Source organism: Siniperca chuatsi, linkage group LG15 (assembly GCF_020085105.1).
Source record: "Siniperca chuatsi isolate FFG_IHB_CAS linkage group LG15, ASM2008510v1, whole genome shotgun sequence".
NCBI classification, from domain to species: domain Eukaryota; kingdom Metazoa; phylum Chordata; class Actinopteri; order Centrarchiformes; family Sinipercidae; genus Siniperca; species Siniperca chuatsi.
This window is the reverse complement of record NC_058056.1, coordinates 10740498-10854791: the sequence shown is the minus strand read 5'-3', so window position 1 is coordinate 10854791 and position 114294 is coordinate 10740498. Positions and strand designations below refer to the sequence as shown.

The 114294-nt window shown below is 41.2% G+C and overlaps 5 protein-coding genes and 1 long non-coding RNA gene across 9 annotated transcripts in view; 4 read left to right on the top strand and 2 right to left on the bottom strand.

Moving 5' to 3' along the window:
• Nucleotides 1-5396: 5396 nt before the first annotated feature.
• LOC122862468 (connector enhancer of kinase suppressor of ras 3-like) lies at nt 5397-41492 on the bottom strand. The gene is made up of 13 exons (XM_044168011.1): nt 41236-41492; nt 24230-24393; nt 19701-19903; nt 17832-17919; nt 14128-14169; nt 13004-13123; nt 12734-12793; nt 11937-12005; nt 11645-11791; nt 8474-8598; nt 7720-7907; nt 7521-7607; nt 5397-6657 (listed from the first exon to the last, which is right to left on the bottom strand). The coding sequence occupies exons 1-13, from the start codon at nt 41285-41287 to the stop codon at nt 6368-6370; spliced, it is 1635 nt and encodes a 544-aa protein (XP_044023946.1). The 5' UTR covers nt 41288-41492; the 3' UTR covers nt 5397-6367.
• A 2497-nt stretch (nt 41493-43989) lies between these two features.
• Nucleotides 43990-52040, bottom strand: qpct (glutaminyl-peptide cyclotransferase). Its single transcript, XM_044167999.1, has 7 exons — nt 51865-52040; nt 49348-49494; nt 48579-48860; nt 46833-47000; nt 46072-46171; nt 45385-45501; nt 43990-45292 (listed from the first exon to the last, which is right to left on the bottom strand). The coding sequence occupies exons 1-7, from the start codon at nt 51994-51996 to the stop codon at nt 45111-45113; spliced, it is 1128 nt and encodes a 375-aa protein (XP_044023934.1). The 5' UTR covers nt 51997-52040; the 3' UTR covers nt 43990-45110.
• A 538-nt stretch (nt 52041-52578) lies between these two features.
• On the top strand, nt 52579-59855 carry mocs3 (molybdenum cofactor synthesis 3). Its single transcript, XM_044167998.1, has 13 exons — nt 52579-52822; nt 54055-54187; nt 54299-54391; nt 55149-55269; nt 56133-56207; nt 56425-56542; nt 56646-56754; nt 56849-56911; nt 57443-57606; nt 57793-57840; nt 58416-58512; nt 58635-58742; nt 59346-59855. The coding sequence occupies exons 1-13, from the start codon at nt 52730-52732 to the stop codon at nt 59501-59503; spliced, it is 1380 nt and encodes a 459-aa protein (XP_044023933.1). The 5' UTR covers nt 52579-52729; the 3' UTR covers nt 59504-59855.
• Nucleotides 59856-59999: 144 nt separating this feature from the next.
• prkd3 (protein kinase D3) lies at nt 60000-98462 on the top strand. 4 transcript variants are annotated; one of them, XM_044167994.1, is made up of 19 exons: nt 60000-60616; nt 61536-62184; nt 79088-79226; nt 83207-83338; nt 83878-84035; nt 84946-85135; nt 85224-85301; nt 85394-85580; nt 86201-86324; nt 86552-86629; nt 89522-89798; nt 92250-92302; nt 92712-92784; nt 92888-92994; nt 93199-93360; nt 94332-94430; nt 94535-94802; nt 95296-95381; nt 96241-98462. In XM_044167994.1, exons 2-19 carry the CDS (start codon nt 61891-61893, stop codon nt 96412-96414), a joined length of 2679 nt encoding a protein of 892 aa, XP_044023929.1. In that variant the 5' UTR covers nt 60000-60616; nt 61536-61890; the 3' UTR covers nt 96415-98462. The 4 variants fall into 4 exon arrangements, with proteins under 4 accessions (XP_044023929.1, XP_044023930.1, XP_044023928.1 ...); XM_044167995.1 differs by having other exon boundaries at nt 84943-85135; nt 92253-92302; XM_044167993.1 differs by having other exon boundaries at nt 84943-85135.
• A 10703-nt stretch (nt 98463-109165) lies between these two features.
• On the top strand, nt 109166-111757 carry foxa2 (forkhead box A2). Its single transcript, XM_044167992.1, has 2 exons — nt 109166-109478; nt 110159-111757. Exons 1-2 carry the CDS (start codon nt 109407-109409, stop codon nt 111329-111331), a joined length of 1245 nt encoding a protein of 414 aa, XP_044023927.1. The 5' UTR covers nt 109166-109406; the 3' UTR covers nt 111332-111757.
• Nucleotides 111758-113077: 1320 nt separating this feature from the next.
• LOC122862461 overlaps nt 113078-114294 on the top strand; it is a 16077-nt gene continuing 14860 nt past the window's right edge. Inside the window, exon 1 of the long non-coding RNA XR_006374705.1 lies at nt 113078-113543. This is a non-coding gene — a long non-coding RNA (uncharacterized LOC122862461). The remainder of the gene's footprint in view (nt 113544-114294) is intronic.

The following is a 114294-nucleotide window of genomic DNA, read 5'->3' as shown; positions in this document are numbered from 1 at the left end:
TTTCCACTTGCTATTGTACCCGAGTGAGTGGAATTGACTATGAGGAGACCCCCTCCCTTTACATCTCTCACATTCTCACACTGTAGCTTCCTCTTTGCCCCCCATTTGTCACCCAATCATTCTCTTCCATGTCAATTCACTTCCTTGTGTTACCCCTAAACCCCCTCCAACAGCTCCCCCTTTAACATTTCAATTAAATGTGTTGAATTAAGTAAAAGATGTCAACACAATTCACACTCTTCTCATTTCTGTGATGAGAGAAAAAGTCTCAGCATGCCACCTTAGGGTGATTTAAAGGGGCATTTTGCTGAATCTGTGTTTGGGTGGAAGTGAGGTAATCTTCCCTGCGACTCATGTCAAAGGCCCGAAGGATTCATGGGAATGCAGATTGGTTACACCACTGTAGCGCTCAATCTCCCATCACGATCCATGCTGAGAATTTTCACGGCACTTAGCTAATGTCCCCCTCCCCTTCCACACCGAAACTTTGTGGGTGTGTGTGTGTGTGTGAGGGAGAGAAATGAGAGAGGGGGCAAACAGTGTGGCTATTATTCAGCAGGGGAATCTCACACAGTGTAAAGGGGGAAGGGTGCAGGGCTGGAAATGATATCAAATTCTAGCTTGCTCAGTTTGATGGCGCGGCATGCCCCTCGCTTGCTGTTGGTAGTAACTGCCCAGTTGCCCTGGCACTGGTCACTACCTCATTTTAGATATTGCTACATGTGCTTTCTGAGTCATTTATAGCTCTAAATGCAGTACTGAGAGTTAATGAGGATTTGGTTTGAAATGAATTAGTTTTCTTCTGTGCGGCAGAGGCATCCGTTCAGGTATACACACAAATAATCTAAAGTGAAGCCAGCGACAGGAACAAAAGCAGTAAAATACTTAATTCATCCCTGTATTTCCCCTTCAACCTATATATAGATGCTGACAACGGGGTCAAGGTTTTCTTGTTTGGTGCAACAACAAGTCGCCATTGGACCATAAATCTGTACAAATGTGTTTTGTTCACATGCCACTACTGACTATGTGACTAATCCACCTGACCCCTGTGGAGGTGTATGTGCCACGAAGGGATTGACAGTACTACTGTGGTATATGGCCTCTGTGTGTGTGCAAAGACAGCAAAGCGATCCTTAGTTTACCCTTGTGGTCATTTCATTTCCACATCTGCCACAGCCAATAGATGCTTGATCGATTTCCACTTGTAGCACATTCAATGAGGAACAAGACAGAGGGTCTACAGCCATGTCTGCGCCTCTGTGAGGCAGTGCTTTGAGCTAAATGCTCATGGTGTGGATTCAGACTGACAGAAGCCTAATCCTCAGTCAAGACCTTTCACATGATCTGCATGTTGCATTGCTGTACTGCTCTGGTGGTTTGGTTTTGATAGACAGCGCAAGAGAAAGTGTGTATGTTGTCTTATCTCGATGTGAAATGTAATGGGCCTGTAATTGAGGCTTTCAGTTTCCTCCTGCCAAGGCTGAGGCCAGCAGCATTCCACACATTGCACAGTGGACCAACTCACGCAGATGCTCATACTGTATGATCACATACACATCATTCTTTCATCAGTGGGACTGATAGCGTTTGCGTTTAGACAGACTGACCCAACACACTATACTTACTGCTTGCGAGAAGGACCAGGATCGTATTTGTGGTTGATTATACCTGTAAGAACAAAGTAGAGACAACGAAAGTCAACACTTAATGGTTTGAAACAGACCACTAAAGCTGATCTCAAGCATTACTTTACAGTAAAGTTGTCTTGCACACCAAGAAGCTTTATCTAACCATCATAGTTTAGATCAGACAAAAGTGTTTCTTGAAAATTTCCAATACATACTTATTGCTTCCCAGTCATGATCTTTATATGTTCCAATCCAGTTTACTTTGACATGGCCTGAACAAAACAGATCCTATGGAGACTGTTTAACAGTTGGAATTTAGTTGGTGTGCCAATGGTTCTGATAATATATTTGGCAACCAGCCACAGCAGCATGGGCAGACAAGAAACTTGTTCCCAATGCTCAAAATACTCAATTTACCTCAGCCTGGCCTCACCCTGCAATTTCAGGCTATGAAATTGTCTCCGGCTCGTTTTTCCTGCCTTTCGATTGCTAACATTTTCGGTGCTCTCCTCTTCCTGTCATCCATAAATTTTCACGCCTTTGTCTCCTCTGTAAATTACTAGTTTGCTAAAGGAGATACAGATTTTTTATTTTTTTTTTTGCAGGTGTTGCAACTTCATATACCTCTCTAGACACGCTCTGCTCTCCTGCCCACACAGAATGGCCCTCACTTTTTTTGTATATAACCAAATTAATGGTTTTGACAAATGACAGAGATAAAATTGATGCACCATCACATTTTATGCTTTGTCATGAGGGAAAACTGGCTTATTTTTAGGGATTAACAAGCCAAAATTAATATGACACTTGATTAAATCTACCGTCAATCAAATTCCATTGCCTGCATCAGTGTCGCATGTTTAGAAACCTCCACCAACGATGAGTCAACTGCTTATCTGCAAGATTTACCATAGCATCTCTCCATATATTCTAAATGTGAGTAATTTATTTTGATCGAGCGTGCAAACAAACCGGATGCGTGTTTGTGTGTGGCTCTTAGAATAGAACTGCCGGGGAGGGTGGGGGTATTGTGTGAGGCGTTTAGTCATCGATCACGGTGTTAATGTGGGGAGTCACACCTCCTCAGGCCCTACATCCAAGACCAGAGGAAGCAGAGGGGCCACGAATGAGGAGATGTGGAGGAACAGCAATCCTCAGATGTCGTCATATTGCGCAGTGGGATGGGGTTATTTATAATTGGAAGCGTAGAAGAATCAGGATTTGTCATAACAGTGACATTTCTAAAGATTTTCCGGCATGTGAAGGTGTCTTGGGGGTGGATGGCGAAGGATGGACACATCGGTGTGAGGGACATGTTAGAACATCTTGCACAGTGGAGGTCCTGAGAGATAACAATGCCTCATTCACACAGAAATGTATCTACCAATTTAATAAGATCAAAATTGATTTAGCACTCAAATGAGTGAAAGGTTTGGTACTGCTCCAACAACGTGACCATAAAGAGCTTTGATAAGGCTGAGATTTCTTCATTTTTAATACTTCAAGCCTTGCTCACAAGCCAAAAAAAGCAAATAACAAAACAAAGTTTTGAGCAGATTTTACCTCTGCATCAGACATATTTGAGGATTCTTTGCTCTGATTAGATATGGTAATCAGGGTATAAGGAATAATAATTATTTCTTTATTTTTTTATTGTCAGTCTGAAGCAGGCAAAATTTTGGCAAAATCTGTGTAGGAGCTACAGGCACAAATGATTAAGACGATTAAGATTACTTCATACCGTACCATTAAACAATTGATATACAGCCACACTTGGATAGTAATTCTATGGTTTTTGCCCTTACAGCTGTCACCATCTGTTTGTCTGTCTCTCTCTCTCTCTGCCCTGTATGAATCTCAGCCTGGTTGTCTATGCCATATTTTCCCTGATCATAAAAGCAGCCCACCTACTGACCCACTGTTTTAAAAAGATTCCACAGCCTGCTGACTGTCACTCCCTGTAGGAACATTAGACCCACCCTGTTCCTTATGTTTCTCATTTGACCTATGAACTACATATACATATATACATATATACATATATATATACATATATACATATATACATATACATATATATATATATATACATATATATATATATATATATATATATATATATATATATATATATATATATATATATATATATATATATATATATATATATATATATATATATATATATATATATATATATATATATATATATATATATATATATATATATATATATATATATATATATATATATATATATATATACATATATACATATATATATATATACATATATATATATATATATATATATATATATATATATATATATATATATATATATATATATATATATATATATATATATATATATATATATATATATATATATATGCATGTGTGGGAAGAGAGTGAGGAACTCACCGGTTGAGGAAGTCACTGCTAGAGTGCCAGTCAGGTTCCTGTGATACATAAAGATTCATGTGTTAACGCATGTTGGGAGATGGAGTCAACTACTCTGATATAGTCGCTCTTAAAGTCTCAGTTCGATTGAGATATGCTAACATACCCTCAAAGCTACTGTTGATCAGTACTAATTTTAAGATTATTTTGGTGTTTTTGGTTATAATCAACATCCAACATATGATTTTATGTGGTAATGCTTAAATGTTTACTATAAAACTGCAACATCTTCTCTTGCAGGCAACTAAACTACAGACACACATGTAATAGCATGTAGCCTTGAATCTCGATTACAAGCTATTTTTTGCTAATTCTTTCTTTTGGCTAACTGGAACTCCATAAGAAATGGAGAACAAAACATTCATCACATGCATGTCTCCGTCTGTGATTTATGTGATCAATTAACAAAAAAATTATTCCACATGCACAATCTACATATAATTCAGCATTCCCATGTAACTGTTTGTGATGTGCAGGCATAACATGTTAGTGGTTAGCAAACTTAGCAGTGGGTTAAACAGAGTGCAGGTAGTATTTAGGCAGACCACAGGTTTTCAGAAAGTGCAAATTAGTGAGGACCGCAGGCGACTACAGCTTGGCAAGCTTGGGCAGAGCAAGACACGGGAAAGAAGTGGAGGATAGATAAGAAAAGAGGCCCATCTTGATCAGTAAACTCATGCACAAAGAAACACAGGCAAAGTGGAAAGAGGTGAGAGTGGTGGGTCATTCTTGACAGAAGTCAGATCTCCAGTTCCATGATGAAAGCTGCTGATCTTTCCCAGGCAAACACTTCTTCAAATCAATAAAAATGGCAAAAGCTGTCAGGCAAAGTAATCCTAACCTGGCTTTTAAATGTTTAAAAGGCAACATATGTGCAGGAATAAGATGCCCTGATGGAAAAACCTGCTCTGACCATATGGTCTCCCAGCTGGAATTTAAAGTTCAGCAAAGAGGGAAGTAGTTACATAAGCATCACCATCTGAGTCACAGAGAAAAGGTAACTTGACATTAGGTATCCTGTTCCACCGCATGCTTAAAAAACAGAAGCAGGGTTCACCTCAAAAGGTAAAAGGATAGAAAGCCGGCCAGCTCAAGAGTGGAAGTTAATAATGACTAAAGCTGTCCTTCACTGACATATTTTTATGATAAAATATGTCATTTTTCAGTATGTAAACTGATACTAGAACAACATAGTTCAGCAATGTAGTTTTCAGAAAGAAATATCATCCCACATGCTACATTATAGTTACACATTAAGCAGTAATTCCACACCCAATGGTAAAATAAAGACAATACAAAAGATCACTGACATGAACTGCAATTTTTAATAAAACGCTATTCAAAACTTACAAAACGCAGATAAAGCAACAATAGACACTTCTTCCCTGTATTGTCTTAAATAATACTGTCATTCTGTCTCTTGTGATCTGTGGTCTTTCCACAGCATGAGCTAACAGAAGGCCATTTGGTTACCATCAACCAGCCGTATGTATAGGCCCTTTAGGTGGGTAATTGCAGAGTAAACTGAAACACAGGATATAAAAGTTTACTGAATGAGTGCATAGCTTTAAAACCAGCACAAATATTTGCTAGTGACAAGATATAAACATCCTTTTACCAACCAATGCAGCATTGTCAACTAAAGTGACTATAAAAATCTTTCTCAAGTATATGCATAGCTTACAATCTGAGGCAACCTTTGGCAGAGGGTGTAACTAACTGGTCACAAAAGTGGAATTTGAAAAAGAAAACAGTAACATGTACAGTATAAGCAGTTTCACTAACAAAATATGTTGCTTGTTTCACTTAATTTTATTTTTATAACTTATTTATCCAAATAAAATCAAAATAAGCAAATAGCTTTAGTGATATCAGGCAAGTTTTAAATAATGGTACCAGAGAACATTTCAACTGAAACATGACATAACTTAATATGTACAGAGGAGTCCATAGACAGCACACAAGGCGAAAGCGTCTTAAACCTGAACAAACTGTATCCTCTTGAGGCAGAGATGGGATTTGTAGTCAGAGATGAGGAGGGTTGTGGGCAGTGTTAAAGGGGTGATGACATAATGTAGTGAGTACTACAAAAGCAAGTTTGGTTGAGGAGTAGTAATTGGTAGTAGTAGTAACACCAGGGAAATATGGAGGTTGGGGAGAGAGGAGTGTGAGAAAGCCCAAAGCTGCCAAAAAAACAGCTGGGCGTTAAAAATCAAAGGCACTGAGGAAGGACACAAGACAGGAACAGGAAGGCCCGGACAGGAAGCGCATCATCAGTGAGTCAATAGCTTAAGCCGCGTGATCCAACTGACCAGTAGTGAGCGTTCTGCCGTTGCGCGCTTGGAGGTGGGGGCTACAGGGGCCTTTCTCATGTCCTCCTGGTAGGGGATGGTGGCGCTGTTGTGGAGGTCTGAGTTGGAGTAGTAGCGGCTGCCCCTGATGTGGTCCACTCTGACAAGTTGACGTTCCCCCGCAGGCCTGTAGGGTGGAGACACTGAGGGGACCTCCTCTGCAATGGTGGGGATCCTCTCATTGCTCAGGTATCTGTACAGGAGGTCTTCACCTAAAGCAGAGACACAATGAGAAGTCATCTTATAAAAGGCACTGGGTGTTTTTATCAAACTGTCATTCACATACAAAAAAACTACATGATTTTGATATTGTGATAAATTATACATGTATTGATACCAGAGCTTTTGAGACTTGTCCTATAGGTCAAGTAAAAAAAATTTAAAAAATCAACCAGCAGTCAGTGCTTCTGGCACTTCTTATCTTCATTTAAAATCTTCATTCAGAACAAAGCAGTGTGCAGCATGATCAGCACTAATGTTAATGCTTAAAGGGTTAGTTCGACATTAGGGACGATTAGGGTTATATCGCGGTACTGGTAAGTGGATTTTGTTTGCTTTGGACAGAGCCAGGCTAGGTTTCCCTCCTGTTTGCAGTCTTTATGCTAAGCTAAGCTAACTGTCTGCTGGCTCCAGCTTCATATTAATTAAATAATTTAAATAATATGTTTTACTTTTAGACACGATCTTTCATCAGATCATATAATGGATGCATGTAATTGTCAAGAAAGTTTTGAAGATTGCCAAAAAATAATATTTTTGAAGGTTTTTTTTTTTTTTTTTTTTAAATTGGTTGTAAATTTACCATTATTGGCGGTGAATATGTTATAATCTTGATACTGGCCTTATGTTGTTTATCTTATGATATACAGGCTCTTGACAATGTGCTCAAACGCCACTTGTAGGGCAATTGATGTGTGTACTGTTTTGTAGTTTGTTGCACATAATTTATATAAACCATGAGTATGAAAAAGTATCCTTGTCAAACCATAAAGATGCAATCCTTCAAGTGAGGTTTGAACATGAAACCTGGAATTATATGGGTTTCACCTGAAAGTGAAAGCATGCTTGTACATACCTTTCCTTCCCTGTGTCCAGGGCTTAGCGTAGGGATCTACCACTGCAACACAGGTGTCCGCTGGCATGGACAGGGGCCGGGGCTTCCCTAGAGGCAAGAATTTAATATTTATCAAATGCATTATTTTAAGATCAGAATTTTTCTATATCCATTGGTGGAGTCTGTTTATAAGATTCACTGAATGAGAAAAAATACTGACCACGCGAGGGCTTGTGCTCCCTCATTCTGGGCTGGATCACGTTGGCCTCGATGGGACAGCCAACGCTTAGCTTGTCATAATCAGCGATGGTGCAGCGTCTTCTGCTCTCCTTGTCCAGAAAGGAGTTGGGTGACTCAGAGCCCTTTGGTCTCTTACTAATGCTGCAGAAGGATTCTGTTCTCCCCTCTCTGCGTAGATAAACAAATGCTCATTTATTTATTTATTTATTACAACACAAAATGCCGCTTTACGGTATAAAGCAGGATACCGCGATTAGGATGATTTGTTAGCCAACAATGTCATGTTACTGTAATTCAAATGAAATAAATACGACAGGGCTACACACTTCATATTGAAATTCAGTTTCTAGCATTTTAAGTGAATGTGACCACGTTCTGTCATCTTCCTGGAGGTGGAAGATGAAACAGCTGTTGCATAAGGACTATGCTGGGACTGGTGGGAGCAGAGTGGGCTGAAGACAAGCAGAACAGAATGTGCAGTAGGAGGGGAGGGAAGTAAGGTGATCACGGGTCCGGGACACACTCATTATCCACCTGCCTCAAAGGCCTGGATGAGGAAATGTGGCAAAGGTTGACTAGAGGTGAAGGGAGGCGGTTGGTCTCTCTCCCTCTTGCTTCTAGTTCTTTGTGTTGTTTAATGGCTTGTGTTTTATGTTCTAACGTTTAGAACTCAACTAAAAAAAAACGAAACCTCATAAAATAACAAGCTTGGCAGGTGAAATGGGACAGCTCACCGTGGGGTGTATGGCATTGGAGGAGGAGGGGGGATGTATAAGTCCAGGATAGCCGGCTTCTCCTTTTTGGTTGATCCGTTAGCTGAGCCACAGGGAGACTGGTTTCTGATCAAGGAGGAATTGTTCTAAAAAATACAGCACAATAATTTAGTTAATACCATTGACTTCGCATACACTAAGTAAGTATGCTTCAAGTATGCTCCTATGCATGTATGTACAGTATTGTTCAAAATAATAGCAGTACAATGTGACTAACCAGAATAATCAAGGTTTTTAGTATATTTTTTATTGCTACGTGGCAAACAAGTTACCAGTAGGTTCAGTAGATTCTCAGAAAACAAATGAGACCCAGCATTCATGATATGCACGCTCTTAAGGCTGTGCAATTGGGGTATTAGTTGAAAGGGGTGTGTTCAAAAAAATAGCAGTGTCTACCTTTGACTGTACAAACTCAAAACTATTTTGTACAAAAAAAATTTTTTTCTGGGATTTAGCAATCCTGTGAATCACTAAACTAATATTTAGTTGTATGACCACAGTTTTTTAAAACTGCTTGACATCTGTGTGGCATGGAGTCAACCAACTTGTGGCACCTCTCAGCTGTTATTCCACTCCATGATTCTTTAACAACATTCCACAATTCATTCACATTTCTTGGTTTTGCTTCAGAAACAGCATTTTTGATATCACCCCACAAGTTCTCAATTGGATTAAGGTCTGGAGATTGGGCTGGCCACTCCATAACATTAATTTTGTTGGTTTGGAACCAAGACTTTGCCCGCTTACTAGTGTGTTTTGGGTCATTGTCTTGTTGAAACAACCATTTCAAGGGCATGTCCTCTTCAGCATAGGGCAACATGACCTCTTCAAGTATTTTAACATATGCAAACTGATCCATGATCCCTGGTATGCGATAAATAGGCCCAACACCATAGTAGGAGAAACATGCCCATATCATGATGCTTGCACCTCCATGCTTCACTGTCTTCACTGTGTACTGTGGCTTGAATTCAGAGTTTGGGGTCGTCTCACAAACTGCCTGTGGCCCTTGGACCCAAAAAAAGAACTATTTTGCTCTCATCAGTCCACAAAATGTTCCTCCATTTCTCTTTAGGCCAGTTGATGTGTTCTTTGGCAAATTGTAACCTCTTCTGCACATGCTTTTTTTTTAACAGAGGGACTTTATGGGGATTCTTGAAAATAGATTAGCTTCACACAGACGTCTTCTAACTGTCACAGTACTTACAGGTAACTCCAGACTGTCTTTGATCATCCTGGAGGTGATCATTGGCTGAGCCTTTGCCATTCTGGTTATTCTTCTATCCATTTTGATGGTTGTCTTCCGTTTTCTTCCACGTCTCTCTGGTTTTGCTCTCCATTTTAAGGCATTGGAGATCATTTTAGCTGAACAGCCTATCATTTTTTGCACCTCTTTATAGGTTTTCCCCTCTCCAATCAACTTTTTAATCAAAGTACGCTGTTCTTCTGAACAATGTCTTGAACGACCCATTTTCCTCAGCTTTCAAATGCATGTTCAACAAGTGTTGGCTTCATCCTTAAATAGGGGCCACCTGATTCACACCTGTTTCTTCACAAAATTGATGACCTCAGTGATTGAATGCCACACTGCTATTTTTTTGAACACACCCCTTTCAACTAATTCAACTAATACCCCAATTGCACAGCCTTAAGAGCGTGCATATCATGAATGCTGGGTCTCATTTGTTTTCTGAGAATCTACTGAACCTACTGGTAACTTGTTTGCCACGTAGCAATAAAAAATATACTAAAAACCTTGATTATTCTGGTTAGTCACATTGTACTGCTATTATTTTGAACAATACTGTATACAGTATATCAGTTTACTGATGAAAACAAATGAAGTCATTGCTTGCTTTTTTTTAAATCCCAAATTAAGACTAAATATGACTTGCTGGCAACTGGGAGGAGTTTACCACATGTGGTGAGACATTTAAGTGCTTGTGTGTCTCCCTGAGTATAAACCTTCTTGTTTGAGGTATGGAAAGATTGTAAGTGAAGTCCAAAATAGCCTGCAAGACATGTACTTAAAACTGCACTCATTTACCACAGTTATGTTTCCCAACACTCAACAACATTGTGCCCTTGACTAAATGTACGACTCTTATTCACCGCCATTCTCATCAGACCTAAATGATATGTCTGAATGATATGTCTGTGTGATGTGATATATTAATGACAAACTAAACATCCGATTTGGGATCTCATGAATCATTCCCCCCTTTCCTTCACCAAATAGCTCCCATGTGGGCAAATTATACAGTATTCCAAAGCCAGTGTCATTCATTCCTGTATCAGGGTGTATGATTTGTCTCTGTTTTGCCTTCTGCAGCCTTATTTTCGCAGATAAACTGAGATAGCTAACTCTGATACGCCTGACTACTTGTTAAAACAAGATGCTGGTGGACATGTTGACATTGGCCACCTTTGTGATGAGAGGCTCTTTGTTGCTTTGAGAAACCCACTCTTATCTAATATCGTCTCATCTTGCCTTCTCAGGCGATAAAACAGGCTATGCATGATGAGGCAATGCCAGAGCCTGAAATTTGGTAGTCTTAGTTTACAACGGGCTTATTGTCTCCCTGTCTGTTAAAAGGGACTCTGGTGCAGCGATGTGGTTAAAAGCTAAGTTGAGCCTAATGTGTTCACATGAAGGAGAACAGCAAATTGGATTACAGTCACTTAACATTATTAGCACAATATTTATCAGCTACCCCTGACCTTTATGTGAACAATAGACATTTGGGGTGTTTCCTCTTGGGAAAAAAAAGGGTAAACCCAAAAAACATGAATTCTTCTAAGTCCTATTGTCAACACCTGGGCAATTTGCTTCTAATAAACCAGATACAATCTAACCAGACTCCAACACTATAGGCTGGCAGCTTGATCTCCTAGACTGAATGACATCATGGGACTTTGTTTGTTTGCCTCTGATGTTGCGCATAAAGAAAAACTCAATGTTCTATTCAATTCAGCCAGCAGCACTTTCAGGGTGGCACTGTGACACTTGTCTGAACATGCTGGAACCAACTCCCTAAAAGGCTGATAATTGGTTGACAATGACTAGACGCACAGGCTTTTGTTGATCTTCCATAATGAAAGGAGGAAGTGTGGGAGCTTGTGTGCATGTACCTGTGGTACTGGGGGCTTCCAGCGCATGTTCTTGAGTGGGGCGGGGGTGAAACCTGTTGTGCCTGTGGGCCTCTTCTTAAGGAGTAAAACCACACCTTTAGGGTCCTCCCTCAGTTTGACAACCATGTTTTTCAGCTGCCAGCCCACCTGGTTAACAGGATGAGAACAAACACAAAAACACACACACTCCATTAACATTCCATTAATATTTATGAAGTGTACTCAAATTGACAACATGTATAGTCAATATGTAAATATCTAAGGACCAAAAAAATAAATAAAAGGCTCTTACTACTGTCTGCTGGTTAACCTGGATCACCTCGTCACCAGCATGGATCTTCCTGGTCAGGTCTGCAGGTGACTAAAGAACAAACAAAATAAAGGTCAAAGCCTGATAAACCACTTTTTATAAAACACTGACACTTGCTGCCAACACACAGCATACTATTCACAAAACCTTGCTGAAATTAGAGAACCCCAAGTTCAAACTGTGAGAAAATACAAACACTCTCTGCGTGTATGAATATCAGTTGAATTGTTTTTCATGTCACACAGATGTCAAAACATGATTAACTAGTCATTGCTGTTGGTGATTCAGGTCCTGATTCGCGGACGATGCTGGTGTATTAGTCACTAACTGGTTGTCTCAGTGTGGGGAAAGGTAGGACTTCTTGTTGTGGAGGCTGTTTGTGACATTTACTGGTTACTGGAGTGCAGAAACAATTTCCTTAATGGATGAGCAGTTCTTAACTCCTTCAGATAACTCAGTGAGCCCTCAGGAGAGGAGGAGGAGGAGAATGAAGAGGAAGGTGAGGAGGAGGATGAGAGTGGGGTGTTTTTTTCAACCAATATCAGAAGCTTGTTCTTAAGAGTGAGGTGCAAAAAAACTTCGCAATAATAATGACATTTCTAAGTAAGTAAAAAAACTAACACATATGACATAAGACATATGATGGGCAGCAGTGCAAATGGCCAACTGCTTCATTCTGGACTACAACCAGTCTCTCACTGTATTTTCAATATTTAAAATAATTCAAGCATGGAAAGGGGCTGACTGTATTCTTGTGGTCAGCTTATTGTCATACTTACATGCTCTGTGGTTCCCGTGATGACATGTAACCCATCGTAGGTAGACTTAATGTACATCCCCTAAGGCAAAAAAATAAAATAAAAATACACACAAGAACATTTTATTTATGGTTTCAGTAAAACTACAATATTCCCAGAGGGAGATAAATGTATGAGAGAGATGTGAGGGTCACAATTTGACAAACATTGCATGCATTCCTGGCCTGCACACCCATAAGGCAGACATTTTAGGTTTAGGGCTGAAAAAATAGTAAGACCAGCATTCCTTACCAGACCCTCTCCCGGTTTGATATTGGTCAGTTGGACTTCCTCCAAGCAGGCCGACTGGCTCATCAGGGGGTCAGAGGTGGTTCTCACGGTCTGATCACAGATGCTGTTCAAAATCTTAGACTGTAGAGGAAAAGGCAAAACAAAATGCAACAATGAATAAAATAAGAAGCACAAGACTAATAAACTTCTCACAGTGATTATAAGCACTGTGCCAATTCCTCTTTTGGTGTACTGTGCCTTCAATAACCAGGAAATATTGTGTGTTTTACAGGTTAGAACAAGTCAGGTTACACTGCTACTCGTGACACTCGTGACACAAGAACTTATCCTTCATCAGTTAGTTATCTTACTCCCTGTGTACATGCCTGTGTGTGTGTGTGTGTGTGTGTGTGTGTGTGTGTGTGTGTGTGTGTGTGTGTGTGTGTATTCATGTTTAGTGCAAGACTTAATGGGCTAAAAGGGGCCATTAGTGTGCTATTAACTGGATGTACCAGTGCACACACTACATTAAAAATCAGACCAGTGAGCACCACCCTTCTTTCTCATTTGTCATTAGTGGAGGGGTCTTTTCTGTGACATCTCTTCTCAGGCACATGCATTGTGTTGCATGCATTTACACATGGTGTATACTTTATGTAGAGTTGAGCATGTGGAGAAAGAAGACAAAGAAATGAGAGTGATAAAGACAGAAACTGGAGGAAAATACAGGTGACAAAAAGCTGGGAACAAAAGATGAAAGCAAAGACGAGAGAACGAAAATGCAAAATTGCATGAAACGAAGAAATGGACAAAGAGACTCGGCTCTAATGTAGACTTCACTTGAGGCTGTCTGAGAGAGAGACAGAGTGCTAGAGGAAGCCCAGTATTAGCCCAAGGGGTCTGGAGAGTGTCAGCAACAGGAAACACTGATTGATGGCCGGGGCGTATTATAGCCGCCTCCTCTGCTGGCAGTCCTGTAGACTAGTCTGCTCCATTCACTCAGAAAACTGACCTTGCTTCTGAGAGCCATGTCACACAATCTCAAGATATTCACCCAAATGATCAACCAGACCTTTTCCCCCTATATAGGCACTTCATTAAGTTTACATTATGGGAAACAAAGAGAAGAACTACAGTATACTTACAACTTCCAGGATCTTGTCTTCCATCTCGTAAACACTGCAGTCCTGTTACACAGAAGACAGTGATGACAGATTAGGCTTGTGAGGAAGAGGATTTTCAATGGCTAGAGAGAGAAAAAGTATAGGGGTTGGGTAAATATGATATAATCAGTATTCTAGATATAGAACTGAGAAAAATGGTGAACAGCCACAAATAAACAGCTTTTAGATTCAAATTACCACTCTGCATAATTCTAGGGAAGCTATAATTGCATAATCCCCTGTGTGAGTCAGTAAACTATACTGGAACGTAAATTCCATACTAACACTTATGTAGTAACAATGTGCAGATGACATGGTGGGGAACAATTGGGGAAAACATGTAATGATGTTCAGAAAGCCCTCATCCAAACAGTGCTTTGGTTTTCTGCAAGCATTTGGCTGAATCACTGCTTTCCACAGTTGTAAGTGGGTGGGCTAGTGGAGGCAGGGGTTGGAAGTCAAATAAGACACAGTAGCTGTTTGAGGGAAGGAACCAACAATAAAATCTGCAAAGTCAGTGGGGAGACCACCGTCCCCCCCAAGTGTCCCAACCCAGCACTCATAGACTGCAGCTGGACTGGACACAGCTGAGGCAACAGCCTCCCCTGACAACTGTGTTGTTGGTGGTGAAAAGGCCCCTGTGTGTGTGCAAAATTGGCTATATGCCTGTTTATGGAATTGGCTATATGCCGGGAATGCCCCAAGGGAAGCCACCCATCAAAACAAAGGTAAACTTAAACTTCATCAAGTCTCTTATTTCTGAAGCCCTCACAAACCACAAGCCTTTGTCAATGCAAAATAAAGAGAAGCTGGTGTTGTGGCCCTCACAGTATTAGTGACATGCATAGGCATGTGCCATGTACAAAGCCAGTTCTGTTACTCTTTGTAAATCCATTATGCAGACAGCAAATGGGGGTCGAGCAAGTTTTTCCATATTTCCATAGCTTGCATTCCACTGGGCTAAAGGGGAGGGTCTGTTTTCAAATGCACTTGACTTGTCATACTGTTGGTTTGTTTGCATTTACAAGATCTGCATGACTGTCTGTGGCCGTGAGCGATGGCTTCACATCAAAGAAGAGAACATCCTATGCTCCCTAACTATTATTTTGGATCTGTGTTTGAGTGCCTGTTTGAAGGACTGAACTCTTTTGGTAAAGTAAGATACATGTGACTTTGCCACGTTTCCCTTACGTGGGGGAAAAATGAAAAGCCAAACACAAACATTTTGTATGAAAAAACACAATCATAATAGGTTTCATTTCACATATTGGTCCCCAAATCATGTTTCCATTCAATATATTTTCTAAAGTCAGCCAAGAACATATGGTGGTTTCAGAAATAATTTGGCTATGCTGGCGTAAACATGTAGCTGCATATTTCTTTTAGAGACTGGCTCATGTTTGGATGACTACACTGTTACTAAGTGGGAACAATGACTAAGTGGGATGAGCTAAAAATACATATTTCGATGTTTAGAGGTTGTGAAACAAAACAGTATCATTATGTGCTGCAGACATGGCTTGGCACATCTCCCATCAAGCTTCAACATTTATGGAACATTTCTCTTGTTTCATAGTACCATCAAATCATGTGAATACAATATCACAAATAATCCTTCCAAGATGTGTTCGTGATATCCAAATTAATCCCATATCTTTGTCAAAACCAAAGTCCTTCTAGTACACAGGAGCCAGATCATAAGCAAGTGCTGAGAGAAGCTGAGGGACAATTCCCTGGGTGTACTGATCCTTCACGTTATGGACTTGATCCCACAGCCGGTGAGGATCAGATGACTCTCTGTGTGCTGCACTCTGGGCCTTTGATCTGCCACCAGAGCGGATTTGCACGGTCGAGCAACGAAGTGGCCGAGAGAGAGGAGTGCTGGCACAGTGCAGGAACCTGGAGTGTAGCTGCCTTTTTACAGTAATGAAATAAAGTCCATGGACTGCAAAAATATAGACCTAACCTTCTGACATCCTGTTATTTATAAAAGGTATCAACATATGATGGATATTATTTGTTAAAGTTCAGTTTTTGGCCTACATAATGGAATCTCTGTTTTTTCTGCTAAAAATAGAGAGAAATAAACTTCATATCTGATCCAACAATTCAGGAGTGGGAAGCACGGATAAAAGACACAGGGGATCAATGAAAAATGAGTCCTTTGAAAGAGAATGACCTCCACACTGGCAGGTCAGCCAAGATGGGTGATACGTTCACAATTTTATGGCCGTGTCCCATTGTGTGTGTACACACAGGCTTCATTCAGGCAGAACACATAAATTGTGTGTTCTAAAAAGCCCTAATTCTTGGCTGAAGTTCATGAATGAGCTGGGCAAACCTCACGCTGTCCTCCCCCATCATAAAACTAATCACTGTGGCAGTCTCCTGTGCAACCTATTTTATAAACCAGTGGCTCATACTCTGGCCTGCAAAAAACAAAGGGAGTCTAAATGGCCCAAAGGAATGAGAAAGAAAGCCAAGAGTCTTCGAACTCTGTGTGTAATTTGTGTGCAAGTTTAAATACTTAAATTATGGGATGAGTTGGAAATAAGCCTCCTCATCAGTGTTTCTGCAGTTACATACATTGCTATGAGCTGATTTATAACCAACAGAGGACCAAACTTCATCTCTCCTCCACTTGTTGGAAGAAACTAATATCTGCAGTCTTACAAGACTCTTTCAGCACCTCAAGAGTTTATTCTACACCATAACCTCTCCACTTCACATGGCAGTGTGGGAAATGTATATCCCCACTTCTCCTGGATGACCATGACCGAGACACCCACAGTAAATCACCAGAGGTGTTGAAATCCCAGACTCTGGCGAGGAAATAGGCACTCTGGGAAAGGAATTTATTTTGATGCAATAACCCTCTAAAAGTGACACCTGCAGTCTTAGCAGCCACTTTCACTGGCATTGTAAAATGATTTGCTTACTGGGCTATGCTTAAGTCAAACCATTTAGGAGAGAACAAATTGTTCATACAAGCTAATGACTTACTGAAGAGAAGGCAACTCACCAGCTCCCTTTGTTTAAGACATATGTATGACCAACCACAACTGGTTGTATGAAACTGACACTGGCACACACCCAATTGTACCATGATGCAACGCTACAGCAATTCTCTGCAGAAAGTTGTGAAATATAGTGGATGTATGCTGAAGTTGTTTTAACCATCTGACTGCCAGATAAATGGCAGTCAGACCACCTCCTCATCCCTGCATTAAGGAAGCGCTTTCAGACAGTTTGGTCTCCCACTGCGAGCATCTTGGAGAAGCAAAAACAGGAACCACATGGCTGAGGGAGTACGGCAGCCTGGGGAACGTTGGCAGCCACCTTTAAAAGAGTGCCAGTGGGTTTTATGAAACTGGAAACACAAACGCAACGTTTACCATTAAACGACCCTGCACGAAGGGGGTCTCCTCATTAGCCAGCATGAGGAGGAAAATATCCCAAGAAAAACATCAGCATTTGCAATAATGTGCTCAGACTGCTGGCTTCAGCCTTATGTCATGGCTGCCAGACCACATTTCCCATAACTCTCTTCTCCTACACTATATCCTGCATGTCTGTGCCCTCAGGCTGGTATGCGCTCAGTAGAAAAAGCTATTGTGAGTGTCTGTGTGTGTATGTTTCCCAGGGGCTAGCTACACGTGTGCTGTTGAGCTAACTAGCGTGCAGACCTGTTGAACTGTGGTGGTGAGCTCCAGGCACAGCTGAATGATCTTGTTCTTGGTGGCTGTGAAGTCACTGATCCCTGTAAGAGGCGTTCTGCAAGCAGACAAAGAAGGAAAGGGAGAACATTAGGAGCCAGTGATGGGCTGTAGAGTTGGGCTGAGACTTGGTTTACTCACTCAAACTGCATGACCGCATAATTTTAAAATTAAAGCATATGACAACAATGCTTGATATTTAGCGCAAAACTGCCAAATAATAAAAATGCTTAAAAAACAGAACACCTTTAAAATCTAACACAATCCAACACAACAGCTCACCCATTCATCTTACGGTTACAAAGATAATAATGTTCTTGTTTAATGTTTTGATTGACATGGTCAAAGAGGTATTAATTTAACTATATGTTTATTACTGAGGTTGTAGTTTACAGTGGTGTTGAATTGGATTGCATTGTATTGAGTGGTGTTTCTGATATTTTGCCAACCCCCACTTATAAACATTTTACCAAAATGTTTGGCCATTATAAGCTTTGTAAAAAAAAAAAATTAAAAAGTGGCAGAGCTGTTGTACTGGATTGCATTATATGGTATAGGTGTACCTAATAAAGTGTCCTGGGAGCGTTTGTCTACAGTGATTTACTGATGTGGCGTAAGCTATAAGCTACCAACACTATACTTATATACACTAAACTATAATAGACTCTTTGGCCAGTCACCCAAAGACAGACTTGGTTGTGACTCAAGTATGTCACTTCTGGTGCCATTTCATCTCCTTTTCTGTTTCTTTCTCCCTGACTCCATCTAAAACAACTGCCTATGAACTCCTAAATAGCTACCTGAACATCAGCCTCCAACCTTCTATGCAGTCCTTAAAATATGTCAGTGTGGCATCATATCAAATTACGTTTGAAGAAAACCTTCAGAAAAACATCTACAGAAAGCAGACTATCCTGAGGACAGAACCAAAGCACTGGTCCAGAGCAATCAAGTAAATAAAGGATTAATAAACCATGTATGTATCCCATATCGTATATATTATCATATATCCGTAAATTCAGTGTTCAGTGCTCTGGTAGAACTACTATTGCTACTATGGTCTAAAAGTCTGAGCAGAGACCATCAGCTAGCATTAAGTCAGAGCATTTCAACAGTAAATATATTGGTGAAAATTATCTGATTGTTCTGACAACAATTACTAAAATAAGATGAAAATCTATACACAGTATTAACATATTACTTTGTTCAAAACATTTTTTTGTAAATCTCTTAATAAAAACGTGTATAATTGTGAACTTCATAGATGTAATTTAACATTTAGCACAGCACTTTTAAAAGACTATTGTACTGCTCTCATCTCAACATCACAACTACCATTTATATCATGACGTCACCTTACCCACTTTAGCCGAGCTTGCCACAAAAAGAGAAGCTTAAATTCAGCCAGCTAACACTTAATCCTGGCAACCTGCTTAATATGCTCTGCTGTTATGATGTGATGCATATTGGAGCAGGTCACCAGGAGAGCAGAGTGGATTCTATAGTGTTAACCTGGCCAACAGCATGTATATGTGCAATGACTACTGCTAACTTAATAATAATAATAATTTATTTTTATGCCAAAGATGAATGCCTGTATCTGCTTGGCCATCATATCCACAGAAATAATGTATTTGTTATACCTGCTTTTTGTATATATATTGTATAATATGACCCTGCACTACACGTTATGACAAAGGCTGAACCCCTGTAAGAGCCCATTGGTTCCAATCAAGAGCCAGAAAACTTTTCCATGCATGTCTAAAATCTAAAGTGATATCTGATATCTGATCTGATTCAGAGTGCAGAGATAGGTGGTGGTTATAAAAATGTTATTACCTGTCTAGCCAAGCCAGGAGGCTCTTTGCAGCACCGATCAGCTCCACCACAGAGGTAAGGAAGTCGTTGGGTGGCTTGCGTGGGGTGCTGCCATCATATGCGGGACTTTTCCTGCGGTCAGACGTGGCCATGTGTAGACTGTTGGTGGCAGCTCTCATCATCACAACCAGATTCTTCAAGTTGTCAGTCTCTACCCCATAGTTCTGAAATGGTAAGTTAATACACAACTAGGTCAAACAAAAATGGAAAATGCACACACTCATGATTGGAGCAGAAATTATGCCAAACCCAAGATCAAGGCAAACAGACCTTCTACGCAGTCTATACCTGGGATGTACTTGCTTTTCAACAACAGTGGAGTCTTACTCCCAAGAAAACATGTTGTTTCCTATACAATGAGGGGCTGTAATCATTTCTTTGAGAGATATGATTGAAGTGCACTTGTCTGTGAAGACAGCTCGTGCATGAAATTTCCCATCCCGTCTCCAAGTTTGTCCCTGGGAGTGCAGGGAGGGTGTGCATGCGCCATCACCTGATTCCTATCAAGCAGAGCAAAGTTTGCATTCTTGAGCCTGGGTTGTTTCCTGCTTTTGCATTCCTCTAATGTATAGGTTATTCACATGCACAAAGCAACTGACTACAGACCAGCTATGAACTGAACTACTGCAGGGTACTGAGCTGCAACAACATACACATTTTTTTCCTTGGAGGGTAAAGTATGTGTCTGAGACTGAGCATGACCACTTGTCAAGTATTTTAAAGAGCTTGTTGTTTCGATTAAATAAATGTGTTTGGAAAAATCTGTTGGTTAAAGGTAAGCAGAGAAAGGGTAGCCTGGCTCCTGTTCTGGTAAATATCAGCTTACATGGTGTTGCTTCGCTGCCAGCAGTGCTGCTATGTGCAATGTGCCAGTAGCTAAAAATGCTTTGCAGGGAGTAAAACAGCACGTGTCTGGAAAACAACGAAGGAGATCTGCAAGTGGTTAGTGTCTACTTTTATTCCACTGCCTCTCTCCAACATGAGCTCAAAAAAACATACAAAATCATTTCTCTCATGTCGGTCCCCAAGGAATCACTGGAATAACTGAACTAGTCAAACAGTAGCCGCAGCCTTACTCACGGGACACTTGACATGAAATGAATTGTTGAAACATCATAAAAGATAAGTAAACATACTCAGGGACTGAATATGTAGAAAAAAGGAAAGAAATCATTTGATGGTTTGGTCATTCACACAATGAAAGTGGAACTGTAGCACAAAGGCAGTGTGAGCATTTTCCAGATCAAACGTCTCTCCTGGCTTTTTCATTAGCAGGTTAATCACACAGTCACAGCAGTTCTAACTGGCCCACAGATGTCCAGCGAGCTTTTGTCCCACACTGCCAGCTGAGCTAAAAACCACGTCTGAGCAAAATCTGTGGTTCCAGTCAAATGCAATTTTTCATTCTCATAACATTCAAGCCAAATTTACGTTCTTTCATTGCTTTTTATAGACATTCAGTTAATCTAGAATCAAGATGACAGAAGCTTTCTTGTGTAGGCTCTAGTTGGACTGTTTGAAGGGACTATATACTGGTTAAAATGTCCTGGGGAGAAATGAAGAACGGCTATCACAACACAGCGCTTCCTGCCCTTGCCACAGGCATTACATGGATCTGACTTGACTATAATAGAAAGATACAAATGCCTGTAGGCTAGACAGAATGTGTGTCTGTTGCTATAATGTGCCATCTAAGGTTAAGCGTTACATTATACACCTTGGGACAGATTCATCCCAAGCCATTGGTAAAATACATTTACAGCAGCTATGCGACTCATGACGAGGCCAAATGATCTGTCATATACTACTGTATATGTTCAATGGCTGCTGGAGACAGCCAATGTGTGTGTGAATATCATGCAGTGCTGGTCTTTGAGTGGGTCATTGGGGTCTGAGAACAAATAAAGATCTGTTGGGTTTCAACACTGACTCTGCAGAAGTCATCACGGTTTAGAGAAGTCCAGTAAAATTAACTGAAATGTGCTCTCTATGTCCCTAGACAGCAGTTTGATCTTGATAGCTTTTGGGTGGGAGAGAAGCATGATTATGAATTTCCCCACAGTTTCCTAAAGGGCTGTGGGGCTGTATGTTAGGCTATCAGTCATCATGATTTAGGTTTGAAATTGTTAACAGGACAGCTCAGGTCCCTGATATATAAAATGTACTATGATAAGGCAAAATCTTATGTGAGCATGTGCTTAAATATTTAAAATTCAACAGCAAAGAGTGTCACAAAGATGAATGTGACAGCATCAATAGGCAGTGTCTGACCTAACAGTAAACAACAAGAGAGAAAGTGGGGGGAGAGTGTGAGAGCTTGTGGCGGTTTCAGGTGTTGGTGGCCTGTGTTCCTCTTGGTAGCAATGACCTTGCCTCAGTTAAAGCTAATTGAATCGAGGGCCTCATTTCCTCCCATGGGGCCTGTGGAAGGCCAAGGCCTCATTTTTAATAAGGAAAACCCTAACAGACAAAAAACATTTAGCCGGACTGCTTCAGTCAGAGGTGAAAGGCTTCAGAGAGTCCAGCATTCCTGGCCTAAGTTGCCATACTAAATTGCAGAAGACTATACAGTGAATACAAACGCACACAGACGCAGTATTACAAACTAACAGCACATTTTGAAGGGAGAATGAAGTTCACATGCAAGGAAAAGGGTTCACTTAAAATAACAAAACCATGCTGAGGAAGCACTAGAGGCCAAATTTATGAAGCTGCTTGAGAGGAAAATTACTTGAGATTTCATTGCCTTGATGTCAAGGTTCTAGGGGCGAACAAAAATCTGGGCCAGATTACTGTGATGGTAAAATATGTTAGGGACCACAGGATGTACCATATGGTACATATTCTATGATGAGTAAATCTATCAAAACAAAAAAGGTGTGGTATGTGCCAAGTGCCTCCAGGTGTCCACTTCCAGTGTTTACAGGTAGAGGAGATCCTGTTAACAGGTATAGGACGTTGCTTATCTTAGCTTTTTGCAGAATGAGAAACAATGGAAGAGTTTATTGATTGGGTGAAAGTTGGGTCTAAGGGAAGAGATTAATCAAATCTTAATGTCTCTGTCCCATTTAAACCTGTACACAGTCTGGTTTGACCTTGGTCATCAAAAGATATCCCAGCATAGGTTTCAAGGGTGCAGCTACAGGCTGCCATGTAGATTATATATCATATTAGCTGAAATGATAATGAGATGTGAGCTAAGTGATGAGAGTTGTTTGCTAACCACACACTAAATCTTACATGTGTCTGCTTCACATATGATGCTATAAAACCCATCCATAGCTGTCAGCGTGCTGAGGTGGCTGACAAAGAAATCACATCTTTTTTAGCCATAACATTTGTTGATCCAAACCCATCTGACCTACAGCCTTCAGATCAGCATCAATGCAAGATGCAGCCTCGTGTAGGAGAGAGAAACTTTTAAGTTTTAAGTAAGTAAATATATCCATACCCCAAACAATTAATGTACAGCATTTTAAGAGAGTATAAAGACAGAAATGCTGACACTGATCAAAATGCAGGGACCACAATCTGGGACTTTTATAGCACAGGAAGTGATAAAACTCCAAATCGATCCCATCTGCTGGAAAACCTGGTTCTCTTTCAGTTGGAGCATGGATGGTTTTTATCGCTCTTTTCATGCTCACTAGTTGAAAGCAGAGACATTTTTGTTGGCAGTTCTTCGGGGAGCTGTGATGATGGACAGTCGAGGTCAGCTGGATTGCTGCCAGAGTGACTAATAAGAATTAAACAGGGGATCTGTAATTGAATCAAGAGAGATGGCTCAGGTGAGTAGATGGCTGCAGCAGTAAGAATGACCTGCCTGATGTTTCTGTTCGTTTGTTTTAGAGGAGATTTTTTTATATATATATATATATATATATATATATATATATATATATATATATATATATATATATATATATATATATATATATATATATATATATATATATATATAGCTTGAGTACATGTGTATCTTGAGTACATGTGTATTTTGTGTGTAAAGGAGACTTTACATGTAAAGAGAGCTCTCATCTTATCTATCAAACAGATCAAACTCGTTGCTACGTGATTAGCATTAACTGCCTCTAATAACCTCACACCGCTTCAAACTGCCAAATCGAGCCCAAGGTCCCTCCAACCTGATCTCTGCTCTTCTCTGAGTGACACTGCTGCTCCCCAATGTCCTCGGGCTGCTTCATGTGTTGTGGTGCCTCCACACCCCGCTGAGCTGTGTGGGAAAAAATGAGCCTTTCTGCATCGCTGGTTCCTTTAGCTGCCCAACCAGAAACTACAGGCTGAGTTTTTAGTGAACGTGGACATTGAGAGCGGGGGGGTGACCAAAAGAGAGAGCCCCCGATTTGTTAAAAATCCTTCCTGAAGATACAGTCACATTCCACATTTATGCTTTTACTGTAATATCCCTGCTACTGTGTTTGGATACACATCACATTAGCCACACACACACAAAGCAGAGATCTACTGACCAGAGCGCAGAGTAGATCGACAGCCTCCAGCACCAGTTCCTGGTGTCCAATCCTGGCCACGCCAAGCTCCTCCAGGTCTTGATGTGTTATCTTCAGTAACTGCTCCCCACTGATCTTCTCCCGCTCAAAGTTGCTCACATACTGCTGCAGACTGTCATCCAAACCTGGACACACAAGATGAAAAAGGCAAATAGAGGGACTCATTAGACAAACATTAAAAATACACATCAGTCTGCTATTTTAGAAAGATTAAGTTAAACTGTCCTTTGCAAGAGCTCTTTGCACCAATGCAAAATTAAAAGTAGTGCCAACTTCAGCTGAACTACTGTGTCTGTCATTTTTATTAGCATGTATCCTAATAGTGTGAGTGCGTGCGTGTATGCACAGTGCAGATAAGGAACAGGTGTGACTGCTATCTTTGCTTGACAAATACACCATAAACAGAGTAACGGTTGAGACCTCTAAGTCTGTTGGGCCGGTTAAACAATGGATGGCTGTATTTGTGAGTGTATGGATGTGTGTGTATGCGGGTGTTTTAATAAATGTGCTAGTGTCAGGGGTGTCCCCTTGCTACTATTTGGAGCACCAATAACAAATGACATGGACCGTTACACTACCAACTGCTGTGGTCATTGAACATACAAGGATGTAACTTAATGAATACACTGTGTACTGTAGTGCACTGCAACAGGCTCTTCTGATACTGTGGAATGAGTAATATACACTACAATGCCATAAACAAACTCACAAACATGCCCTCCCTATGCACTTCAAGTAGTGTTGAGACAACATAGTTAAGAACAAGCCTTTGTGTGTGTGTGTGTGTCTCTAGCTGTGGGTGTAGAAGTAAACGCCATCTTTATTCCCATCAAAGAGCGCACAAAAAGGGGGCAGCTGCAGATACATGGCCCTGTGCCCTGCTTTTCTCAAAGACCTGTCAGCTGAAAGACACACTCATTCGCTCCAACCGTACCACACACACACACACACACACACACACAAATAATATTCTTTAGTACGAGACAGGATTTGGCAGATCCATTTTCAGTTTGACATTCAAGTCACAAAAAGCTTTACTTTTTTTAGGAACATGTAACTTAACAGCAGATAACTGCATCCATATGAAATGTAGGGCATGTAGTTATGAGTGAAGAACCCACTGGGTGTGTTCTGTGGTCACAGCCATTTTTGTGAATGGCACCTCATATCTTCATGCCTCTGTGACACTCAGTCTGTACATGTGTTGCAGAGAGTATGCATAAGGGAAAGATGCTGATATTGTATGTTTGTGTGTATGTATCATGGTAGCATCAGAGTATACAGACTACACACCATACATACTGCCTCAACATGTTATACGCATATAACCTGAAAACATATGTTTTTCACTTATATAAATCTACAATCCAATTTATTTTCAAATGTAACACCAAAAAATAACAATATAACACAAATTCTATATTCTGCATTGAAAAATATTCTATTTTGATCCGCTGACAAAAAAAGCACGGGAAAAATACAAATAAAAGGTTTAGACAAACTGCTAGGCTTTAAAGGCCCTGAAAACCTATTTTTTCAATCCGCTTCTAACTGCGAGTGATAAGATCCTACATGAACGGAACGGAAAATTGGAACGGTTTTGATGATTTCATATTAGAGATTTCTGCATTTCTGTTTTTGTCTGTGCTCTTCTTACTGGTTTGAAGTGGTCGGGGCTCAGTTAGAAAAATATGATACAACCGTCCACCAATCAGGATTTAGCAACATTTGAATCAGAATCTGATGATGGTTGTTGGGTTGTTTGATCACTGTCAAACAAGTCCGATCAAACCACACCCACAAAGTCCTGATGAAAAATTTAGCTGAGTTTTTGAGTGTTGAGCTCTTCATAAATAAATCTTAAATGAAAACTTTTTTTTTTAAAACTTTGTTGCTTATTTACTCATGCATATTTAATGTTATAGAGAAATACTTTAAAGACAATTTCAGGGCCTATTCTATTTCATCAGACCTCCAGGACAGAAGGCTTTTACTGTGAAGCAGCTGCGGACAAATTATGTTTACACGTTTTTCAGCTAACCTGGAATGCTAACACGTTGTTTGATAAAAGCTGGTGTTCACTTCTAGTTGTATTTTTGGCACTTTTTTGTTGGTGGATCAAACTGAAATATTGAACAGAATGGAAATACTTCAGTACAGTGCTAACAAAGCTAAACAAATAAAGAGCAGGAGGCAAGTTACTTGCTTTATGATCCCTTTTTATTCCGGTATTGCAGCCCTTTAAGATACGTTTATTGTAGAAATTGACATCACAATAAGACTACACATCAGAATATGCATTGTGTAGCCCTTGGGCTCACATTACCTACAGAGGACTCCCTTCAAAGCCATTAAAATTCCATTATGGCATCAAAGTTCACTTATGAAAGCATTTTCAATCCTTTCAAAATTTCTGTGGGAGCTCAAGTCATCGCCACTGAATCAAAGGGAAATTCCATCATGACTTGTTAACCATTAGTCGCCACACACGTCAAGTCAAGTTAGGCTCATTAGATTTTTCTCATTCCATGGCATGCTAATTCTGTGGCATGTCTTCAGAGAATTTTAAGCTTAACCCCTGACTGGCCAGCAGTCTGCAAGGGAATCCACTTCACATTGTAAGACTGAAAGGGAGTGAGCACTGGCCTGAACCCACAACAGCACAAACACAAACACTGGGCCAGTCACTTAATGCCATCAGATGAAAACAAAGACTTGGATCAGAGGGGGCAAAGTTTCTCCCTACTGCTGTGTTAAAAAGGCATTTCCTGTGGAATGGTGCCACTCTCCTCACAAACCAGACGAAGAAAGGGAAACTTGTGGTTCAGCTTACAGTAAGACTTGCAGAGGCTTACACTGTGTGTGTTTTTTTAGCTTGGTTGTTCTAAAACCACACAATATCATCCAGACAGACTAGATATGGGAAAACAGTCTGGAAAGAAATGGTGGGTGGAATGAATCTGCATACGCTAGTTGATGAATGGAGGGCCTATCCTCTCCTCTAGGCTGTTTTCACTTTCTTTCATTCATTCATTGGCAAATGTTTTCTCCCCCCCATATCCTATCCCTGATCCTAGAAGTCAGACTTCAGAGAGTTTAGAAATTCTAGGTCACCTCAGGGTCCAAACTGATCTGCATTAGCTTTGAATTGGAACAATTGTAAGTGTGTTTACGTGCATTAGAGAAAGAGACCTACCTCTTTAATGGTACCAGTGATTGAGAACAGGGGTAAATCTGTGCTACAGAGAAAATGTATTACTCTCCCATTGATTTCAGGGGCCCTAAGAGGAAGGTACCACAGCAATATCTTCCTCTGGACTTAACCATTGACACCTTCTGAATAAAAGAGGGGTGTCCTTACAGTGGGGCTTATAAAACATTTATTGGGCCTCAATCAATGGCAGCTGGGGTGTGTGTATGCGTGTGAGACTATCAATTTTCATTAAAGGCAGAGTAACCAGTAAAGGAGATAGAGTGTCACATTATTGTGAATTGAGAGAAGGGGGAGGCACAAGGTAGGGCTGTGTGAATGCTTTTCAAAAGCCTGCGCAGGATGAAATGCTTTGGAGTTTTATGGCCTCTGTGAACCACTTGGCAAATGTCCTCAAACCAGAGCAAGTGGGTGTAACTGTGTGGCAGACGCACATACACACAGCACCAACATCAAATGCCACTGCACTGCCAAAAAGCTAGACAAACATTCATTGCCACCCAAATTTCATTGTGATCACAAGTTGACTGAAAGGATTCAAACTGGACTGAAATATCAATACTCATGACAAATTATACTAATAATACTACATATGAAAGCCTGGTGTAATATTGCAGTTAACACAATAAACCAATTATCCTGATAAAGAGTTCTTTTACAACTTAATTTAAGTTTGAGTTGTCAGTTTCTTTTAGGGTGGTATTTTCATAAAACTGCAAAAGAGAAGATAAAGAGCAAACTAGAAAGCACTCAAAGGCTGCAATATCCTCTTAATGTACTGTATTCTTTTAATAGTAGAAAATATGATTAGGTAATTTATCAAGCTGATAAATGCCAACTTTCTATCAAATTTCACAGAAATCTCAATTCATTCAAACATTTACATTCAATCACACTACATAAAAAAATGCTGTATTAAGAATGGGCTGACAGTAGAATTGTACATGACAAACTGTTCTAATTGATTAGAGCACCAGTTTTCACATATCGTTAAAAATACCTTCTCTGTATGAGGAAGAAGAGAGCACCTGTCAAGGTCTGTGACCACTCAGAATAGGCGGTGACTGGCAAATGCCAGTCTGTGTGTCCCAGTATGGCACCTGCTGTTCACTGTGGGGTCTTTCTTGCCACCCACCACCTCCCATTCAGTAAACACCGATTTTGTGTAGAACAGGTTATCAACACAACGGTTTAAGTGTATAGATACATACACGTACACACATTCACACACACACACACACACACACACACACACACACACACACACGCATATTTCTGGACAGCTGGGAAAGCAAGAACCCCAGATACTCCAGTCTGGATGCAACAAGTAGAACCAGACCCTGTTGGAGGCCTTCGAGCTCTGCAGCCTACTTAAAGGCTGTGTAAGCACACATTTTTGGCAATGTAAACAACAGAACCCTTCCGCTTGCAAATGGCTGGGCTATTCTTGTCATTATCTCAACATTTCCCATCCTTACAGAAGCACAAAAACAGCAGATTGTGTTTAATGTGGCCAAGTACATGATAGCTCAGGACCCACTGTGTTTGTGTGATGAATAAGTCATTAGAACTGCAAACAGGTTGGTACATGACATCTTATACAAGTTTAGTGGTCTGTCTTCAGAAACATGTTGATCAATTTTGATCAACAATGCTTTCAATGCAGCTTTTGGTTGCCAACTTTTCGTTCTCAGGGGTTTGATTACACCAGAAAAGAGCGAACAGTCTTTCACCTCCTACAGAAAGAACGAAACAAGCTCCCTCCTCTTCACCACCCCCACCTTTCAACTCCTCCCTGTGCTCCCAGTGGGAGCTGTAGCCACCCTGTAACACACACACACAAACAGGGACACACACAAACACAAACCAATATCCCCACTGGGGTGGCCAGTGGGAAAGCTACTGAGTGTAGAATAGCCAAGCCACTGTAACTCTGCTGTCTTTATTTGGTAGCCCGGCCTCTGAACCTGCGGGGAACGGTCTGGAATTTGACTCATTGTTCTCCGCTGAGCAGCTCCATTGTGGGAATTCACAGCACTCTGGTACAATGGTCTCTGGCCGGACCAGGCCATGCTGTAATTAGAAAGAAAGAAAAAACTCCTCTCGGCGACAGCTAAGCTATCCTAATGCATGAATTCACAGGACAACAACAAAGCCTGTACACACACACACACACACTGGGCTGGCATTTCCAATGGGAACTGGGGATAGAAGTGACAACGGTACTCCACATCTCTCCATCGAGCATGTTGTGTCCTCATCTGAAAACAGTGTAAAATGTTACAGCTTTCTATTGGACTCTTCACTCCTAAAAATCTGATAGTAGAGCAAATATCTGCCTTATTGTGCCATGTTTCAAGATACTGGCATTTGTTTCTAAGATACTGATGCAACAACTGAAACTGCATTGGAGATAGGTTTGGATAATGAGAATGAATATCAGATTAAGTGAGATCTTGAAGTTTTTGCAGCGCTGCAAACATACAGGCTAGTTCATCCCAAGGACAGCATTTCACTCTCTGACAGCTCAACTGGCTAGGACCCTGTGCTACCCATGTTTTAATCTTATCATTGCTTCCTCCAGCTAACAAAGAGTGTTTTACTTCATGTACCCTAATCTTAAACACAGACAACTACAAAATGGCAGTGACATGTCCCAAGTGGTCTTCCTAAGAGTGAAAAAGCAGCTGAGGCTAGTCCGTCCACAGGCAGACAAAAGCAGCTCTGTCTCTTACAGAGTGATGGATGATGACTGAAGAGGGGGTCAAAGTTCACAGGGCTGTCATGCTTGAAGCACATCAGCAAGAGTGCCAGCCCAAGGGCTCAGTTAATCCTCACCTCTAGCAGCACACAACCCCAGTCGCGTTGCTGGTACCTCGTCAAATTTCCAAGTTTGAGGTTAGACGGCTCAATTAATATTGACTGGGGGGAGGTGAGAGGTGGCGTCTGGAGGCATTGCAGGTTAGAGCACAGGAGGTTATGAGAGGTATTTTGGCTGTCATGGCCTGATACATCATGACTTCTAGTCACAAGCAGATCAGAGGATAGAGGAAAAGCAAGATAAAGTGAGAGAGATACTAGAAAGAGAGACAAAGCAGACTGCTGCAGGCACATTAGCAAGTGTCTTTGCAAACCTGCAGCCACCAAAACAGTTGTTGCTTAAGCTAAGGGCGTGGAAAAAATAAACTGATAAACTGGTTGTCTGGACTGAGTTTGCACCTGAAACATGATTTAGGTTTCTCTTGTCAGACTTCTTTCACATACAATTTCTTAACACCAAACATGTGGCCTGTAAACTGTTACCACTGTTCTGTACAGTTCAGTTTAACACGTAGTTCGTCCACAGGGCCTGCACTTCATTGCATGCGTACATTCCCTTAATATTGAGGATTCTCAGGTAGTTTGAATAACCTGCACATGTATAAATGCCAATAACAGCTTATATCCTGTTAGCGGGAAACCTGGATAACAAATTCCAATATTATCCTGTGTAAACATGTTCACTTGTCTCTGATTGATTTTTATCTTCAGTGCTTGCAATAGACCTTTTCATGGCAGACATTTTACTTTGTAAAATGTACTTTACATAGTAGGGAAAGAACAGGTGTAATTAATGACATTGAAGCAAAAGCATGAATTGTAGAGAATCTAACCGATCTAACAATGTGTATCATGTCTATATTGACAAAAGTTTAAACATTTATATTTGTATGTGCGATCTAAGCAGCTTAGAACTAGCTCAAGCGGGCAACCCGGTGGGCTTAAAGAAGTTTTATACATCCAAGAACTTCTAAAAAAAAAACCCAGACCTGGCGCCTAATTGAGACCTGCATTTATTTGTCAATGCGTATGAGTGTGAGTGTGTGGCCGAGCGGGAGAGAGAGTGACGGTGAATGTGCTCAGAGCAGACAGGTGTGGTGGCAATTGGAGAAAGGTTAGCAGTGAAGTTGTCTATTGGCTGTAAATGTTAGCTGCATACTGGGAAATATGGATGCACATCTCTCAGTAAATAATAACCATCAAGCCATAGTATAAATAACAATTTTATATTTGAAAATGTACAAATTGAAATCTGGGGGAGCCACACAGCTGTATAGGTTTTATTTTACTATTTTGAGACATACAGCTGCAGCCATAGCCTATAGGCTTATGTTTACATTGTATAGCCAAAGCTAACTTTTATTGTCGTTAGCTGTAGTTTTGTGCATGGCACTGCCAACAGTATCTAGAATGACTTTGATAAACGTTTTAGTGTTTAGAGCAGAGAGTTGTCTCCCCTTGTTATATTTTATTTAGTTTGTCAAATCAGATTTTGTAGTCTATGCCCACACGTGTGCACCCATGGCAACCCCGAAACCACAGAGCCACCCCCACCTAACAAATCCCAATTTAATCCCTGAATATAAGGCTGTAGCCAGCAGACGGTTAGCTTAGCACAAAGACTTGAAACAGGGGGAAACAGCTAGCCTGGCTCTGTCAAATGGTAACAAAATTGGTTGTGTCTAGATGGTAACCCTGGATTTGCGAAACTCTCACAAGATTTGTATGCATTGTTTTTTCATTGTACATGTTCCTAGAACTAACCAAGTAGTTTTGTTGCCTAAACCTAAATCTCCAGAGTTTCCGCAAATCCAGGGTTACCTTCTAGACAGGACCAACAAAATTGTAACTATTTCTTGGCTCTGAGCAGTTGCCAGGCAACCAGCTGAGACTCCAGGAAGTTACTGGTTGCGGCCAAGAAATAGTCTGACACATAATGCCTGTAAAACAGTAAATTGTCAGTTCTTTACTGATTAAACAAATTAGATATATTAATGAGATTAGTTAATTAGCGTGCTGGTAGGGAGATTTGGTTACTAATTGACAGAGCCAGGCTAACTGTTTCCCCCTGTCTTTGTGCTAAGCTAACTATTCCTTTAATATTGGCTCTATTCCATTAAGGTGATTCATTAAGCCATGCCAATGAGCTAGCATGCACAATACCAGGGTACTCGAAGTGAACACCTAACTGTAATGCAGCAATAATTAATGATATTAATTACACCTGTGCTCTTCCTGCTATGTCATGTCAAAATGTCTGCTGTACAATTTCCCAATGTATTGTCTTTATAGTCATGACACGTATACTTATAATTGGTGGTAAACACAGACAGATATTTGACTTATTCATGGGGACAGTGTCAGGAATTGTATGTGCAGGTAAGTGTAGGAAGTGTTTGTTTGACAGGGACAGGAGCAGGGGTTGGAGAAATAACTTCTCAGGCCAACATAAACACCCATCACTCTCCAGCCAGTCAGCCGCCCGGCCACGCTGCAGCTCGTTACCACTAGCATAAACACCCACTAAAGAAAGCAACAAAGAGCTCAAAATTTCTCAAACTCCCCCTCCTCCTTCTCCGCTCAGTCCTGTTCCTGCTTCTCCACCCACCACAATCTTTCATTTTTCCTGGCTTCTCCAATGTTCATATTGTTGTGGTTCCGCCTGTTGACAGGTATCCCAAGATAGTCACAGTCTTTGTGTCTTGAAAGTGCACAATACAATAGTGTGACTGTTACTTTTGGAATTTGGGAATGGTCTAGTGTTTTCCCGTTTTAATCACAGTAGATGTTAGAAAGCAATGAGGAAAGCAATAAGGACACTAACTCTGTGTGGTCTAAGAGTCACCACTGAAGATGGGATGTTGCATAACAGACTGTGCTGTTTGTGTGTGTCAACAGGACTTCTAAAAACACTCACTTTGCTACAACCTATACATAATTTCCCTAAGACAAAACTATAATTAAAGACTGTCGTTCTTTGCAAAGAGACAAAAAGGAGGAAAAGAGGCAAAAAAGCAAGGGAACAAAAGGCAGAGAATGAAAAAGACGAGGAAAGACAAAAAAGAAAACAACGGCATCCCCCATCAAACTTAACCCTGGGTTCAAAGTCATAGCCAATGAGACACAAACAGGTCATAGAGGGGAGCTCAGTTTAGTGCTTTTATCCCATCACATGTATGGTGTATGATTAGGGTGGCCCTGCATACTGATTACAGAGCAATTTACCAGCACCATAATAGCTCCCTATGGAAACCACAATAAAGATGAACAAGGTTTGGTGGAGGAAATGTGCCCCACTCATTTAGTTTGCCATGGGAAAAGTGTGCTAGCAGTCAGACTAGCACTGCATGTGGGCATATTTTCTTGCAGAGCCAAACTTAACTTTGCATCCATTGTGCTATTATGTTGTATGATAATGTTTATTTTGGGGATTTTATGAAACAGAAAGATATGACAGACAGAAACAAGCCTTTAATTAAACTAAAGATAGCACCATATTGCCCCATTGACTCATATGGTTGAGTGTAGTACTTGCTCCGTTCCTAATGCGGATCCCCATAAGCATCTTTGGATAAGAACCTGCTAATTGTCATAAATCTCCCAGAGGGTAAATCCCCTCCTCAAATCTTGTTAAAAATCCTAGATGAAAAAATAGAAAGAAAGATTCCACTGTAAAGCCAAGCTGAGGATTTACTCAATCAAAACCGACAGTGGGTCCATCTCTGACCCTGGCACAGTGGAGGTCCATTCCTCAGCCTCGCCTGTCCACACGCAAATCTGAGCTCGCTGCCTGCTTTCTACCCAGGCTAAACCCAGCAGGAGCACTTTGACGTGGCAGCGCAAAGTTACACAAAGCTACTGGTGGTCACCCCCTCGGTCACAATGGCAGCCAACAAAGAGCTGAAGCATTGGCTGGAGCTGTAAATAAGATTAAGGTTACTATAGTGACAGGGAAGTGGGAAGAGGTTGGGGGGGGGCTGCAGAGAAGAGAGGTAGAGGAGGAAGAGAAGAGGGGAGTGTGACCACAATCCAACAATTTACAGCTGGCTTGTGTCCTGGTCAGGGGAGGAGGAGACAGGGGTCAAAAAGACTGAGAGCATCATTAGTCCATCTATCCTCTCTGTACAAGACCAATAAAAAAAAACAACAAAAGCACACATACACTCCATTCAAAACACAAATCAACAAGTCACTGGCTTTCCCTGAAAATTCTCAATGACTAATTTCTCTTAATAGGACAGAGAGGAGTGAATATAACGAACACTTGAATGAATTATGCAATGTAAGACATCACTAGGCAGCCTACAGGCCGTAGGCAGCTTATGCCATTCTCCGTGCTGCGCAGAGTGTGGGTGGGGGAGGGTGAGTCATCTTCAATGAAAGGTAGCGGTGAGCGACAGTGTGTCACCCGCAGGCCAACTGACACTTTAAAGATGTGTCCCCACATTTTGTTTTAATGCTCTAAAGCAATGATGAATTCTTCATGATCACACACACTCATGCTAATATCTCTTACCACAAAAACACACCCCGCCCATTTCCACGTGATGTTTGTTTGTACTCTTGCTGGCACCTGTTGTGGGCCTCCCTCACAGCCATGACAGTTTAAGAAAGGGACAGTCGTGTTCCTATAAATGATAAATGTGCTGTTGACTGGAAAGGGTGCCACATACAAACAGAGATGAAGGGCAGGTGAGAGGCTTTTCCCAAGTGGCTGCACCAATGGAAACAAAAGGAAGGATCGACAGAATCCCCCATGATTGTTTTACCACTCCCTGTTTAAGCAAATTTAAAAGCCACATTTTGCTCCAATATCCTTTGTCCATCTTACTGAATTGAGATCATGGGAACACAATTGTTTTGTTGGAAACTCTCTGACATCAAGATTAGCTGAGATATGACATGAGATTTGTCAAGTTCCAGCCTCAGGCAAAAACAGATGATTTTTAGTTCAGTAGGTAGTTAACAAATTCCAAAATGACAAAGCATGTCAGGGTGGATACGTCAAGGTTGAACTGTATTCTGAGTTAGTACGAGTGAGTAAGTTACCTGCATGTTAGATGCTTTGACTGTTGGGAGAGAATAAGGAAGTAAGCAACAAATGGGTGTTTTTCTTGAAGGTAGGGACCTGTAATGGGGAACTCCAGAGGAAGATGAACAACAAGTGAAAGAGATCCTCCAGAAACGAACAGCATAATTGACTTCATTGCTCTGCGCTCGTGGAATTTTCTGTGGACTCCGTAGGTGACTTTCAACCATAACCAAATGAAAACAGAAGCTTGGCACAGTTGTGTCCCCTTATCAGCTTTATGACCTTTCCATAATAGAGTGACATGTGCCTTTGTGTGCTGTAGACCTGCATGGAAAAGTACACATAAAAATAACCACAAAGAAAGAATAAGGCTTCCCTTGAATCATCCAGGGGGTTTTTTTGTTTTGTTTCCTGGTTAAAACAAACACTTTCATACATCCATCCAGTAAGGGTACATGGAGTCATGCTGATCGTGGGCTCATCAATGCACCATCAATGCTGTGAAAACACAGACTAACCCATTACAGCTGCCTTATTTATCAGCACTCTCTAATGTAACAAGTCAACAAGACAGTTGACAGACTCAGAGACGTGTCACAACACGAACACAAGCACGGAGACCTACAAACAACAACAGCCTCCATACTATGCTAATTAGATACCAACACAATGTTCTTGTGCAAATATAAACAGAATGGATTGCAAAATGAAAGTCAGTAGATTCTCTTAGTTTAGCCATAAGATGGTTAAATGATGGACGGCAATTTTGAACTGTGTGAATAGCAAGATTGGAATTCAGTCAGTCTCTGTGGAGGACTGGGAAAATACGGACTAGTCTGAACATGTTCTGAACAAGCTCTGATCTGGCATCCACCCAAGTGCCCGGCTAAACCCAAAAGTGGGTAACAGTTCATAAAACTACACATCACTTCATAATCATAATGACATTACACTCCATTACAGTGTAAGCTGGTGGATGGATGAAAGAGCTTTGTGTGTATTTGGTCAGTGATGGGGACCATCAACTCGACTAAGTTCAGCATTTTAAATCCGTTAAAAGCAACTGGTGGCCCCAAATGCACAAAGGATATGTGTGACCTGTTTTGACTGCTCATTCACAGAGCTGCTGGTTTGGTAGGAATTTTTTTTTTTTACTGCATTCCTCTCATGTTCTGTGGTTATTTGAGCATAACTGCATTAGTAGTGTTTTGATAGCCATTCACTTCCTTTTTCCTTCTCTGCACAAGTTTGAATCACCATACAAGCACAGATCTTGTGCGGTAGCAATTTGAGACTTTTAATATATAGAAAAAACTTCAATCACATGACTGTGAGAGAGCCTTCAGGCACAATCATGACACGCAATAAACCTGCGAGTGTGGGCAGACGCACGCACTTGACATCTCTGCACCAGAGGTCAGTCAGCATGTGACCCGTATTTGCACTTGCACCCACTGTGTCACCTCAGGTTGGAGCTTTTATTCTCATGGCTTAAGCATAGCACCTCACAGGCCAATGCTCTTAGGGCAGAGCAGGGCCAAATAGCTTGGATGTCCTGCTAAGCTGAGATCATCTGGGAGATTTGCAATGCACATTTTAGATTTGAATGAAAAGCAAACTGGTCTAGCCCAGGTTGGCAGGCATACAAGGTGACATTTGGTCTCTTCTCCTGGCACTGAGAGAAGAACCGTTGGATATACATTCACATGCAAACTGATTCCGGTTTACTGATAAAAAACATCACCCCTGTAAAGTGTTGTACACATGAAGGATCATTACTGTGTACTGTCCAAACACAATATCAAAGCTGAATGCACTGTCTTGAAGCTCAAGTCAATGGCAACTTTCAACCACTGTGTGAGGACCTTTAAATTGATTAAAACACAGACTTTTGTTTTGTCTTTGTCTCCTCATCACTAGATTAGAACAGGGATATTAAATATTGATGATTTCTCTAGAAGTCCCCATATGTTAGAGTTCCTGAGGCCATGAGGCTGGGACACCGGGCCGTGTGAGAAGCAGGCCGTGGAGGGGCAGACAGGAACGAAACCACAGCAGTCCCTTTCAGTCACCTCTCCCCAGGGGGAATCCTCTTACAGCACTTCCCCTGAACTCTAAAGGCCATTTTCTAAAGGTAACATGCTTATCTGCCCATCAATGGAACACAATAGGTCAATTTTAAAAGCTGAATGGCTGGATGACTTGAAACTGGTTAATGACAAAGACAGGAGTTTTAACTTTAGGGGATGTCAAAGGGACAATGACTTTCAATTGAATAAATTATTTCACTTTGTTACATCCTAGTGTAAGTGAGGCCACTAGAAGAGGTATACAGATTTCCGATGTTCTTAAAGCCTGTTTTTTGATTAATTTAACACCTGTACTCCCTGATGCATATACACAGCCTACAGTGTAAGGGTTGCTAAAATTGATTAATGAAGCCCGTGAAGGCTATCCAAACATAGAACTCCACTTGTCCGATAGAGTCGGCACTAAAACAGAGGCAGTGGATGCCTTAATAAGGGTGAGGTGTCTGCACAACGTTTGTTCACACTCCAGTTTAGGAAGTCTCTGTTTTAGCCAGATAAGGATCATCGGCCATCATTGCCCACACCTCACTATCATCTCGAAAGATAAGGCTGCTGAAGGTACCCATCAGTGGAGTGATTCTGCATGTGCGGACTCAGACACAATGCTGTTATTTTTCCAAGCACACACTTGGTCAAAGACAAAAGCGCATTCAGCACGTTTGCCACCTCTCTGTCAAGCTAATTACCTTCTTGGCACTTTGGTGCTATTTGAGAGGCAGGATACAGCCACACACACACTCTTGCTACTACTCTTATGTTTCCATCCACATGGCATCAAACAAACCCGCTGTATGATGTGGGAAGGAACACAAGTTCAACCTACATCTGACCATTTATATAAAAGACTTTTGGTTATGGGTAATGTTCACACACAAGACACACCTCTGCAACTGTAGCCCCATACACATCTATGATAAGCTAAAAGAGCCAGGCCTTGTATAGATGTGTGCCAAACAGGGTTGATTGGTCTGAAAGGAGTATGAGATAGATGTAGGCCACTAGATCAGCAGGACTTTAATCACGACCTCTTGCTCAAAATAAACCGATCACTAAAATCCACACGACTAATCCATGTCCAGATACAGGGCTTTGAAATTTGATTAGCCAGTATTTAAGTCTAGAAGATGCTGGAGGATATCCAGTGTGTACTGAAATGCAGAGTCTGGACTTGTTAAAGAACTGGATAAAAGCCACTCAGTCAGACCGTAGTTATGCAGGTTTGCATGTTTGGGATGCCTTGTTAAAACTTGGCAGTCTTACTCCCAGTAACTACAAGGTGGACAAGAAAAAAAAAAGTTTGGTAAATGAGTTAGAGCTAAACATTCCCTGAACAGTGCCAGCCCTTCTCAGCTGAAGCATTGCCCCATGTGGATTCAGGACTATATTTGGAAAATGACTAGCAGCATATGACTTAAACCTTTGTGAACATGGGTATGTGGGTCACTGTCTTAATGTCACTGGATGTAGTTCTTCAAATCTAACCATAATTCAATTTTGAAAGGGCCACAACAAACCCAAAATTTAATTAATTTACTGATTAAAAAAAAACCCATTGTGCTGTGAGATCTATACTGTCATTAGAAAAGTGCATAATTCCCCCAGAGTAAGTAGTCCCACACATGACATATGGAACACCAATCACACGACACCACAGTTTCAGCTGGAAGATCAGACCTTGTGGTGAAGGAAACATGCTACAGGGCATCTCCAGCCCCCCCCCCCAAAAAACAGTGTTTGAATTGAAAGAACCCAACGCCCTTTCACTGGCAATAAACATCCACCAACCACTGCTTGATCTCCTTGAACAATGCAAGTGATTAACAACTGCCTCAATACACAAAAACAGTCCCTGTTCTACTGAAAAACAACCTGAGGCAAATGAGAGAGGTCTTCGTACAGTGCTTTCTGGGAGTTTAATTTTACATCTTTGACGCAGGCGCAACGACTCTGGAAACACCCGTGTTTGCCCTTGGTGTCAACAGGTCAACATGAGGCCATGACCCTGCTCTCGACATGGGTTTTCACTTTGGTTTGATGCTGCCTGTCTTTAGTATGAAAGTATTACACAAGTCGTTCTTTGGTCAAACAACATCAGTGGTTACATACTATGTTGTGGCTGTGTACTGTATAGCGGTCACTGAGCACAACACATGGTCTTTTCTTTTCCATGGACACTGTTGGTGACTTCTGGCCCTCTCTTAGCCACATACTTTGCTGTTCTTGGACACTCAAATGTTGAACGCCATTGTGGAGCACAAGCTGATACTTTTTAAAAGTTTACAGAATAAAAAATATACCCTGTTAAAGACAAATTAGGATAATTTTATGTTAAAAATTGCACAAGTTCAATTTGACTTGACTGACCCGGCAGCAGGATGTAAATGATGACAACAAGCAGCGCTGTTTAACAATGACAGAATGACCTGATATTATTTACCCATTACTTGGTATAAATGGTCAAATGTAAGTTGACCCTGTGTTCAACATCCCATGTTCATACACTGGGTTTGTATGTCAAAGGGATATATGAAATATTCCCATGAATGGTTTGCTGTCATATCAGTTAGTTCACTTCTGCCGTGTTTGTAGTGGTCTGCAAATCCACTGGTTAAGACCTACAGAGACAACCGCTGAGTCAGATTTACAGGAGACTGTCAGCAATGAGGCCTGTGTAGACAACTAATCCTCCATCCATGCGTGCCCTGGCCTTTTCACTGGACACACTGAAACTAACCCCTCCACAATCCCCTTTAGTTCCCAACTATAGATTAGCACTGGCAGGCATGCCCCAATCAGCAGTTATAATGACAAAAGAGCCTGCCCTGAGATACAAATTATGAGATTAAAAAGGAAGTCACCTATGATTTGTTTTGGGAAGTTTCCAAATGTCCTTGACAGTAAAGACAAATAGCTTAGTCCCACCACCCTCCATATAAACAGCCCATTACTCCCTTTGTTGTACTTTTTTATGTGTTTGGAACATAGCACTCTATTTCCATCCATACTTCACATACCACACCATACTTATGCTGTGACTGTAATGATGTCATGACCATAGCCAGCATTGCTCTCAGCGCCTGAAACAGATATGGTTTTTATAGAGTGCCAGATCCTAAGAAAACACTAAAACTGAGGTCTGTAATAATAATGATTGATGGAGTTCCAATCATTTTGTCTTCCTCACAAGGAGCAGGTTTGCGACGACAGGACAGTTATTTCAAAACTGAGGTCAACGTTAAACTGAGTACTGGTTACACAGCAGAATTACAGCTACAGTTAGACAACAACACTGGTTTTAGATTGGAGACCCTGGGAAAAACCTCTGCCAGATATGGTCTATGGTCTACAGTGTTCTGACATAGAAACGAATGGAAACCAGTGTATTTGGGACTGAATGAAACATTTCTTTACCTACAGTAGGCTTTAGTGTTAAAAGTCAGCAAACGTTAATGCTTGTCACTCAGAGCAAAAAGGTAACACACCACACGATTCAAACGTTGACATGAGCAGCAATTTAGCAGACGTATCAAAGGACGGGTTACAATACTAGCATAACGTCAAGTGAGATTGCACAACTTGCTAACATCTGTAAGTGAGAGTAAAAGAAAATGCAGTCCCATTGTTAAGCGCTTCGCTGGAGGTATGTTGACACACAAGAGCAGTTTCTACGAAACTAGCTCGAGATAACTGAGGAGCGACTCAGAGTTGAGACACAGGGGCTTTTAAAGAGCAGTAATGCAGTTAATGAGCTATTGTTTCTGTAAAAAAAAATTAATTAACGTTAACTGTTACACATAAAGTGCTCCAGACTTACCTTTCATCCAGTCGACTACTTGCTTTGGCGTCCACTTCGTTATCGGCTCCATGGCTTCTTTAACACAGTTACAGAGACAAAAATGTGCCACAGTTTGGCGACACGGTTCTACAATTTAAATTAAAAAAAATTGCCGTCACATTCTTCGCAACAGGTCGGTGCTGCTCGTCCGTTTGTGTTCACTCACTACACAACTCTGTGGACTCAATGCACGAGTGGGGGCTGGATGAAATCCTCCACAGAGCCTCACCGCCCGGAATGGGATCAATGCGGCATTCAAGTGCTGCTGGGAATACTGGGGGAAATTACATTTTGGGCGCAAAATAACCACACAGCAAGCCCTGATAACTTGATTTTCTCAGACACCGATAAACTGGAATAATTTCACAATGCATGCTGTTTTAATTTTATTCGTATTTTATTTGAATGATTATGCATCGGTATTTTTACAATTGAGCACGCTTATCGAAACTAATTTATGCCATCAACTCACAGCATGTCCCCCTTTTCTGTCAAAGCAAGTCTTTTTCGATTGTTTTTGTAACAGCCAATTTTATAATTATTTATGACCAAAACTACTTGAACACCTAACAGTCTATGGTATTTACCACTTCAGGACATGTAAATAGGAGTTTACGGAGAGCACCCGAATGTAGCGCATGATGTTGGTAGTTTCTGTGTGTTCACCACACTCGTTTGAAACTGGAGGCCTACACATTCAAAGTTTGTATTTTGTTGCTCCTGAAAAAAAAAGCTATGCAAGAACACAGATTATATGTAAATCTGTCAACATAATTTAAATGGCGGGTCACAGTTAAATATCAGCTGCATGCTATGAATATTTTTGTACAGTGAGTATTAAACATCTTACTTGTCTGTATTCATGGGTCATAGCACACTGATAATGTCTTACTGACAGTAAGTCATTAGTGTGATATTAGCTGGATTTGTTCTATTCTAATAGAATAGAATTCGTCTGTTCTAATTTGCAATCACCAAGATATAATATCATGTAAGAAAAACATTAGAAGCAGCTGGGACTTTTTCTTTCCACTAAACTGAATGTGACTCACCGCTGCTCTCTGTTGGTAACTTGCTTCTTTGCAAGTCATGTATTAGCAGGCTCCCCACAATCCCCCCATACTGTTACACACATGCTCACAATAATGCTTCGCATTGTCTACAATCTCATTAGCTAATTTGATATATATAGTATAATGAAACTGGATTATAGGCTATAAAGAAGTCAGATGGCTGTCCCAGCTAAGGAGAAGAATCAACTCACAGCCAATTCCAGAGACCCAGTTATAAAGATACTTTTACTTAATTTTTTAATGATTGAAATTTATAAACAATAAGATAACACTGTTGTAATGTAAAAAAACCCAGATCTTTGAGTGTTTTCACTTCAAAGAGAGCCATTTAAAGCCTTTTGGATTGTGATTTTCTCCTGACAGTGACAATATGTGATGTATGACCATAAATAATTCATACATTTGACCAAAAATCATCTCAGTTTGCTTAGTTGCTTTTAATGAATAGCTATTTCACGCATTGTAAATGTTGCAACTCCGGCATGTATTAGCTATATGTCTTCATCAAGAGGCTTTGTAAAGTTTTCAAGTAGTTTTACTATTATGGCTTCTGACATTAAGTAAGCTTTCCTGGCTAACTGTTTTCTAACAATCTGAAACACACCTTGCATGGGAGAGTCCCGGCCCTTCTCATCACCCCATTACTGTACAGCTGGAAGCTGTTGTATACTCTGCACTGTAATCAGCTGCAGATTAAAGCGTGGCTGTTATTAAACCTGGACAAGCATCAATTTACTGTCAGGCAAAGAAAATACTGGAAGCCCCTATAAAGTGCTATACAACAGTTTGTTCTGCTTATCTTATTTTTCCTTGTTCCAACATGCTGGTTTCCCTGCTGGTTGGACTGAACCAAGACATATTTTGAATAAGATGCCTTTCTTTGACTAAAGTTAATTAAAGATATTTTCTTCACCATATCTTAACTGCTGGCGATGACTGACAAGTAAAATGTCTGAGGTAAGCTTTTATAGAAATCGTAACACCAAGCTGACAGAAATACCTACAAAAGAAGTGAGGATAAGTGTTATTAGCCCAGTACAAAACACAAAAAAGAAGCAAAGGTATCTTTATAAAGAACTACAGGTCGCTAAAGTTTTACCACCGTTTACAAATCAGAGAAATCATTAAAACACAGATTTCTCAACTTTCTGGAGTTTGGATGGAAACACTTTGCAGTCTTAGGTGACTAATTGCCCTTGAAGCACTTATACTTTAAATCTCCTTCAAGGCGAGATATACAGTATGTTGGTGTACATTGTTGCCAGGCATCACAAACACTTCTTACTGCAGCAAACGGGCGAGTCAGAGCCATGTTCAGTTCTCATGGGAGTGGCTGGATTTAAGGGGATATGGGTGGTGTGGAATTCAGGGGAGGTCCTCTCTGATAGGATTAAGTGAATCATGGGATTGTTGTCGAGGTGAGGCGGAGGGATGGAAGCCCGAGCTTTAAGGCTGAGAGAGGGAGAAAGACCTGAGCACCAGATGCAAAACTGGAAGAACGGTATAGGCTATTCTTGTTGTCTTAGGTTAGAATTACAGAAAAATATAAAAGGTCACCTTAGATAATCACAATGACCAAGCATCAGAGCAAGACCAACTTCTGTATCCACAGTAAAACAAAGACTTGTAAAGATAAACAAACTCTGCATGATCTCCCTTGTATTCTTAATCAACATTTATTTCACTCTCAAAATACAGGAAGTCCAGTTTTGGCACTGTATATTATTCTGGGATCTGCATTTAAATCTGGCTAATAATGTCATATAAACAAAGGCAGGCACGTGAAACATCAGCACAGGAAGTTATCCACTTCACTATCTAAGATGACAGGATATAAAGGGCCAAAGCTGTTGTAAACCCACTTCCTGCCCCTAACAGGTTTTCTCTTTAAACACTGAACGGAATTACTGTAGGAGAGGAAATGTCACATACTCAGTAGCTAAGACACACAGTGTGACGCTGTCTCATGTGTGTTGTCATTATATTCTGCCCCGTATGTTTTGGTAGCATCATGTTGTAAATATTTATCACACAACATAACAGATCAGGGATTCTGGATGTTATTACATGACTATAAGCAAGTGTTTTTAGGCTACAGGTGTCCCCAAAGCAACGATAATGAAATTATCACCAACTTTGGGGATATTTTCATGAATGTGTTTCAATGTCGGCAGGGAAATTTGTAAAATAAAGGGTGTCATTGCATTTGTAACTTCTCACAGTTGTTATTTTTTACCTCTGCACTGCTCTTTGAGGCACCAGATCCTACACATTAGCACTGACACCAAGATGCCTCCTCACAGCGTAAACAAGGGGTTTAGGCTGATATAAAGAGAGCAGTGTAGTAAAAAAACACACAGAAGATCCTGTGTGCTGGTCTTGTTGCTGGGGACTTAGGACTTGAAGGGAAGACGAAGCTTCAGAGTCCTGAAGTCTCTTGTGAACCCATTTTGAGAAGAAAATATATTTCACATACTCTTACATGAGCCAAAATATGTTTAGACAAAGATTTCAAAATAAAAAAATGTACCTGTCCCTGTAGATGAAATGAAGCATCTCTAAACATATTCTCTATGTAAAATGTTTTCTGCAGTTGGCATCTATGTGATGTGCAGAGATGAGTCTCAACCTCACATCTCAATTTTAAGGTCATGGAATACATATTGTTGGCGATTAAAATAGCATTAAAGACAGTGTATTCTTTAAGTCTATAAAATAACAGCTGAAGATCTTTACTACAGTGAAAAGTCAAAAAAAGGAAAGTCGTCGATGCTGGGGTTTTTACGGGGCATTCTGTGGGTTTGAAGGGATGCTGGGTCTAGCGTTGAGGTACTCCAGAACAAAAACCTGCAGGATCTTGTTGAGGTTCTGAATGGTGGAGCGATCCAGGTTCTGCTCGTTGTCATCAAACGTGTGCCACACAGACGGGAAGGGGGAGGGGATAAGGTGGAGGATACGTACACCTGACAGAGAGGCACAGGATGAGGATCACCCAACAGAGCTACGCAATGTATGTAACCATATTTGCGGTAGTTGTGTTACTTGGTGTGCATACCTCTGTTTAGGAATGGTATATGATCATCTTGTATCTGGCCAACAGGATGATTGGGCCAGAAATATTGCACGCTGTTAGGATGATCCACAAGCTGGTTCATGGAGTGTAAACGCTTTTCTGAGGATACACAAGGGAGGACAAAGAGTAAAAAAGTGCATCTAGTTAAATAAAAAAAACATCCGTTGGTATTATTTATTAATAGTTTAAAAATTCAAGAATTAGCTAATTTGCTTCATCAGGACTGCGTGGGTGTGGTTTGATCAATTTTGATTGACAGAGCTGCCAACCTAAGCGTGGCATCACCTTTTTCAAACAAAGCCCCACCCACTTCAAAAAAAGTGAGAAAAGAAACACAGAAATCTGTCATGTTAAATAACCACAAGTATTCTAACACTGGCAGAAAATAGTATGTTCATGTAGCTAGCACCCCATTGCACATACTGTAGAAAGAAGCTGATTGAGAAAACAGGTTTTCAGGGGCCCTATCAGCAATTTAAGCTAAACAATATAATCTCCACAGTGCAGTCATAACAGCACAAGAGTTACAAAGAAGTAAAAGTGACAAATGTGCAATCATTTGATTGTCAGCATAGTTGCCAGGAATATGACTAATGTATTTATGACTAGTGACTCTATTAAAGTAAACAGACCTACATAATGTTTCCAATAATATATGTGTTTATTCACCAATGCTCTGCAGTCTGGAGAGCCAGTGCATTGTGCTGGGGAACTGGTTGCCGAAGTGTGGACTAGGCGCTCCGATCAGGTCCAACAACATAAACAGATCCTGGAGGAGAAGAAACAGAAGTGGGGGATGATGCTGGTGAGATCCCATGAGAAACTCTCTACACATCCTGAAGATAAGTCCCTGACAAGAAGCCTGTTCCCATAATAATCACACCTCAGAGCCCCTGCTTTGAGGTGTGGTGGCGCAACACACTGACATCAGCGCTCCATGTGCACGCTATCTCTGCAAGACACATAAAACACACCCGTCTGTCTGTCTACATACATGCACACACACATGCACATACTAGGTTCTTTAAGATACCGTCTGCTTTATCTCTGTCTGTCCACAAAGGAATGTCTACATTTGTTGTTAAACAGCTGCTCTCCACAGCTAGGATACAGAAACATATACCAATTAACGTGACATCTTGTTATCATAGCCTGTATAGTAAATGATGTTTGATATCAAGACACCCAAGCCTCCCAGATGATAAAATGGGTGGCTCTGTGATTTGAGATTTCTATACAAAACTATATAAGACAAGCACCTCCCTGACTAAGGTGTCTGTGTGGGCTGTGTGTGTAAGAGGAGACCAGGGCTAAGCAGATTGTACTGAAATTGATGTGGGCTCACAGAGGGATGATCTTGACTGTGATTAAGTGATTATGTTGATGTCAGGTGGTTTGGGCAGAGAAAAGTGAGTAGGACTGTGGCGTACTATGCCGTGCAGTTGGTTGGTGTCTGTGGCGCCGGCGGGGTGTGGGGTGGTCTCCATCTTCTGGGCCAGGTGGCGAGAGCCATACAGGGAGTCTGTGGAGGTCCACTGGAAAAGAGCCTCCTCTCCATCAAAGAAGAGCAACTGCAGGGTCAGGTCGGGACTGGCGCTCTACATGGGAGGCAAAAAGAGGACGGTCATGTGCCACACCAGTTTGCATTCCCAGAGTTTTGCTGCCCCCTAGTGGTTTTGAGATTACAGTGACACAAAAACTGTATGAGGTTTTCTTTGGTAGTTTTTTTGTGAAATATTCATTTGATTCTTTAGTTTTGTAACATTTTCCCCCAAAAAGTGCTTCTGTAATGGTCATTTATCATCAATGATATTGATTATGTGTCCACCTTCATGGCAGCTAATGTATTTGTATTCAATGTGATTCCTATTCCCACAGTGACCTTAGTGACGGACAGCTTTAGTCTGATAAACGTGTCCCTTGGCTGATCTCTCCTTGTCACAGGCCCTGTCACTGTCCGCCCAGTAGACAGGGGTTTGAGCTCAACTGTGGAACAGGAAAAGGGCAGAGGAGCAAGCTACATGAATACTAAGTGTTTTCCTTACGAATCACTTGTTTGTGGAGCAATTAGACATTGTAGCAAATGTGTGTCCTATAAAACAGAACCAATAATTATAGCTTTTGTAAAATGTTGTTGTTGACAATGATGTTTTGTTTGAGCGTTTATATATAAAGGTTCTTGGGTGTCTATAAATTAGACCCAATATGACAAAATAGTTAGAGTTAGAGTTAGAGAATTTCCTTAGGCCTTCACCTATAAAGTGATATGCACATTTTTCTATAGTTAAAGGATAAGGCTGATGAAATTCTACATTTTTCTTATTGTCAAAAAAGACCTAAAACCAATAATAAATTGATCCTATAACAAGTGTTTTCTGAGTAGCTGAAGTCTGATTAGAATATTCATCTGTGCCAGAGAGCTCAGCTGTTTTCCAAGACTGTTAAAAACATGTCAGTGAGCCACACCGTTGCAATGGGAGACATGTTCTTTCATTACCATTGACATGTGCACTGTGGCTTATTTTAAGATCAATCCCACAGAGATGTGTATTAATCCAGAGCTGAAAATAGTCGCTAACAAATGCACTGCAGACTCGGGTGTGAGTAACGTTTGCGTTACTTTAAAAAATGAAACTGTATATTTGTGACCAGTTTTTAAAGATTTATACCTTTGAGTCCCACAGACAAGTAAGAAAGTTGGAAAGTACTGAGAGACGGACTGATGCATGATATAAAATATGAAATACAGATAACACCAGTCTATCCTTTAAATTAGACTATTTTGCCTTGCAGCCTTGGAAATGTGTTGTTACTACCACCTTCTTTACTCTTACCCACTCCAAGACTTCTAATTCAATTTGGAGTGATATTGAGTGACATCAAGAAAATCTACAGTGATGTTTACCCAGCTCCAGGAACGGTCTTATCTGCCACATGTTTAGTCTTGTTGTTCCTAGAGCTTACTGTCATTGGTGCTTTTGGTGTATGACTTGCCTGTGATTCATGGCCACGACTCAAGTTAGTGCTGGCCACAACCACAAAAACTAATACACACCCCCAAATGGCATGACTATCATCCCTATTTAATGCACACAGACAGATAGACCAGTAATGTATAATATACCCTTTTTAACTTATAGTATGTTATAGCGTTAAGTCACATGCTAGGTCACCACCTTCTGAGCCTTCAGTTCTTCGTCCAGGGCTCGTGCCAGCTCCAACATCATGGCGCAGGGAGCAGCAGAATCAGTGGCACCTTGGAACTCCCTCCCGTGCCATTGTGGTGGGTAATACTTGGAGTCGTAGTGACAGGCCAGGACCAGGCGGCGCTTGGCTGATGGGTTGAGGGTGGCAATTAGGTTAGTGAAGGGCAGGAGGCCATAGGGTGTTTGTGACACAAACTTATCCTCCGTCACTTCCCAACGTGCTCCGAGGGAACCAAGGGTTGTTTTGATATGCTGTGAACACACACAAAGATTACTTTGTAATCAGCATTCAGTCTGTGCCTCACCTTATCACCACCTCACTAATTAGCTGACCTAAGTCTGTGGCAATTAAACTTGTGAAAAGGAAACATTTCTGAGTTAGACCTGTTGCTTACCATTTTTGTTATGAATGAAACAGCATTTTTTGATGACTTCCTGAATTGTTTCCTACTGAAACAATATATTAGGGCAAAAAATGTGGAGGACTCACTCACAAGTGTAAACCAGTGTGATATCACTATGCCTTTAGTTGCCATGATGTTGCTCTTAAAATTGTGTTTTCTATTAGGTAAGAGTAACAGGATTTGGACATGTTTCTTGGAATTTATTGGCAAATAGGTGTGAATCATGACACTGTGCATGTTTAATGAGCACTAGTGGGGAAGTTACATGTTTTCAACAAGTGTTCCTCTTTTGAAAGTGGCCTGGCAATGATATGTTAACCTGCAAATAAACTAACCTCCTGCACGGCCTGGCTGCCTGCAGAGCCTGGGTACCTGGTAACCAGCAGCGGCCTCAGGTCCCTTTGCCACATCTGCTCCAGGTCAGTGTGAGACAGGGCGGTACGGACCTCATCTTGTGTTAGAGTTAGAGCTTGGTGATGGAGCTTAACAGAACCAGAGGAAACAAACAAGATAATACAAAACAGATGAGAAATAATAGCATTGGGTTCAATTAATATTCAGGAAGGAATTAAGTGTGTTCAGAAAGACTATTGCAATTTAATCATATGGCAAGCAAAGATCAGTACTGTGATCAGATATCACTGTGATCTACCGTTAATCACTGCAGTGTTGCAAACATAGTATGGAACATAGAATATTATTAAGCAATGTCTACTCCTATTTTCAGTCAGCGTTTGCCATGACCACAGTTTCAGATCAACAACTTCTTAGTATCAGAACAGGGGAAGTTTTACTATGATGCATTTAAATTGAGCAACAATGTGGATGACATAGCATACAGAACCACTGATTCTAGACACAACACTGTTTCATTTTACTGGAAACCACTCACTAGGTGTGCCAGCAGTGCATTTTTGTATTACAAAGGTTAAAAAAAAACCTCATCTTAAGAGGGATTTTGCACAATCTGCTACAGTAATATCATCTACATAACAATGTCTAAAAAAGCCATACAGTATGTTAGCATAAAAAAGATACAATTTGATCTTTTGGTAAGGTTGCATCAAACAATGTGTTTTAGATGAGCTGTGAAGTTCACTCTAACACCTCCTCAGAGAGAGACACAAGAGCCAGACAGACTAGTGTGAATAGACATTGATTGAATGGCTTCAAATACACACAAGGGCTACTTTAGAAAAGTAGGGATCTATTGAATGAAAAAGCAGAAAACTGAAGGGTGCTTGTTAACATGCTATTACTCTCTCTTGCTCTGGGAAATAGACACCATCGTAAAAAAGTCTAAGGGATGAAAAATTTAAGGAACGACAATGTGGATTTGGATTCAGGTTTCAAGCTGGAAGGGTCGGTTCAATGCGTGCTAAATTACAGCCACAGGTTAAAAAAACATATTGATCCTCCAATCCCATGGCTCTTGTTTCATTTGGACTCAAAGTTCACCTGCTGAGAACCATGGTTGTCCTGGTAACAAACTGAACCGAGAAGAAGGACAGAGAGCAAGAGAGAAAGAGCTGACGGTAAATATCAGAGCATAGTCAAAGCCTGTTTGTATGTTTTACACTGCTCCAGCCTCTCCACAAATAGACCCTCTGGGTTAATTGGCAATGTGATGGAAATTAGAAGCATATTGGGGTTTTCAAATCTATATTTCAATTATAAATGATTTTGTTGATTCTTTTTTGATCAATCAATTTATCGTTAGGTCTTTAAAATGTCAGAAAATTGTGAAAAATGCCCATCACATATACCAAAGCCCAAGGTGACGTCTTCAAATTGCTTGTTTTGTCCGATCAACAATCCAAAGCCTAAAGATATTCAATTTACAACCACCTAAAACAGCAAATCATCGCATTTGAGAAGCTGGAACTAGTGTAAGTCTTCAGACTTATTGTGAAATTTGGGAAATCACAGTGGACATTTGTTCATCCTCCTAATTGGGTTTCTCTTTACTGTCTCAGACAATAGGGCACATTCCTTAACCCATAAACCTTCACTAACAAAACCTGTTTGCGATATGAGTTGGGCCCATACTGACTGAGTCATACATCAGTCCTGTAATTACAGAGTGGCGTACTGTGCAAAAGGTATAATTATGTGGCCATACAGACTGAATATAGTTATCCAAAGAGCTGGGGCGCACTGGGCTCAGAGAGGGTTAAAAGGGGGTCCACTTAAAGTCTATAAATACCAAGACCTGCAATTGGAGGATCAATGATGATGACTGTGCTGCCATAGCAACTAGGCCAAGAGGAAAGGAGAAGAAGAACATAGAGAGGAACATGAATGGCCAGGCATACCCAGGTGCATCTCAGGAGAATTACACAGCAGTGCAGAGGGTTGTTGGAATATCATGAATAAATATATATATATATATATATATATATATATATATATATATATATATATATATATATATATATATATATATATATCAAAATTGACTTTGGGAACTTATAGTTTTCTTTTTCTTATAATGAATAGTCTAAGTACTGGTTCATCTTAAAAGGAAACACATGACCACACAGAGACACAATATAAACTGAATTATTTTTCATACAATTCAAATAATTGTTTAACAAAACACTCCAAGACGTTGGGTTCAGATACTTTACATTTTTAAAAAGTAAAAAGGATATTTGGAGTTAATCAATAATTGCAAGCACTGATTTGAGCCTTGTCAAAAGTAACTACATGACGATAACATCGTAAAAACGCTGCATGTGGCAAGGTTTTAAAATGGTTACACTTTTAGAGAGTATCTCAGTATCTAATTATGACTGCCTGGCAATATGTTAAGACAACAAAATGTGAAGAGATCCTCTTAATTTATTTACCTTCTCTTGTGTCCATGGAATTCCATTGGTGCAGTGGATGAATGTCACCCAGATGGCCACAGTGTAAAATAAACGCGTTATGGAGATACTGTGGCTTCGCTCAGCCATCGTTGTTGACGTTCCTCTCCACATTCCAGCCTCTCCTCTGTGAAAGCTTACAGATCATGTGAAAAGCAGGAGGGAGGACCCGAGGCTCTTTAAACGACAGCGCGTCACTATACTGCTGTTTGTGTGTGTGTGTGTGTGTGTGTGTGTGTGTGCGTGCGTGCTTCTTTCACTCCCGGGAACCACATGGATGTTTGTGTGAACAATAATGACATAGTGATCCTATATATTCCTTTGATAATTGCCCATTTTCAGCAGTAGGCTAACAGATTTACAGCATACCTATAGCCTCACATGACATGATCTAACAGGATCCATTGTGTCTTCCAATTACTGCTCAACATTTAAACGGAAGCTATTTAACACAGACAAATAACAACTATAAGTAATATCTTTTAAGATATTCTTGCAGGTACTTTTATAGAAACCCATGCTTTGCTCTTTGTTTAGTACACCAAAGCTTGTATTGGCTACAAATAACTTTTTATTTTTATCAGAGTAAATCATAGCGTTCAATATTAGTTGATTTACTTACTGTTTAATAATGTTTTTGGACAAAAAGACCACCGCTTCGTACGTCACCTACCACGTGGCCTCATTGTCACGTGGTCAACCCGGAAGTTTGTGCCGTGTGCTTCATACGTCAACATGCTCCTGTCACATAGTTACTAAACATTATAGCGAAATCAGAATTGTAGCATCTTTTTAAATATATATATATATATATATAACTGCACGTGTTTTCTTTGTGCCAGCAGCCATGGCTCAAGAGGTGTGCTGCTTGAAAGCAGAGCTCAAGGAGAAAGAGAACGAGATTGCTGCTCTGAAGAATAAACTGGCACAATTGGAAAAGGTACGAAATTCTTGCTGAATGCTAAGCTTAAGTTTATCAAGAGGTACATTCTATTAGTTGTCCAAATTTGCAGGCTATGGCTATAGAAATGTGTTTTTATAATGCCTTTGCCTCCTTTTTTATCTAGCAGTTTAGCATTTATAGCATTTTTGTGCCGTAGTATAGACTACACAACGTTAGCAAACATTGCTTATAGTCATGGAACATAACAGCACGTTTGGCGCCACTAACGTACTCCTATCTTAAAATGAACCTGGACACTTGATAGACAGTTAACTAGCTTGTTAGCTAACGTTAGCAAGTGAACTACCTAATTGTCCTGGAGATGATGTGTAGTTGAGGAAAGATTAAACATTAAAGCACAGTAAGAAATTCTCCCTGTAATATGAAATAGAGCAGAGACATACACACATGAAAAAAATGTACACACAGAGACATTGTAGCTCCTTATGTCAGTCATCAAGAGGCACCCACACATCCATATTTACAGGTGTTGGGTAAATAATCAGCACAAAAAGAGAATTGGGCAATTGATCATATAAATCTGAGGATAATATGAACAAATTATTCAATTACTGGGGTGATCACACAATATCACGTCAACATTGCATGAAAAGGACAGCATTAAATGCATACAAGGCGGTGTAGTCCCTCATTCGTCCAGGAGTGTTCTATCGTAGAAAAGGTTTCAGTCGTAGTCATCTGGACACTGTGTCCACTGTGACACAGTGTCCAGATGACTACGACTGAAACCTTTTCTACGATAAAATGCATACAAGCTTATACAAGAAACGTGCAAATTTGCTCTTAGAATGCAGTGCTATATTAATGGATTCAGATGCTTTTGAGCTCACAAATAAATCAATGGCAAACATGCAAAAACGCATAAATGCATTCTTATATCACAAAAGTAATAGAAAAAAGGGCATTTTGTAAGGTCCAAAATAAATCTGCATATTTCAAAAGAAATAGAGCACACTAATTCAGTCTTAAATGCTAAATAAGCACACTACAAGCCACTTAAATCCCTCTCTCCGATGAGCTCTTCCCAAATAGCTCCTTATGTCAGCCGTATGGGCTGTAGACGTATGTAAAGAAGAGATATAAATGTAGCTCATTATATTATAGAGGCAGATTGTTGAGGGCTGTGATGCCACACGGCTTAAAGCTCCTGTTTACACTTTAAAGTTTCTTATATCTTGTATAATAAGTCCTCCCTGGTGTGATATCAGAGCCATACCTCAGTCCTGGAGCTGTATGACAAAGTGACACCCCTAATCCCCCTGAAAGCCAAATCAGCCCTCAGCAATGAGGACATCATGCGGTACAGCAGACAGCTCCTTCTGCCTGAGCTGGGTGTACAAGGTACGGATGGCTACAGGCAGTGTTATTCTGATATACAGTACAGTAAGCATTCTGTCAAGTGAGATTTATGGCATGACTGAACACAACACAGTGAATCTTGATTGTCCACAGGTCAGCTAAACTTATCCAAGACCTCAGTGCTGATTGTGGGCTGTGGAGGCCTTGGCTGCCCCCTGGCACAGTACCTTGCAGCAGCAGGCATCGGTAGGTTAATCTAGTTGATAAATGCTCAGTGACCTTGTGCCAAACAAATCAAATCATTAACCTTTCTATCATTGTCCTTGAAATAGATATGCTGTATAGGTGTGAGTAATTGTTGAGCTGTCAACGGTTTGGCTTTTCCTTTAGGCAGGCTCTAAAATTAGCGATCTGGCTCACCTCCCAGTGGCTGGTAAACTAAATAAATGTACCTGTGGAGGAGAGGTTTGCAACCATAATTATTCATTTCCATTTCCAAAAGAAATATATCACACTACCCATTTTTAGTGCTGTTTAATGAATAAAATCAAGCACACAGGGAAACCTTGGTAAAGAGACAAGAGTATATTTACAGCTTTTAATTTAAGACTTACTTAGTTTGTGAATCTGTTTTTCTTTTGCGGTCAGAATTATACTACCTGTTGCCTCAGGTGAAGTTTCAACTGCACTTTGGCTGTATAACTAAATGGGGAAAACTGGAAAAAACTGAAGCAAAGGGGCTTAGAAATTTGTAGAGTCAGTGTAACATTAGCATACTGTTTAAGGGCAGAGTCACTGAATGTGTTCACTAGTTAGCAGATACAAAATTTGAGAAAAGGCAACGAACAAGAACAATAGATAAAAAGTGCCAGTCAAAGGCACATGCTAGTAAATTTGTACCCTGGTTGAAAAGTTTAATCTTCATGGTTTGCCACCGTTATCAGGGACTGACATTTATTCTAAAGCCTTTCTGACTGACTTGTTTGTCTTTATGTCTCTGCAGGGCGCCTGGGCCTGCTGGACTATGACGAGGTGGAGCTCAGTAACCTGCACAGACAGGTGCTTCATGGGGAGGAGAACCGGGGCCAGGCCAAGGCTCTGTCTGCTGCCAGTGCAGTCAAAAGGTACTGATTGGCGCCTGCACACACTGGAGTACAGTACAGTATATAGAGGCCATGTTATACCAGTATCATTTAGTATAACAACGGTGTTTGAGAGCATTTGAGAAATGTATTCCTGCACAAAAAGAGAAGTAAGTATTTTGATATCATTAGTAAATGTTCTGTAACCCTAACTATGATAATTGGTGTATTTCTATGTTTTTTGTGACCCTTTGGTTGCTGTATAATGCATGTTGGTGCTTTCCAGTCTCACCACAGGTTATATTTGGTTGTACATTTCACCCCAGTCTGCAAATATTGTGTAAACATGTTATTTAGAGACAGCTGTTTTTGGTGCCTTTCTCCCTCACAGTGGGCCTACTGTGGTTAGCGTACACATTGTATAGCCATGACCACATGAGGGCGCCATTTCTCTGACTAGCAAATAACTTGTACAGTGTTTAGTTGCTGTGTCACACATACACTACCACCCTCTTATGTTTATTGTTAATTGTTCATTAATGACCATTCGCTACACGCATAATACAACTTACAATACAAAGGCCTTGAGTGATAATGTATATTTTTAAGATAATCTTTTATTTTTTTTGCAGCTTTTTTGATAGTTAAGACAGGCAGTAAAGATTAGGAGGGAGAGAATACAGTCGGGGCTCGTGACTAAGGTCCCATGTCAGATTCAAAACTCAATGTTGCCGTTTTGTGTTTTGTTCTTGGTTTAACTGAACCGCCAATATGGCCCTGATATTTTGATAGAAATACTAATCTCTTTGTATTAAAACTGCTAATTACGGAGGAACAAAGCAGACTTCTTCAGAAAGGAATTGATATTTTGATACTTTTTATTGAATGTTGCTTTATTTCTGCAGATTAAACTCAACAGTAGAGTGCATTCCCTACCACCTGCAGCTCTCGCCGGAAAACGCCTTGCAACTCATTCAACAGTATCCTCAATCTACATCTGTTACACAGACCTGCCACTGGCTATTTCTTTGTCATGACTTCTATCTTACAGCTGCCATCCACTAAGTTGTATTCAGGCCTATGATTGCTTATATTGCATGAAGAGAATTTTAGATATTCAGTTGGGAAGTGTGTGCATGTGACTAACCAATAATATGAACTCTGTTTGTGCTGACACCTTGACTTCGCTGACCTCATATATGACATTGTGGCTGATTGTTCAGACAATGTCCCCACTCGTTATCTGGTTAATGACGCTTGTGTGCTCAGTGGCAAGCCTCTGGTGTCAGCAAGTGCCCTGAGAATGGAGGGGCAGGTAAGGTAGAAAGTGCATCAATGTGGCAAGAGTCCATCAGCTCCTCCAGATTTGTAATGTTACTTTACCAGCTTAAAATCCCTCTTGCTCTGTGTGTGTGTAGCTGACAGTATATAACTACTGTGGAGGCCCCTGCTACAGATGTCTGTACCCAGTACCCCCACCCCCAGAGACAGTGACCAACTGTTCTGACGGAGGGGTGTTAGGAGTGGGTGAGTCTTGTCCCCTTACTTGCCCAGAAACCACTGACTTTGTACAGGCTGTGTAAATTATGGTGGTTAGTAAAATGTTCCACTTTTCTTTAAGTTCCAGGGATAATGGGCTGCTTCCAAGCTTTGGAAGTCCTCAAGATTGCCTCTGGACAAGGCTGTATCCTTTTGGTATTTCCATTCTTAACTCCCTCATTACATACAGTACCTTCCTGGGGCATTTTGTTGCTTTACATCAGGATTTTCTGCCTAGTCATCTAGATGAATCAACAAAGAACTGCTGAAAGGGTTTTCATTGTAGCAAAGTTAGGGATGGGAAGGGTGTGTTGTGCTCTCTGATAAAATAAAGCAAAAATAGACCGCTGCTGACTCTTCATTTGCCATTCCTATGAACTCTGTTAGAACTCTTATGAAGCTGTTGTGGTTACAGTGTTCTCATCCTAATATTGAGACTCCCATCAGAGAATAGACTTGCTCTAGCCTGCCTTCTGTCTTGCATTGTGATACCCATGCTAACACCTGGTCCTTATGCGTCAGCCAAGGAAGTGTTGTACTGTGTTTTCTTACCAAAACGCCTGAATGTCGCTATGGTGTTTATACGCAAATGGGAGGCATGCCAGCCGATTCTCTGTATCAAGCGACGCAGTGATACTTTTCACACAGTAGCCTTTTCCTTGACCAGGTGTGCAAGCTTCCTACGGCCAGCAGCTGTTGATGTTTGACGCTCAAGATGCCAGATTCAGGTCCATCAAGCTACGGCCCAAACAGGCCGGCTGTGCAGTGTGTGGAGAGAACCCCAGTGTAACCCAGTTGGTGGACTATGAGGTGTTCTGTGGGTCCGCTGCCACAGATAAGGTTGGTCATAAGAGACAAAGCTACCTCATATTATTGGGTCATGCACATTGTTACAGGAATGTTGCTTTTTGAAGTGATAAGTGTTTCTTACATCAACTGGATTTTGCCATTTAATATGACACAGTACGCGTAATTACTCTAATCATAGGAAAAATCTCTCATTGCCTGATTTCCCATGTGTTTCAGTGCCGCAAACTCAACCTCCTTTCCAGAGATCAGAGGATCACAGTGCAGGTAGGGAATATATACTCCAGAACAGTTAGCCATTGCGTGCCTCCCTGTATTTAGTGCTGTTTATTGTATGATTACTTACAATTTTCTCAGTTTTCATGTGCATTCATAAACTGATTACATCTCAGCGCTGACCCAGCCCCAAATGGGAAATGACTTAAAATGTGCCTGTAGATTTTCTATGGGAAAGAATAATATGTTCTATTTGGCACTGAGAGCACTGGTAGTGGATTGGATCTGTTTATGTTTCTGCAGAATTGGCGCTTTCAAACCCGCTGAGTCATTAAGCGCAGAGATGGGGATCATGATTGATTGGGCTGTAATCGAGATTGTGCAAGGGGCTCCAGTTAGAAACAGTTTTGTTTCCTGTGATTTAAGGAAAAGCAGTTAAAATGTTCATACTACTCCACAAATACAAATCCAAGCAACATTTTAACATTTGCTGAGTCATTTTGGTTTCCCTGTTTAACTAGAGATATAAATCAATGTCTTTTTCCAACAGATCCAAACCACTCTTTTCTCTGATTATAAAATTACAAGTATTTGTGCATTAATGAGTGTTTTTAATGTAATTCCAGGATTATAAATCAATAATGGAGAATGCAGAGCCCCATCTCTTGTTGGATGTGCGCCCTCTTGTGGAGGTGGATATCTGCCACTTACCTTTCTCTCTCCGTATCCTTTTTGTGATGGAGGCATAAAATCAGTATTGTTAAGTACTCATAAGTCTGTATTGTCTGTTCATGTTCAATCTGTTTCCCATTTCTGTGTGATTATTGTCCTTATATTATCGCCAGACATTCCCCTCTCAAGTTTAGAGGAGAGGAAGAATGAGCATATCCGATTACTTCAGGAGAGAATCAGCCAGTTGAAACAGCAGATGGCTGGTGACTGCCGGCCTCCAGGTAACATGTCAAAACACCATTTAGGGTCTGTACATGTTGTTTGAAATGAACAGGCACATAGAGCCACTTGTGCATATTCACAGTCCACTGTGTAGTCTCATACTGCCGGGCCTGAGGCTTATTGACAGCTAGTAACAGGTTGTAATGGGGTTGCTAGGTGACCCCTTTTCCAAAACAAGTACGGTCAACCTGAGCAGCTGGTCTGCTTTAGAGAAATTAATATTCAAAACGTTATTTTTGGTGATATTCACTCTGTTGAGCTTTCTTTATCAATGAGCTAAATTTAGCCTTGTAAAGTTTTAGCTTTACCATTTAATACAGCCTTGGTTGTTTATTTTATGGTCGGTTTTTGCATGATCAACTCAGTGTGATCTTAAACAGTTACCTTTTTCACTTAATGTAATATTTATACCATTCAAACTCTCACTGTGTGCAGCTTTTTGTCCCTTATTTTGTTTCTCTTTGTTCTTTTATAATACAAAGTAGTCACCGGTGAGTGTATTGAAGTTAATTAGTCATTTGAATCTGAAGCATATTAAGTCTTTAAGATTCACTGGTGTCACCAAACTTATCTCTGTGTTTTCTCTCTGCTGCTGCCTCCAGTGTATGTGATCTGTAAGCTGGGTAACGACTCTCAGAAGGCGGTGCAGGCTGTGGAGAAGATGAGTGGATCAGAAGTGGACAGCATCACAGTGAAAGACATCAGTGGAGGTCTCATGGCCTGGGCAAAGAGAATAGACCCCACATTTCCACAATATTAATGCATTTTAAATGCTTTTCTATTAATCTGCATTCTTACTCTGCATTCTGCTTGATTTTGTTCTTATTTGTATGTGTGCTGAACATCGGGCTTTGAGGTAAAATGTCATTACTGAATTGCAAAATCTCACATACCAAGTGTAACAACAGAAAGGTTGCTAAAATGTGTTGTGTAATCTACTGTGTATCAGTTCATCAAAAACATGAGCTGGCAGTTAGATAACAGTAAGCATGTTTTATACAGTCTATGGTAAGCATCCTTGCAAAATCAAGTCCCTCTTCCTGTTGTTTCTGTCAATCCTTAGAAGTTCAGTTAATAGCTTCCCCATATCTAATAAATCAACCTACACTTCCCATGTCAGGGTCCTTAATCAGACACAATGGCCCACATACCCCTATTTGCCCTTTAAACCTCTGTTAAAATGTGTATAGGTTGAGAGAACACAGTAGGGACTGAAAGCTATGATCAGAAAACGCAAACTTCTCCTTTCTTGTTTATTTAGTCAAGTAAAGTGAAATCAACTCATTCCTCATTCTGCTGGGGAACCTCTTCAAGCCCCCCCCCTCAGGACTCCTGGACCCCACTCTGGAAACCAGCGTATTACAAACCGATCCGGGTCGTGTAGAAGTTTTTTTTCTTGGCCTGACCAAGTTGAAATAACGGAAAAGAAAGGCACATGCGCATTGGTTTGAGCTCCATCGGAGGCGCCATTGCTACGCAGGGACTGTAGTTCAAGTTTTCCTCGACACGCGGAAAGTCAGTTATGTTGAGATAGTAAAAAGACTCCAAGTCCCAGCGACTGTCGCTGCTCTTTTTCTCGTGAAGTGGGGGGAGTAGTCACAGCTGGAAGGATAATAAGATGCGCATGAATTTACAATCTGGAATATAAGATAAGAGAAAATAAATGGACGGCTCGGTTAGTCTCAGAGCGCCTGAATGTAAAACTTATGTTGGTATTTGTTACACCTAGACTACGACGCTGCGCTTTTGTGTGTGGCTTCCAAAAAGTGCAGGATAATAAACTTCAGACTGCGCTTTCCTCATTTGATGGAGTTACAAAGTTTCTTCAGTCCACTCACAATGGAAAGAAAAGCGCCCTTCGCTGACTGTGAAGGTAAAGTATTATTTCAGCAACGTTTACGGCGCCGTTTGGCTGTCATCGGGCTTTACGTGAAGGTATAGTTCAAATTCAACAACTGAATATGTAAATGCAGGTCTTGTATAACTTGTTTTGTTGGCATTCTCGACTCGGGTCGTGTTCTGCCAGCAAGCCAATCGAAAGTGGGAGGGGTACAGATGTTCAGAAGCCTTGGTTCCAGATGTTTGTGGAGGTTGAATTCTTGTAAACACAAATGATATGCGTTATCAACTTTTACGTGTCCTTTAGACTATTATTTTATTGTTTAGCATAAAGGCCTGTAGTGGCAGCCGAATAAACTTGTTAAGTTTACCAAAAGTCAAAAAAGGTCGATAGTAAAGTTTAAACCATCGACCTACACGAAAGTTTAAGTTGTGGCTCCTTTAGCACGGTCCATTTACAAATACGCTATATGAGTTAGCTTAAAGCTAACCCTGGAGAGCACTTACAACCAAAACAATGCAAGGCACACCAGATGTAGTAATCTAAGGGATAATGTAGGAGAAGTAACATTTCAACTTTTAAGAAACAGTTCTAGCAAAGGCAAATATAGATGAAGATTTTGTGGTCTTAATTTCAAAAATGATGAAATCCATTTTCTGAGTGTGTTGATTGAGAAGCCAAATGGGCTGAAACATGTTTTTCTAAATGAATTAAAGTAAAAAGTGTTCACAATGGGAAGAAAAGTAGCTAGTTTCATTCATACAGCTGGAGCTGCTTTGCCCTACAGCACAACAAAATGAGAATCTCTAATGTGCACCACTCCTTTAGTTTGTCTACTGTATTCAGATAGGTGAATACTTTTTTCATTATAAAAATAGCACTATGTGTGTTTGTCTGTGTGTGTGTGTGTGTGTGTGTGTGTGTGTGTGTGTGTGTATGTTTGTGGTGACAGGCTTCCTGTGGTCAGAGTGGATTACTGACCTCAGTAAGGAGATGGGGCACCACTCCAGGATATGAAGTTTGTTGCAGTGATTTTACTGCAGAAGTCTGCAGATTGTTCAGAGACTTTTTCTCCATCACCTGCCCATCTAGTGAATGAGTGTGTGTTGTGGGAGCTCAGGTGGGCGGATCGGCTATTACCCTCTTAATTTATGAAAAGTAATGTCACTGTGATAAAAACATACAGTGCTGACTCACTACGACTGATGAGGACCAAAGATTCCCCCTACCAAGAGTGTATCCACACTGCCAGCCTTCACTAAAACCTCCACTATTCAGCATTTCACGTTGCCATTGGAAGAAACCCAATGTCTGCCTCCTCTCCCCCATCCTTACCTCGAGCCTTCCTCCACTCTCTCCATCCGCACCACCCGTCCTTGCCGTCCATCCCGTCCCCGTCGCCGAGCCCACCCGGACCGCTCTACATGCGGCTGTCCAACGGCAGTCACAGCGTCCCCAGCCCCACCAACTCCCGCAGCTCTTTCCATGGGGTGTCCTTCCTGCTGCAGATAGGACTGACCAGAGAGACGGTGAACCTGGAGGCCAGTGACCTGTCGCTGTCCTCTGTCAAGGACCTGGTGTGCTCCATAGTGGACCAGAAGGTAAGGCTCTTGTCTCATTCAAGCGCCCTTTCCTATGATTCACACTGTGTTTTCAGTTAGAAAGGACATCTCTCATCAAACATTTTTTCTCTAATATCCTCTGAAGTGAAAGGTTTTCCACAAACACATGCAAACCTATTACAATTAGCTTGTTTGCAGAAATACTGAAGGCAGTAGAGGGCCAACATGATGCACCAACATGTGTTTTGCCTTCTTCTACCATATTCATCTGTTTAGGTTTTGTTTTCCAAAGCAGACATCTGGGCCTCATGCCCTGAAGTGAGTCAAACACCACAGAAGCATGCACACAACAGCACTGATGCTCCTCCAGTTAGACACCGTCTAGTAGCGCCAGTTATTTACACTGTGGTATAATGTTGCTGGACTTTCATGACTGCATGCATACAAGCTCATATGCACACACATATACAGAACTACTTGGTGGTTTTGCTCTGCCTGTGTGATGTTGGACCTACTTTATTATATCCATGACATTGGTAATGTGCTGTAATGACACTGGAACACAAGTACGACGTCACTTGCCATCTCATATTTGGTTGTGTGAGAATATCGTAAGTGCAAATTGACGGCGCCAGCTTTAATTTGCCTGCTCTTGTTCATTTGTGCTGAAAGTGGTCGGGGCAGTCCTGATCATGATTTGTGTCTACCAGTGTGTGTGTGCCTGTTTATAACGTGCAAAGTAAGAATGAGGGTAAAACATTTCAATTTTTGTTTCTAATTTGAAGTGGCCTCATATAATAATAAGCCTTGTAAAACGACAACACCACGACAGTTACGCCTTTTATATGAAGTGGTTTTCTCTGTCAGAAAAATATGTTCATTGCACTACTACAAAAACCAAAAAAATGTGAAAATAGTATTTCACATAAACTGGAGCATTAAACTAGCAGTACATTTGTACAGTAAATAATACAATAAGTATTGCAAATTCAAATTGAAAGTTGATCTATTGTATCTATAAAGTATTTCTGATTCTGATTATTTATTTACTAATAAATAATAATAGATGTTATTACAGTATAGGTGCTCTGAACCTCTTTCTCAGTTATTGTCTTCTTTGAGCCCATGGATGTGTACTTCATTGTTGTGTGGGATTAATGGTGTGCAAAGCCTGTTGGAATAATGAAATGGCTCCTGTGTGCATTCACACGTTGCTGTTTTTTTAACCTCTTGTATAATGATGATTACTCCATTTGTGCCTGTAATTATCACTGACTGAATAAAAAGAGGGTGATTAAACAAAGCACTTTCATCAGCCACCGCGATCTGAACATTTAGGTCGGTCAGAACTATATTTGTGCTTGAGATGATGATAATGGAAATAAGGAAGAATGAATGAGGAACAAACGTTTTGCTGAACAACAAGTGGAGGATAGTGAAGGAGCTATCTGTATTGAGACTGTGTCCTTTGGTTCCATGTTATCCAAGTTGACATTCCAGAGGAGCAGGGTAATGTTGTTGTTCTTTACGAGGTCTGCTGATTCTCACTAGCTAGTTATGAACAGTTCTGGTCCGCAGAGCAGAAAATCTCATCACTGCGCATATTTACATGGATCCTGTAACATACTGGCATAGTTGCAAGAATCTGTAACAGGAAAAGGGTGGGAAATATGATGCTTTGAAGACAACCCATATAGAAAATCAGTGCAGTGCATTCGTGTGTGTTGATAATCTGCCAAGATGAGATCAGGATCACCTATTGCCTATGTGCAATTTCATCACTGTGTATCACTTCATATCACATGCATTCATCTAAAGATGCCATGCACTCTAATAAGACATTGCAAGAAAGCAACTAATTTATGGCCAACAGTCATGGGAACTTTGAAAAGGCTATAAACATCTGAACATACTGTACATCCTTTTCATCATAATATACTGTACATCATCACCACAGAACATATCCAGCCTGTTCATCCACGTTATTGTGCATTTCTTCTATTAAACACTGCCAAATGCAGTGTACTGCCTCAACTATTTCATGAAATCTAGCCATATGGCTTTGATATCAATGGAAAATGTGACTGTAGGCCTTCTGCACTCACCAGTCCATCCCTGCCTCACTTCTTGTTCTAAAATATGCATGACAATGGTGAGCCTTTTTCAAAGTCAGATCACCCTGGCCAACTTTTTCAGCTGAGGATCTCTGACCCTAGCTTAGCCATTGACGGTTGTCCCAGGATGTCTCTAGTCAGCAGAACCTCAGGTGTCTGTCAGCAGAGGCAAGACAGGAAAAAGCTTTAGACTTCATGTGATAATATCTGCATGGAGATAGAGTCTTCATGCTGCTGTTTCCTCCACTGAGAGCTGGCCTGCTTCACAAAGTGACTCACCACTCAGCCATGCAATAAACAGGGATGCTTGTGCTGACCTTAATCTGTCCATTCAGTGTTAGGTTTTCTGCTGTGTCAGCTGTTGTGAACTTTCAGAGTGGGATTTAGTTGTATGTAAACCGTGATATTAACCATGCTGATATCTTGGTAGCCTTCACCCTTGTGGCTGAGCAATTTGTAGCCCAGATGCACTTTTCTCAGTAGCTCTTTTCATGGCATCCCAGTGTGCTTTCAGGCATGCTGGAAGATGTAGGTTTTTCCCAGTACTCAGCCAAAGTACTTCAACTCCCTCCCCTCATTGACCTACTGGAACAATAAAGCTCGATTTATAGTCGACACAAGGGGTTAGATACCCGCAGAGTAGGTTTGGATTTATAGTTGAGCATCTGATTTCACCCATCGATATCACCACCGCATCGCTAGACGCATGTATTGCATCTGATCAGGCCACATTGTGCTTTAATCAGCCTGTATTCCCCACAGTAACTGTGTTTACATTCTTTCATTTACTTTGTGATACGGAGAGACGCTGGGCTACACACATCCATAGAACTGGAGTTACATCAAGGTAACTTGTTACGTTATTTTGCCTTGTGTCATTACTGAAAAGGAGACAACCGCCATGCAATCGCTGTGCTTACGTTCATTTATTCATACAGAGCGGCGATTCCGGTGAACAGAAGGCCTGCAGTGTAATGGCTTTGCTAGATGTGTGTCTAGAGTCTTACATCCACTTCCTTAATGTTGTCTTCACTCTTAACATTATCCATCGACATCACAAACTTAGGAGAAAACGCAAATATGCCGACCAATCACAGTTCTTGCAGTACCCATATGGGATCTCTGTGGTTGCCGTAGCCCTGATGTGCAGGCGAATTTCAGTCACGGCGTAACCTTGGAACCTACGCATGAAGCCGCTGTAGGTACAGCGTAACCCATTAATGCATTAGTTTAAATCCAGCTTAACGTTCGTACTTTTCCTGCAGACAGTGGGCCCAGCCATTCTACACAGAAACTTCATTTAGGCTGCTTGTATCTGCAATCTCATTCTTTCACTATGTTCTCAAAGCTTGTGACCATAGATTAAGGACAGAAAGTTGGTTTTCTTGTGAAGTGAGGGCTTTACTTTGTTGCACTTTTGCTGACTAACTAATACGATGTGTGAGATCTTTTGGTGTACTAGACAGCAACATCATGCCAACCAACTCATGTCCAATTTTCAAAAAGCCTTCGTATTAAAGATGCTTATTATTTGCAGAGAAATCACTTTACAAACCATGGATAAAAGCCTGTATGCTATAGCAAATGCACCGTGGCTGCAGTTGAACAGCTGTAAAATTTCCAGATGTTTGCATGCGCTCTCTTTTACTGTGTATAATGTGTCATGGCTTCAAGGTTGACATTTCATATCGTTCCTGAACCCTTTAGTTTTGAATCAGTCTTATTGTTTGATAGGGAGCCATGCAGCCTGTTATAATAACTGTGTATTGTATAGATTTTGTATGGCTCATTCCTTTTCCTGCTGAAGACTCAACCACATGACTTGGCTAGCATCCCCAGATTTGCTTTCTCTCTTTTCCTCTTGCTGATCTGAAGTTGGTTTTGATAGTAGCGGTTTGGACTGCATTCACAACTTTAGTGGTTAAGGTCAACCTTAGTACGGGGCAACCTGATCTCGATAGGTTCAGTCTCAGTCTCTTAGAGCAGCTATTGCGGTTACTGCTCCTTCAATCTATTGAATACTTATGTTTTAGTGTCACCACTAGGCACAAGGGTATCAACTCTAAGTCAGGCTCCTTGAGGACTGTGAGAAAGGATGAAGGGAGCCAGCCAGTGTGTTGTGGAGACCCTCCCAGTCGGGTACCATACAGCCCAGATCTAACCCACGATGGCCCATTGACGACCACCCAGTGGCTACATGCAACTACAAGTCGGGACAGTTGTTTCACTGGTCGGGTCCCGACTTCTCTGTCTGGTTTTTGGGCTTGATGAATGGCGCGAGATAAACATCCATAGCTTCCACTTGTTGAGCGCTTCCTGTTTGGTGTCGCCCAAGTCCTCTCGTGCAGCCAGCAAGGGAGCAGTGGCGGGACAAAAGTTCATGACTCCCTGAGAATGACTCCCAGTTAGCCAGCTGGTCAGCCTGGACAGCCAGCCAGCTACAGAACATTCCTCTTCACCCAGGCATATTTGGAGGATGATGTGATGTTGCTCGGGATGGGTGAGATTAGACTGCTAGGAAACTAAAATATTTGAAGCCAAACTCTTGCTTAGGTAGTACTGAACATCTGAGATTTTGATGGATGCTGTAATGGCAATTGCATGATCACCACAGTTTAGTTTTCTTTATGGGACTGTATTTATTATCCTACTAAGACACAATATATTTTTTGGGAGATGCTTTCTGGTGAATGTTGGCAGCAACATGTTCGATATAAATGGAGAATTTACAGTGTAGCTTGGCATCAGTTAAAGGTTTTTCTTGCTATCAAAGGGGATGATAAAGCTTAGCAGGAGGAAGGAAATTTAAAGTTCTTTTGGCATAGGTAATGGAAAAAACATTAAACCTTTGCCTCAAATGTTAGTTTTATGAATACTTTAATTTTAGCGCTTGTCCTTAGGATGTTGCTGCATTTTCACTCCAGCTGGAAATGCTGTGAAAGGCAGCTGCCTCAGCCACAGGTTTCCCTACTGGTTTTGTCAGTACTGTAACTCCCAGTCTTTGGTCGAGGGCTGTACAGCTGCCTCTGTAATTAGCGAGACAAAGGCCTTTTTGAGTCAGAAACAGGCTACGTTGGACAATGTACAGTAAAATAGCAGAGTGTTATAAAAACTGAAGGATTTGGATTGTTCTAAACCTTTGAGTAATATCACTTGCATGATGAACAAGATCGACTCAACATTCCTCATTCAAGATTAATTAGATTGAGGTGCAACAGTGGAGACGGCTTTCTTTGGTTTGGATTTATATGCTTTCATGATGGTGTTGTATCTGCCTTTAGTTGCTGTTTAGCAAAGGTTTTGTCCAATTGTGAGCAGAAGATTTAGCTGTGGTCATTAAGCTTTAGAAAATAGAATTAATATATGGTATGACTGTAATCTCACCAGCCTTTTCAATTAAGATGTGGTGTTGAGGCTTATATAGAATATATATCTATCTAGAAAGAAGCAAGAGAAAATAAAAAACAGTTATAAGGAGAAGAAAATGAGAAGAGAAAATAGCATGAAAGGGTGCAGATGGAAAATGGAGAGACTGCATTTCACATCGACCAAAACTAACTGAAACACACAGGAAATAAATCACCACCATCTCCCTCCCTCCCTCCCTTCGATAGTATAAGCCCACATCTGCATGTTCCTATGGAGCTGGCAGCTATATTTCACCCCAGAGGACATCCCAACAGCACAGAGCTTTATGTGTGATATACATGAGGCCAGACATTTCCTGGAAAGCACATTCAGCTCCTTCTCAAGAAAAAACAGGTCACCCATGAGTCAAAATATTCACTGTTGGTATTGGTTCTGAATACACACTGCTATGGCCTTAGCCTTTTTCCAACTTAGATGGTTTTCAGTGTTCATTTGTAGGCATACTGACTAAATTGATATCACAATTGGGATTGCTGAAAAAAAACAAAAGTCTTCCATGTATAACTCAAAGCCTACTTGCACAAGGAATCTATCAATTTCCCCAGTCTTGGAGTAATTTGTGGAAAAGGGAGAGAGAGAAGAAAAAGGGAAAAAAATATCTCTGAAGTTAAGTGAGCTAAGTAATTTCTACCATCTGTAGTGCACATTTCTGCCGCCTTGCTCTCCTTTAAATGCAAAGTGGCAAGGCGGAACACAGAGCCCGGCCGCAAGAGTCAGAGAATGACAGAGTGGAGAAGAGTGGTCCTCTATGGGCAAAGGGGGCAGGGGAGGCTCAGGCAGCCCTTGTTGGCAGGCCTTGCAAGGGGCACAGAGGGGGTTGCGGCCACCGTACGACTGATGTCCTGCCGTTCAGTCGGTGCCAGAACCATCAGTGGAAGGCCGCTCCTGCCACCAAGTGTGGCTTTGCTTTGGATTTTCTGCGCTTCTAGGTTGCCCAAATGCCTTTCACCATATTTGACTTTTGCCAGTGGTGGGAGATAATCTTGCATCACTCCAATCTCTGTTAATGCTGGCTGAATGGGCTTTGATTGTGATTATATTGAAGTGGTAGGCAGCAGTAAAGTTGAACCATTTAATCCTGATGACTTTGTCCTTGTGAAACCAACCACGTGTAGCAATTTAGGAGTACTTCCTAAGAGACTTGACTAGTTTCCATTCATAAATTTGTAACCATAGCATCACACAGTTCGCTGAAAGAGGATATCTGATTTCCCTTATTAATTTACTCATTAACAGCTTGAGTTCCTCCTCTCCTTAGTCTGGAATTCCTCCTTCACTGCACTTGCTGACAACCTCAGCACACTTAGAGGACTTCAACCATGACAAATGCTGAAGAGGGGTCCAATGACACAAAAACTGCCCTCTTCAAGATATTAACCCTTGCTTATTTGACCTGGTTAATCACTGATGTCACTTTTCTGAACTGAAGAACGTCTCAGCTCAAAAGGCTAGTACAAACAGATGCAATAATCATGATGTTAGCAGATGTGCTAACATGCCACAAATGTTTCCAGTGTCCTGCAATGAAGACCACATGGTCTCTGTTGTAGCTACGCAGTCATATCAGCGTGGCATTATTGATCCCTGCATTATGAGCAGGTTGTAGAATGTCTTATTCTGTGTTGTTTTCTCAGCACTGTTTGCCTTTCCTGTCTTTCAGCGTAGCGAGTGATCTGTCAAACTGATAGGAAGGTGGCAGGGGAAGTGCAATTACATGTTGATACAACAACAAGAAAGCTACTGTGTTACAAAGGGAAAAGGTCTTAAGAAATGCTTTAATGCCACTCATTTAATAAGAAACATTTTCCATAATGAAAAGCACCACAGGCCAAATGAAATGATAGGTATTACAATTCCACTTTTGTTTGATTGGATTGTTTGAGCATTTTTACCAAGGGAAACAGTCAGCCACTCAGCATGACTCCTTTTGTTACTGTGTCTTTTTCTCCAGCCGTGCTCGTTGTTCGGTTAGTTCCCCTCAGAGCCGCTCCCTGTTTCCACATTCTCTCTGCTCCTGCTCTCCAATCTGCTGTGGTCGGCTGAGCAGCACAGCCTGTTCGGTCTGTGTGCCTGCGTTCAAATGGCTTTTCTCTACACTGCACTTGCTATTATTCTTGTCTGTGTGTTTAAACGTTCAGAGAAATTGCCTTTTGGTGTCTATGTTTTGAAGAAGCTGACAGCTTGAGTGTTGGAATTTGGCTCGACTGAGTGTTTAGTTTTGTTAAGTTTAGTTCTTTTACATAGGTGCAATTGTGTCTCTGTGAAACTGCTAATTCAACAAAAGAACGTCTGTAAAAGTAAGGCCTCATTATTAATCATAAAGAAAGAGAAAACCTCAAGCAGCCAGTGCCTGCCCACTTTCTGTAACACAGAACCCACAGCAATTATTAATGTTTCTGTTGAGCAACAGCAGCATGTTCCTACATCCTGCTATTACTGCGCACCTTATGACCTCCTTCTCTACCAGAACAAGAGAAAGTGCAGTCGCCATCAATCTCACATAAAATCCCCCCAGGTTCACCTGTTTATTTGCCCTGTGTGGAGGTGAATCTGGTGGCTGTCCCCTGATACTCTAGGCCAGAGAACAGAGATGGAGTGTGAACTGCAGTATATCGCAGAGGCGGAGGCGCTGGCAGAGGATCGCAGCGGGGCTATAACTCATCAGCAGTGTGCGGGGGCCTGGCCAAGCATGTCTTAGATCACACTGCTCTCTTCATGAGAGGCCTTAGATCCTGTGACTCAGCCTTCCTCTTCTCTGCTTTGCCTCTGGACACTGTTAATACATGCAATACTCACACACACACACACACTCATACATACACAGATGCATGCATGCAAGCAAACACCCATACATGTACAGGACATTGTCATTGAAGAGAGGTGAGACAGTTTCTGTCATGCATGTAAAACACTGGTGCTATTAGGCTAAAAGCCACCTGGCTCTCATTGGGGATACAGTGGCTAGTAACCAAACAGTGACCTCACCCCCATTATCTCGACTCCACTTCAGTGCTTTTGTACTTCAGGCCAAATTACCACAGAAGAGTATTGTTTCTCTGGATTCAAACAATCAAAAGCCTGGTGAAATAATTGCTGGATTTTTTTTGGAGAGCAACATTTTGTGAAACCAGGCAGAGATTTGGCTGGAAACCATCAGCTATTGTGGTTGATGTAAAGTGGGTAAGCGGTATAGCTTTGTTGGAGCCCCTTGATGATTGAAAGATTTCTAGGATGACAGGTGTAGAGTCTCCTACTACGCTGTGGTCTGGACAAGGCCCTGGACCGAAGCTCAGTGGTTAGAGTTGTGATTCCACCTTGTCTGCACTAGAAATATACGCACACACACATGGTCACATACTGTAGGCTGCAATCACACACATACACAGCTCTCAGCTTTCAGTAAGAAGGAAACCAGCAGTGAATTAATTGCATATGAACACTTGGCACTTTTTCAAACCCCTACGTTTTTCATCCTACGACTCAGCTACGTCTCAGCCAGGTTACAGTGTTCACCCTTCACATGCAGAAAAAACACAAGAAGTGAGAAGTGGTCTTGGGCTCTGAGATGTTGGTCAAACAATAAGTTGCTTTGTCATTATGTAGCCTCTTGTCCGCACAAAGCAACTGCATAAAAAGGGGCTGCATTACAGCTGAGTGGCAGTGAAGATTTTCAGCTTGTGTGGTGCGTGTTACAGTTTAGAAAGTGCATTGCTACGGTGTGGTGCACATTGAAATTGACTATAGCGCCAGATGTATTTCAAGTAAAGCTTTATTCCATGCTTGGCTGACACGACACTCTGAGCGCTGAGAAGCTTCAGATGTCATTCAGACTGGATCTGTCTTTTCAAAGAACACACCACTGTGTACCACGATGATACAGCCTCATACAGTAAAACCTATGAATGAACCATGAGCCATATTCTACCACATGGAAGGAAACGAGTTAGTCAGTGCATAGAGTGAGAAAGTCACATCTTCTCTTGCCGCTCTTCCACCAAATGAGTTTCCTTTCCGCTACATGTGCCTGCTTCGGTTGGTTACACTTAGTGGAGTCTTCCTTTTGCAGTGGAAAAGAAGCTGACTTGACTTCAGGAGGAGCACATTTTATGAATGTCTGTATGTTGTGGAGAGTGATGGCATGAGTTTGCTTGATCCTGCAAGTGTACAAAGATGCCTGCTTGAATATAAACCATATGAGGGTAGTCACTTGTCATTCGGTGTGTTTTTCTTGGCCTGTGCCTGCAAACGGAGGAGCAAATAGTTTTATGTAATGTACCATTGAAATGAAGCATGCAATCTCGTCATTTGAGGAGGCGTGGGCTACAGATGTCTTGTAAGCTCACTTCTTTCTAATGCTACGCCCTCAGATTTTTTTCATTTTCAAACTAGTAGTCTTCAGCCCCAAACCGAGTGATGTCACTTCAGGCAATTTATCAGACTTAGCGCAGCTCCCTCTGGAGCCACACTCTAGCTGCACATTGAATGGACTATTACTAGAGCGGTCTCAATCTTCTCATGTAACAAGAAAACAAAATGTGTATTTCCCAAAATGTTGAACCATTCTTTTAATATTTTGAGACCAGATACTGAGCCTCTTGTCTCCTTCCGTGAAGTCATGATATGTGTTCCAATATGTTTCTCTTGCATGTTTTAATTCAAGCAGCACAGTTATTTTGTGCTTCAGATGTGGAATTGAAGCTTTAATTTGCTTAATAGCAATAATTTTTTATTTCATTCCTTCCCCTAAATAGTAAAAAAAAAAAAAAGTCTTCAATTTGGATATTTTTGCCTAAGACTAAGTAGAATGTATGCTTTCATTGAATCTAATTCATACCTACAGTACAGTGAGGACATCTGCACCATGAAAGTGAATTATTTAGAAAATAGTACAGCACTTATATGGAAACTGTTAATGGAGGACCAAAAAACTTACTGTTGAACAAGACAGTGGAAAACCAGTGTTTTCAATGTGCCCTCACTCCAAGTGACAAATGAATTATGTTGATGCCCACATCTAGTAATTGTATAATTCGCTGCACATGTGTTTCTCGTACCATGCTGTGTGGAAACCTTTGCTTGGTATTACATTAATAATATGTAATGAAAACAAATACAATTTCACTGTTGACTTTAATAGATTAACACAGTTTTCCACACCGTCTTTGATGTGACTTGAACAAAGTAATTACACAGTTTTCCCCCCAAGGTTTGCGTGAGCACATAATTGGATTTTCCAATGCATTGGTTTGACGAGTTATTGAAGTATATTTTCCTCTGTTGTGGGCATTAACATACACCTCAAAGTCAAACAATGGTTTGCCCATTGTTTTGATGAAAAAAACAGTTTTCCTATTTGTGAAACCCTCACTATAGCTCAGTGGAACTTATGGTTTCATGTCTTACTGTGGAGCATTCAGCACATGTTGTCTATTAAATCTGCTGTACGTCAAAACCCATCAAGTCGTGCTTGGAGTTATTTACCAAGTTTGAATATATATGCCATTTGATCCAAGTCTCTTTTTATTTTTCTCTTTTTAAGCCGTTCTTAGGGACTCTCTTCAAACATGAAAGAGAAACAAACAGAAATCAACATCTTGTGTCTTCTGGTGGAGGGTCTCTAGGGGAAGTGTGGTCTGTGACGTGGCACTATTCAGTGATTGCAGGGTTATCAGTCAATGGACTTATTTATCTGGTGAGTAAAAGCACCTTGTATTATACTGATCTTGTGACAGTCTTTATCTTGCCACCTCAAGCTAAATGAACAACGGCCTTCTACCTCCTGACTCTAGTTAAATGTTTCACAAGAAGCCAGTACCATAATGAACATATTTAGGTTTTGTTCTCTGTAGGGAGGTTAGATAATCCTCTACCCTCTTCTGTTAAAATGCTATATCCATAAGTGCCTGCTCAAGGGCACCTCAGAAGTAGTTGCGGCGTGAGAGACTTGCTCACTTTCAACACCCACAGTTTCCCAGCTGGTCTTTGGATTCAAATTGGCGTCAGGATGAAAACACGTCTAATGTTTTCCTTCCACTCTACCATTCACAGGTTTATTTCTCCATGTGCGCTGTCCAATTGAAATGCCAAAACCATAGTAAAATACTAAAAATCTCCTATACTGTTTATTGAAGTGTTGTTTGTTGTTCAGCAATCTCACATAGCAAGACACCTGTCGCACCTAGATCACAAGGGTCTAGAGAAAATTTTAATTGTGGAAGGTTGTAAGTCCTAAATGTAAATTTATTGCTTTGTATAAAGACAGCTTACTGTTTTTGTGCTCTTTTCTAAACTAATGTTTGTGCTTGAATTTCTCTAGACCACCTTAAGGTTTATACAATGGGGGTTTGCCTGTGTCAGATTAGTTATTTACAGAGTAAAAATGAAGAATGGCATAGGCCAGCAAGTCAAGATTATTAAAAACAAATCACATGACGTGATGCCAGAGATCACATGACAATCATACAGAATTACAAAACTGGCATTTTCAAATGCATCCACTGTGAGTGTTTGTGAAAAGATCCATTGTTGGTGGTCTAAGACACTGTGCTAGTGTGGATGAAAGGCTGACTTTGAAAAACTAAGAAGAAAAAGATGCATTTTAAAATGTATTAGTGTAGAGTTGAAATGATTTGTCAATTAATCAGTTAGTCGGTCCACAGAAAAACAAACTGCAACGATTTTGATAATCTATTAATTGATTAAGTCTTAAGTTTAAGCAAAATTATTCAACATTTCCTAGTTCCAGATTCTCAAATGTGAGAATTTACTACTTTTACTCATTTTATGTGATGATAAACTGCATTTATTTAGGTTTTCGAGTGTTGGTCGAACAAAACAAGCTATTTGATGACAACATTTTGAGCTTTTTGAACCTGCAGGAGCAATTTTCTTGACTATTTTCTGACATTTTGTGGGCCAAACAATTAAAAAATAATGTTTTGTTTGTTTCAGTTCTACATTAGTGTGAACATGACCTAAAACAGCATTTGCACTTCTTTTCTAAAAACAGAGATAGGTAGCAGCCATTTTGCTAGCCTATTAGCTATAATACTTCTTCAAAGAGCAGTACTACAGCAGACTGTAAGAATAGCGTTGTTTACTTAGCTAAACATGTATGCACACCCTTTAGCTCATGCAGACTGATCTGGAGCAGGACGTTTTACTGTAACTGTCCTCCACATCTGTCTGGCCTGCTGCCAGACTAATAAAGGTGTGAGGCAGCCTGAGGTCAAGCAGCATACTTTTCCTTACTGTAATCACATGGCCATCTGTCAGAGCCTGTGCACTGCTCTCAACACTGCTTCCCTTTTGCCACCCACCTCTGCCACACATCACACATATGCACAGAAACACAACACATCATGTTAACACAATTCTGTTTCGACAGAAATTGTGACTGCCTTCACACATTGCCTTTGTGGTATGTACAGTATTTTATGGTGATGGCAAAGTTCAGCAGAACATTCAACAAAAGCAACAGGTTTTTGTTTCCAGTTTTAATGTCACATTCATCTTTAGATGTACATGGATGAGTTATGACTTTTGAGTCATTTCCCTAATTTATCATTTTGCGCTTTACAATGCAACTGATAGCAACAGCTATGTGAGAGAAAGCATCAATATTCCTCAATGCCAAATGGCACACTTGGTTATTCAAACCAGATAATTTTTTTCATGGCTGTCTTGAGGTAATTTGTTTTTGGTTCCAATGAAATAGGACCATATTTCAGCTCTGTCCCACTCCCTGGCCCTCTCCCACCATCATCTCCCCTCTTTCCTCTTCTCTCCTGCCTCTCACTCTCTTTCCTTATAACAGGATTTAGCATATCAATGGCGGATTAGTTCGTTTAACAAAAGCTTACTACTGCAAAGCCCCTTTCCACTCGTCTTTCCAGCCTGACTTGTGGACCTCACACACAGCTCCTCCGCGCTGGGGTCTTTGGTGTGCGTGTGTGGTCGCGGCTGCTCGGCTGAATGGATTTGCGTTTGAAGATGACAAAAGACATGCTTAGTCACTATGGGCTTCGGAGATGTATGCAGTAGCATGTGTGGGTGATGGTGTGTGAGGGTGCATATGTGTACAGGAGCATGGTGGAGGTTTATTTTTACATGCATGTATGCTGGGAGCTGAAAACGTGTGTGAATAGAGTGATTTCTGCTTGCATGCACTCACAGGTTAGCCATCAATTATCACTTTATCTGTATGATCTGGACAGCATACTGCTAAAATGTGTCCTAAACTTGCCAAACTATTGTTCTTGTACCGCTGGCTTCCTCTTGCTTTAATGGGGCATGGAAAAAAGTAGTGTCCTCTGCCCTCGCAGCCGTTGCGTGCTGGCTTGCAGATGCTCCTGCTCTGGAATGGGACCCGTTCTGTGCAGTGGAAAGTGTTGCACAGGGTGCCAAGAGGGGGTGACTCCAGCTGGAGTCTAGATATGGGCATCGATCTCAATTTTTGTGTGTGTGCGTGCGGGGTTCGAGAGCAGACAAGCCGAGGAAAACCCCACCACTCAGGAAGGATGCCCCCACTGTCTGTGCTGGTGTTGGTTTGAGCTACATAGCATTAATCACCTCAAAGGGTGACAAGGTTTAGGATGTAGGTATGTCGGAAGGAGGAGGCGAGTTGGAAATGTTCCATTATACAGGCACGTGCCTCTGAGTAACACTTTCTCTTTACACACTGTTTCCGATGCTATTAGCTTATCATGCTTGTGTTTGTAATAGTTTTGCTGCAGTTTAAAACATCTTCATGCAGGGAATGGTTGATGGTAGACTCCTATGTAGCATATGGATGAGGGTGTCTCTATAAGATTAATTGTTGTCACAAAATATCAAACACTCAAACACACCAAAGGCCCACAGTGTTTGCGAAGTAAAAGTATTATCAGCTCATCAGTATCATGGTGGTGAGGTGTCTGTGTGATTGTGAGTGTATGTCAGATCATTGTGTTTCTATTTCCATTTTAATACGTTTTACATCACCATTTTAGTAAACACGTCCCTCCTTTATGGAAACATGTTGATTCTGGTTTGACTAGCATGATAGGGATTCAGCTAGAGCTGAACTTATCCTGCTTGGAGTTGTGGGAGACTGGAGCTTTTCCCAGCATGCACAGTGCAAGATGTGAAGTACACCTTGGACAGGTCCCAGTCTATCAAAGGGCTGACAAACACAGACACACGCACACAGACCTGCATGCATTTATTTTGACTGAGAGAGAAAAGTGAAGCACCTGGTGAAAACACACTGGAATATGGAGAGAACATCCAGACTGTCACTGCACATACTGTAGAAAGGCCCTCAATGAATTTGAACCCAGGACCTTTTTGGTTTTTGTGTATTCAATTTGTGTAATTAAAAAACACGAGGTACATCATTTTACACTATATATATGCAAGCTTTAACCTTACACAACCTCAGTACCTCCATTTGGGAATGATCACTCAAGCAGTTATTGGGGTAATTTTGAGATGGAAATAATGCAGTAATTCAACACTTATTCACTTCAAATCCAATTGCCATATTTATTTAAAGGTTCACTTCAGCCAAATCACGTTAAAACATTTTTTCCCCAATTACCCCTAGTAGTATCTAGCAATGCTGATAGCTTTGGTTTTGCAATGTTTTCCAGTGAGTTATCTACCTCCATCCCAATATTACTACATTGGAGGTGAATTGAATATATATCACATTTACATACTGACTGATTGGCCTTACATTGCATCCTTTGCAATGCAACTGTTGCATAATATGTGCACTGAGGATTACTGATGCTTCAGCTGCACGTTGTTTATTCCTAGAGTGAAGCTATAGACAGTTCATGAATGCTATTCTAAGCACCCAGTGCCTGGTGGGCCTTTCATGGGAAAAACCCATTGCTGTACAAGAAGTGATGTTTTGTGTTATGATGTTATACTTTACTGATTCCTGAAATTGTTCTCTTCCACTGGGAGATGAGAGTGTAGTTTGGGGTGTCTCTCTGTCCAACCACTAGTCCACTCTGCTGCTTGAAAGATCAGAGCAGGCCTCAGTAGTCATCAGTGTCTGTGCAGAATTACATTTTTGCCTTCTGACGGTTCATTCTTCTGGCTTTGTTGACACGAGTCATCTGATACCCCAGTGTTTTCCTGAGCCATCAATCTGTCTTGAAGTCTCTGTATCTGTGTTTCTTGGCAGTTGAAAGGCTCCAGGTGTCTTGTGTGTCCAGTGCCCAGATGCTTTGCCAACCCCAGTGCTCCTGGGCCATAGTGGCATTGTTCTGTGTGGCCTATTGTGCGTGACCCTGGTTCAGGGGGAAACAGCTGGTGGATCCTCCTGTACCAGCCTGCTTGGCACTGAGACTGGGCTCAAGCCTTGGTGTAAAATTACTGTGCCCCAATTCCCACTTTGATACAAACCATGTGGGACAGCTCAGAACATCCATCTACTGTTAATTTGCTTTTTCCGCACTGTCAGGTTATGCTGTGCAGGACATGAGAGCAACCTTCCCCCTGTTATTCAAAGTTCAATTTTAAGTTGGGTTGCCATTTGTGCTTGTGTACAGTAGATATTTGCATATATATGCCATACTTTTTGTGTATGTGTTCATATAATGTGACTGTAGCCCTTGCCTTGTGTCAAGAACATCACTCTCTAAGAGGTTATGGGCTGCCCTCAGTACAGGAAGTGACTCAGTATTGACTGGCGCTGCACTTCCTGTGAGCTGATTCTCCTCTACTCCTCTCAGGATGTTTACCTCCTCCTTCCCCGTCTTCCCTCTACACCCCCTTCCTTGATCACGTGACTTTACGTCGGGGCACTCAGCTCCAGGTCGGACCTGGCTTATCTAGGTTTAGTTTGGCCCAGACATCGTCGGTGACGGCGATGACTGCTGAGTTGGCCATGCTGGAATCCAGAAGACTTTTCATTGTTTACACTTATTAAAACATACACCATTACTTAGTGATGTTGTAGTTTATCATGATTATTCCATGTTTACCTAAAACAGGCAGGAAGGAGAGAGCCTGGGCTTTATGACTTGAAAATAAAATAAATGCAGGCCATTAATTTTGATTGCGGTAGGGAAAATGGGTATCAGTCTTCAATGGAGGGTCCTTTTAGTGGTATTTACTTCTACTTCATAGTATAGAGTCACTATAAAAGGAGGTCTGAGCAGGAGCTCTCTTCCTGAACCACTGGGTTCAGAATACTCCGGTCCCCATACTGATGGTGATGTAAGCCACTGTATCTGTATCTCTTTCTCATTCTTTGTCACTTAGTTGCTGTATGAGATGTGGACCCACCACAGTGCAGTAACCATTCATGTCCAGACATTCTGCTTACACTTTACCTCTGTCATTATTTATCAGGCTTAGAACTTCACTAATTTCTTTACTTTGCTATCTCCACCTCTCCCCAGTTCCCAGAGTGCGGCTTCTTTGGGATGTACGACAAGATCCTGCTGTTCCGCCATGACTTAAATGACGAGAACATCCTGCAGAGGCTGACCTCGGCAGAAGACATCCACGAAGGAGATCTCATTGAGGTGGTGCTGTCTGGTATGTAAGCTGCAGTGAAACTAGAAATTGATGTCTTACCTTGAATGTGCTGAATGATTTTTACATACCGTTTTTATCCAGTATCTCAGTATTAGTTAGAACATGAACAAAGTGGAACTAAACTAAAGAACTAAAATGGTTTGCTACTTAGCATCTTTGTGAAGGCAAAAAAAAACAACCATTGACTCAACAGTTGACCTTTGTGAACTGTTGCTTTTGGCAAATACAAAGGTACAGAATGAACAAGAGGTTTTAATCATCCAGTCACAGAGTTTATGTTGTGTGTTATGTTTTTAAATTCAACTGAGATATCCAAATAACTTTTTGCCCCTTATCATGGAAAGCTTAGGATCAGTCAGGAGGAGACATATTTATTACTATAAATGTTGAAAGCAGTAGCTTGAAAGCAGCTGCATGAAAAGTGCTAATTTTGAACTATGGCACAGAAACACAGCAGAAGACTTTTAGCATATGTGATCCATATATTTGGAATAGGTACTGTATAAAGAGATTATAGGGCGGCTGTGGCTTAGTGGTAGAGCGGGTTGTCCACTAATCGGAAGGTCGGCGGCTCGATCCCAGCTTACCCCAGCCCACATGTCAAATGCCCACATGGCAAGAAACTGAATGTAAAAATATAGTGCGTGAAGCGCTTTGAGTGGTCGAAAGACTAGAAAGTATTCCATTTATAGAAATTGGTCACTCTGACAGTTATCTTCTTATGCTCATGTCAGTTGAAATACCAGCAAAGATTGTATACAAATTGTCTAATAAGAGAAACAGACTTAAGGTCTTGCTTCTTTCGACTTCCAAAACAGGAGAAAAATGGACCTAAAATTCCACCAAACAGTATAAACAGTGTTTTAAAGTCCAAACAATGGATGGAAACTAATAAACTGGAGGAAGCTTCATGTGCTACATTTTTTGTGCCGAGTCATAGCTGACACACCTCCCAGTAAACACAGCCTGTGGTGTCTTGTTCAAGGGCACTTCAGTGGGTCAGATGCTCGCTGAGAGTCTTGTGTACTCAACTAAAACGTTGCTGCACAAATGAAATATTATTCTTGTACAATTTGATGTCGTCAATTGAATGCTTACAAGTGAATCAGTCAACACTCCACTCACTCACTTACTCACCTGCTTTTTATTTAGTGATAAATTTGAATTTTGTTTTCTTTCCTCCTCATCAAAGTTTCCATCAGATTGTCCACCTTTCTAGCGGATACACAGGTGTTTTGTTTTTTCTTTGTCATTTCCTGCGGTGAATGAATCAGCTTCCTGCGCAGTGCTGAGACCAACAAACGGCTTAAGAGTATCTGTTCTGCTTTAATCTATTCTCCTACTCCATCTGTCTCCACTGGGAAGCACCTGACACCACCTGTGCTGAATATCTCCCCTCTCTCCTGGGCTGAGAGTATTGTTCTCAGGGATTTAGACAGGGGATGATTGTATAGGTTCAGGATCTGAGGATACTTCAGGCATCAGGGCTGAGGAATGTAGACTAAAGCCTGGAGGACTTCCTTCTTTTTGTTTCTGACTGTCTGTGTTTGTCTTGTGCTCTCTTTTGTGTCAGCCTTTGTTGCTCTCTTTCCCTCCTCGCTTTCTCTCATTCTTATCCCTCCTACCTCGACAAATCCATCTGCAGGTGTAAGCTCTACCAGTGCAGCCTGACAATTTATAGCCTGAGATATACCTGATGAAAACCGTCATAGAAGAGTCAGATCTTCGATTTGCTACATTACAACATGCTGTTTTTTTATTTCATCTAACACTCATTAAACTTGGCCGTCTTCATGAGAGGGGCTTTGCACGTCAGACACTTGATCTTTGTCTGAGAAACACGAGCTGAGAAATCCACGTTCCCAAGCCTTTCATTTGGTTCAGAGAAAATATGAACCTTTTCTCCCCCGCAATTTGTCTCCTGTCATCTTCCGTTCCTTTTCCCTTAACCAACCTGTTGTTGGATTCTGCGGCTGTGGGAGACAGTCTGAATATCTCTCTCACTGCGAGAGGGAGGCAGAAGTGGCTTTTTCTTGGCTGTGGGCTCAAAGAAGAGGGCTTGTTTTTCCTGCAGTAAGTGATTGTAGTAGACCCGTGGAGTGTAAACACGCTCTGATGTGCAGGGCGGCCCTGGACACAGCGGACACTGTGCAGGCCATCTCGGCCCATGAGGTTTGAGGTTTGGCCTGACCGATTGTCCCTTTGTTCTGTTTTTCACTCCCTTAAATTCCCACCCACTTTCACAAGCTCCTTATTCACCACTTTTTACTGGTAGTGTGAAATTGATATTTTACAATACCTCCTGTTTGTCTTAAATATGGCAAACTTGTTTTTGTCAGATGGAAACTTGTGGCCTCCAAATGGAAACTCGGTGCCTCAAAGCAAACAGATAGCGCATTCATGTAAGCCTCTCCACTCGTGAGAAGTGCTGCAGAAAACAACGTGTCGAGTTCGGTGTTGTGTGATGCTAATTAGCACGACGAGCATTACATAACAGTGCGACTGCTAAGAAGTGGCCAGTTGTTTTGCAGACGTATGTGAAAAAGCTCATGAATGCCGCCTTTCATGTGTCTGTGCTAGGGAGCTATGTTCGCTCCATGACACGTGACCTGCTTGAGTTCTTTCTTCTCTTTCAAATCAAACCCAAACTGTGAAAATCCACCCGCCAGCCGTCGTATTTCTCTGAAATGGAGAAAAAGGAGGCCTGAGTGTATTAATGGTGTGCATAAAAATGAATATCTCAGAGAATGTCATTGGTGGTCCCAGGAAGGGACTTTAAATTGAAGAAAAAATAGATTTAAATATGTTTCTTTATTTGGGTTGACCCTAACATTGACCCTTGACCTGCCCTGCCTGTGTAAATGTTGCATTCTTTTGTCAAATTAACAGATCAGATTGATTCATTGTGACTGGCTTTTTATTGCCTGTGAGGATTTCTGTGACATCTAAGGTTTGTTTCTCCGAACCTTAAATTGTTTTCTTGCTTAAAGGATGTTTTCACTTTTCTTTATATGGAGCATGTGCAGATTCTTAGCAAAGGAAACGTTTTTTTGTCACATGTCATAGTCTCCATCACGTCACAGCCATGACAGCTGAGGATGTCCTCAGTTGTCCAAGAGAAAATGTGTTTGGTTGAATCACCACAAAGGAAATGAACTAACACACACATCACATCATCATAATATAACATCACCATCAACACCACACAGGTTTAGCTGCTTAACCCGAGTTTAAATATTAACCATTCCCTTGTTGTTCACTCAGCGAGGAACACTTATACAGGCTGTGAGAGACGAGAAGCTTCAGTTGCACACACAGGTTTGGCAGCAGTTACCTCCATATCTTACTCATCTTCACATCTTTGATGATTCACAGCCATGATTAACCAACTCTTGCTTCCAACAATGAGCTCAGTGCGTCTGTTTGACTGAAAACAACAGAGACATGAGGGAAAATAAGAGAGAAACATGAAGAGAGTATCCGCAGCTCCATTGGTTCTGATATTATGCTCACGATAACAAAGATGGACTGATATAACAGGATCATCCTGCATTTCTCTGGTGTTATGGGTGTGCCCTATCACTTTGATACATGGAATGATGAAATTGTGTCTTTGCAGATGTGGCGCCCTCTACTGCAGCAGTGTAGATGTAGCACTTGCATGAAGTCACACATTTATTTGTTTGTACCGGAGCACTCAGTTCTATTTGATAACTTTTTTCTCATTTGCATACACATATATAGTGAGACATTATTGTCTTCAATATTGGTTTTATATTAAAAAAAACTGTGTGAAATAGTTGCCAAGTACATATGATAAATGGCTGCTCTCTTCTTCTCGTCTCTTTGAATCCTTTGTCATCTTTTTTCATAATTTCTTTTTTCCAATTCTTCAGGGTTTTAAGAAAAATACAAACTGTTTTCCGGATTTGTTTTGCTTTCGCCAAGTTTGAGTTATACCACTTTTGTATTGTTTCAAGCTCAAGCCACAGTTGAAGACTTCCAGATCCGACCCCATGCCCTTTATGTCCACTCCTACAAGGCCCCCACCTTCTGCGACTACTGTGGGGAGATGCTATGGGGTCTCGTCCGGCAAGGGCTCAAATGTGAAGGTTAGACACAAACACACACACACACACACACACACACACACACACACACACAAACACCATGTTAAATACTACAGAACCCTGCTGTGTCATTGCCAAGCCACTGAGCTAACCTACTCAAAGACCTTTTACTGTATCTCCTACTGCAAAAATGTACCTCAAAAATGTATCAGGGCAAGCAAACAAGAAAGATTTGGTTCCGGGCACTGTAGCCAGTGAAATGCTTGACATTCAGATCCCAGTGGAATTATGGCACGTCGGCTCACCGTTCATTTTTTGTCCTTGTTGGATCAGATTTGAATTATACTCTTTCATTTTCATGTTATTAGGCTTCATATGCAGCCTAATAAGCCAGTGAAACATTCATGGTCATAAATTCTCCTTTTCAAGCCTATTCATCAGTGGGGCCATCGTGTGGCTGATTTGTGGAATAAAAATATGTTCACCCCTTTTTCACCTCACAGTTTGATATTCTGTAGTGTGTAGCATTTATACTACCTTAGTTTTTGTGACGGATGTCATTTGTGTTTTCATGTTTTAAGGATGTGGGCTAAACTACCACAAGCGCTGCGCCTTTAAGATCCCAAATAACTGTACTGGTGTCAGGAAGAGGCGATTGTCCAATGTCTCACTGCCTGGACCCTCCCTCTCTGTCCCCCGACCAGCACCTGCCGAAAATGCCGTGGTTGTCCTGGATGAGGTGAGTTCTGATTGGTGGATGCTTGGATAGAAATGAAGAAACCCAGAACTATGCAAAGAGCACTGTGTAGAGTTGGAAATTCATCAGCAGCTTCTTATCCTCTGAATGATGCAATGATTTTTTTATCCTCACGCATTAAATGAGCTGGATGGAGTTTAGACATCATCCTGAATTAGACTGGAAGCCAGGTGAATCGGCCAAGAATGTGAGGCAGACAATCCGCATGCTGCTCACAAGCTTTGTCTCAACTGCTAAACGTGTCTAAACTTATCAAATTTGGCTCTTTTCCATGGGTGAATCTTCTGGGCCCTGTTGTAGAATACCACTGATGCAGAAAATTGAATTGAGCTGCACATTGCTCTGTGGAGAGACCCTCAATGAGGTCTTATAAAACAGTTTTTGCATGAGCCCGCACTGGAATATTCCCCTCTTGTCTGTGTCCCCACGAAAGGTCATCAGGAAATGTAATCATGCTAATGACTTTAAAAGTCCATTGAAGTCCAAGATTATGTATCTACTCACTTATTGGCAAAAATAAAGATTCCTTCCCATTTCTGTCAGGAGCTTCCAGACTGCTTGATTTATTCATATAAAATCTGGACTAAATACTCATATGTGGTATAACATGACAAATCTAATAACCATTTTTTTGACCACTGGGATCATGTTAACTATGCACAGTCATGCTAACTCAGTATGACAGATTTCTTTTTCCTTTTTCCACTGATTTCTTTCTCTTCTTCTACTGCCATGTCATTATTCACTGTCTATCCCTATCACTCAAATACTCCCTTTGAGGCTGTTTATCCTCTGTTTTTCCCTTCACTTCCTTCATGCATATGGTTTTTAATTCTTCCCAACGTCCCTCCGTCTTCTTTTTTTCTCTCCATCCTTCCAACCCCCGCAGCAGAGGTCCCATCAGGAGGCAGGGAAGCGGATCCTGTCCTGGAGCGGCAGGCCTATCTGGATGGAGAAGATGGTGCTGGGACGGGTTAAGGTGCCACACACCTTTGCCATTCACACCTACACTCGTCCTACTATCTGCCAGTACTGCAAGCGTCTGCTCAAGGGTCTCTTTCGCCAGGGCATGCAGTGTAAAGGTAGCACTACATATAAAGAGTCTGTATTTTGGTGATGCTTTACTATAATTATCATGTGTTTGAGTCATTTTTTTATTTCATCTGCCAGATTGCAGATTCAACTGCCATAAGCGATGTGCTTCAAAGGTACCTAGAGACTGTTTGGGGGAGGTGGATTTCAATGGAGGTAAAGTTCCACATCCAATTTCACAGTGACAGTGGTATATCTCTGATATTTGCAATTTCAAATATTTGCATATTTTGCATATCTATGTGTAGAACCAGCCAGCCCTGGCCCAGACTCTGACACTACCATGGATACTATGGAGGTGGACAGTGGCGATATGGATGGCGGCAGAGGACTGGACGACCCAGAAGAACCCTCCACCCCAGATGAGAGGATGTTCGACATGGATTCTCCCTTCTTGGATAGAGAGAAGGATGAGGAGCCCATCAAGACTATTAGGTATGAAGATTCATTAGAGGTTATCCAGTTTGACATTTCTGGTACCACATTCATAGACAAACATTGTGGCTGACATGGTGCCATTTTAGGTGTGTAGGTGGTACTGTTTGTTGTCTCAGCCATTATGGCTATAACTGCTCATGCCAGCTACCCAGTTCTGTTTATATATATATATATATATATATATATATATATATATATATATTTTTTTTTTTTGGCTAAATTTTGCCCTTATTGAACAGCTCAGTAAAGAGTGATAGGAAACGAGAGGGAGAAGGGGAAGACATGCAACAAAGGTCACTTTGCGGTTATGTTTTAAACCACCAGGTCTAACTTCCCAATTCCTTTGTTTATTCTACACCAGCAGCATGCGTTTTATGTTTCCAGTAGAGTTGCCACTGCTGTAAACATAAAATGCATTACTTCCTGTGCAGGATTTCTGTCAGGAAAAACCTACCAGACACTGGGTGGTTAAAAAAGCAAATCTAAAAGTTTTCATGAGTTGGCTACAGGTCAGTTTAAATGTAACCCGTTACTGTTTCATTATACTTAGCTCTAAAAGAGTAAGTCATTTTCATATTTATCGATGAAATCTTAATTTTCTGTGCGTGGGTTTCTAGCCCTTCTACTAGCAGCAACATCCCTCTGATGCGGGTGGTCCAGTCCATCAAACACACCAAGAGGCGAAGCTCCACTGTGGTGAAGGAGGGCTGGATGGTTCATTATACGAGCAGGGACAACCTGGTAAGACTGATAACCCCAAAAGCCCAACAAAGGAGCCCAGTCTGAAATGGACTGTGCTTAGCCTGTATGCTGGGGAAAACTCCTTCTCCAAAGCTGTTCACATGTGTTGAATTCAGCACAGAAGGTATTTTCCTCATGAAACAAAATTTTGAAGCACTGTAATATTGGTAGGTCATGTGTGTTCTGCCATTTGGACTAACTTGGTGTTCGTTTCCCCCTTTTAACAGCGGAAGAGACATTACTGGAGGTTGGACAGCAAGAGTCTGAGTCTCTTCCAGAACGACACCGGGGCCAAGTTCTACAAAGTAAGCATAAAACTATCATCTCTGCCCCATTCTTTGAAAATCATGTCTTGTTCTCCACATATAAAACACACAGTAGCATTCATTAAACTGTCAAAAAATGGAGCAGCTTAATGCAGGTGGATTAAGTGTTGAGTCCATGGTGAATTATTTCTATAAAGTCCCCATTATAGCTCCATAGTATTGAAAATTTACCATTGCACTACTTTCTTCTGATTCAAAAGTGATCAATGGTGTCTGTCACACTTATGAGAGGAATGTAAATAGAATCTAACCAGTGGTACTTGTGTGACTCAGCTTGAGGGGCTGTCGTGTTGCAACTGTAAACTACCCTGAGGTCAGTTCGGTCCACTGAAATTTCCCCTGTGGTTTTTTCACTCTGCAGCTTGGTCTCTTCCCTGCATGAAGTGAAATGATTGAGTCACTTACAGTAGTCATCTTTAGCTATTGTGTATCAGATCAGATGGGACATTTGAAGGGGTTTTGACGAGAGAGAGATCCACCAGTTTTTAAATACAAGTGGATTTACTGGAGAATTTTGATGCACAATGATTATATAAAATGGTTGAATTCTAAACACTAGACAATGAGATGTTGTAAGTCATGGCTGTGAGTGAAGTGCCGCAATTTCGATGTGTAAAATCAGTTGTGGAGAGTGTGTAACACTTCCCATTCAGTGCCAGCCGCATAGTCAGTCATTAGACTGTGGCAGGGGCTTAATATGACTGTAATTACACACTGAGGACTGAGGGAGGGAACTACAGCCTGCAAGGTAAAGACTTCCACATGTGTGTTGGTGGTTGTGTGTGTGTAGGGTGGGGGATGTAATTATTTTATTGTTCATGTCGCTTTGTGTGTTTTGATACTTTGACACATTCTTGAGCTGTGGTCAGAGTTGCGTTGCAGTGGGATGGTGTGTAGGATGCAGCAGAGTTTCCAGTGCATGTTCATGAGCATGTTCACTCTGAGTGTGTGTGTGTGTGTGTGTGTGTGTATGTGTGTCAAACAGGTGGTTTGATATGCATCTGTATCTATAGTCCTGCTTATTTTTTTTTCTTTCTCGCTGTCTCCCTCTTATGTTGGTTGTGAAACAAACCTGAAATATATTTAATTCCCTCACCCTTCTCTCCCAATTATTCTGTCACACCCTGCATCCCCTGCCACTAAAGCCTTGGAGAGGAAACCTCAGCAGGGCCGACTCCTCAGGGTGTGTTTACTGGCAGCTTTATGTGGTTCTTTATTATCAACTTGGTACTCAGCTACGTTTAAGACCTTCAGGAGGCTAATTGAAGGCTAGCTGTAAATGCCGTCTTTTCATGCTTCAAAGTTTGGTCTTTTTTCTCATGCCTGTTGCTTCACAGTAGCAGATTTTTATCCATGATAGATAACGTGAGATGATTTCCTGCACATATGGTACAAAAAGGTTCTTTCAGTGGTTTCTTCTCCAAAACCAAAGATTCTCCATATGCCCAGTCTGTATCCGGGAAACCGTCTGTCCTGGGCATTTTCCTTTCATTTCCCTGAAGTTTCTAGCCTGCTGCTCATCAGTGTGTGGCCACTGTCCTTCCCTCTCCTCTTTTCTTTATACCTCCAATCTGATTAGTAGTGGTCGCGTGGTGGCTTGCTTGCCAGGCATGGCAGCCATTTTCTCCATTTGGAAGCCATAACGGCTCCTCGTTTGAAGATGAGACCCCTGTACTTGTGGCTTTCTCTGAAGAACCTTTCATGGGGTGAGGGGGCTTCTCTCTGTCTCTGCCAGATTGAGTCCTGTCACACTCAAACGTTACACCCACACAAACACACACACACACAACGCTGTGGACGAATGGTAGTTGCAGTGTCTTTCGTCTCAGTGGCTAGCGGTAGCGCCAGTGGCTCGTGCTCAGATGGGGCCTCTGGCTGGCCCTGCCTTGTAATCAGGGAACCAGAGCACTTCAGCCACCGCAGGGCTTGCACACGTGACCCGGCCCCGCTAACCACAAGCACTTCATCTGATACTCTGTGGTGAGCCACGCAGAGGGGACAGCGTGTGCCTCTATGAGCCCCCATTGGCTGGAACTTCTCAGTGTTTTTTAATTTTTGACCCTCCCTCCTCTCTTTGATTTGACAGTGAGTTTGAAGGGGAAGGGGGGACTTTTAAAGTGTGCTCAACTGTCCTCTCTGTATGTGCTCATAAGAGAGAGAAGAGTGAAAGAGAAAGTTAGAGCTGGGACTATATAATCAACACTGTGATTACACCCAACGAGCGTGGAGACTTTTGGAGTGTGTGAGTGTACCTATATCAGTATTGTTTCTGCTATTGTTGAGGTGGTGCGTTACATCCGTAGGTTAAGTATTTTTCTGCTTTAATAAGATTGTTTTCTGTTTAAATAAAAAGTCAAGAAGGAAACTTGTCGACTTGAGAGCAAATTGTTTTTATTTATTTATTCATTTATTTAATTTATTTATTTTTTATCTACTTTTCTCTCGTCAAAATCTTATTGTTGGATCATTTTTTCATACATTTAAAACAAATTTATTTATCTAATTATCCACTGAGGTATTTCTGTATCTGTTTCTTTTTTTCTACTGTTTACTACCTCTCCTCCCAAGGTGATATGATGTATATAATACATGTTGGTACTTGTAGAAATGTGGTTGGGTATGTGTGTGTTTTTGTTCAATCTGCTGTTGGACTCCTTTACACTGTTTTGTTTTATTGAGGAGTGTTGTTTATTGGAGTATTGGTAGACTGTGCAGACAACACTCAGTGGAATAAAGAAAGAAAACTTGAGCTCTTGAGAAATTTTCTGGATCTTATTTATTTGAGAAACGCAGAATATAGTATTTTGTGTTTTGTTTGTTTTTATTGTTGTTTGTATTAGTCGTAATCTCTGTCCCTCACCCCTCACACAGGAAATCCCTCTGTCCGAGATCCTCCAGGTGGAGCAGTCCAGAGACTACAGTAATCTGGCCCAGGGCAGCAATCCACACTGCTTTGAGATCATCACAGCCACCATGGTCTACTATGTAGGGGAGAACAACTGCAGTCACTACCACAGCCCCGCTTTGGCAGCCTCAGGAGTCGGCATGGAGGTGGCTCAGGGCTGGGAGAAGGCCATCAGACAGGCCCTGATGCCCGTCACCCCTCAGCCCAGTGTGGCTAGCGCTGCTGGCCAGGGCAAAGATCATAGTAAGTAGAAGATTACAACTCTCTTGTGCTAAAAACATTGTTTTTGTGGAAGAAATGGCAAAACAACTTGAAATAGACTAAATAAAAGAATATTGTTTTTCTTCCTCTAAAAGGTGATATTGTTTGGAATTCAGACAACCAATCATGTATTAAGTTAGACACTGGGATTTCATGTGCCGAAGGGAGACTAAGGAGACTTCAAGTGAAAAGACTAAATATGAACGTTTTTAATGATGTTTCATTGAGCATTTTTTTAGTTAACCTTTAGGCTTGCAAAACTTAAAGTGTATGAGTTTATACTCAAAGTAATGATGATTTTATAGTTTGAAATATACATCAGTGAGGGATGTTTTCAGATTGTGACTGTGTGCCTTGTATCAAACAAGAGTTTGGGTTTCCCCTGTCAGTGACTTGTAATATTACAGCGTTTTTCCTGACTCAACGCAAGACTAAGCTGGTCACTACTAGGGTCACAACAAACTAAAACTCTTGCTTTCCTTGATTATGTGTGTTGAAAAGTTTGAGGTTAGCCCAAATAGAAAGTAGCACCTTGGCTAGATATCCTCTTAGATATCTGGTCTCAGCTTTCAATAGGCAGGGAAAACCCTGCGTTAGTGTCTGTGGGCTAAAGGAAGTGAACGTAGTGACAAATGAACTGACATGACTGTTCAGAAGCTCAGCCTCAGGCACAGTAGTCAGGCATTCAGACATTAGAAAATGAGGCAGTCACAAAAGAAACCCTCAAACAGAGACTCATGTCACCTTCCGAAACCAATTCACCTCTCATAAATGACAATATGTTGTTCAAAACTGTCTTCATCCATAGATCTGGATTCATTTATTCATTAAAGGGGCAATGTGTAATTCTTGGCCACATGATCCAAAAAAACAGGGGGCAGCCTTTCACCTCCTCCCACCCTCAATGCGAAAACACGGTTCAAGATTGTGTACAGTTAGACACGCGTAATAAACCCTGCAATGTCCTCAAAAACGTATAGCGAACTTTCCAAACTTCCAATCTGTCCTCATCTCATAACAATAATGCCAAGTGTTATGATATAATGTATATATATGTTATAATATGGTGAACCGATCAACATTTTTCAGTCGGTCTACTACTGGGTTCATACAATCTCAATTTACAGTTATCAGTTATAAAAAAAAGCCAACTACTAACTAACAGCAAGGCAAGAATATGCAAAATTTGACCAAACTGCTCAAAGTCTGAGAGCCGGTCAACACTGCTATCTTATAATCTTAAATGTGGCGTCAGCCTATAGTTTACGTTATAGCTTGCTTAGCTCAGTTTTAGCAAGACCATAGCAAGAAAACAGCCACATCAAAACCATATATCGACGCTGTTTAGTACGGTTTGTGTTGTCAATAGTTGTACTAAAGATATGTTTCGCTAAGTAGCCAACATTAGATGTTACTTACCAGTCTAAAAGAAACGTTGCAAGTTCAGAGTCCAGTTCAGCCAAGAGCTGTCTCCAGCAGTGGAAAGCAACGCCAATTTTTACTCCTGTTTTGCTTTTTATATCTCTTCTTTTCTTTGCCACAGAATGTGGTTTCTTGCTGAGAGCGGGTGGTTGGGATGGTGATAAAAGTAGCTTGCCAAGATCTTCAGACATCTCTGTGTTTCTGTGACACTAACTGGGTTTTAGCATCTTTGGCTGTGATTGACAACTAGTCCTCGGGGCAGCGCTTCTTCTTTGTCCTCTCACGTTGGACTGAGGGCAGACTGGACGCTACAGTGACTGAACAGTGAAGTGGGATTATGAGACAGGACGGGACAGGGCTAGCTGGTTAGCATACTCATTTCAGTAGATATCTCTGCAACGCAATACATAGATGTCTTTGACATGACGTCAGAACTGTTACTTAGGTTAGTCAATTTTTTGAATGTTTTAAACTACAATTCTGGCCAAATCTTACATATTGCCCCTTTAAGTATGAGTAGATGAACTGTTAGATAATACTGATATTTAATCTGCAAATATTGGTGTTATTTATGTGGTCATTTCTCATTCAAAATAAGAGCTTGTTTACCAAGATTAAAATGACATTTTTGTGTGTAGCATTAGCTAAATGATCACAACTTCCTTTTATCTCTGGCTTTCATATTCATTGGCTAATATGCAGAATTAGCCCCTGTGGCTGTCTAAATTCCCAGTTATGAAATGCATTGCATTTTTGCACTATTCAGTCACACATAGCTTCCCAGATCAATTTTAAAGCCAATTTATTGTGTAATAAAATGTTTCATTATGTGGAGCTGTGACTTATTGCATACAGCTGCAATAAGATTTAAGGCTGTGAAAAAAAACACTAGTATTTGAGCAATGCGCCTCTGACTATTATTACTTAAGGATTCACTGGCTGCTTTATGCATTGGTAAAGTGACGTTTTTCAGTTGTTTAATGTGGAGACATCATGTGTTTTCCTCTCCAGAAGAGCTGTCCATCAGCATATCTGTGTCCAACTGCCAGATCCAGGAGAACGTGGTGAGTGGGGCTTCTTTTTTCTCAGAGACGCTGTTGCACAATTTCCCTGCACATGCATGTATTCATGTTCTAATAAAGTAGCTGCTGTGGTAAAATCTGAAATTGTATCCTACTGTTTCTTTACCAAAACCTCCAGTGGAAGCTTTTACACTGCACGAATGGGGAAGCTGCAGACCCATTTTTTGGTCAAGATTTTCATCTCAGTTCCACTTCTGCATTGAGTGAAAGTTAAATCTCTATATATATGTAAATATAAATATTTGGCAATACCAGAAACATTTTGGAAGAGCTACATTTTTTTTCGGGCTTTTGATGATGTAACATTTACCCATTGCCAATGTCAGCATGGAAAATTAAGCAAATGTTTCAGCAAAACACAACAGTAACAGTGCAAATGATCTCTGTATAGGATATTGCCTCAGTGTACCAAATTTTCTCTGATGAGGTGCTGGGATCAGGCCAGTTTGGCATCGTGTATGGAGGTATGTTTTGCTTTTGATATGGTGCCACTTACATTTTTGTAACTGTATTACATTTGTAAGCTATTTAAAGTTAGTAATCTTTTTATGTCCCATAATATTTTAGGCAAACACAGAAAGAGTGGCAGAGATGTGGCCATCAAGGTTATTGACAAGATGAGATTTCCTACCAAGCAGGAGAGCCAGCTAAGGAATGAGGTGGCCATATTACAGGTAATGACCAGAATCCATCAAAATGAAATAAAGTCATAACGTGTTTCAAAGGATAGCATGTTCTGTAAGTATGAGAAGCCTTGGCTGGAGCCTTTTCAATATACAGTACATGCTACAGACAGAATATTTCAGCGGCTTTCCTAAGTTGTTCCCTCACTACTCCTGAATCAGTGTAGACTCGATGTCTTTTGTGCTTTTCTTCAGAATCTGCATCACCCAGGTATCGTCAACTTGGAGTGTATGTTTGAGACACCAGAGCGGGTGTTTGTTGTTATGGAGAAGCTGCATGGCGACATGCTGGAGATGATTCTGTCCAGCGAGAAGAGCAAACTGCCTGAACGAATCACCAAGTTCCTAGTCACACAGGTCAGTGTTGCAGAACCACACTCCTCATCCCTTTGCTCCATCTCCTTCTGTCTTTTTTTTCCTGAAGTTTTCAAGATTAAGATTCCGGCACTCACATGCTGACTTAAACTGGAATGCTCTGTAGCCTAATGTTATTATATTCTCTGTGAATGCAGCTGATCATGGTCAAATATACTGATAATCAATTAGATCTAGAACACTTGTCATTGCCTTTCCACACTTCCTTCCTTCCTTCACTTCCTTACTAGCATTTTTTCTTGTTTTATTTTGTGTCCTAGCTTTCTTTCCCTCTCTCCCTGTGTCCTTTATTCTGTTTTTGGGGTGTGTTAGCCCACTGTGCATGAGCCTCTGCTCCAGCTCCAGAGCCTGTTTATTCTTGTGGTGAGCTGATTTTTTGGGGGTGGGGGGGTTGTTTATGGGATTGGTCTGCATGGCATCATGGCCTCATCCCTGGCCGTGGATTACAGCCTGCAGTGTGCTGGTGGCTTTGTGGCCTGATTAGTAGAGCAGCAGGCCCCTGGGCCTCCGTGGATCCCGGGTTCCAAACAGGAGCGGGGCCATTAACAACAGCCCCATTAGCTGCGGCGGGCCTGGCTCTGATGTGGCCGGGAGGACTTCTGTCAAAGTCAGGGTCAGGATAGGGGAGCCAGGCGCACTGTGGTTTTGGTACAGGGCCATAGGCAGACATGCGTGCAGCGCTAGCTTACGCCAGGCCTCGTGAATATAGATGGGATGATGAGATGAGATCATTTGTCTTTATGTGAAGGTATTTAAGGGCATTTGTATGCTTATACTGCTGTTATTTTTCCATATGGCAGCACCATAGATTCTAATGCTTAGATTATACAAACATTACCCTGTTTATACCATACGCTATATACATTAAAACATTTAGATGCTGGAGTTTACAGTATTTGTCATCTGGATTTTTTTAGCTAAATCTGTGCTTTTTTGACTTTCTTTTGCAACAGATCCTGGTGGCCTTGAGACATCTGCACTTCAAAAATATTGTTCACTGTGACTTGAAGCCCGAGAATGTACTACTGGCCTCTGCAGAGCCCTTTCCTCAGGTAAAAAAAAAGTACATTTGTGCATATATTAACGTTTTTATTCCGTCCGTATGCATGTGTGTGTGTATATACGTTGACCATGTTTTTCTTTCTTTTTCTTACAGGTAAAGCTGTGTGACTTTGGTTTTGCCCGTATCATTGGCGAGAAGTCGTTCCGGCGGTCTGTAGTGGGCACTCCGGCTTATCTGGCTCCAGAGGTGCTGCGCAGTAAAGGCTACAACCGCTCTTTAGACATGTGGTCAGTGGGAGTCATCGTGTACGTCAGCTTGAGCGGGACATTCCCTTTTAATGAGGACGAGGACATTAATGACCAGATCCAGAATGCTGCCTTCATGTACCCACCTACGCCCTGGAAGGACATCTCTACAGAGGGTAAGATGAACAATTTGTTTGTTTGCACGTTTCCTTGTAGTAAGCACCCAAATTTTCACCACTGCCCGATCTAATCTGGCTGATTAGCTTTGTCCTTCACTCCTGTTAGTGCTGCTTGCACCTGCAGTTTAGTGTGAAACCGATACTCAGACATGTAGCCTCAGAGCTGTCCTCCCCACCTACATGTCTGGGTCATGTGAACTTTGATTGGACTTATCTTTGTCTGTGGTTGAGATGAATGACTTTCAAATCTCCCCCAATTGCCCAAGCTGCAGCTCCTCCCACATACAGTCTGAAAGATATTACAAGGTGAAACAAACTATAAAGGTGTTGATGCTAATGTTTTATAAGTCAACTACAGTTACCCTTGTTCTTGTTGTTAGTCACTGCTGATCTTTTGCTGTATGAACTGTTTACAAAGTCACTTCCTTTTCTTTGCCGCTGGTACAACAACTTATTGATACAGTCTACATATTATCAATTTCTTTCACAGCCACAGATCTGATCAACAATCTTCTCCAAGTCAAGATGAGGAAGAGGTACAGCGTGGACAAGTGTCTTAGCCATCCCTGGTTACAGGTGACATATTTGCATTTTTTCTTTGTCACTTCAACCCAATTGACTCAATTTGCATCAAAAATCACACTCCTTCTTAGAGTCATAACTCAGTCAAATCTGAACTCACAGACATGCTACACATACTGTTAGATTCAGACTGACTTACTTTGTGAGGATATTGCCTCATAATCATCACATTTGAAAGTTTTCTTCAATATCAACAGTAATCCATTGATAGTTGTCTGTACATTAGTGGTTATAGTGCAAACAGAAAATATAGGCATTAAAAATCAAGCAAACATACCACACAAACTCACTGACACCATGGCAACATTATACTTCCTGCTTCCAACCCCCTCCGAATTATGGTTAATTGTAGTTAAGAAATTTAGAACATGATTATCCCAAATAGAAGTCAGAAAAAGAATAATAGGCATTACAAAATGTTTGTGATTTGCACTATCAGTACAGTTTTTGACATTAATAAGGCTCAGAATATCCAACACAGTTCGTATATCCCTGGAACCCTGACACACTCCTCTATCCATTCATATACTGATGTTGTTGAAAACCAGTGGACATACGGACTCAAACCATTTTAAATTGCATAAAACTATTTTATTGCATAAAAACTGTCCTAGAACATGCGTAGTACAACTCACATTCAAAATGATGGCATTTCTGCATAACCCAACTTGAAAATAACAATATATGGCATGTCTGACTAAGACATGCTAAAAGCCTATAAATAAATGGTGTAAAAACCGAGCATAAAATCCTAGACTTTAATAGAATTCAATCACTTAATGTCAGGAACACCTCCTCACTAATGAGGACAATGTACAAAATGAATTTAAAAGTTTGTGTCTCTTTCCCTCAGGACTATCAGACATGGCTGGACCTCAGGGAGTTTGAGACGCGGCGAGGTGAGCGCTACATCACCCACGAGAGCGACGACGCACGCTGGGAGGAGTACGCAGACGAGCACAGTCTTGTTTACCCCAAACACTTCATCATGGCTCCCAACCTGGACGACATGGAAGAGGGCCCCTAGTGGCACAGGGGACTTACTACACCGCATGTATTAAGGACAAGGATTGTCACAGAAACTTTTTTCATGAAGCTTTGGGAGTGGCAGATTTTCCCTCCAGCACTATTTGTTGTGGAAACAGAGGGAAGCCCATCAGGTGGAGAATGACTCTCCGGAGGCTTTAAAAGTGGGGGAAAACCCGACAGAATTTGTAGCATGAAGCACTGCTACAAGCAGCGTGCAGGTGGAGATGCGTGCCACAGAAACGCATTAAGAAACTGTCAGGAGAGAAGAGAGTTCGTCTTCTTTTTGCACGATATCAAAACATTCCATGGATTTGCTCAAGTTTGGTTCATTTTTAAGAACAGTCACAAACCAAAATATGCAAAGTGAACGAACGTAATAGTTTAGTTATTGTACACACAGTTTTGGATAGCTTTGAGTAATAATATGACTCTGTTCTTTATGTGAAAGAGAGATCAGAGAGAGAGCTTACGCCAGGAGTAAAGGGCACTTTTCACAAGGGATTTACAGTGTGAGAATTTAAAACACGAGTTTTGTTCTCATATCCGAACTGTTTGTGAGACTGTCCTTTGGCATGAAACTGGAACTATCACATATATTTGTATGTCTTTTAATGTATTTCATAATTGTGGTAGATTTTTGTACTATATTACCATTGAACATAGCAATTGAATAGAAGCACTATTCGCTGCTACAGAGTGTGTCCAGTCTAGGTGCAAAGTTTTAACCAGTGATAATCAGCAGTAAGTTTATGCAACTCACACAGTATTTACTGCTTCGTCAACATTGATTGTAACAAACCTCAACAGTATGAGTATACAATGGCGTATTAGGGCCATTGTAGTAAAAAAAAAAAAAGTACAAAGCCGGGGGAGGGTGGTAATATTCCGAGAGTTTAAAGCCAGAAATTTACAAGAAGAAAACTCGGATATTCTCTGAGATTATTAAGTCACAAATTTACGAGAAAAAAACTTGAAAATAGTGTTTTCCTAGTTTTTTTCAGTCATTAATAATACAAGACAAGAGTCAGTGCAGACATAAGAGAAGCGATGGAGCTTTCAGACAGTTATGAGGGACTGCAACAAAGCCACTTGAAGGCATGTGTCACATCTTAGTCATTTATAAATGTCTGCAGTTCTTCCCCAATTTTTTATGCTTTTTGTTTTTGAATAGAAAGAAGTATCTCATAATACTGGTTGGTGAAAGTAGTTTAGATATGACTGCTGTTGTTATTAACATCTGCATAGTGCAGAGCCTTTAATAATAACACAAGCACATCTGAAAAAGTTTTTTTCTCGGAAATGTATGGCTTTAATCTCGGAAATTCTGAGTTTTTTCTCGGAATATTACTCCCTTCCCCCTGCTCTGAATGTTTTTTTTTCCTCCAATGGCCCTAATACTCTGTCGTATGAGTACGATCTGTTAGTGGCAGCTAATATTGTGCAAGTTTTATCAACTTTCCTCCTGAAGAAAGTGACCAACAGACCCTGACCAAACATGTTAACAAAAACTATTTCAGTGTTTCCAAACCTTTCCAAAATTAACATTGTGAATGTGTTCAGCGCTACAAGACCATAACCCTGAACTGTCAGTAAATGCAATAATGGAGCCATTTTTTTCTGTTCAACATGAGGCTAAAACAGCATGGACTCTATGTTAGCATCATGTTTCTGTGTATCTTTTTCTGTACTTTCATGTTTTTGATGCTCTTTAGGTATCTGAAGGTATCTGAATTGCCAGAGGCGGCCAACCTAGGTTTTACATAGAACAAAATACTGATGTCAGTTTATTTGTTTATTATGTTTGGACCATTTCAACAGCCCTTTTGTCTAGACAGTGGACAGAATAGAAACTAGGTATAATTACAATTTGGTTCACATGGGAGTTTATAGTGCTACAGTTTTGTAGTTTACTCTATTGGTGTGTTTTGGGAGTACGTTCCTGTTTCCTGTTATCCCTTTCCTGTCTTTGTTGCCGCTGGATTGGCAGGTGTCAGTGTTTTGTATATTTCAGTACATACCAATGGAATAAAAAACCCAACTTCTTAACTGAGAATGAAAAAGTTTTCTTCAAGCTCTGAATGTCTTTCTGTTCATGCTGCTGATTTTAACAATAGATTTTGTATTTCGGTGCCTCAGCGTGGGTGCATGCATGCATAAGCAGCCCTGGCTTGTAGTTTTATGTGTATGTTGCATCACGATGTGCGAGTGAGTGAGCATGTGTGTGTAGTGGTTGCACATGTCAGATCCCATTCTCAGCAGCTGGATGTGATTGTTGCACCACACCGAGCAGTTTGCCGAGCCAGTCGCTCACCACAAGGGAGTAAGGACATAGTTAAAGAGGGTGGTGGTGAAGTGGGGGTTTGTGGAAGACTTTGAAATCGCTATCATGGAATCCCTTCAAGTATCAAATGTGTGTTCAGCTCTAGCCATATGAAGAAAATGTCTTATTCCTGGACTGTACTTCAGAATGGGACTATTGTTTGAAGGTACAGTTCACCACAAACGACACAGAATAGACAGCTGTCATTAATTTACCAAAATCTTTGAAGTGTGTTTTCCTTGATTCCTCCACCAATGTTCACTACACTTACTGTAGATACTATCGCTGTTAGCAATCATGATTAGCGTTATTACAATGCAATCATCTAATAGCCACAGATGAGAAGTTGAAGATACTCTTTTTTTTTTCTCCAAGTGATACTCAGTGCTGCTCTCCTGTATCTGTTAGTCTGAATGTTTTCAAGATGTGGATCCTCTTTGCAGGCCAGATGACCCCATTAACCTCTGTGGGGGAGACATTTATAGACTGAGCGGGCACAAATAAAACTGCGCTGTTAGAGTTCACTGAGTTGGTCCTCACACATTCAGCAGTGAATGAAGAAAACCCAAACTACTCTCCATAACACACCCCACATTTTAGTGTAGCTTGTGTTTGTCATATTTAGGGATTCGTTGTGGAAAGAGGTGTAGCTACAGTAATTTAGAAGAAAGGAGCAAAACTGCTGGGGAAATAAAGTGCAATGTCTCCCTCCTCTGGCTGGACGGAGGTGTAAAAGTTAATAATTGTGTCAATAATTCATGCCTTTCTTTAAACACTGATTTAAAAAGGCTCATGTAGATATCCACATATGCAATCCAAACTGTCCTCCCATAAAGTCTACTTTTATGTTCAGTTTTTTTTGACAGTGTCATCATAGAGGTGTTAATTAAATCATATTTTAGTTTTAGTTGTGAGGTCATAATTAGGGATGTGTTGTACTCGACTACATTATATTGAGAGGTATTTCTAATATTCTGGCCCCCTCATGTATGTAAATGGGAAGAACAAAATATTAGAAACACCTCTCAATATAATGTAGCCCAGTACACCACCACCTTTAACTACGACCTCAATAATAAACATATAATTGAATGTGCACTCATCATCACACTCACTTCCGACAAAACTGAACATTATGAGCTTTGTAGATATAGATGTTATGGCGAGACTATTGTATTGGACTGCATTAAGTGTGACTAATAAAGGGGCCAGTGAGTTTAGGTTCTCTCTAGTGGAGAGACCATTTTTAAAGTCCCCTTGACGTTCAGTTTGCAGAATGATGTATTTGTTTTGAAGGAGGAAAGACTCTCACCTTAAATCTGAGTTTAACACGTGCTAATACCAGCAGGATTTTGTGACATCACAACTAGTTTGGAAGCCGTTTGTAGTCCAATATGCAACTTACACAAGAGTGATGTGGAAAGTTGAAGCCTCCAGTTTACGCACACTGAAGATGGACCTTTTAGTGAAGTAGGAGACATTTTGTGTCTACATAGTTAAAATCTGCAAATGAACTATATTTGCATATTCATAGATTCTGATTTTGCAATGAGGATAAGTAGATTTATTAGTAGTTTAGTCAAATTCCTATTCCAACAAGAGTATCTTTTATGGAAACACGTCTGGAGGGGATCTTTAAAATACTGTGATTAAAAAAACAAGGGAAATATTCAGGCTCTGCAATATGTGAAATGTATAGCTGATGATATTATGAGACTACATTATCAGAAAGGAAGCAACTGAGGGATATAGGGGACCATTTGCTAATCGTATACATGTTTATACTCAGAGAATGTCACATGGGGACAATGCATGCACAGTATCACTATCCTTGGTCTGTATCCACTGAAAAAGCAGTTCTCTTTGCTGCCAGAAGGTGTCAGGTTAATCCAGTGAAATTGTAATAAAATAGTCACAGTCTTTGTGGGAAATTTCTGAAACAGGATGTGTGGTGAAGCATTTGGTTATCATAAGATGGATAAAGATTTGTTTTGGGGTTTCTTTTTTTTTTTTTTTTTACATATAGAGAGTCAGACATGTGCACTGTTGTCTACAACTTTTAGATATTACCTGTGCAAATACCTTTACACAGGAGTGTTTCACACCTTACAAGTGGATACAGCCAAATAAATGTCATTTAGAGTGAACTATAAAACATATTTGAAAGGTCCTCATAGAATTTACATGAATCAAGACTGTGCTATCAGATGCGTGTAAATAACATCTGTTGAAGGATCAGAGACAGCTATCTGTCCTTGTTGCCCTGATCCTGGGGTCTGTGTATATTTGTTGAGCAGCTTTGCCCGGTAGCTTCTCAGCAGGTCTCTCGTCACCTCAAGGGGAGGTCTGTGTGTCACCCCCCTCCCCAATCCCCACCTACGTCCTCCATTCCTTCGCTTCTCCTCTCTACTCCATGCTGGGTATCCATGGGCTCCAGACCAAACAAGCAAACAAACAGAACAACAGAAAAACCCATCACCCAGACAAGGTTGGTCTGGGCTTGGGGGAGAGATGGGGAGAGATCTTGTTTGCTTTCTGGGCCGGTTCCATTTCACTGTGATGGCAGAGAAGGCCTCCCAGGACACGGCTACCCACACTTGTTTGACTTCCAGGGGGGATCAAGGTGGTCCTCAGCACTGACACATCACCTCCCGACCCAATACACAGCTGGCTGCAGCCACGGGCCTGTAGCCTTTACCTAAGCTGGCCCTGTACTCTTTAGCAGTGGTCTTTGCCTTTATCTGAGGAGCTTGTTGGTGTGGCATTCAGCTGGTGGCCTTTAATCCTCACAGTCATGACCAGTAAATATAATGATTCATTTGATGACATAAACCTGCCATCCCATATATACAGCATGCTATTACATTACATTGTCATTAAATAGTGACTTGGATAAAGAAACAAATTGTATAATCACTTAACCGTTTCTCAAGATGTGTCCAATACTAAAGTAACAAAAACCTAAACATTTACAGTATATTTCAGACTTAGGCTCTGTTCCCATATTATCAGCTCAGTGCCCTCTGCCTGTAACTGACTGTAACCCACACAGTAGCCAGACTGGTTTACTTTTGCTTCCTGTGTCCTTGATGAAGGGCACAAGTCCCAAGAAACACTAAATCTCCTATCTCCAATACAATCTCACAGCACACGATGTATTTTCCCTATCTGTTCTTTCTCACTTTAAACCCGGGAAACAAATGAATGCAGAACTGCAGAGAGCTTTTATACCTCAAGCATGTGTGTATTGGAGACAAAGGTGTCCAAAACATGGCAAGTGGTTGACAAGATCAACTTTAAATTGCATGTTTGCCTATTACATAATGGCCTGAATCATGGTAGTTATGTGTGTCCATTTGCCTGGAATTTTATGGTATGGTAAAGAAAGGCTAGTAAAGGTAAATATACCAGATACGAGATGTCTCTAAGTCAGAGTTTTAGACTGTGTATTGCAGAAAAAGGTCAAAGCTATGTGTGTGGTGGCTGGTAGGGACATCAAGACATTCTTTTGTTGTAAATGCAGTGGAGAGAGGAAATGAAAGCTGGAAATGGTTTCCTAGTCTGGGAAAATGCAGATGAGCTATATAGGTATGTTTGATTTGCTGACGCCAGCTGTGCCTGGAGAATTCCCCTGACCCATCCTATGGACCGGTTGCTGTGTGAGGCCACATGTACCCCCCTCCCCCCGAAAGGGCTGGCCATTGAACTGTCAGGCAAGTGGTAATATTTGCTCACCTGAAATACACACATCTTGCCAATTGGGGTCGGGGTGGGCTCAGGGACTGGGGAAGGACCCCTTGATGCAGCTGTGGCCTGGAGAAAGACCAGACCAGGAAGTTTTGTGGCTGGAGAAGGGTGGGGGCTCTCTTGGTGGGGGGCTGTTTAGCGGTGGCGGCCCTATTGTGTCTTAAAGGAGGCAGGGACCGTATTTGTTCGAAGCTGCAGGAGGCTGATGAGGTGCTAATCTGTTGAGTGGCTGTGTCATTGGGCCTCTGTTCCCAATAGCCTGTTAGCTGTCAGGGCCTGTAAAAAAGGCACAATTTACGGGCCCCAGGCCAGGACTCAGCCATCGGTGTCCACGGGTAAGCAAACACAGATTGAACACTTATGTTGTTGCTCTGGTAGGCCAGGCTTTACTACCAGACTCCTGGGGTGACACGTAGGCAGCCTCTTTTCAGCCCTCCTCATGAGTTGTCGGCCCCCTCTTTGCTCCTCTGTAAACACTACAAATTAACCATCTGCATATGGATGGGCCCTCAGTCCATACAGGAAGGAGACAACTGCCTGGTAGAAGGGAGAAGATGCGGGCTCTCCTCTAATGTAGACCAGATATACATTCTCCACTATCAGCTTTTAATTTCTACCCTCATGCATACCAAACAAGGACAGCACATTCAGGCACGGGGATTTTAGATATGCCAGAAACGTTTGCCTGCTCAAGAGAGTGTGAGATTTTATTGTATGGTGCTTTGAAGCATGGGGATAATGAAAGCACAGGGCTGCCCAGTTGTCTGAGATGGGTTCGGGTCAACAGTCAGAGGTAATCCCAAACTTGAATTTCCCCATCAGCCTGGAATACAGATAAGACAGCAGCAGACATGAACCTCACTCGCTGACTGGCTGAGTGAGTGATGGAAAAGGGAAATGGACCAAAAGCCTCTCTCAGATGTAGAGCTGAGATGTGTGTGTGTGTGTGTGTGTGTGTGTGTGTGTGTGTGTGTGTGTGTGTGTGTGTGCATGTTTTCTCAAGAGGTCTGTCAGAGATGATCGCAGCTCAGCAGATTTGTGGAAATTGAACTTTGTGGTGATCAAAGGACGATTTGTATTATTATAATAGTTGATCAATTAATTAAACTATCATGGGAAGGATGCTAGTGGGTTATGCCCATGTCCCTTGAGTCAGTTAGGATTAGAAAGACCATGACGGATACACAACCTTTTAATCACCAGGCCAGGTTTGCCCTCTTGTCCAACCTGACGTGGATCTGACAACATGATGGCCGAGTGTGAACGGCAATACCTCATCATGGATTATGGCATGGGCTTGATTGTAGTGATATTTAGACACAGAGCTTCGCATGGGGGCCTGGCACTTTAATTAACATAGCACTACTGGCCCCCCTCCTGTTTTAATTGCCTTCAGTCTGTGATTAAATGTGTATTGACTCTGCAGTTGGTCCACTAATGAATAACAATGTGCTGATTTGGTGATATTAAATCTTTTGGCTCTAATACACATCCCATCCACGTTGCTTAGAAAGTTCAGACAGTACAGGGAACCAAAGCATCAGAGCACACCTGTCAGAGTGGGGAGTTTATACAGTTTATAGAATATATCACTCAATCCACATGAACTATAGGGTTTTTATTTTGTGTTAATTTATTCAATCACCTCCTCTAGTTTTCTTTTTCTTTGGTCTGTAATTTTAAATCTGGCAGATATGTACTAATAAACTGCAACATTTCAAGTGGAAATGTTTTTAAACGTACATAAAATTTGCCACCACTTTCGAATATGGTGCCCTTTATATAACGCTTATAAGTTGCTCCTAAATTATTTATTAATGGTTAATAAAACGTTATAGCCATTAAAAAGAAAACAAATGGGTCGCTAGGTTGTGAAAACCCCATTTGGCAGGTGTTTGTCCTTTCTCTTTGGTAATGATGAGGTTATAAATGCTGGTAATCCATTATTTCATGGGTTTCTCACTTTCAAATAAGCCATCAAGTTTGCAGTTATAAATGAGTTGTTAATGAAGAGGTTTTGATCCATATCATCCGCAGCCCTTTGCTAGAATTATGTGGTCAAACACTCTTAATGAGTAAAAAGGAATTTAAATAACCTTGGAACATGAAAGCTAGTATTATTAATGCTTAAAACTGATCTATAAAGATTTTGTAAATTATTCATTAGCCATTAATAAAGCTATTAGTTACAGCATAAACCCTTTATAAAGGGGGTCTTATCAGAAAGTGGTACCTACATTTTCTCTATATTGCAACAGTCTGAGCTCCTAAAAGACTACAATTTGGTGCACATGCATTCTTTAGTGTCATCTGATCTGTGCATCTCTTGGGATCCCACCGTCCTCACTCCACCCCTGTGGTCCAATAGATAAACTGTCACCTTGTTTGATAAATGAAGGGCAGCAGTCAACATAGGATCCTTTAACATGACAAGAGAGAAGTATTGAATCTGCAATGCCCTGGATACAGTCAACATAAAACATATCGGATGGCATTCCTCACCACATTCCTCTCAATATCAAAAGGTGCGTATTTGAGGATGTCCTTAGTGCGTTTACGCCAGTGTTTGCACCCTGACCCACTGGGGCCAGTGCAATAACTTTGGACTCCCTCCCACACTGCATCTCGTTGCAATGACCACTCTCAGTTTTTATTTAGCTGGGTTGTGTGCCTTCCCAGTCCAGCCGCTTTTCAGATTCATTTCCAGGTAAACACAGTGTGGCCAGCCACAAACCTGTGGCCAACAGGCGTTGTCACAGCTGTGGCAGATAATGGCAAGTCCAAACTCCAGCCCGGCTCTGGAATGTTTACTGTCACCACAGGCAAGTTGGCAGCAAACATTTTTTTCCAGCACTTTGTTAGAGGAAGACTCTCTCGTTATTAATTTTATTTTGATGAATTACATGCTTAACCCTTTGCCCTGTTCTCTATTGTGTGACTTGGTGCACTCAGAAGGATACAAAGGCACAAAAAAAGGGAATCTTTAAAAATTCAGTTGAAAAAAAAATCCTTACTTTGAAAGTTGAAACTTAAAGTTAACACATTCCTGCCAACAACTCCTGGGTGTTTGAAGGAATGTTCGAAGAGTTCCGCCTTCCTCTCACAGACCAGGGAGCACCCTGTTTCCATCCCCCTGCCCTGCACCCAAGAAAACCCCCCAGACACCCAGCAGCATCTGTACCAGAGAACTAGGCTTTGTGGTGTCATTTTAAGGCCTTGCTCATGCAGGTGTTGTGCTTTCACTTCTTTAACTGGCTCATTAAACTTTCATCATTTAGTGTTTGTCCTAACCAGTAAAGGAATGACACCTGAATGTGTCAAATCTAACACTGATCATCATGGAGGCTAATTGATCAACAAAGTGGCAAAAAAAGAGGAGAGATATAGGGCACACCACTGGTCTGGGCACTAGATATGTATACTTATTGGGAAAATGCCAACTTTACAAGAACACAGTGTGCTACTTTAGGTTTTTTGACTCATCCTTGTGAGAGAAAACACATTTCCAGTGTGTGCACAGGGTTGTGAAAGCATGAGCTGGGAACAGAATGATCAACAATGAATACATGTTGCATTGACGATTGTGAATTACAATGCTCCAATTAATGTGCTGAACTATTAAAAAAAACTGATTTTTAAGCTTACAGAAGCTGTAGATGGCCTATCCAAATTTTATATCAATAAAATAAAACAGAGGATGAGGTTTACAAGGCCATGCCTGTAGCTAATGTTCCACAGGCATAATGGAAAGGTTTCCGCATAACATGACCATAACATAATCATGAGATTATTTTAACACACCACAAGGGTGCTGGAATTCTTGTGTGAAGAAAACATTTTTGACAGAAAAATATCTCCTGTATATTAAAAGTAAAAGGCAAAAAAACCCTGTTTGTTTTGTAATTTATGTTTTTTTAATTTATGTTTCCTAAAAAGGTGTTTATTTTTTATAAACATTCAACAACAGGCCTACATACAGTGTGTGTAATTGCTTGTCTTTGTTAAATCTGGGTATAATGCAATGTCATTAGTTGACATCCAACCATAAAGGGTCAGTGAAGTAACAGTACTTTGACTTCGACCCCACCACCACTGTTGCAAGTTTGGTGCTGCAAGACAACTGTTGCCTTGGTGGTAACTAAACTGTACAATTTTATTGACATGTTGTAATTGCAATCACAGATGAAGGAAAATGTAAATATCATCTGTTATGCCAACTCCTGATGGTCTACACTTCTGATATCTTTATTTTATTTTTATTACTTCTTCAATACTTTTAGCACTGACAACCCAAACGGAAATGACAGAGGAGCCAGGTTGCAGTTCTTTAGCATATGAGCTATGTCTCATATTGTCCCTCTTTAGTGCAGAAGAGATGTTACAGATGTTGCCCAACCCCATTTGAAAAAGTAACCAGGGCAGTTGTTGTCTTGTTGCACCTGTGACATTAGGACACTCAGTGTATTGGCACAAACATCACAGCAGAGGATAAATAAGGAATACAGACAAAACGAGGGTGATAGAGCGGTTGCATAAGGTCCAACTGAAGTTTTTGTTTTTGACTAAATCCAAAATGTGACCTTCACCCATGTGAGAGGACTCTGGCAGGTTGATGATTAACCATGGAATTAGCAACATGTCTCATTCAGGAACATAATGTCATGCAGGTCAAGGACCATTTTAGAAGACTGAGGATTTGGTGTCTGTAATTTTGGAATAACTACAACAAGTGCATGTTTTCAAGCCACACACACTATTGATTCAGCTTGGAACAGGCAAGGAAATGACAGCCGGGAGATTTTTGGTCGGTTTACACACTTGTGTAAAAATTGTCCTTAATTTTTTGACATTGAAAAACACCATACATGCTTGTGTAACACACAAACCACAAACTACTAGTATCTTTTCAACACAGACGAAGACGCAGGAGACAGTTTGGGCTTATTTTTCTGTCCGTTTGTGCAACAGAAATACGTATGAATGCGTGTGAAACGGATTCTATTTAAATGTTTAATATTTAAAAAAAAAAAATCAGCCTATATGCATTATTCATGAATCAACCCGGTTACAGAAAGCGCAGATCTGACCATCTCCAGCTGTCTCCGGTGAAATCCACAATCCTCAAACACACACAGCTTTTTTCTCATGATCTCATTTCCAAGTTAAGCAGACTCTGTTAGTCCCTCGTCAACACGACAGGTTTACTCGCCTTTACTAATGGCTCGCTATACTGATAGTTATGCTCTTGCGTAAATATGCAGTCAAATAGATGTACCACTACTGACACGTGCCTGGCACCGGACTGCAGCCTCACCTTGATGTTTGAGTCATACAAATACTGTACAGGCAGCGGGAGTTGAAGGGCCTCAACAGCACGGGCCTCGTCCGCCTGATACTTTAACCGTAGATACAAACATTAGATAACTTCCATTATAAAGGCGTCACAAAAACCAACATGAAGAAAAATCAATCTACCCATAACATGATGCATAGTCATGTATTTGGCATAATTAAGATTGATGCAATCTGTCAATTCAATTCAGCGAATAAAAAGGTGGGTAGATGAGTTTGGGCTTTGATAGTCTCCACTGCACCCATGTTTATTGATGCTTAAATTATTTTGCATCCATTTAGTGACAAAAAAACTCAAAGAAAATGCACACAAATTCCATCGATTCTAAAATGTTTGATTGAAAGAATCAGGCTGCTTCATGTCCCACCAACAGCAAAGCCAGTTGGAGACAGTAACCGAGAGAGGGCGCTCTGAAGCTATGCGTGGCATATTCAACACTAATTAAAACATTTTAAAAACAGTCAAAAAGTCATCCAGGTTAGTAAAGCAGGATAAAACCTCGCCTTTTTGCAAATATTAGTGAAATTATTTGGTAAAAATGTACACACTTTAATATTGACAGATATGTAGAAACCAGCTGATTTGTTTTAGAACCTAATTATATTACACCTCCGGCAAAGTGATGAAATGGCTTTTAGTTTCATTAATAACATCAGCCCGCTTTATCAAAGGAGCTTAAATCGTTTGAATGTAGTGCTCTTGTGCACCGCACACATGCGTGCATGCAGGCCCCCATCTGCCATAAGATCATTATTCTCTGCAGGTTAAGACTGGCGTTTTAAAAACATGATGATGTTACTCTTCGAGTTTAATGTGCCTGGATTTATACAGCAACACAACCCTGGCAATATACTGTAATACGTTTATTAATTAATGGTTGCGTTTGCCTGAAAACATTCCTTTAAGCGGGTTTCTGCTGATAGATCAGCCTTTATCTAATTCATAAACGTTTCCATGTTCTTTGGTGTTGTTGGTGTAAAATAATGAACAGTTATATATAGGCGTAGGCTATAAATTCCTTCAACGCAACGCAATAAAATGGATTATGATTTCAGCTCAGTTGAAGTGGAATAAGAGCGTCGGAGGATGTGCGTAATGAAAAGCACACCAAGGAAGAGCGTCAAACATTCCCTTTATGGCTCTTTTTTTCAGCCAAAATACAATAAGATTAGTTTATAATGAAGCTTTTCATAAGAAACTGTTCTTTTCAGTCAGCGCAGGTGTACAATTGGGGTGAGGGGGGTGGAGGGGGGTGGAGGGGGGGCTTGAGGAGTCTCACGCCTAGGTGCGAGGAGATTATTCAAATAGGGCCCAAGGCGTAGAAGTAGGGATTGGAGGCTTGCCTAGCGCACAGAGCTATATCACAGCGTTAACAGGCAGCACGGAGCGTCATTTGAACTCCAGTCACTGACAGACGCATTTCACGGCTGGCTCCATAAGACACACATGCGCCAGTCCTTGACGAAGGGACACACCGACGACCCAAATACACTCAGTGGTCCCCAGTCACCTGCTATTAGAGAGACTTTTGGCTTTTCCTCTGCTGGGAGACGCTTTGTAAAAGTCCTCCATGATGCTTGGAGCAGTTAAAATGGAAGGACACGAACACACCGACTGGAGCACCTACTACGGAGAGCCCGAGGTGGGTACCTTAAATATATATTTTTTTCCGTCTAAAGCCGATCCCATTTTATACAACTCAATATTAGCCCTGAGATAATATTAACTTTGTGATCAAATATTGACTTGAGGCGCCTCCAAATCCTCCCCCATCTCCACGCAGCGCTCTATCCTAACAAAGTTGCTTGACATCTAGGGGGGGGGGGCGACTTTTCGCTCGGATTATAATTTCATAAATCTATACGCATCTTTACTAAATCAGATTATTTTTTGTCATGTTTTCACTCAACAAACATCTGAGCTGTTTGATTTGGGGGAGATTGATTTAAATATTTGCGTTGCAGTCGTTATTTTGTGCGTGAGCACAGTCATATTAGGTGTCAACGTTCTCATCGACATTGTACATTTTTAGCGGATTGTTCAACTTAATGTGCTTGCCATACAAGTGGCATTAAATGCATTGTTAATCATATGCAGCGGTGTTTTTAATTTTAAAACTATTTGTCCATTTCAACCTTTAGGAGCCGGTGCGCATTTAAATGACCAGCTATTTTAATCTTATTTTGAATTATTATCATTCTGATTTTACAAGGTTTAAAGGAAAACTGACTTCTGTATTTAGGAATTACTGTTGCTTTTAATTCCTCACTGTAATGCTTGTGCGAGATTAAACTGATGATTGCCTCTTTCCCTCACTGACAGTGTTACACCTCGGTTGGCAACATGAACACGGGCCTGGGAATGAACTCTATGAATACCTACATGAGCATGTCCGGCATGAACACCACTGCCAACATGACGGCCAACTCCATGAACATGTCATACGTCAACACGGGCATGAGTCCCTCCATGACCGGCATGTCACCGGGCACCGGAGCCATGAACGGCATGGGCGCAGGCATGACGGCCATGAGCGCAGCCCTGAGCCCCAGTATGAGTCCCATGACCGCGCAGCCCGCATCTATGAACGCCCTGACATCCTACACCAACATGAACGCCATGAGCCCCATTTACGGACAGTCTAACATTAACAGGTCCAGAGACCCTAAGACCTACCGCAGGAGCTACACGCACGCCAAACCCCCATATTCCTACATTTCCCTCATCACCATGGCCATCCAGCAGTCTCCCAGCAAGATGCTGACATTGGCCGAGATCTACCAGTGGATAATGGACCTCTTCCCTTTTTACCGACAGAACCAGCAGCGCTGGCAGAACTCCATTCGCCACTCTTTGTCGTTCAATGACTGTTTCCTCAAAGTGCCCAGGTCGCCGGATAAACCCGGGAAAGGCTCCTTTTGGACTCTCCACCCGGACTCCGGGAACATGTTTGAGAACGGCTGCTACCTGAGAAGGCAGAAGCGCTTCAAGTGCGATAAGAAGACCATGAAGGATTCCGGGCGCAAAGGGGGAGACGGCGGCTCCTCCAACAGCAGCTCGGAGAGCTGCAACGGTAACGAGTCCCCGCACTCCAACTCCTCCTCCAGCGACCACAAAAGGTCCCTGTCGGACATGAAGACGAGCCAGGCCCTGAGCCCGGAGCACGCCGCCGCCTCCCCGGTGTCGCAGGGGCAGCACCTCATGTCTCAGCATCACTCGGTCCTTGCGCACGAAGCGCACCTGAAGCCGGAGCACCACTACTCCTTCAACCACCCCTTCTCCATAAATAACCTCATGTCCTCGGAGCAGCAGCATCACAAAATGGACCTAAAGACTTACGAGCAGGTGATGCATTACTCTGGCTATGGCTCCCCCATGGCCGGGGCTCTTTCCATGGGCTCCATGGCGGGGAAAGCCGGTCTGGATTCTTCATCCATACCTGACACAACTTACTATCAAGGCGTCTATTCCAGGCCAATCATGAACTCCTCATAAACTCTTTACCCCTCCATCCGATGTGGACTTTCTTCCCCTTCAATTTGTACATTTGTAAAAAAAAAAAATATAGAGTTTGTGTACAATATGTATTTCAGATATTTTTGACGTTTCCCACCGTTTTAGTTGTCGAGTTTGTTAGTAGCCTAATTATTTTGAGAGAGGGTGTTGATAATAATAATTAAAAGTAATGATAATGTGACGAGATCTGTTCAGAAGTCGGCTTCAGGAATGGACCCCAAAGACAAACAACAACTTGCTGTAAAATAGCCTACATCTGCATAACTGGATTCCTAAATGAATTTAAATGCCTCGCAGGATTTCTTCAATCATTTGTGTAATTCCTATTTATGGCTTGTATATGTGTATTCTTGTAGTGACAAGAACAGAATCTATATTAAAGTGTTATTGGTTTTGTTTTCTGAATATCATGGTGTTTGATCGTTATTATTATTATTATTATTATTATTATTATTATTATGCTACAACAGCAGCAACAAGCATCTCCACCATTAAATTTTGTTAACAGCAATTGTGTTCCTGTTAAGGGTGGACCTACGTTAAATTAATATAGGCTAAATGAATACAACATAACCATAGGCAAAACAAAAAAATGACATTAAACATTAATTTCAATTAGTTTACACTAAATACACATTAAATGTTAAAAACAAAAATTTGTAAAGAGGAAGATGCAAAGTAAAATATTTTTCACTAGATACAGTTTTGGCTATTTATGAAATGGCATGAACAAATTCCTTCTTTTTTAATTCTAAAAACGATTCTTATCTATGTGCTTTTATAATAAGGCGCATATTTTCAGGAGGGATTAATAGCTTTGCTGGACAATATTGTGCACAATGCTCTCAATTTGTCAGTCAGAAAATGCAAACAAAACGACCACATGCTTATTAATCCCAAACACAAATTGGAATATTTATGGGGGAAAAAGTTTATCCAACACATCATGTAATATTTTGGGACGGAAGTGATGAAGAAGAAAACCCTACAAGCGCAGAAGCATTTTAGACAGAAGGAAGCAGCCAATAAAATACAACCTCTACTCCAAACAGGCCGCAAATGAAAATGTGTGTTTTCTGCAGAAATTTACATCATGCAGAATCGCTAACATGCCCACGTTGTACACTTTTATCTCCCTAAAATTCGGCTGCTGCAACGTGTGTAGGAAGAGTTGGTCAAATAATAATATACATGCATTAAATCAGCCATTTAAATTCCCACACATACAGTGAGACACATCAAGATTCAACCCTATCTAGCACTGTCACTCAAACACCATGCCTGCCTGCCTGCCTGTCACCCAGGTTGACCCCCCCCCCCCCCACACACACACATATACAAACACACACACACACACACACACACACACACACACACACACACAGCAAAGTTCAGATCAGTGAATAAGATTAAGTGTCATTGTCACATAAAACAGCCTCCCGTGGCGCTGGAGAATAGTTGCTGGAAAAGGGGGCTGATTTGGGAACAGAGCCGCCTGAATGTGATGCTCTAACTTCTCTCCCCACAATCTGGGGGTCCATTGTCTACTCCCTATTTTTAAAGTAGTTGGACCCTCCCCTCTTGTTAGATAAGATAGGCAAGTTGTAGTCCAAATGAATCACCCCCTCCTGCCTGTCCTTCCCTGCTGAGCTCAAATCCAAGGCCAGGGAGTTTGGGGACATTTCTGCTTCCCTTATAACCAAATGACACCCCTTCGCCTTCTGAACACGTAGGGCCTAAAGTGTGCGTTTATTCTCCAGACCCTCTTTACAGATCGCACTTTAAACAGCGTGATCTGCGAATAAACAAAGGCAGTAAACAATAGAGTGGAGGCTATGCCCACATATAGGAAGAGTACACACGCAAACCAAATTGCACAAGTGTAAACTTTGAATAGGACGCCGCAGCTCTGTCAATTTACACAGACATTAAATTTCGTTCTATTCATTTTAGACATATAATGCTAAGCTGATTTTTTTATGGCACACTGATCGATATCTCTGTAAAATAATCATTTTTTTTAACTAGCGGGGCAGTGAAATCTTTGCTTTGTGCTAAAGTCAACAGTGACAGAGTTTGAGCTCAAATAAATGCCGTGATGTCTGGAGCCCTTTGCAGAAGGCAGAAGGCGAGCTTCTACAATGGGCTCCTGTGTGACTTGCCAACAACAAGCCCCGGCTATTTTGCACAGGTATGAAGCTTTTATTTTCTATAACAGTTCTCTTTTTAAAAAAAATCTTTATTCTTTACCAGGAGGGTGAGGTGGTTTGATGGCCGTTGCCGGACATGCATGAGGAGGGGTGGGGGGGCGGCTGGGGCTGATATCCTGAATTCATGAGAAAGGAGACGTATTGGATTTCACGACAGGGTGGTGCAAAGCTGAGGGGATCTGCAGGTTGTGTGATAGAGGTTGCTTCAAGTTTCTGTGTCTTTGAGTTGCGTGATGGAGAGGGATCCTGCTGCACTGCAACCCCCCATAAAAAACCTTGTCACTAACTAAGGTGATTTTGTCTCATTGCTGAAGCATTTTTAAAATGTATCTTTAAAAGCGACGAAAGGAGGATGAGATGATTCCGCTTGTTTTCAGTGGTGGTGCTTTCTTAAAACAAAATCACATAAGGCACAAGCTCTCTATCAAATAAGAGAACTTATTTCTTGCAAATCAATGTTGAATTTACACGGGAAACAGGTGAAACTAGCGGATCTCTTCGCGCGTTCAGAGAAATATGGACTTAATGACTTGTTGAGATGGATATTTTTTGCAGTGTGCGGCTGATTGATCTCGTTGCTGCTGCACTGATGTCATGAACGCGCGCTTTGCTGCAGCACTGACCCTGCTGCTGCTTGTATATTACACCAGCAGCCTGTGCAAATCGATGTTATTTTTCCTTCAGGGTATATTTTAATCAGTAATTCTCAAATGTAGCCTACGTTAAACTGTC

Bases quoted from the DNA above. Each gene is read 5' to 3' on its own strand.
- LOC122862468 (XM_044168011.1), bottom strand. From the start codon at position 41,287: ATGGAGCCGATAACGAAGTGGACGCCAAAGCAAGTAGTCGACTGGATG. The intron at 12,006-12,733 runs GTAAGTATGACA...TTTGTTCTTTAG, and splicing joins TCACGGGAACCACAGAGCAT to TCACCTGCAGACCTGACCAG. The intron at 7,608-7,719 runs GTCAGTATTTTT...TCTTGCCTCTAG, and splicing joins GGAGCACAAGCCCTCGCGTG to GGAAGCCCCGGCCCCTGTCC.
- qpct (XM_044167999.1), bottom strand. From the start codon at position 51,996: ATGTGGAGAGGAACGTCAACAACGATGGCTGAGCGAAGCCACAGTATC. The intron at 46,172-46,832 runs GTACGCCACAGT...CTTCTCCTCCAG, and splicing joins CCAACCAACTGCACGGCATA to GATCTGTTTATGTTGTTGGA. The intron at 45,293-45,384 runs GTATGCACACCA...CCTCTCTGTCAG, and splicing joins TATACCATTCCTAAACAGAG to GTGTACGTATCCTCCACCTT.
- mocs3 (XM_044167998.1), top strand. From the start codon at position 52,730: ATGGCTCAAGAGGTGTGCTGCTTGAAAGCAGAGCTCAAGGAGAAAGAG. The intron at 56,208-56,424 runs GTATCCTCAATC...CGCTGACCTCAT, and splicing joins GCCTTGCAACTCATTCAACA to ATATGACATTGTGGCTGATT. The intron at 56,912-57,442 runs GTATCCTTTTGG...CAGGTGTGCAAG, and splicing joins GATTGCCTCTGGACAAGGCT to CTTCCTACGGCCAGCAGCTG.
- prkd3 (XM_044167993.1), top strand. From the start codon at position 61,891: ATGTCTGCCTCCTCTCCCCCATCCTTACCTCGAGCCTTCCTCCACTCT. The intron at 62,185-79,087 runs GTAAGGCTCTTG...ACCTCTCCCCAG, and splicing joins GCTCCATAGTGGACCAGAAG to TTCCCAGAGTGCGGCTTCTT. The intron at 95,382-96,240 runs GTGACATATTTG...TCTTTCCCTCAG, and splicing joins TTAGCCATCCCTGGTTACAG to GACTATCAGACATGGCTGGA.
- foxa2 (XM_044167992.1), top strand. From the start codon at position 109,407: ATGATGCTTGGAGCAGTTAAAATGGAAGGACACGAACACACCGACTGG. The intron at 109,479-110,158 runs GTGGGTACCTTA...CCTCACTGACAG, and splicing joins CCTACTACGGAGAGCCCGAG to TGTTACACCTCGGTTGGCAA.